The following is a 127541-nucleotide window of genomic DNA, read 5'->3' as shown; positions in this document are numbered from 1 at the left end:
CGCCCTCTGTGCGGACGGGAGTCGGGGATTCCCCAGGACGCGGGGCGAACGGCGTCGCCCTCCAGACTTTGGGGGGGGGGAAGCTTGGCGAGCCCTGCCTGGTTTTTTTTTTTTTTTAGGGGGGCGGAGAGGGAAACCAGCCTCCTCCCCAATTGTCTCTACCTCCCTTTTCCGCCAGGAAACGGCACGTTGCGCTCCTTCCCACCGCCCAACGAGCCCCCTGCGAGGTAGGCCGGGCGGGGCAAACCCAAGCCCCCCCACTCATTTGAAGCGGCGTCGGCAGGCGAGACTCGCTTCTCGCTGCAGCTCCGACGAGGCTTCTCCCGGGCTGCGGTTGAGCCCCCGCCGGCCGGCAGGCAGGCAGACAAGCGCAAGGCCGGCTAAACCGCCACTCGTTTCGCAAAGTCAGCGGCGGGCTGGCGAACCGCGCCCTCGGCGGCCAGACCCTGTCCCGGGAGGGGGCTCCCTCTGCCCTGCTGATCCCCGGAGGGGGCGCAAACGGGACCGGGCTGCCCAGCCGCGCCCAGCCTGGCGGAGGGCAGGGTGGGGCCGCCCGACGAAGCGCGCCTCCTGCCTCTCCCCGGGACGGAGCGACTCGCGGGGGCGAACGAAAAGACGCGCAACGGCGGAGGGGTCGGGTGGGGACGACAGTGGCGGACACGCGCTTCCCAGGAGACCCCCCACCCACGCGGAAGCGGCCGAGAGACGGCGCCTCTTCTCCGCAGGCCAGCCGCAGCTGAGCGCCCAGCCGCATGGGCCCGAGGGTACCACTAGGAAAGGGGGCCTGCCCCCCCCTCTCACCTGCCAGCCTTGCAAACTCGAGGGGCTGCTTCGTTATTTTATTGGCCCAGGAAGGGCATGAAAGCCCGCGAGCTTCGGCTCAAACGCCCTCCATCCCGCCCGGCTTCCTAGCCTTCACGTCGGGCAAAATTGTAGCCGGGGCCGCCAGTTTGAAAAGCCTCCTGGCCCTTCGCCTCTCTCGGTGGGAAGAGATTTACGCTGAACAAAGCCAGAGATGGAAGGGGCCCTGGAGGTCTTCTAGTCCGACCCCCTGCCTCTTCCTTCAGCCCCGCGATTTCAAGGCCAGACCTTGTCCCAAAGGCTGGACGCGGGTGGGGAAAGCGGACGAGGCGTCCGGCTTCCACTCGAGCCCAGCAAACGAAACGGGGCCAGCAGCCCCACGTTCCCCAGGGGTGGGGGGTGTAACCAGAGGTTTGGTGTCCTCTCCCGGCCCGGCGCGCTTTGCAAACCGACCCAGACGGCTCCGTCAGCCGCGGGAGCCCCGACGGTCGGGGACAGGCAAGGCTTCGGGACGGTCCAGCCTCTCCTCGGCCCCCTCCCCGATTTCTCTCCGGGGGATGCGCTCTCGGCTGTCTTAACTCCCCATCGCTCCGCTCGCTTTTGTGCCGGGCGCAACCCCCCCCCCCCCCCCCGGGCTCCCGTTCTCGACCAATTCTTTCCCGGGGAAAAAGCGCTTTGCCGCTTCCGAAGCAATCGGGGTCTCCGAGCCCCCTTTCCATCCCTGGGGGAAGCCTGGGTGGGGCAAAGCCACGGCAGCCTCGACCACCCCACCGAAGGACTCCCCAGAAAGGCGGCAGAGTTTTATTCTCAGATCTCCCGATTGTAGGAGACGCCGTTCAAAATAGCAGGAATCCCGGCGGCCGTTTTCAGACGAGCCCGTTTGATTAAACCCCCGTTTTCCTCCGTCTGAAAAGATCCTGCGGGATTCCCGATTTGTTTTTCTACCTCTTCAATTTGCAGGAGTCTAATTTACCCTCCAGGTGATGTTTCAGTCTTTTTTAGAGGAAGCTAAATTGACACACCTGGATAAGCAAAAACGAGACTTTGCGTCTTAAAATGTGGCCCGGATTCGTTATAAGAAGTCGATCTTGGTTCAGCTTGTCCTGCAAACCTAGACAAGCTGTGGTTTACTTCAATGTGCAAAGCTAGAGTTTCTGTCTGTCCTTCAGTTTTAAAGACGACTTCAGCGGGCAATCAAAGACAGCAGCATCCAATTATCTCGCCTCAGATACGGGACAATCACACAATGGTTGATTCACACCAGGCATTTAATACAAATTATTCGTTTTATAAAATGGTATGGCACCAAGAAGACCCCCCCGCAATAACTTTTACTAGAAAATCTTGCCATCCTTTTTTCTCCCTAAACTCTGGAGGAATAAACCCAGAATCATCACTTCATTATATGATTTATGCACCGTCAGTTAGTATATAAACCCATCCAATTATGCTTTATCAAAAAAAAAAAAGCATTAATTAAATAAGCCACTGCTTAGTATGATACAGAAATCCAATCAGTTAAATTGCACCATTGATGCTTCTATCATCTTCCTGATTCAGTGGGCTTCTTCCACAGAAGATCCAGGGACAGATTCCCACCCTTGCTGATTACTAGACGCCACAACACTTAATAGTAGTTGGACTATACGATATTCATATGCCACTATATATACTACTATATTCATAGACGCTCTTTCCACAATCAGCAGCTTTCAGTTTGCTTATTTGTGGGGGTCCTTGGAGCTCTCTGAGCTTGTTTTTTTTTTTTTCCTGCAGACCCAACTAGGGAAGATGATCAGTGCTACAAGGAAGTGGGGTTATATTGGTATAAAAAAAGAGCCAATCCCACTCCTTTCTAGCACTGAAGAGGTTACCTAGTTAGGTAATTAAACATCTGCAAGCTCAGAGAGCACCAAGAACTGATCCTACAGTTCAACCCTGACCTACAAATATATTCTCATTTATCTTTGCAAGTCCACGGAGAGTTAGATTTTTGAGTACAGAAGACTTTAGGGTTAGGGTTAGGGTTAGGCTATGCTGCCCTTGTTTCACCCTAATGGAAGGAGAATGTTTTCTCCTCAAATATGGCGAGGGGGATATTGGTTTATTTGGGGAGAATCACAACTCCCATCCTAAAACTCTCACCCAGCAGACAACGAACAAAGCTCTTTGCATCGCTTTAGGAAGCCACTTTCCCGGAGCAGGTGCCAGCTTCACTACAGCAGCAAAGCAATACTGGAGGCCATCCTAAACTCCAGTATTTACGTGCTGCTACAGCATAGCAGACAGATCTTTCCATTTCTGCAGCCCTCCCTGGGAGTAACGAAGAGGGATGTGATGTCGCCCGAGCGCTGCAAGATGTGTGTGTGTGTGTGGGGGGGGGAAATGATCATAGTCAGGGGATTTTGGAAGACAATTTAGATTGAAATCTTGTCTCTTTTTGACTTGGGAGTAGCTCTCATGAGTTTGAAGCTGTGCTTTCAAGGAAACGTGTTATTCTGCTAGCAGCATGCAATCCAGAGCATGCCACAAAGAAAAGGGAGTCAAGCTATTCTCCAAAGCACCTGAGGGCAGGACAAGAAGCAACGGGTGGAAACTCATCAAAGAGAGAAGCAACCTCGGAACTAAGGAGAAATTTCCTGACAGTGAGGACAATTAGTCAGTGGAACAACTTGCCTCCAGAAGTTGTAAATGCTCCAACACTGGAAGTTTTTAAGAAGAGATTAGATAACCATTTGTCTGAAGTGGTGTAGGGTTTCCTGCCTAAGCAGGGGGTTGGACTAGAAGACCTCCAAGGTCCCTTCCAACTCTGTTATTCTATTCTATTCAGAGCTTAATACTGCTAGGAATCAAAACATCGAGGAAGGATGCTAGCCACTTTTAAATGCCCTTAGAGCAGAGATATCCAACCTTGGCAACTTTTAAGACTTGTGGACTACAACTCCCAGCATTATTCCCCAGCTAGCTGGTCCTAAAGTCCCCAAAGTTGGAAACCCCAGCCTTCAGAGGCAGCACGGCCTCAATTTTGTCTTTGCAATTCTATCTCATTCCCAATATTGTGGATTCAGAGGCGAAGACCTCAGACGCTCACGGTTTGGGTGATGCTGAAATCATTTCCCCTATTTCTTTCATTTTTGAGGTGGGAAAGGAAAAGGAAAGTTATAAGACGGATGCTTCAAGAACCCGCTCCAAGTATTCATACTGAAACATACCTGGCCAGGTAAGCTAAGTTTGGGACGGTCTTGGCTTTCCTGAGGCGGATGATGGCTTCTCTTCGACTTGAGTCCTTGAGGTCATGAGGCAGCCCAGAACGGTCTGTATCTTCTTTTCTCTACAAACCATGTCGTGCTGCTACATCACCTCAAGGTTGGCCATTTGAGGGAGGGTCCCCAAGGAAGCCGAGTTTCAAAGCAATCCAAGAAGCAGGATGTCAGCAGGTCCATTCTCTCCCCCCTCCCTCCCCACTTCCAAATATACAGGGAGAAAGGGTTCGAAGTCACAACGGAGCAAGTAGCAACAACAGAACGTCAATCAGCATCTCATAAAGTGTTTGGAGAACAAATTCTTGGCTTTTGAACAACTCAGGGAGAACTCAAAACTATGGTTCCATTGGTTGCATCAGATGGGAAAACACAGTCTGTATGGTTTTAGCCAAACTAAGGATTTTCCATGCCTTGCCTCCCAAATTAATCGGTCTTCGCCAAGCCAGAATTCCTATATTCACCTCTAAAATGCACCTGTTCCAGCAGTAGCCAGTGGTGCATTTCAAACAGTGAATTCAGGGCAAGTTTAATTTACTCCAGCGTAAATGTACAGGTATAATCTAAGTCGGATAATCAAGCAATTTGAGAAACTGATTTCCATCAACCTTCGTATTTATTTGGTATGCACTGCTGTCAGTCACAAAAGCATTTATTGGTATGTTCTGATAAAAGGTTAGGCAACTATGGATTTTGTATTTTATTTGTTATGGACCAACACTTATATATTATAAGCATAGTTAGCAGTTTCTTTTTTTAAAATAAGTCCTGTGAAGATTTTTAACTGCAGGACTTTATATATCTGAAGGTCTGATCCCTCCAATTATTTCATTTACTTAATAATTCTTAGTTTATCTATGCATTAAGATATACAGCACGTTTTGCAGCCTTGCCTGATCTAAAGCCTTCCAAGTACTTTGAGTTGGATTAAAATGCTCACAATTTCCTTTATTCGTTTTAAATTACCCAACTTGTCCACACCTCATATAAATGCATTATAATCTTAGATATCCCTTCCTGTTCAGTAATTCCATGAACATGCTCTACAAGGCAGGCTTTTAAAACACATGACTGGCTAAGAAGAAAACTAAACTCATTTAAAGAGTTCATTTAAAAAAAAAAAAAAAACCAAATCCTTAGAAATGGAAAGTTATATAAAATGCCAATAGTATCACAACCAGCAACCAAGTTTGTAGGCTGTGAAACAAACTATAAGTATTCTTGACTTTAACAAATTAATGTTTATCTAAATGGCGTCATATTTCTTTGAGACATCATTACATCCACTAGAAAATGACTCCTGTTTTCACTGCCTTATGGACAGGTATGATTTAAGGAATGTTTGTATGGACTATAGGCAACAGTTATAATGCTTTTTCTCCTGCCTGGAAATTTAGCACAGAAATGCTGCCACAGCTTAGCAGGACTTAACCCATGAAAGCTGAAGAGAGATCTGATGGTACATTCAGACCACTGCCCACATGGGTACCACAAACCCCATGTTCCTGTAGCAGTTCCTGTTCACAGCAACTAATAGAAGCAACCAAAAAGTTCTTTTTTTTTTTTAAATGAAAGATGAAATGTTTGTATTAAAAGAAAATTAAAAATAAAAAAAAAAAGTTCTTTTCTAGGGGTGCCTGTTGCTTTTGCTAAAAGCCTGAAATGCAGAGAGAAGACAAGTGGGGAATTTAAACCTCCCAGCCAATTCAGCCACAAGCTGCCATTGGGAGAGGATTGCTCTGAACCAACCTATGCGGCTCTTTTATAAACCTCTGTTCATTCTACTCACCTGTGTCAACTTACCTGCGACGAATAAAAACAACGCAAAGAGAACTCCTGGGAGAGATTTGCCTTTAGTTGCAACAGGAGCTAAAACATCAAACCCCACAAGCAAAGGTCTTACAAATGCGTATTTTAGATAAAAGCCATGAATGCAAAAGCTCACGAACCTTTGAGCTGCGAGAGGAAGTCGTGAGCACTAATTTTTAGGTGGGGAAAACCCTCCTCCCCCAAATACTGGTTGCAGGGGGAAAACCCCCGTACCCTCAGAGAGAGATGGAATCTGATCGCTTCCATTCTTTGATGGCCTTTTTGGTTGATTTTATTCTCCCTCTCAGAAACAAGGCCACTGGATCCAGGATCTGGAACCAAATCCCAGCCAGAGATTAACTATCTTCTTAGAGCCCCATTAGAGTCCATGGAAGACCATGAGAAACTTATCATTTCTATGAATGGCATTTTGAAGCTGTTGGACTAGATTGAAGACGAGCACGCAACCAGGGTTATGGACTGCTAAGAAAGAGACCATGTAGAGACCCAACTTCATTTTGGCTACTACACTCAACCAATGTAGGAGCTAGAGAAGACTTCTGTGGGAAAGAAGGCACAATGTTCTGGCTGGAGAATGTTGTTAATGGCTTGTAGGTCAGGCATCTACTGAAGTCGCAATCATCAAATTGCAGGCCGACACATTCTTTTGCTACCTCCACGGACAAAGTAATAAACTGGATAGAGTAATAAACCGGACAATGTCGGCCTTCCTCCCTTCCCCCTCTGTTAATCTAGCAAAGGGAAACAACAACATACCCAAAACTGTCTGTCCGGTGTCTTCCTCCTCCATCGTGGAGGTTCAGCTAATGCATAAGAAACCATGCCTGAAATTAAAACAGAAAACCCAAAAAAGAAGTCAGCTGAAGGGTTGAAGAAAAGTCATCTGTGAAAACAGAACAGGGATAAATCCAGATTATCTTCACAGTTATGGAGTCCATGGCTCTTCAGCCAAGCAAGCAAAGGGGAACAACTTGGGACAACTTCCAACTTTGTAGCACAGGGTTTTTCTCAAGATTGGTGGTTTATGGTGGGTGGATTTCAACCCCCAGACTTCTGGAAGTCCACCCATCTTAAAGCCACCAACGCTTGAGAGACATTGATGTAGCAAAAAAAGTCTACCATAACCGTCTAGAAAGAAATTTGTCGGAAGCCCCACTTCGCGAGTCACAAAGGACTTTCAAAGTTATCACATCCAACCATCTCGTCCAACCAACATTTTAATAACTCCCTTTGTAGCAGAGTGAAAGTTGAGTTTTGAGAAGTTTGTGGCTCGTCTGTGAGTTTATTTGCAATAAGCAAAGACACAGATAATGAATAAACAGAAACCAACATAGCCTGCATCTCATTTCAACACATTTTTAGGTATGGATGATTGTTATAAAAAGATTCTTACTAGATTAAGTGACATTTGAGGGCAGATTCACAACAATTGTGTTTCTAATCTGTGGAATCTAATTCATATTTAAGAGACACAATGTGCACACCTACACATAGGAAACTGAGAGACTGGATTCACACATGTGAAGCCTGGTTTATTTAAATAAGCTTAATGAATTAACCACAAGCCTACACTGTGTGCTAAGCCACAAACATTATTTTCAAATTTGCAGTGGCCCCCACAAAACTAATGCTGGAAAAGCACATCAGGAGTTGGGGTGTGATAGCAACTAAGCAAAACTGTTCCCAAGAGAAAACCTCCTGAATTGTGTAATTGCACAACGGATTCCTGGCACTGAATTGTGCCCTAATTGTCTATTTCAGCATGAATTTAAAAAAATATATTCATGGAACATTTCATCTATTTCTTCCCTGTACAAGGAACGAACACCTCCAGTAAAAGCCTAGCCGAAAACAATCCTATGTGAAAAGTGGGGAGTGAAATAAAAAAATATTAATTTTGAGTGGACTTAACCAAGTCACTATCTTTTTTTGGGGAAAAAAAATCTCGATAGAATAATCTGCCTGACCTACAACCAGAAATAGAAAAATTTAGAAGCCAACACTCACCCCAGTGAAATTTTAAAACAATCTCCTTGCTTTATTGTTTCAACATTGCTTAAGGCAAGATAGCACCTTTAAAAATAAACATAAACAAACAGTATCACAATTATGTTTTCAACTAGCATCAAGCTTAAACACTGAAACTAAACTTCCACAAGTGATAAATAATTTCTAAAATACAGATTATTCTCCAAAACACATCCTCTTTTTTAATTCATCACCAACCGCTGGGTCTAAATCACACACGCATCCCTTACCCCAGAAAAGATCGTTTAGAAACAAACCAGGGTTAGCTTATTGATAAACTGGTCTCCAAACTCTCCTCTAACTAACCCGTCTTGTTGCACAGCTCTTAAACTTTTGCAAGGAGGAAGAACTTGCAGTCTCCCACTTCATGCGAGGAAGTTTTATTACTTCTTTTAAATGGAGCACAAGGGAAGGGAAGGCTCCATAATACTGTATGTTAGAATGCCAGTAAAAGTTTTCCCTCAAAAGTGCTGACGAAGAACAGTATTTTAAACTCCCTGGAGCTTTTCCGTTGGACCAGTGTCGCCTCCTCTAGATTTAAAGACTGCATTGCAGACTTAAAAACCAAACTCTTAAAAACACCATTTGTTCAAACCAAGGACGGTAGAAAAGTAGAAAGTCTGACCAGAATAAACACCCATTTAATAGGACCTGCATGTGAGCACGCAAATGCATTCACACACACACAAAACACCCATCCGCACAACAGATTATCTTTTTTAAGATCTGTCGCCCCTTTTGCACATTTTTTCCAGCAGAAAAGTTATGATTTAGGATTTCAAAAAGGCAGTTTGTTTCTTACCCCACCTGGCAGCGACTGCAAAATTAGACAATTACAGACTCTAATCTTTAAGGGTCTTTCCTGTCATAGCTACACAAGAGGGTTTCTCCCCCCCCTTTTTTTGCACACTTTTTTACTCTGCATTTTTTTAAAAAAGAGCCGCACAGAGAGGAGAAAAAATGTTCCTCCACAACTCAAAATTCTTCTAGCTGCTGCATGCATATGATTAAATTGTATTTTTTATCACCAGCCATATTATATTTGTGCACTGTTTATTATGTAGAAGTTCCTCTGTCCTTTTACTTTTTACACTTCCTGTATAAAAATACCAATCAAAAAAAGTATAGCGAAATTCAAGAGACTTGTATTGATTTTATGTATATTAAAAAGTCCAAACTTTTAGAAAATGTGGACATTTTTAGATTAAATCTGGGATCTTGCAAATTTCCCACACACTGCTTTAAAAAAAATCAATTATTGAATAAGAATTAACATTTGAAAATATAGAACTGCAGGTTTTGTAAAAAAAATTTTTTTTTTAAGTTATAGCAAAGTTAAGGAACAATTTTAAAAAATCTAAATTAGGCTTCATAAGGGATAAACAAATATTTTTAAATTCTGTAATTTAAAAAATTTACCTTGTTTATATTAGTTCATGGTACCATTATTTTAATCAGTTTCTTAAATTACATTTCAATCAATGGTTGTAAAATAAAATATGTAAATGACAAAAAGTTTAATACGGGGCAAAATAATTTCTAAAATTGTTTATTTTTTTTTGAAATAATGACTTGCACACTGTAAAAATTAGTTACTTAGAGACATATGCTGTGTATTTTTTAAGACTAATGCACTTTTATATAAAAAATAGAGTTTATTGTGAGCGTTCGGCGCCTTTTCAAAATTTTTTTAAAACAGCTCTTCTAAAATCCAAAACAAATTTCCACTTTTCCGTTGCAAAAGGACCACTTTGAATTCGACCCACTTATTCCAATCTCCCGGACCAAAAAAACCCCAGAAAACACTTATCGCATTTTACATTTCCAAAACTTTTTAAAAAAAAGGGGGGGGGGGAAACAAAACACCATTTTAAATACTTAAAAAAAAGTGAAATGAAACCATCTTCTCACTGGCAATTTCTCTCTTAAACGTTTACTTCAGGCAAATTGAAAACGTCTTTTCTCCTTTTTTTTTTTGCAAGCACTTTTTGCTTCGGTAGAAACTTTTTTTTTCTTCTTTTTGGCCGGGGTGGGGGAAGAAAAGTCTTTTTTTTTTTTTTTGCTGCAACTGATTTCCCTCGGAGGGGAGGAAAAATATATATATATATATATATTCAGCGGTGCATCACTTTTAACTCTCGCTCTGCCGGCTCCACGTCCGCCGGGGCTGCCACCTTTCCTTCGGGGCCGGGGGTTGAAGGCGGGGGGGGGGGGGGGGAAGCGAAGGAAAGGCAAGAGAGACAGAAAGAAGCGGGGGGCGGGAAGCGCCTCGGAGCCCCCCTTAACCTCCCCGGGTTTGGCCCCTGTCACTTTCCCCTCCCCTCTTTTTCCCCCCACCCTTCCCGCCTCCCTCCCTCCCTCTTTTTTTTTAATCCGGGGAGGGGGCTGCGGTTGCAAGCTGCGAGGGAACCCCCCCTCCCCCCCCACAGGCTTCTCCTCCCCTCCCTCCGCCACGCGCGTCTTTTTCCAGGAAGGACCCCGGGAGCCTCTATCTCCCCCCCACCCCCGAGGGAGCGGCCGGCGGAGGGCTGGGCAGGAGGGACCCCGGTCGGGCCGGGCCGAGAAAGCCCCCCCCCCAACGGCCGCTGCCCCCCCCCCCCACCTCCAACCCCGAGCCCCGCAGGCGCTGCCGGGCTCCGCCGGGCTGACGAGACTCTTCCCGGCCGCCGCTTCTTCTTCTTCTCCTTCTTCTTCCGCGCTGTATCCATATTTAGCTAAAAAGTATCTGGCGGAGGAAGCGGAGACGGCGGCTGAGGCGGGGGGGGAGGAGGGGGCGCGGGTGGCGGCCTTTCCTGAGGGGGGGGAGATGGGGGGGCGGATCCCGCCCTCGGGGCAGGGCAGCGCCGCCCCCCCCCCACCCGTGGCACCGGTGGGGGGGGGGCTTCCCCTCCTTCTGCGGACCCCCCCCGGGAAAAAAAAAAACAGGCCCCCTCAGACTCAACTCCCTCCCCCCGCCCCGCCAGAAAAGTTTGGCCACTTTGACGGGCGGGGAGGGGGAGGTCTCCAAGCGACCCTCCCCCCCCTCCTCTCTATTTCGATCCTCCCCGGTGGCTCCGCGAGGGGGGGGAGAAAAAAAGCAGGGGGGCCGGCCGGTGTTCGCCCCCCGTTTCTTTCCCCCCCCCCGGCAGCGCGCGCGCGCGCGCCGCCTCCTCCTCCCCCCTCCTCTCCCCTCCCCCGCCCTCCTCCTCCCCCTCCCCCTCCTCCCCCGCCCAAGCGCCGCTCCCGCGCCTTTCCTGCTTCTCCCGCGCCTTTCCCGGGCTCGTCTCGGGCCGGGGGGATTTTTAGGGATTTTTTGGCGATTTTTAGGGCTCCCCCCGCGGCCCCCCCCGGCCCGGGGCGCCCTTCTTTTCCCCGCCCTCCCTCCTCACCTCCGAGTCCACTCGAAAATGGCGCCGAAATCGAAAAAACTTTGCAAATTTCATTGTAGCGCCTGCAAAGGCTGCTGGGACGGGGGGGCGGGGAGGGGAGGGGGGGCGGTGGGCAGGCACCGCCCAGGCTTGGGGGCGGGGCCGGGAGGGGCTCGCGGGGGGGGGGAGGAGGAGGAGGAGGGCTGCGCGGGGCAAGGCTGCGCGGGCGGGATCGGGCGCAGGGGAGGCGGTGCGAGCAGAGCAACGGCCGAGCCTTCCCCGGCGGGGCGGACCCGGCTGAGCGCGGCGATTTCCCCGAAGGCGTCCGGCCAAAGACGGTCCGGGAAACCTGGAGGAAGGGATGGCAAAAGCCCCCGGTCGAGGAGAAAGCCGGGTCGGGGCTAAATCTCCACCGGTCCCGAGAAAGACAAGTCCGGATTTCCAGATTCATCCGAGTTTTGGGGAGGGCGGCTCAAAAGCGGACCTCGCGCCTCCATCCTCGTCCTCCTTCCCGCAGGACGGTCAAAAAAGTCAAGATGGCGTCCGTGGCTGCCTCGATGACCCCACAAGCACAGCCACCCCTGCCGACTTCCACCCCCCCCCCTCCTGCTCCCCTCCCGTCTTGCCGGGCGGCTGGGCTGCTTTTCTCTCTCTCCCTGCAGGATGCCTGATGCAGCTGTTTGTTCCAGATGTGCAATAACTCCCAGCGCCTAGGGGTGCACCCAGCCCAGGGGGGCCTGTGGTGGATGAGCTTTAAAGCAGTGGCCTTCTTCGTGGGAATGTCTAGGGGGGTTTAATTTGAGGGCAAATCCTCCTGTTTAAATAGAGGAAGGGGCTGGAAATGCCTACCTGCAGTGTGAGCATTCAGGACCCGTGAAGCTCCTTCCCCCAAATACCTGAATAGAATAGAATAACAGAGTTGGAAGGGACCTTGGAGGTCTTCTAGTCCAACCCCCTGCCCAGACAGGAAATCCTACAACACTTTAGACAAATGGTTATCCAATCTCTTCTTAAAACCTCCCAGTGTTGGAGCATTTACAACTTCTGGAGGCAAGTTGTTCCACTGGTTAATTGTTCTCACTGTCGGGAAATTTCTCCTTAGTTCTAAGTTGCTTCTCTCCTTGATGAGTTTCCACCCATCACTTCTTGTCCTGCTTTGGAGAATAGCTTGACTCCCTCTTCTTTGTGGCAGCCCCTGAGATATTGGAATTCTGCTATCATGTCTCCCCTGGTCCTTCTTTTCATCAAACTAGACATATCCAGTTCCTGCAACCGTTCTTCGTATGTTTTAGCCTCCAGTCCCCTAATCCTCTTTGTTGACTTGCATTATATACTTCATCCTTAGCTTACAATCATTTGTAAAGCGGCACAGCGACAAGGCTGCTGAGAAGGGAGGCGTTGCATCGCCGGCAATCTTCCACATCCCACAATTGAGCCCAACATTTCTGTCACTAAGTGAAACACTTCTTAGGTGAGTTTTACTCCATTTTAAGTTAGTAAACCCGGTTATTAAGCGAATCTGGCCTACCCCTTGACTTCGCTCGTCAGAGGCTCACAAAGTTGATCACTTCACACACAAACACACACACACACACCAGGATGCTGCAACGGTCGTAAGTGTGAGAAACACTTTTCTCAGTGCCGTCGTGACTTTGAATGGTCCCTCGACAAACTGCTTGGGCCTGCGTCACAGGGAAAAGCTTTTTTCCAACCAAGTTGGAAAGTGCCTGGTGGCTCAGCAGACTGATAGCATTGCGATTAACACCAGCTGTCTGCAATTACTGTAAGTTCGAATCTCGCCAGGCTCAAGGTTGACTCAGCCTTCCATCCTTTCTAAGGTAGGTGAAATGAGGACCCAGTTTGTGGGGGCAATAAGCTGACTTTGTATAAATATACAAAAGTATGAAGGCTATTGCTTAACGCACTGTAAGCTGCCCTGAGTCTCCGGAGAAGGGCGGCATATAAATCAAATTAAAAAAAAAAAAAAAGTTGAAAAGTTCCAAAAAGTTTTCTTCTTGGATGAGAAAAACGAAACGTCTTTGAAGAAAAAAAAAAACAAAACAAAACAAAAAAACCAGAAAGTCCAGTTACCTCTTGGAAAAAAAGCCCCTTTGGGACAACCAGGACTTATTATATCTCTAATAAGATTTTTTCAACCATTTTTTCCTCAAATGGACTAATTTTACAGGATCCAGGCCTTTTTTCTCCCATAAAATGGGATTTCTTTTTAAAAAAGAATTGCTTGTTTTTACACCCTTTCAAGACAGGTCCAGAAAAAGAAAAGCCAGCAATTCAGAAGATGTTGTCTGTGTGTTCTCCCCACAGGGGGGCGGGGGGGGAGATGAGGGGAGGCAAAGGGATGGGGTTGTCCTTGGTTGCCCCTTGAGAGCCCCCTCCCTTCTGTTCCAGGCCGGGTTCCCCAGCCTGGTGCCCCCCAAAGGGTGTGAGATCCACCGCTTTAATGGCTGAGTCGACACGTTACCCTCGGGGGGGAAAGCGAAAACCCACAACAGATGATGGATTGACGTTTGTCCATCTGGGTGTTGTGGTGTTGCGGTGGACGGCCGCTGGGTTGGAGCACGTCCCGGAGCCAGGAGGGTTCGTCTGGAGTTTTCCCACTGCGACTTTTAATTATGGGGTTCCTGCTTCTTGGCCCAGGCATGGAAATGGGGGAGGGGGCAGCGAGGCGGTTGGGTCCTTCTGCCCAGCAGCTCAAAAGCAACCCGGCCACCAGGCCGTTGCGAAGGAAGGCATTTCATTACACGGCCGGACGGCAAAACCTTGTGTAGGTAATCCTCGGTTTAGTGACCGTTACACAACGGCACTGAAAATAGTCACTTAGGACCATTTTTCACACTTAACGACCGTTGTAGCATGCCCATGATCAAAATCCAGACGCTCTGCATAACTCGGCTCGCATTTATGACGGTCGGGGTTACGCCATCCCCCTTTTGCGACCTTCCGACGAGCGAAGTCAACCATGTGACTAATTGTAACAGCTGCAGTGATTCACTTAACAAGCATGGCAAGAAAAGTCGTAACGTGAGGCAAAACTCACAATAACTGTCTCGCTTAGCGACAGACATTTCGGGCTCAATTGTGGTCGTACGCCGAGGAGTAGCTTGTAATGGCAATTGGACACAATTCGGCTCGGCCTCTTTTCTCTTATGAGTTGGCATCTCTTTTGCATCCAGACTGGCCTTTCTCCTCGCTCAGCTTCGTGTCCTGGATTCGGGTCATGTTCAGTTGGCAACTCCACCTATGCCAAGGGTTGTCCAACCTTGGCTCCCAGAATTCCCCAGGGGAGGGGGAATTCTGGGAATCGATAGTCCACACCAGGGGTGAAATCTACTTACCTTCCCTACCAGTTCGGAAGTGCATGCGCTTAACATGCATGCACGGCCCTCTGCGCATGTGCAGAGGGTATAAAACAGGTTACTTCCTGTTTAAAACCAGGAAGTAATGACGACCGGGTGGGTGGGCGGAGCCTCGCACTGCCATCGCTACCCGTTCTCCGAACCACCCGCTGCCATCGCTACCGGTTCGGGGAAACCGGTAGCATTTCACTCCTCGTCCACACCTCTTAAAGGGGCTGAGGTTGAGAAACCAGGACCTAAAGCCAAAAGCTGAACATAGATTAACAAGAGTTGGAAGGGACCTTGTAGGTCATCTAGTCCAACCCTCCGCCCCCCAAGCAGACCCTACACCATTTCTGTCCTTGTCCAGAGCAGCGAACTGCTTCACGCACACGCTGCAGTTGCCGAGACCCCAGTAGTTGCCACGATCTCTTCTGTAGGGGGTGAAATGCTAAAAACTGCAGGTTTTTTCGGAGTAGCTGCTGAAGGGAAGGTCCTTCCCTAATAACTTCCACGGATAAATTGTGGGCTGGGAGTGAGTCATAATGGAAGGAGTAAGGAAAACGGTTTGATAAGGCTGTGGTTGTGCAACTTATTTTTTTTTTTCCCCGATCAGCAAAAGCGAGGAACTTCTTCTACCCCGTGCAAATTTTATTTCCCAGCCCTCCCTGTTTTCCCATCCCCAACTCAAGCTCTCCTGCTTTTTAAGGCTTTTATTCTGTCCGTTAAAAGCCACCGAGGAGCCGGCCTCCGGTTGCTCTGCTGTTCTTCTAACTTCCTTTTTCGAGATGATCTGGCCGCCCAGTTGTTTTTCTTTCTGCCGTCAAAAACCAGAGGGAGGAAAAAGAAAAAAAAAAAAGAAAAAAAGAAAAAGAAAAGAGGAAGATGTTATTTAGCTAAACACGAAACTGAGTAAAGGAACAACTTCCTGCTGGCTGTTTGGGCTGTTATCTTCCTGCTTTGGAAGAATTCAGACTTTGCCTCAGAGGGATTAACGTGAATTAAAACCAAAGAATGTTTCTGTGCAGCTTCACCTAATTTCAATCTCCCCCGCACCCCCCCCCCACGCAAATGGGCTTTGGTGCTTGTTTGTTTGAAATGGTGTGATTATCTGCACACGCTTTTTTGTCCGTAGGTTGCACGTTATTTTGTCTTGTGTCAGGAATGGCTTTCTAGCTCATTGCAATTTTGGGAATTTATCTTCCCTGCAATTCAAGACATGCCACTTGCCAAAACCGCTAAAAGTAAAGTTATTGCTGCCCTCGAAGGCCGACACCAGCTAAAGAACTGGCAGGGTGATTTCCCATTTGTTGTGAAGAGATAAATAACAACACAAGCAGAAGAGAAGAGGTGAAGTCACCAAACACCAAGATCGGAAAATAGAAGTAGGACGACTGTGGCAAAAGAAAGCCAAAGTGAGGGTACGCCAAAATGGCTCTTTTAAATGGGAATTTTAAATTTGGTTTTAAATTATTGGGGTTTTAAAATGGTTCAGCCAAATTTATTTAATTTGTTTTATCTCTATTTTAAATTTTGTATTTATATGTTTTATTTTATGGCTGTTCACCGCCCTGAGTCCTTCGGGAGTAGGGCGGTATACAAATTTAATAAAATGAAAATGAAAATGAAAATACCTGGAGCCACCACTCGAACCCCAGTGGCATTGACAAAAATCACCCTCGGTCAATTGCAAAAGGCAGCTTTGCTTGCAACAACTGACATCCTACGAGAAGATCTTGAACACCATCAAACAAAGCTGTCTGCCGCATCTCCTTGGGAAGGACTCAGTAGCTGGATTAAACCAGGGGTCTCCAACCTTGGCAACTTTTAAGATTTACGGACTTCAACGCCCAGAATTCCTCAGCCAGTTTTGCTGACTGAGGAACTCTGGGCGTTGAAGTCCACAAGTCTTAAATTTGCTAAGGTTGAAGACCCCTGGATTAAACTGTCAAATCCAGTCTAAACATCTGGCTGACTGAGCATAAGAACAATACCAATTAATCTCTTACCTGTGTCCTAGTGATCCTAATTTTAGATCTCTTTCAGCTTAGTTTACTCACCTTTGCAAAATTAGTAGAAAAGCTCTCCTCCTGTGCAAGTCACCGTTTGCTGGTAGATTTCCCTCAAAGCTTTCTAGAATATAACATATTCTGTCACTCCCAAGGTTTAATTCCTAAAATGCTTAATATAATTGGAGTGTGGGGGATCCATTAAGTTTATTAGTGTTTTATTTTAAATTGTGCTTATTTAGCAGTATTGGATTTTTATGCCATATTTTTTTTTTAAAAAAATATTTACTCAGCTCAACATACTATTCTTCTATTTTTCCCCACAACAAACAACAACCTTGTGAGGTGGGTTGAGCTGAGAGGGAGGGATTGGCCCAAAGTCACCGACCCAGCTTTCATGTCGAAGGCGGGACTGGAACTCAGAATTTCCTGGTGATTGGCTCAAACTTACCCAACTGGCTTTCAGGCCTAAAGGCAGAACTAGAACTCAGAACTGTTGTCTCCTGTTTTTTAGACCAGCACCCACCCCAGTATACCAAAGTAGCTTTCCAACTATAAGGAGGAGTCTTACAGTAATTGAAAGATTACCATGTTTATTTTGTCCCAAGCTCATCTGTGTAAGATTTACTGAGCTTAAATGAAATACTAATATGTTTTAAGGCCCAACGATCTCATTTCTACTTATAGGGAGTGAAGACAAGACTTAAACCAGTGACTTGTGTTATGTCCCCATTGGCTCCTGCGTTGTCATCCCGTCTCTGTCCCGATGTTAACAATAATGCCCATTTTCACCTTGTCGCTTCAACGATGGAGGAGCCCTAACGATGAAACCAATTATGAAAGGACCTGTCGGATACAGAAACGAATGGGGGAAATGAAACGTCAGCTTTTCTTCCAGTCCTACTAAAGGTTGAGCCAGAAAAATATTTTCCTCCCCTGGGTCCAGAGGTGGTATTCAGCCGCTTCGGACCGGTTTGTGTGAACCGGTAGCAGAAATCGCAGGTGTGCCGGGGTCACCAACCTTTTGGACCTCAGGGACCACTAAATTCATAATTTTCAATCCCACGGACCACTACTATGATCTGCCGAATGACCTGCTGGGTGGGCGTGGCTAGGTGGTCATGTGACTGGGTGGGCGTGGTCAACTCGGTGTCACTCATATCGAGGAGCGCCTTGCTGGCCTCTCCTTGCCCTTCCCCACCCAGCCACTCCTCGCCTCCCCACCCGGGCTCCTTAGGGCCCCAACAGAAAGCAGTTGTTGGAACTAAGCAGCCACCACGAGAAAGAGTTGGCAAAACAGCTCAGTTCAAATTGGATCTGACCGAGGAGGCGGCTCAGCAGAAGCACCTCACTGAGGACTAGGAGCATAGGCTTTCCAAGCAGTGGGAAGACCTGCAGGAGTACAAGGCCAGGTATCAGCACCTGGAGACTCAGCGGGCTGAGATGGTCAGCCAGTTCCAGGCCATGATGCTGTCCCACTGGAACGAGGCTCTCCGGCTCTTCGCCACCAGCAGCGCTTCCCTCCAGCCTTCGCCCAAAGCCCCACACCAGGAGGCCAAAGCAGACCCCAGTCGGAATTTCTGCCCCCCTCCAACCCGCACAAAAAGACCCCAAAGGGGGAGACTCTCTGCAGCAACACAAACATTCATTGCACGTATTCCACCCAGGGGCCCCTGATTTAGTGCAATAGAAAAAATGCAAATAATTTTTCTGTGGACCACCAAAATTTTCTCTCAGATGACCACCAGTTGGTGACTGCTGCTCTATGCCATCCTATTTAGGCACATTTTTGAGGCCGGGCACATGCGTGGGCGGGGCACGTGCTGACATTTGCAAACCGGTAGGGAAAGCAAGTTGAATCCCATCCCTGCCTGGGTCCGTTTAAGGCCAAAACGTTCCTTCTTCATCCTGCCATTTTGTTAAAAACCCGCCAGTTGCAGCCTTACTCGGAAAACAAACAAAGATCCTGAGAAGTCACACACATACACACACAGAGTCCGGTGCCTTCAACATTGCTTTTTAAAATTCATTCGTGCCCTTCGTTTCTCCCGGGAGGTGTGCGCTCTCCGCTTGCAGCCTCCCGTTTCCTCTGGCCTGCAGATCCAGTCAACTTTGACTTCTGCACCAGCTGTGAGCCCGTAGAAATCTATATTTATATTTATTATGAACAGAAACCTCTGGAGACGGTGGTGAACGCAGCCAAAAATACAATGGTGTGTGGTGGATGCACTGTTTTTTTTTTTTTAAATGGCTAAACTTTTGACCTGCACCTGAGAGGGGTAGAGAAAAATAAGTTACGGAGCCCCTTTCCGAGAGTTCTCGTCTATAGTAAAAACATCCCTTTTCTCAACGCTCTAAACGGAGGCGACCTTACAAGCTGCCTGATCTACCTTATAAATGTTACCTGCACTTTTCCAGCAGAAAAAAGAAGAGCAGCCTTGGTGGCGCAGCGGACTAAAGTGCTGTTAAGTAGCACTTAGCTGCCAGCTGCCTGCAATTACTGCGAGTTCAAATCTCACCAGGCTCAAGGTTGACTCAGCCTTCCATCCTTCCGAGGTAGGTAAAATGAGGACCCGGATTGTGGGGGCAATAAGCTGACTTTGTATAAAAAAGAACACCGCTTAGGGGGGGACGAAAGCCCTACTAAGCAGGTATATACAAAAGTATGAAGGCTATTGCTTAACGCATTGTAAGCCGCCCTGAGTCTCCGGAGAAGGGCGGCATATAAATCGAACCAATAAATAAATATAAATCGAACCAATAAAGAAGAAGAAAAAAAAGAGTTAAAAGTGTACGGTTGGAGGGAGGTCAGCGTTTGCAAAGTGGATGGGTTCAGGATAGTGACGAACGAACAGGATGTCCACCGGGATAGAACTCGGGTGCGTAAAACCCACAAGCCCGTAAATAAAATAAAAAAAAAAACGTGGAAAGAGGCTGAGTCCACGGCCTCCCTCCCTATCGGTTTGTTGCATGTTTTCGGCAGTTGGGAATCAAGGCCAGGCGTTGAAGTGGAGCTGCTTATCTCTCGACTGGTGGGACACGCACAGACAAAACAAGGGCTCCCTTACTCAAGTGTCTGTGGAAGTTCTCAGACATCCAAATCATGGTGGTCCCAAAAGTGCTTTTCCAAAAGGCAACAGGGTTTTGTTTTTCCTTGAAGACCTTTCTCTTCTCGTCCAAGAAGCTTCTTCGGTTCAGCTCTCAATTTTTCAGTAGCTGGAACAGAATAACAAAGAGTCGGAAGGGACCTTGGAGGTCTTCAACCCCCTGGTCAAGACTCTATACTGCCATCCTGGCTGGGGGATTCTAGTAGTTGAAGTCCACAAGTCTTACAAGTTCCCAAGTTTGGACCACCTTACCCTATACCCCGTGGTGGGATTCAAATAATTTAACAACTGGTTCTCTGCCCTAATGACCAGCTAGGTAGGCGTGGCTCAGTGGTCATGTGATCGTGTGGGCGTGGCCAACTCAACGTTGATGGGGTCTTCGTCTTAGCTGTTACAATGTAATAAGGGTTAACCAGAGAGGCAGTTTCTGTAAGCAGGGCAATAAAGATTAGGCTAGAAATAACACCAGAATGTTTCCTTCCTGCCTTCCTTACAGGATTAGCCCTGTAAAGTCGAAAAAAACAAAAGGAGATTTCTTCCAACAACCAGTTCTCCGAACTGCGTACAAAGTTAACAACCAGTTCTCCCGAATAGGTGTGAACTGGCTGAATCCCACCACTGCCTATACCATTCAGAACAAATGGTTGTCCAGTCTCTTCTTAAAAGCCTCCAGTGATGGAGCACCCACAAGTTCTGAGGCAAGCTTTTTACACTGGTTGATTTTTCTCACCGTCAGGAAATTCCTCTTTAGTTCTAGGTTGCTTCTTTCCTTGATTAGTTTCCATCTGTCACTTCTCGTCTTGCCTTCCTGGATGAGAAGCGAAATGTTTTCAAGGAAAAACGCAACAACTCAAGGGTTACCCCACTTGTAAAGCAGAAGCTTGTTCCCCAAGGAACAATGGGGACTTGCAAACCCTCCATAGGTTCAACCGAGATTTCTTGAGTTTTGACTCGAGTCTTGATACAGATCCACTAACCTAATTTCCTAACGCATCTGGATGACTTCCGTTCCTTCTTTACGTGCAAATTTCAAGAAACAATGGTTGGAAATTAACCAAAGAGAGGAGCAACCTAGAATTAAGGAGAAACTTCCTAACAGCGAGGACAATTAACCAGTGGAACAGCTTGCCTCCAGAAATCGTGGGCGCTCCATCACTGGGGGTTTTTAAGAAAAGACGAGACAGTCACTTGTCTGAGATGGTATAGGTTCTCCTGCTTGAGCAGGGGGCTGGACTAGATGATCTCCAAGGTCTCTTCCAACTAATTTTATTCTAGATTCTCCCTCAAGTAAGCAACCCCCTGGCTTAAAACTGGCCTGTCGTTTCAACCTCATCCCCCCATCTCCCATCCCTTCAAATCTCTCCTCCTTCTCCCTGTTACCTTTCGCTCTGAGTTTACAATTACCCAGGGGAGTAAAAATAGCACCACCAGCTGCGTGACGTCACTGTGGTCTACCACCCACTTCCTGCGTTTTAACCGCTCGTTTTTGGCTAATGCCAACCTCGTTCGTGGCTTGCTGATCGGTAACGCTTGCTGGGACACCACTGGGATAGTCAATTTCTTCAAGCTGACCCTTACCTTCTGAAGGGCCAGCTGAGAAATGACATCGCAAGGGAATCCTGCCCGGGAGGGACCTTTCATAGGAATGGCGGCAGTGCAGGAAGAAGCCGCTAGAGGGAGAATTCGGCGGTGGAAGGAACGGGGCTGGTTTTCGACTTCGTTTCTGTAACTCAAGCCTTGTTATCACACACATACAATTATGAACTTCCCCTGAAGGGGAGAATCCTGAACAGATGGACCGGTGTCTGCAGCGCGGGAGGGAGGGAGCGAGCAAGAGAGGAAAAGGCATGGCTGGAAAAAGCATGAATCATCCATGATAAAATTGCTGACTTGAGCGAGACTCTACGCCCAAGATGCTGTGGTACAGTTGCTCCCAATTTAGCTTCAGTCCTGCTGCAGATAAGCCTGTTTAGGAAACATTTCTGGAGCCGGACAGCTCTGGAGAAGCCTTCTGCAAGAAACATACAACAGACCGGAAGAATGAGGTGCAAGGAAAGCAAAATTCCCCATTGGTATGGAAGGCCACGGAGCATTAGGAGCACAGCTGCTGTGGAGGAACAGTGCAAACATCACCGAGTTTCTACAGGTAGTCCTTGACTTGCAACAATTCATTTAGCAACCCTTCAAAGTCGCCAATGGCACTGAAAAAAGGACTTACAATTTTGGCCACTACTGTATGCCTCAGATATGCCCCAATTTTAGTATAAAGAAACCGAAGGGGAAAAGAGAGGAAACCTGGAGGTGGAGATGCCAGTCATGACACAACGACACGAAGATGACCACCTCCATTAAGCTTATTGTCCTTCGATGCCAAGCAGAACTGGAAACGAGGTCAGAGCGACCTTATTGTTGTGAACAATTTTCCACGGAAACTAATCCTGTGGAAGGGAGAGTCAGACTTTGAGGAACGAGACTAGTGACACTCCTGCTTTGAACTTTGGGTGTTGGGAGAAGGCTTCTGAGAATACCTCGGAGGGCCAAGAAAGCAAATCAAGTTGACCCAGGATTATCAATCCAGGCAGGCTCAAATGATCCAACTAAGGACACATTTCTGAGAAGATCTGGCTCTCTGGAGAAGCTCTAATGCTGGGAGAAAGGAAGGAGGATTAGCTGGACACAGATGAAAATTGCAATGCCATTAGAAGACCAGGAAGGACCAGGTCATTCTGAAGAACATTTACCTATCTGGTCAAGAATCAACAGTGACTTGATGGCATGTCAGTCACTGCAGCTTTGAAGTTCCAGTGGTAACTAAAACAAGCCAACGCAATGCAGCTCAGTAGGAAGGAGAAGTAAAAGATATTGGAAACAAATTCTCTGAAATTCTAGAATTAGATCTGCTTATGCATCTGGCTAGACAAACTCACATAGCATACCGCACAACACAGTAGCAAGAAAAACAGTTGCCAACAACCACAATCTCTCCGAGGCTGTTTCCAGAGGGTTTGCTGCAAACACACGATATTTTATGGTTCCCTCGGTGCAAACAAGATTTGTTCTGGTGACCACTTTCTCAAACCAACGTATACGACACAGTAGATGTTTAAAGCTATTTTCAACTTGTTTTGTGCCCTCTTGTGGCCACAGAAATGGATCAGATACAAGGCCAAGTTATTGCTTGGTTCTCGTATTACAGATAGTCCTTCAGCTTAGGATCGGTTGTTTAGCAACTCGTTGTGACAGACCTGTCAAAAGCTACTTATGACCCAATTTCAAAGGGACAATAGGTGCACAGACCTTTAGGGCGGTTTGCAGTGTACCACAATTATGTGACTGCAATTTTTTGGGGGGTTACAATTAACCCTAACACCCCCCCCCCCCCCCCCCGCTTCTGGCAAAAAATTGCTGCTGGGTGAATTTGCTTAATGACAGCTGCAAGAAAAGTTGAAAAATCAGGTCCAGTCAAATGATGTCTGGTCTTACAATTCTAACTCCGGACTCAATTATAGTCATAAAAATAATGACTACCTATTATATATAGTATAATGTGCATGGCTGAAACCATGTTAATTTCTTTAATTTTTGCCAGCAATTCCACAGTGCACTGAATATCAGCAGGGGATCTGTGAATTGAGAGCTCCTGGCTGAAGACACACAATAGAGGTTCAAGAAAAGATTGATAGGATTGTAAACAAATAACAGGAAAAAAAAAGGTTAAAATTTAGATCACACTGTATTTTGGCTTTGTCATTCAGGCACATTCTAATAGCTGTAGAAGCCAAAGTGTTTTCAAGACTTGATGCTTGTAAATACAGGTAGTCCCTGACTTACAACAGTCCTCTTAATGAACTTTCGAAGTTACAACAGCACTGAAAAAGTGACTTACGATCATTTTTCACACTTATGACCGTTGCAGCATCTCCACGGTCACATGGTTTACCTTAGGATGCTTGACAACTGGTTCACATTTAAGACGTGAAGACCGGAAGCTGATGCCTCTGCGAGACGGACGGGAATTTCTGGGGCTCCAGAATTCCTGCCAATAACTCCGTGTTGCTAACATAACTACTGAAGCCATTCACTGAACAAAAGGGGCAAGAAAAGTCATAAAATGGGGCAAAACTCACTCAACAAATTTCTCACTTAACAAGATAAATTTTGGGCTCGGCTGTGGTCCTTAAGTCGAGGAGTACCCAGAGAGACCAAAAGGAATTAAAAACCAACTAAAAATAGGCAGTTTGAATTTTCTGCCGACAATGGCATTTGAATGTGAGATACAGCAAAACTGCACAATGACTTTCGCATTGAACTTATTTTTCAAACAGAAGAGCAAGAGCAATAAAAGGTATTGGAAGAGAAAAACGACAACAGATAAAAATCCCCTGCCCAACGCTTCAAGTACCAAATAAGCAGTAGCAACAGGTGTCCGTATAAGCATATACGCGGTTCACGGAAGGATTCGTGCTGCTTAAAAAGGAAAGGTACCAGTGAATATCTTACAATATTTATTGGAAGTGGGGAAACTAACTCTCCATAGTGAGATCACAATAACGGAGGCACAGCTTGCCCGAATGTAGTACTTATTACAATTCCAAACAAACACTTTCAAAACCAAAATGCTAAAAGTACGGAAAATGAAAGTCTTTCTCTATGGGTCTTTCCCCCTCCCCTTCTTAGATAGGCAAACATTGGCAGATTCCTGTGCCTTGCAGGTCAGCACAATCCCATGTCAAATTCAGTGCTATTATCTTACCCAAAGGGGGCGGGGGAGGGGAGAAACCCCCCTCCCCAAACTTGGATTTTGACAAAAAGAGCGTGTGGATACTCACAAACATTCAAAAAGGGAAGCATACATTGGGTTGGGGGGTTTTTTTTGGCAGACAAGGTTGCCTATTCAATACAGACTAGCCAGCACTCACAAAACATAAAAAAGGGTTTCAATCATAAAAAAATACTATAATTCAACACCAGACTTTTTTTTTTTTACAGTTATAAATAATAAATAGCATAACACAGTAGATTACAAGTGGATCTCTTTTCTGTTGGTTAAGCCTGGTTAGATCTCAAGAAGTAAATAAACCATTTGCTGTAGCCCAAACTGAGCTAAGCTACTACAGGTTTATCCCGCCTCCTGGCTTAAAGGTAAACTCCTTACAGACCAACAAGTGTTTCGAGCCCAACAAACAGGGAGCCTTTCTGGCCATTAAGCTTGCCTTGTGGCTGCTGCCTTCCAGGCAAACCTGACCCTGAAGAGCTGGGAGGATCTTCTCCTCTTCCAGCCCCTCAGGAGCCACCAAAGAGCAGCAGGAGGACAGAAGCACCTGGTACGAGCCCCCTCCCCTTAAAGCCTTTCCTCTCCACCCAGGTCCTTTGCTTACATTCTTCCATTCTTTTACTAGGTCTCCTAAGGCACAAACGTTGCTCAGTGCCGCGGGAGACACCGACTATTTGACATATTCTACTTGATAGCCCAAACAATTGCCCCTTTCCCCTTCTCCCCGCCCAAAAAAATATTTTTGCAACTGGTCATCCCTGCAGCCTTGGAAGCCATCTCTGTACAAGCCCAGAAACAGCAGGTGAGTTAAATCTTCCTCCGTCTGCTACGGATACTCGACTGCAACGGAGCCAGCCTTCACAAAGTGTTTTGGCTCTCAGAGGTGACGACAGCGGCAGCCGCTGCTGCTTCAACCATAAAGGGCAATTTTGCAACTCTTCCTCTTCTCTGGAAATGAAAAAGTAGAAGATGCAACTGAGAAATAAAGAAGTTCCTACTATAAAATAATTCTTTAGGGGTATTGTGAATGGAGGGGAGGGGAGAGGGGGCCCAGGATGTGCCATTGTCCAGCAGAAACAGTTCATTTCTTCCCCCTAAATGAATTTCTAGAGCAATCTAGCTTATTCTTAAAAAAAAAAAAAAAAAAAAAGCACGTTGAACAAGGACAGTTTTCTAACAATTCTCTCACCCCCATCCTTTACCTCCAGAACCCACGACCATGATAGCAACAGCGAAAGGCTTCCCCGCCTACCATTTTCACACTAATATAAATTAGGTGCTTGTCTTGAAAAATTCTAAAAAGCGTTGCGGTTTCTTTGAAAGCAAAGATAGTAATGATTTCAACAGATACGGGTAAAATATCGGGTTGGATTTAAAAACAAAAAGCTGCAAAACCAGACAGCCAAAAAGACCTATCGTTAAGGGCCTGACGTGTCGGTTGAAAGAGTAAAGATCATCAAAACCAGTCGGAGAAGTTGCTAAGAATTAAAGTCGCTTTCATATTTCCACTCAGTACTTAAAATCCTCAGGTCCTGGAGGATTTATTTCCCGTGGATTTTCTCAGCGCGTATGCAGAGCGAGAGGACAGAGAACGGGCAGACATCGACCCTGCCCTGGGAAAAGTCACTTGGGTGAAAGGTCGTCCATCAAGAGGAAGGAAGAGCAGGAGTTGGAGCATGCGAGGGGCGATTCGGTGGTGGTGCTGCCTTTGGCCAAGGAGTCGGAGGAAGAGCTGATGCTGCTGGTGCTCCCATCCAGGATATCCGAAGACAAACTGGGAAGAAATAGGGGAAAACATGCCGTTTTATTCAAGTAGACTTTGAATAAAAGGATGGGGCAGCTGCCCTTTTGCAGAACGGCCCTTAAACAATATCCCGAAGGAGAGTAATTGTCAGGGATGCCTGCAGTCCCTTACTGGAGAAGTAAATGGGAGGGAGGAAGGAACATTACATTAAATAGCAATAGCACTTAGGCTTATATACTGCTTTCCAGCCCTCTCTAAGCGGTTTATAGAGTCAGCCTCTTGCCCCCAACAACCTGGGTCCTCATTTTACCCACCTCGGAAGGACGAAAGGCTGAGTCAACCTTGAGCCTGGTGAGACTCAAACTGCCAAATTGCTGGTAGCTGGCAGTCAGTAGAAGTAGCCTGCAATACTGCATTCTAACCACTGCGCCACCGCGGCTCATATTATTAAATATTATTTATCTCTTAAATTAATTAGCATCACTCAAATGATTTTCATGTTTGACACCTGCAAAGGATACTAAGTTTGCCTCTTCTTTTACTCGGAGTTGAGAACTGACAGGAGGTGGAGGGAAAAAATCGGATGTTTCTCTTTTCAATCTAGACTTCTTTCCGGAATGTTACATACACAAACCCTGTCTTCTCTTTTATGCACCCGCAACTCACTTTTTCCTTTGCTCAAACAAGTTTGACTGAACGGCTTCTGAAGCATTTAATCCATTCAGGAGCTCCAGCAGGTCACCTCAACCTCACGGTGTGAATTATTTCACTGCAAAATCAGGGGTGGGGGGGGGATGCTGGAATCCCAGCCCCCGATGGGACTGACCATCCAGATTTAAGATTGGTTTTGTGATTCACCCCAGTCACAAGGCAGAGAAATTTCTTCAACTGGCAATCCTAAACTTCTGCAGTTGTCGGATTTATTTTCTCGTTCCTACTTGCTCGAGGAGCCAAGTGGGAAACTAAGGTACCATAACGGACACCAAAAAGACAGGACTTCAAAGAATCAACACTTTGCCCCAATGGAAGCTGCTGACTGGTGGCAGCTTTTCAGAGGATCAGACAAGACGGTGTCCCAGTTCAGCCTGAGAAACACCACTGACTGAATTTCAGAACTTTTGTCCTGGAAGCAAACATCTGGCCAACACTTTGTAGCCCTTTCTTAAATCTCAGGGTGATTCTTCTTGCTTGATCCATGAATTTCTCAGTATGGGTCATAAAAATTACGCACGCTGTATGAAACCGTAAGGAGCAGAGGCCCCAACTGCCTTGGCAGCCCACTCGTAAGAAGGCGGCATATTCTAAGCAACCTTCCTGCAGAAATAATTTACCATGAACTGAGGTCAGTCAGGTGGGTGACATCAGGGGAAAGCATGTTCGTGGTTCCTTGGAAAAGTCTCTTTGGCTGGCTTTCGGTCTCCATTTCACCTGTGGGAATTCAAGCCGTTCTTATTAAATTTGAAAAGGAAGCTTTTTAAGAGAGGTTGTCCCATCATCTACTTCAGATGGACACGCTTTGCCACAGAAGAGAGATAATATCAGTACAGCACAGAAAATCAAAGCTTTGTTAAGAACAAAGCGAACTGGGAGAATTGTGCTATGAACAGATAAAGGGTGCCTTATTCTTGACATGTAGCAGGTAGGAAGTGTCCCTCCTAGTCTCCTTCTGAAAAATAAGCCTTGGCAAACTACCCAGAGTACATGGCTGTTTTTCAAAAGGAGGGAGGGTTAACCCTTCCTTCTTTTCCAAAGAAATTCTCCTGCAAGCTCCAACAACATTCCAAGTTTATATCCAATCTTTTACAGGGTTCCCCCCCCCCCCCCGTCTTAATCAAGCAGAAAAGGATAAACAAGTTTCTATTTTCTGCTTAGGGAGCGAGTGAGAGATTGTCAACAACCATCTCCCTCTCTTGAGAATTCTTGTTTGTGTGATCCAAGACCAAAATCCAAAATTTTTTCAGCTTCTTGCTGAGCAGATTTGTGGAAGGTTGCTTTCGTAGCCCTACTGGAATCAGCTAGAGACCATGTAAAACAGGAGCAAAATTCAAGACTCTTGTGTTTTTAATGTAGGAGAAATATACTACCATTCAGCCTTTACTCCAAGGCTGGTGGCCCTGAAATCTCCTTATTTTATAGCGCTGAAGGAATATGCATTCTCCTTAGAACATAGAAGAATGATAGACTTCCATCACGCGGAAATACAAGGGAGGTTATTCTCTGTGGTCAAATATATCAGCCTGTGTCCAAGAACTTCACACAGATGTCTCTGTAAATTGAGATCACTCCATCAGCAGGAAGTGATCGATCAAATAGGCTCTCTGTCCTAAATATATAGCAACGACCAGCTGGGGGAAGATCCTTGTGCTGTCTAATATCTGATGTACTGGACAATATTTTGGAAGCATTACATACCTTTTCTTTTAATGGGACCAAGTATGCTGGGCCTGATACAGTTGATTGGACTCTGACTCCTCCTGCTAAAATCAAAGTCAGAGTATTATCTTTCTAGGATGTTTGAAGACTCTGAAGGTTGTAAGGAAACACACCCCTGAATTATTTTAAGATCAGTGTCTGTTTTAAGACTATAATTATGTATGAACTCCAGAAATAGAAGACCCCACTTTTTGCCAGCCTTAATAAGTAATGTAACCAAAGGTTTCTGGGAGTTGTAGTACATTTGGAAGCAACTAATCTGGACAGAATGGACAATATTTCTTATAGAGGACATGTAGAGGGGCCAAGAAAGAAATTAAAGTTAAGATACATGTAGCGTTTCTTTAAGTTTCACAAGCAAGTACCTGACTGTGTTTAATTCTTACAAAAGAAAGCTAGATTTATATGTGACTGAAGTAGGTTTATAGATTTACACCTGACTGAGGTGTTTCTTATGTTTCACAAGCTAGATACCTGATGGAGTATAATTCTTGAAAAAACAAAGCTTGATTTTCCAGATTTCTACCGTCCTGGACCTTCCTCTACCTTTCTACATTATCTATTCCTGTCTTGTTAGTTCTACCTGCTGACTGGGTACGGCAACTGCCGGAGACCATTCTGGCACTTACCAAACAAAAACTAGCAGAATAATTTGTTTATGAATCATTTTGCAAACTTTTCTGACAAAGGAGACATCTACAAGAGACAGATGTTCTTGTGAACTTGTAGTCACACTTAAGAAAAAGACAGCAAGTTGCAGCTTTGTTGTTCCACTGCACTGCCTAGAAAGTTTCCTCACCCTCATTTCAAGGAATGTCATGCGGACCTTTTGATGACGACTAAACTGTTATTATTAAGAAGGCCTCGACACTTCAAACACTTCAACTCACTTTGAAAATCTCCTCGTGGGACTAGGAATAGGGCTCGGAGGCAATCCGTTACTGCTCACAAACATTTGCAGAGACGGTGAGAAGCATTGCTAGGAAGGAAAAGCAGAAAATGTGCATGGGATTTGAAAAGACAGAAATGAGAAATTCATCAGCGTGATCCGTGGACATGAGGGGAAGGGGAACTTCTCCAGATCTCTCTGACCTACCTTTCCTATACCTCTGGTGGGTGAAGGAGCTGGAGAAACAGGAATGAAGTCTATTCTCTTTGGAGAGGAAGATTTTTCAGATTTGTCCAAGTCGTTGTCGCTCTGGGAACACAAAGCATCCCGTTTATGGTTTACGTGGCATGTGGCAGCCAGAAAAGCTGAGCCGTTCTAAGGAAAAGCCAAGTGGTGAACCGGCCACTCCCCTTAAGCTACCTGTCTTGCTCCTTACGTTCACTGGTTAAGTGAAGGAGTGGAATTAAAATATTAAACATCTGTATAAAGAGATTACCAGGCTCAAGCTTTCTTCCCATGACTGGCTTATCTGCATTGCTGTTTGCACTTCCCTAAAACACAAAAAGGGTCATCAGTGCCACAGCAGGACGAGAGGTGCCACTTCTAGAGAGCATCTGAATCACACCTACCTTTCATGGGCTGTTTCTCTGTTCATCAGGTCCACTCCTTCCTCCTGAGGAAGAGGAAGAATTAATGTCTCAGGGGCTCGTACCTTTCTGCCTAAAATTGACTGGCACTTTGTTATAGGGTGTAGTTAAGAGTGGAAAGGAGCAACATGGTCAGCTGAACCATCGCTTGGGTGTGAGAATATTCCTTCTACAAAGCACTGCCTGCTTGCAGTCACAATGTCAGGTGTAAACTGGAAGCTGTGTTTGCATCTCCAGCCCTGGCAGCTTCACAAGTTGAAGTCCACACGTTGTAAAGTTGCTAAGGCGGGAGATCCCTGCAGTCTGAAGGGATTGGGTGTGTGTGTGTGCTTTCACATAAGAAAGCTCTAAAAGAGAGAACATTTGGAGTAAGTGTGATGTTCAATTTAGGTTGCCAAAAATGTCATCGTGCAGCTATGTTTTGAATCTGTTAAAAAAGAATCTGCAGAGAAACCCGAGATATATTCTTTTAATGGAAGAAAGAAACCTGTTTTATTCACTTACCCTTCTGATCTGATGGAGTCGACTACTAGGGATACGGATCGGAGATGATGATATCAGCTGCAAAAAAAAAATACATTCATTTCAAAAGCCAGCAAAAATAAAAAGCACAAGCAAAACAAAACCTCCTTCCTTTCAGGAGCATTATTTTCATGTTGGAGAAGCATACCACCACGCAGCCTGTGCTTCAAGGTAGGCGGCTCTGAAACCTCCTCGTTTTATAGCACTGAAGGAATACTCATTCTCCTTGGAAGGCAGAAGAATTAACAGCTTCCGTCATGCAGAACCACGCCAACACCCCCATTCCAAAATGACCAATGCATGACAAACTAAAGCCTATTGCTCTGTGTATTTTAACTGCTAAGAAAGGGCATTAACTCAAACGCTTTTTGTCAAAACAGGCAACACAACTTGTTTTGGCAGAGCAAACCACAACTGCAGAGTTAACTATGTGTTTTAAAATCCAGAGAGGCATTTTTGATGCTGTTGAACCCAACCAAAAGCCTGAAAGAAATTGCAGACTCTGGATTTCTCAGCCTTTGGGAAGGGCACCTGCTGAGGATGTAGCCGACAACTTCATTCTAGGTCCTGGACATGTGAAATCAAGAGGATTATATGTTTGCCCATCCTGCGTTTCCCAGTGCTTGTATGTGCACATTCAAAAATACATCCACAGGCCAATTTCTCGGTCTCCAGGAAGACTGAGAGGTTGTTATTCTTATGCCAAAACCAGCCTGCTGCCCTGGCTCCATCCCCATCCCTTCTGCTACCTAATTCCTCCTTACAGTAGACTTCCAGGGGACTCCCATCTGCAAAGCTGATCCTTGCATTACCTAGCTGCTGCCTCTTAGGGGATCAACCCATACCAGTCACTAAAGCTCGGCCTTCAGCATGGTCTTCTCTTGCCTTGACATACGGGGTCCTTCAATTCCAATCACCTTCCCAATGTATAAAGTCCAAAATCTTTCTGTGCCTCCCAAACACTCACCATGCTATGCCGGTTCATAACTGTTGTGCTGTTCCTGCGGGTTCGTAAGACATAAGGCTGAAAAACCTGCGAATTATCACTGGAAAGAAATAAAGCAGAATTGTTACAACTCTGCAATGGTTTTTCCACCCCTTTGCTTTTCACCATTAATCTACCTTCCGTCCTTTTTCAGTCTGTGGCCTTTTCCTACTACACACCTTGAGTGCTGCAAAGGAAGACACCTGTCCTTTTGGCTAGAACTGTTTCTGCAGGGTGCCATATCAATTGCCAGCGCCATAAATGCGTACGTTATATTCCCATCACTGCCTTCCCCTAACCCTTGAGCAGATACCCAAAGAACTGGTTAATTCTGTGGTTCTGCACCAGGGGGGAAAAAATTCACATCTTGATAACTTCCATTGCAAATCTAGGTCACTCCGGCTGGGGAATTCTTCAAGTTGAAATCCACATCTCTCAAAGTTGTGAAGAAACACTGATCTAGACCAAGCTAGGGCATCTCAACGTGCCACATTATTATAAACCTTGTTGCTTTAATTATACATTATCATCATTATTGGTTTTTTTTTATCTTTTATTACTCTTTGGAGATTTCCCAGCTATACTTCTTTGGCAAGGTGTGGGGGGAACCCCCCCCTTTTCCTTGAGTTGTCACCATGAATCCACTTTTTCTAAAACGTCATTGCATCCTTTTCACTTGGCTGAATTTTGTTTTAAAAAGTTTTTTTATTTTGAATACATTAAAACAAGACACAAACACACAACATTTATATACATATCACTTTTTCCTACAGCTATTTCGAAGTGATCCTTTCTTGCTATTTACATCTATTTACACATATTTTAACTTTGTCTTATTCAACAATTATTTTCCATCTTTCTTTATTTCTTCTACATTGTAAGTTGATCTTCAACATTTTTTCTCCCCCCTCTCCTTTATTCCTCCTTCTCCTTTTTCCTATTCTCCAACCATTCATACCACCTACATCACACTGTGTAATATTCTGTATCCTCTTTCTCCTTGAGTTCTTTTGTTAATTTGTCCATCTCTGCGCATTCTAAAATTTTTCTAATTAAATCTTCTTCTGATGGCAAATTTTCCTTCTTCCAATTTTGCGCATAGACTATGCGGGCTGCTGTCAATATATATAATAGAGCCTTGGTGGTGCAGCAGACTAAAGTGCTGTTAAGTAGCGCCAGCTGCCTGCATTTACTGCAAGTTCAAATCTCACCAGGCTCAAGGTTGACTCAGCCTTCCATCCTTCCGAGGTAGGTAAAATGAGGACCCGGATTGTGGGGGCAATAAGCTGACTTTGTATAAAAAAAGAACAACGCTTGGGGGGGTGGGGGCGAAAGCCCTACTAAGCAGGTATATACCAAAGTGTGAATGGCATATAAATTGAATCAATCAATCAATCAATCAATCAATAATAAGAAGAGCCTTGGTGGTACAGGGGTTTAAGGCACCCTGTTATTAAGCTGGTTATTAAGACCAGCTGCCTGCAATTACTGCAGGGTTCGAATCTCGCCAAGGCTCAAGGTTGACTCAGCCTTCCATCCTTTCTAAGGTGGGTAAATTGAGGACCCAGTTTGTGGGGCAATAAGCTGACTTTGTATAAATATACAAAAGGATGAAGGCTATTGCTGAGCACATTGTAAGCCGCCCTGAGTCTTCGGAGAAGGGCGGCATATAAATCAAATTAAAAAAAAATAATAATAATTACTTGGCTGAATTTTGAGGGCGGGTGGTGCATGAAAGGGATGGGGCGATGGCAAAAAAAAAAAAAGTTTAGCGACTGCTGACCCAAAATAATAATAAAAAAGGGAATTACAGATTTATATCGATTTTTCATCCTTCTCGGCACTTACAAGGTTGTTTTCCTGAGAAAAACAACCACCACCTGCCACCCCCACCCCCACAAAACCTGGGGGTCTCCCCAATCCAGAGAGGCCCTTCCTGTGTGTTCTGGGGGTCCCAGAGGCCCTTTAAGGCAGGGGTGGGCAAATATGGCCCCTTTATGACCTGTGGACTTCAACTCCCAGAATTCCTGAGCCAAACTAAAAGACGTGGGCAAACAAGACTGGCACCTATTCATCCATATTACAACAGCAGCGAGAATGGCACTTGCCAAGCATTGGAAAAACCCAAATACACCATCAGATCAATTTATAATAAGATATTGAATTGTGCCGAATTGGACAAATTAACGTATATCCTATTGCTGAGCACATTGTAAGCCGCCCTGAGTCTCCGGAGAAGGGCGGCATATAAATTAAATTAAAAAGAAAAAAAAAAGAATCCATATACTACAGTAACTGGGAACGCTGGTATATATGGCTAAAGAAGAGGACAAACATAGAATATAGTATTATAGTTTTATATATATATTGCTTTTCAACAGGATACAAAAAGCCCAGAAACTTGTGAATGAGATTTCACAGAACTAGGGCTGAAGAACAACTTAGCTTACATAGGTGGAACCTGGCTAGAAAGAATATGCATATATATATATATATATATATATATATATATATATATATATATATATATAGTAATATAGTATTAAATATATACTTAATTATAATGAGATAGCATTTGGTATTTAAAATAGTCAATGCTATTTGAACAAAAGGATCTACTGGGATGTAAATATTAATAAGTATCTGGGGGGGTTCGATACGACCCCCGGTTAGTCCTTCTTTGTGGTTGTCTTTATGTGTTGTATTGTGTACCTATATATAACTGATATCTGTCTGAAAATTACATTATATGTTTTTTTATTTGTAAATAATTAATAAAGATCTATTTAAAAAAAAAAAAGGAATTATGGGAGTTGGAAGTCCACAGGTTGTAAAAGGGCCACAGTTGTCCACCCCTGCCTTAAAAGGGACCCCACAAACTCAAATAAATCCACCTTTTTCAAACATCTGGACAGATACAACCCCATTTAAGAGGGGGAAGGGAGGGCGCTTCCAGACCTGCTTTCTCCAACCTGGCGCCCTTTGAAAGGAGGAGGAGGGGGAAAAAAAGCCCATCCTGCCTCAACCCGGCACGGCTGGGAAGCATGGGTGTTGTAGTCCGACCCCTCAGCGAAGAGGGCGGCCGGGGCGAGCCTTCTTCTTCTCCTCCTCCGCCTGGACTGCAGAGCCCATCCTGCCCGGCTCTTCCCTTCCCCACCACCACCACCACCCCGCAGGGCGGCGGTGGCGGATGGGCCCTGCAGTCACCTGAGGCCGTGGATGAGCGGCGCGCTGTTGGAGCGCCTCAGGCCGCCGCCGTCGCTCCCGGCCGGAGGCAGCTCCAGGTCCAGCTCCATCTTCTCGGCCTGGGCCATGGCGAGGGCGGCGCTCAGCGAGGAGGAAGGCCGCTTGCCCGGCTCATGCCCGGCGGGACGGCGGGGCGCGGCGGCGGGACTCGACGGAGGCCTCAGGCCGCCTCCCCCGGCTACAGGCCGGGGCGGTGCAGCGGGATTCGGCAGCCCCGGCGCCGGCGGCGCCCCATGCCGAGGGAATCGCGGGGCGGCAGCGGCGGCGCCCTGCCTCTTCGTGGCCGCGGCCCGGCCTGGCCCGCCCGGCGGCTCTCTGAGGGAAAAGGAGAGGGGGCTGCGCGCGCACCCGCCCGCCTGCCCGCGCCTGCGCGGTGGCGGCGGTTGCCAAGGCGGTGGCAATAGCGGTCGGGGGGGGAAAGGGGAAGCGAAGGAGAGTAGGCCGCTCGGAGGTCCTGCGCATGCGCGACGGGCGCTCGGGCCGCCGCGGGGCGGGATGCTCTGCCCCCCTCCCCTCCCCTCCCCTCCCCTCCCCTGCTGTAAAAAAAGAAAGAACGACGAATCACGCTTGGCCAAGCCGCCAGGGGAGGCGCTGATTCGCTGCGCTGCGGGTTACTTTGTGGCCTCGCTCCTTTCCGACTAGCCAATCAGAGGAGCGCTTTAAGCGAGAGCGGTCCGGGAACGTTCTTTGGTCTATTCCCCCCCCACCCCGCTTCTTCTTCTTTTTAGCCCGCTCTAGGTGGCCGGTTCGAATCCTGCCCTGCAGCGTTTTTGGGCTTTAGTGCGGGTCTCCCCCAACTTAAAAAAAAAAATGCTTCGAGTTGAAGGGTGCGCTTGTCGTTTGTCCGCGAAAGCGGTGCGGCTCAATAGAAGAAGAACGGCAGGTAGCCTACCTGGAAAGGGAAAAGGGCCGGATTCGCACCTGGGTCCCAAGTCATGACCACAGGGACTTGGTTCACACGTGTACAGTAGCTCAGGAGCAGGCTTCGTCTTCTGGGTTACATCTCCATCAAATCATAGGGAAGGAAGCCTGACAACATAGATGAACACACAATGCCTGGGCTTAACCATGGCTAAACTGTGGTTTGTCCCTTTTTTTCAAACTTTTATTTAGAACTTGCACGAATAAAATGGGGGGGGGGGGGCAGAAAACACCTGCAATTAAAAATCTTCAAGTTTGTTAAACGATAAAAGAAAAAAAAAATAGGATTAGTACATCCTAATAAATAGGGAAAGCAAAGGAAGAGGGAAGAAACTTCCCAAAAAGATAAAATCTTCCCCCTTTTAATGTGGAAATTTTAAATTTGTTTTAATTATAGGGTTATGGGTAAGGCGTTTTAAATTGGGGAGCCATTTTGGATTTAATTTTGTTTTAAATGTATTTTAAGGTTTATATTGTATGTTTTTTTTAATCTTGGCTGTTCACCGCCCCAAGTCCTTCGGGAGAGGGGGCGGTATAAAAATTTAATAAATATAAATAAAATATAAATATAAATATAAAAGGAAAACCTATTTATATATTACAATTGTCAGCGGTGAATGACTTATAAGTTCCCCCTGCAGTTATAAAATGTTACTGTCAAATATCACAAAGTCTCTGCTACAGTTGCACATAATGCTTTGTCCTCTGGTGTATAGAAAACACTGTATTTTCCAAAAGGGATCCATCACAAGTTTTCCCCAAAGCCATTCCTTAAAAGATTCAGGAAGGAGAATTTGTTCACTCCTTGTCAAATCATCCAAACCCATCATTCTCTCCACCTGTGTCCTTCTCGGGACCTCCCACAAAAAAAAGTTAGTGGTATAAATTGGGTCCTTAGCCAGCCAGAGATGGGAAGGAAGGAAAGAGACATTTGGGGTGGATTTATCCTGTAAAATTGGAGCAGGTGTTTCTTTATTAAGCTGGTAAGTAAAAAAAAAAAAAAAAAAACAGATCTCACAATCTTCATTTTCCACAAAGTTGCCAAAAACCTTTCAGAGAAACTATATTTCGGTTAGTGGTGGAATTGGTGACTGGCCTCCTACCTCACTGTGCTTTTTATTTCTTCTTGAAGGTGTTTGTCTACAGATGGTGCCAAGATGTGTTTGAAGCATTTTTAATATATATATATATATATATATATATATATATATATATATATATATATATATATAATAATTAAGTGGGTCTGTGCAACTTTCAACTGTAAGCCATGTTTTGTTAAGACTTTGCTTAAGACGACACTTCCAGTTAAAATTAAATAAATTGTTATGGAGGCCTAGCAGGGGTAAAATCCAGCAGGTTCTGACAGGTTCTGGAGAACCGGTAGTGGAAATTCTGAGTAGTTAGGAGAACCGGCAAATACCACCTCTGGCTGGCCCCAGAGTGGGGTGGGAATGGAGATTTTGCAGTATCCTTCCTCCAGGAGTGGGGTGGGAATGGAGATTTTGCAGTATCCTTCCCTTGTCACGCCCACCAAGCCACACTCACAGAACCGGTAGTAAAAAAAATTGAATTTCACCACTGAGGCCTAGGGTAATAGGGGAATATCGCCTTTATTTAAGCAAAGAAAAACACATTTAGCATCATTAAAGGCAGATAAATTGACCTGGGAGAATAAAGAGAATTAACGATGTACTTTCTGCAACATGCTATGTCTAAACAAACTGATTGCTCATCTAAACAAGGCATATTGTATCTTAGTCTCATGTGAACTGGGCCATCCTGTCAAACCCTTAACCCTTGTTCAGGCATAGTGTGTTGTGAGAAGCTAGCAATTATGCTCATTGGCCACAATTTAGGGATTATAGCATGTTATGCAAACTCAACCCTTTCCCAAATAAATGATTAAGGTTAATCCACTCAAGTTTCATCTGGAACTTTGTGGGACCTTCCCTTTTAAAAAGGTGCTAAATTTGCACCATTGAGTTATAATTTATTTCGGGCAGGGGTGAAATCCAGCAGGTTCTGGAGAACCAGTAGCGGAAATTTTGAGCAATTTGGAGAACCGGCAAATGCCATCTCTGAGAGTGGGCCCCAGAGTGGGGTGGGAATGGAGATTTTGCAATATCCTTCCTCCAGGCGTGGGGAGGGAATGGGGATTTTGCAGTATCCTTCCCCTGCCATGCCCACCAAGCCACGCCCACAGAACTGGTAGTAAAAAAAAATTGAATTCCACCACTGATTTCAGGTATAAAACTATATTCCAAAGCGTAACCATTTTTTCCTTGTCATAGCTAATAAAGTTTGCTTAGGTCTTAATTTTTCTACCTCACTTCACAAAGTAATTGAAACTTCCCTTTTATTTATTTATTTTATTATAAATCTAATAAAATAAATAAATAAATAAATTCCATGAAGGTTCCTAGAATGCTGTAAGGCAGCTGTCCCCTACAAAAGCAATGGACTTTCTTGGGGTTGTTTTTTCCTTGAAAATGTTTTGCTTCTCATCCAAGAAGCTTCTACAGAATTCAGAATTGAAATTTCTTGGATGAGAAGTGGAACGTTTTCAAGGAAAAAAAACAAGAAAACCTTTTTGGAAAAGCGTCTTTGGGGCAACTATGACCTGGATGATTGAGAATCTCTATAGACATCTGTGAAGCCGATGATTGTAATCCCAGTGTACAAAATATACTGGTAGATGTTGGGCTGGAGAAAGACTATAACCTTTGTGAGGGGAAGGTAATGAGAAACTATGGTTGGCCTAAGAGTGTCTTCTATGTCCCTGGTAGAGACAATGTTCCTCTTGGGGATTTCCTTATCATCAAGAGACACTTTTAGCTATCAAGTGAAACAATGCTGGAATGTTTAGCCCCAAAGTGTACCCAATGAATTTGACCTGTTTCTTCCTAAAATAAAATCGAACAATTGGAGAAGTTCCCGGATCTCTCCCGATTTTCTTGACTTGACAGAAGAAACCTGGAAGGATTGAGACAACATGGAGGAACTGAAGATGAAAATCGAGGCTTTGGAGCAAGAGAAAACTGACTTGCTCCAGAAAATCCAAACCATCCAAGAAGATCTGAAGGCTGTTTCCAAGGAAAAAGATTCCCTGAAAATCTTGGTTGAGGACCTTCAGGCCGAGAGAGACACTCTAAACAGTACCATGCATAGTCTTTACAAGACCATCGAGAAAACGGTTGCTGCAGTGAGTAACGAAATACGTATATTTTTTAATAACCCCATCTTAACATTGGATGGGAAGAAAGGTGGGAATGACTGATGCCTTCATGTTTCTCTGTTTGGGTTGTTAAAGAACCTGGAACTGCAGGATCACGTGAGAGCTACCGCTGAGTCATCCAAAGGTTGCTGTGAAATCTTAAAGGAAGCCAAGGAGTCTCTCTTGGCTAAGGGACCTCACTCTCCAAAGGGTCAGGAAATGATGGCTTCACCAATGGCTGACCTGGGTGAAAAGGTAAGAACATTGTAGGTAGGTTTCAGAGTAGATATGATGGGTTTACAAAACTGTACAGCACAACTTGAAGGTGGGTAGACTTCAACTCCCAGAATTCTCCAGGGGGGAATCATGGGAGTTGAAGTTCACCCATCATCACGTTGCCAAGGTCAAAAAGCCCTGTTGTAAAATGTCTTCACTGGAGGTCTTATGCTGCAGTGCTTGGAAAACATTACTTTGACTTGGATGTCTCTCAACTACTTTGAGTTGACCAGCTCCAGCAGTAGATGCCTTCAACCATTCCACTTCTTGACTCTTTAGCTATTTTCTTCTGTTTCCCTCAACCATAATGTTTGGTTCTGGTTTAATGTCGAACCCTTCCAGCTCGGCTTATTTGATGAATCATTTGTCAGTTGTGGTTTGGTATCAAATGCAAACCTAGCCAGATGTTCCTAATGAAGTTGACCTTACTCTTTGAGCAGCAAACATCTGAAAAGACAAGTTCTGGAGACAAGTTGTTCCACTGTCAGGAAATTTCTCCTTAGTTTTAGGTTGCTTCTCTCCTTGATTAGTTTCCATCCATTGCTTCTTGTTCTGCCTTCAGGTGGTTTGGACTTTGGAGAACAGGTTGCCCCCCTCGTTTAGTTCATTTTTGCCATGTTTTCATTGTTCCATTTTTGCCATGCTGTCCTACATTTTCACCTCTTTCACTAAGCACACCCACCCTAAGTAGGAAGTACTGTAGAGGCTACACCTGTTTGCTGCCTTCTGGAATCTTGTCTCGGTAGGTGAAGACGGTGACAGCAGAACAAGCCCACCAAATAACTGAGGAGGAGGAGGGGCTGATCATTGAAAACAAGAGACTACAGACAAATCTTCAAGAAGTAATGCTGGACAACTCCTATCACAGAAGAAGGGTGATGGACTTCTGGCAAACCATCTTCAGTCTGAGGATGGAGAATGACCATCTTCGCCGGTTATTGATTACATTCACTGAGAAGGTAGGAGGAAATTATGGGCATGCAGAAGAATTTTGGAGAAACGTTATCTTTTCCTCTAATTCTAGATCAGGGCTCTCCAAACTTGTGGACTTCAATTCCCAGAGTTGAAACTTGTGGACTTCAATTCTCAGGGATTGAAATCCACAAGTCTTAAAGTTGCCAACTGTAGACCCTTGTTCTAGATAATAGAATATTAAAGCAAAATTCCCATATCCTATTGAATGGGATATTTTCCCCCCTCCTTGAAATGGCATTTCTGAAACTTGAACCTTTAAAATATTTTTTTTTTATTTATTCAAATTTCTATACCGCCCTTCTCCTTTCGGACTCAGGGCGGTGAACAGCCAAGATAAAAACATCTATACAAAACATCACAGTTTAAAAATAAAGTTAAAATAATTTATAATTTGGCCCATAATTTAAAACTTGTCAATTAAAATCAATATTAAAATTTTAAAAACTAACCCTAAAATCAAGACAGACCGGCTAACTGGAAAAAATGAGTTTTTAGGGCCCGACGAAAAATCCGAAGGTCGGAGATCACTCGTATCTCTGGGGGTAGATTGTTCCATAGGGTAGGTGCCACCACAGAGAAGGCTCTCCTCCTGGGGGTCGTCAGCCGGCATTGTCTGGCCGACGGCACTCTGAGGAGGCCCTCTCTGTGGGAGCGAACCGGCCGGTGGGAGGCTATTGGTGGCAGAAGGCGGTCCCGTAAGTACCCTGGCCCTAAGCCATGGAGCGCTTTAAAGGTGATCACCAACACCTTGAAGCGCACCCGGAAGTCCACCGGAAGCCAATGCAGCTCGCGCAGGAGAGGAGTCACATGGGAGCGCCCCGTCGCTCCCATAATCCCCCGCGCAGCCGCATTCTGCACCAGTTGGAGCCTCCGGGTGTACCCCAAGGGGAGCCCCATGTAGAGAGCGTTACAATAGTCCAGACGAGAAGTGACGAGTGCTTGAGTGACCGTGCGTAGGGAGTCCCGGTCCAGAAAGGGGCGCAACTGGCGTATCAGGCGAACCTGACAAAAAGCCCCCCTGGCCACGGCTGTCATATGCCCTTCTAAAGACAGCCGCGCATCCAGGAGGACACCCAAGTTGCGGGCCCTCTCCGTGGGGGCCAAAATATTTATTTCGCTCTCCTTTCAGCTGCTCTTCTAATCATGGGTCTAATGGGGGGGAACTAATAAAATGCCAAAGAACAGAAAAAAGCAGCTAGCAGTAAATCCTCTGAAATCAAACTTTTGTCTCTGGGTGACCAACTAGGGCTGCCTCCCTTAGTTGAAGGATTGAAAAGGTCTAAAGTTTTTGGATTTAGCCGGCCACTTGGAGAGACAACTGGTTCTCCTAATGCAGGGGTCTCCAACCTTGGCAACTTTAAGACTTGCGAAGTGGCTGAGAAACTCTGGGAGTTGAAGTCCACAAGTCTTAAAGTTGCCAAGGTTGGAGACCTCTGTCCTAGTGAGTCTATACCCTCTCCCACCCCCTTGTTTCAGATGGTGCTAAGTAAACTTCCCATAATGGAGAAGAAAAGAGACAATATCGCCCTCCTGGCTCTCAACTTGAAGGGGGATCTGGAGATCATGAAATCTGTGGCCGCTGAAGGACTTTCTGGTCTCCCTCATGTTCAGACGGCCAACGTTCTCAAACTTCAAGGGTATTTTGAGCAGGCGACTGAAGAACTTTACTCCGTGCTGATTGATATTGAGGTATTGTCCACTGAAGCTCTGGGCATTGTGCAGGAAAAGAGGATCTTTCTGTTGATGGTCCATGCCTTAATTCTGTCCATTAGTGATGGAAACAGAAGGACTCTTTTCTGTACAGTGGCATTGTCATTTTCTTCCTTTTCCAGTTCGTTGTTCACCAGATTTATTGGCCTTCTCAGGATCCTAGCTGATGGCCTTGTGTCTGAAAGTAAAACTGAAACTGAAACGCCTCTCCTCTGCTTGTGTTTTGCATTTGGAACAGATTTCTTTTTAGGTGGGGAGGGGGAGTAGAACTCCTTAGCATCAGAGCGTGTTAGTCATAATATAGGAAACGCTCTGATGGTCATTTTGAAAAATCCTTTCTTAGTGAGCACCTAGAAGCCAAGAGGAACATATGTGGCAAATTTCAAGTTTGTAGGCTTTACAGTTCTGGAGATTTTGTGATGATGCGTGAGTGGTATTTCACTTTTATATATATATATACATTCTATTTAATCCTTTGTGAAATGTCTCACCTTATTGAAAAGAGCCCAAGTTGATTGTCGTTGCTGATTGTTGTGGCAGTGACTTCCCGTACTTTATTAGTGCAGTGTGTATGTTACTCATTTCAAAGCAGGGGTGTCCAACAGTGACAACTTAACGAGTTGTGGACTTCAACACACCCAGAATTCTGGAATTCTGGGAGTCGAAGTCTACAAATCTTAAAGTTGCCAAGACTGGAGCTCCCTGCCTTAAAATATATTCTCTCCTGTGGTTTATAAACTATGATTTCACTAAATGGGGTCAAGTGTGGCTTCTTTGACAAACCATTGTTAAAAGAAAGCTTGCCATGATACAGAACCACAGACTGAGAGCTGCCAGGACTTTAAGATGTATACCTGCACTCCTGATGCATACTTGCAGAAACTTAATAGCAGTGTTTCCAATCCTTTTAATCCAGAAAGATGAAGATTGAAATACAATCCTTCATATAAACTTCATATCCTACCAAACTACTAGCTGCCCAATCTGTGAAATGTCTTTTGAGTCAACCACTCCTGTCCTGAAAATATGAAGTATGTCCCCTTGGTCCCTCAAGGTTGGCTTTGTGTGATGTGGGAACGGTTGACTGGATGTGTGTTTGTGTGTTTTACTTCTTCCCACAAGTACTACTTCGCCGAATGGTACCGGGAGTGTAAAGAATACTATGTCAGCATCTCCAAATTCACCACTGATCTGTTGGACGAGAACTTGAAGCAACTCAAGCTGCTGATTGAGATTCAGAGTCTGAAGAAATCCGAACGCTACGGGACCGAATTCAAGCAGCTGGATATCCCAGCCCTGAGACAGAGGTTGGACATCTTCCTGGAGGTAATCTTCCAAAAGAGGAGAGAGGGAGGATGGATAGTTCACCCCCCCCTTCTCATTTTTGTCCTGAAGGGGAGGGGAGAAAGTTGAAGGTACCTATGCTAGAAAGGAATTGGAGGATCCATGACTAATCCGTCGATGAGGTTCTTCATAATCTTAAGTAATTTTTTTTATTGCTTTTAGAGTCTGAAACATAAAATCCAGGTTTGGGTGAGATGTGGCCTGCTTTGGATTTTGGCCGAGTGTGTTGTGTGAACCTACATAATTGTAGTGTGTACAACAAGCAGTAGGTTAGCAGAATGAGAGGTGCCTCAATGTGGGACTCTCCTGAAGTTGTGGGGGCTCCATCACCGGAGGTTTTGAAGAAGACTGGACAACCATTTGTCTGAAATGGCGTAAGGTCTCCTGCTTTAGAAGAGGGTTGGACTAGAAGACCTCGAAGTTCCCTTTCAACTCTTGTTATTCATCACTGTCAGGGCGCTAATTAATCCCATTCTGCTTTTGGGTAATCGCACCTTGATTTAGAGACGTGGATCGAGGCTTTTCCCTCGAAGCATACTTTTGCAAGAAAATAAACCCGAAGATATTTTTTCTAAGAATAAACTCATTTATTTGTTAGAAAGAAAATAAAAAATCTTACTAATCTAAATAATTACATTTTGGCAACGTTCCTGCCGGCCACCTCTCTGTGGTCGGACTTCTTGGCAGGAGAACAAAGAAAGTGTGAAGTAGAAAGAAAGGAATGCGGACATGCGTAGTTAGCTTACTGATAAGAAATTTTGGCAAGCTACGGAAAGTCTGACAGTCCAGAAATATGAGTTCAGCTGGTAAATACAAAAACGCAGTGACAATCACCCACTTCAATTTCGATTTTGTTCTTTTCCTTATCTTCCTGTCATTTCACACCCCATGGTGGTGTGTGGCTTCCTCGAAATGTGTGTGAACGCCGGGCTCCAGTAACACCAAGGCAGAAGGCTTGACAAATGACCCCTGTGTGATCACTGCTGTTTGTCGTAACATCGCAAACATACCTGAAGTAATACAAAAAGTTGTATTCCCATACAGAATATTTCCCAAGATCTTTGCGGTCTGGAAGAGCAACTCCTGGGAATAGAATCCAAGGCCCGGCAACTGGAAAATAACAAAGAAGGGAAGAAATACCTGGAAAAATGCTCCGCTTCATTCTCCATCCAAGAGTTTGAAAAGGGACTTAGAAATGACATCAAAAAGCTCCGTAATATTCTAGAACACCTGAAGCCAAAATTGAAGGTAACCGTCTTTGCTGGTAACATTTTCAGAAAACAAAACAATACACAGGTATGGTTCATTCATCCCGCGGCATCCTAAGGTGGTTGGTTTGGGTCTGGTACACAGGTAAATCCTGGACTTACACTAGTTTATTTAGTGACCATTTAAAGTTACAACGGCAATGAAAAAGGTGATTGATGACCATTTTTCAGAGTTACAAATTTTGCAGCATCCCCATAATCATAAGGGACGCGGTGGCTCACTGGCTAAGATGCTGAACTTGTCGATCGAAAGGTCGGCAGTTCAGCGGTTCGAATCCCTAGCGCCGCATAACGGGGTGAGCTCCCGTTACTTGTCCCAGCTTCTGCCAACTTAGCAGTTCGAAAGCACGTAAAAAAATGCAAGTAGAAAAACAGGGACCCCCTTTGGTGGGAAGGTAACAGCGTTCCGTGCGCCTTTGGCATTGAGTCATGCCGGCCACATGACCACGGAGACGTCTTCAGACAGCGCTGGCTCTTCGGCTTAGAAACAAAGATGAGCACCGCCCCCTAGAGTCGGGAACGACTAGCACATATGTGTGAGGGGAACCTTTACCTTTACATAATCATAACGATTAAAATTCAGACGCTTGGCAAACTGGTTCATATTTATGACGGTCGCAGTGTCCAGGGATCATGTGATCCCTTTTTGCAACCTTCTGACAAGGAAAGTGAACGGGGAAACCAGATTCACTTAACTTACAACTTAGAATAAATAAAAATGAATTAACAACCGTGTTGCAAAACTCAATGTCTCACATAACCACAGAAACTTTGCCCTCCATTGTTGCCATAAGTCGAGGACTACTTGTGATGGGCGGGGTCAATTCCATTCCATGATAGCTTATTTAAACCATGGATAAAAGAACGCTTGTGTGAACCCGGCTTGTTAGGATTTAGAACTGGTTTAGGGTTTTTGGATAAAATGTATTTGTGTGGCTCCCTTCAAGAGGCGTGATGAATCCAATCTGTTCCAGTATCTTGCCAATGCCAGGCGGGAGGTGGCAGCCAAGCACGTCTGCTACTTCAAGGAAGCAGAGGTGGCCATGAAATCCTGCAAGGAGCGATCGAAACGATGGCGGAAGGACCTGAAGGCACTCAAAGAAGAGATGGACACTACGGGCCACCAGGAGCTGGAGGAAGCCAAGAAACTTGGAGAAAACTTAAGCTTAATAGAAAAACAGATGACGGTATTTCTCTCCATCCTTGTGTCCAAGAGGGGAAGGGGATATAATTTAGCATGGGCCTACATGCTCATGTCCTGACCCCCTGGGAGGTATTTTGGGGAGTTTGTTCTGCACTTCTGATTCCGAGCCTCCAGAACAGGGGTCGGCAACCTTAAACACTCAAAGAGCCACAAAGGTCCTAACTGGAACCCCCCCATTCAATTCTGGAGCTGATCGGAAGTCCAGTTCCCCCACCATAGTCTCCCCCTAGCGCGGCGTCCTTTTTCCTCTACCTGTCCTAACTGAAAGCCCTATCAATTGTGGAGCCGACCGGCAACAGGGAGCCGCAGCAGAGGGATGAAAGATCCACATGCGGCTCCAGAGCCGCAGGTTGCTGACCCCTGCTCCAGCACATTCCCCATGCTGCTCTTTGACAAAATTTAAGACCTGCAGAACCATCCTGATTCTTGACCAACCTGTAGAGTACAAAGCCATTGGCTTAAACATCTACTACATACTTGTGGGTTGGCGGTTGGCTTCCTCTTGATCGATGCTTGCTATTAATGGAATGTCCAGCGCTGGAAAATTGGGGAAATCCAGGCAGTTCAAATGAATATAAAGGTTTAATGGAAGCTTAAACTCTCTACAAGAATCTGAACTACTAACGGTCCAAGCAAATTGGCGGGAGATAAGAGCCAATGGAATTCAAGGTGGGCTGGCCTTGTGGGTGTGAAGAGATTAGAGACCAATGACATGCTTCATGCCACCCTCAGGCTCAGCCTGGTCATCTCCTACATGGAAGTTTCCAAATTTAAAATGTGGGCCTCCGGTCTTAGACACGGTGTTTACATGACATCTTCTTCAACCACAAATTCGGGTTGGAGAAAATGTGTGTAACACTCTGCCCTAGCCTACAATGTTGTGGGAGAACTAAAATAGGCCCCTTCCTGGTTTGTTCTTAACTGCTGTAACTTGATTAAAGAGATGTATAATAATAATAATAATAATAATAATAATAATAATAATAATAATAATAATAATAATAATAATAATTGAATTGAAGATAAGCAGCAAGAAAAAATCACAAAGTACCGAGACTTGCAAATTGAAGTTGAGTGACTGTGGAAAAAGAAATTGTGTGTTGTCCCAATTGTAATTGGAGCCCTTGGAGCAATACCCAAAGGGCTACCCCGCTATTTAGAAATTCTAAATTTGCCGGACTTAAACATTTTGACTCTACAAAAAACCACCTTACTCGGAACAGCTTACATCCTCCGACAATACCTTAACAGTTCCTAGGTCCTTGGTTAGGACTCGAGCTGCTGAGCTATTAACCAGCCTCAAAGGCTGTGAATCTCACTAAAGATTAACCAATAAATAATAATAATAATAATAATAATAATAATAATAATAATAATAATAATAATAATAATAATAATTGAATTGAAGATAAGCAGCAAGAAAAAATCACAAAGTACCGAGACTTGCAAATTGAAGTTGAGTGACTGTGGAAAAAGAAATTGTGTGTTGTCCCAATTGTAATTGGAGCCCTTGGAGCAATACCCAAAGGGCTACCCCGCTATTTAGAAATTCTAAATTTGCCGGACTTAAACATTTTGACTCTACAAAAAACCACCTTACTCGGAACAGCTTACATCCTCCGACAATACCTTAACAGTTCCTAGGTCCTTGGTTAGGACTCGAGCTGCTGAGCTATTAACCAGCCTCAAAGGCTGTGAATCTCACTAAAGATTAACCAATAAATAATAATAATAATAATAAATAATAATAATAATAATAATAATAATAATAATAATAATAATAATAATAATAATAATAATAATTTTATTTCTATACTGCCCTTCTCCCGAAGGACTCAGGGCGGTGTACAGCCTATTTAAAAACACAAGACAAAACAGCAATTAAAATTTAAAATGATTAAATAAATTTGGCTCAATTAAAACCCCAGAAATTTAGAATACCCCAATTTAAAACTATGATGTGTCGGGTTCACTATTAAGGGTTATAGCGGAGTGTGCTAGGCGAACAGAGCCTCTTCTGGCATGAACCCTGTTTCTAATTTTGAAATTCATGTAGAACTCCATTTATTCGACATATAATGGTTAAATCTTCCGTTTCGGAGGCAGAATTTCCCATTCTGGGCTCTGCTGATGACCCAAAATCTTAAGTCTTGAGCTTAGCCTTATTTGTGGAGTCTTCTGTGACCACTTCGGGTAAATAGCATTAAGAAGCTTCTCTTTCACCATCCCTTCATCTAGGACCATCTGGATAGAGCAGCCAAGATTGAGAGGCAGGAACTGAAAGGCCTCATGTCACATCTTGCAAAAACCAACCTCTCAAAACAGGAGGCATAAAGAAAAGAAGTAGTTATGGAAGATAATGGAAGGTGAACCTATTCCACAAAGAGCTGACTTAGCTAATGATGTATTTTTCTACAAATAATTTTTACATATTGTATATATAAGTTATAAGCCTCTTAGAATAAAGGCATTCATTTTTGTTTTGCATTTAATTGGGCTGGCTGTCCTTCCCTCTGTGGTAGATTTGATGGGGCGAGCAAAAACAAGGGGTCTAACATTGTGAGTAGAGAGAAGAGCAATCAAGATGATGAAGGGACTGGAGGCTAAGGGTTATTTCCTTAGCAGTACAGATTACATTCTTATTCTCCACCCCTTTTTTCCAACCATGTTTAAGATTAAGGTAGAATAAGTTCCATGTTTGATAATATTCTGCATATTCTTTCTGTTTAATCTTCAATGGAAGTCTGTCCATTTCTGCACAATCCAGTTATCTTCCTAATTATCTCTTCGTCTCGTGTTATTTCTTCATTTTGCCAATATTGAGCTAACCTTGCTTTCTTGAGATGAGCCTATTCGAAGGCGTAGCGAGATGCCACCGATTTGCATCCAGTAGAGATTGGTGTAGCTTGTGCTTCAATCTCCAGGAACTGTTTGCAAGAAACTTCCGAAGAGGTTAAAAAAAAACAAAACCCAGAAAATTCTCTAGATGAGATTTTATTCAGTTGCAAAAGAAAACCTGGGCTGACCAAATGCCCCTTAACTCCTCCCCAGAGTTGTAAACAAAACCACGGGATGACATAGCTAGGCTCCCCGATTTCATCACTGAGTAAACCTGATCTCTTGAGCAATTCATGTGAAGGAATTTCACACGGAGTTCCAATCTAGTGTTGACATGGGGTAAGATTTCACTGCTCTGGCTAAACCACCAGGACTGGTCAAAAAAAAACAATTGTGACGATTTCAGATGGCAGAGCCAGCTCAAGGTCAGATGGGCAGGCTCGACTCCACCAGCAGTTCAACTGGTTGAGCGTTGATCAAAATTCAGATGTTTGGCAACTGATTCATATTTATGACGGCTGCAGGGTCTCAGGGTCATCAGCCTGATCCCCTTTTGCGTCCTTCAGACTAGCAAAGTCAATGGGAAAAGCAGATTCACGTTAACAACTGTATTACTAACTTAACCGCAGCGATTCATTTAACAACCGGGGCAAGAAAGGTCGTAAAATGAAGCAAATTTAACTTAAATGCTTGAGCTCAATTGAGGTCATAAGTCGAGGACTACTGGCATTGTAAATGTTCATACCAGTAGTGGGATTCAAATCCTGGTGCTATTGGTTCGTGCAGAGCTGCCAAAAGGCAGGAATGGCTCCTCAGGAGGAGGTCTCCTCGAGAGTAAGGCTTGGGGCTAATTGGCCACTCAGCCTATTTAAGGAATGACAACTGAGGCAATTTGCAGAAAACAACTTCGTTCATATTCCTTCGCGTATTGACTCCAGAAATGTCTGATCGGCTCTTGCTTCTCTCATCACTTTTCCTGCAAATTGCTTCTGGGCAGTCTGCCAACCACAGTAAGCTTACGGTTATCTGAAAGACTGTGCCTCAGAATTGAGTTATTTCTTGGACTCTTGTCAGCTGTTAATGAAGTTAAATGAACAGCCCTTGTTCAGAAAAGACTGATTTAAACTGTACTTGTGTTTGAACAACTACTAAGAAAGCACATTAGCAGTCCTTAATTAGTAAACTAAGGTTTGTACGGACTTTGTGTGTGCTGCGTTCTTTGTGGTCCGTAGCTGGGGCAGAACAGCCTTCTCTGCTAACCTGCGATAATAATTTCCCCCATCCTTTTCAGGATACTGGTTCTTTCCAAGCACACAAAGAAGCAATCCGCAACAACATGGGAGACTGGGTGCAAAGGTTTTAATCCTCCAAAAACATTCCTTACATAGTCAAAGTGCATTAGACCTTTAAGAAAAAAAGACGAGGCTGAAGGGGATTAAAAACAGAACCACCAGGTCCGAGAAAGAAAACAAGGTGTTTCCTTAGACAAGGCGCCCGAGTGGACAATCACTCATTCCCAGGGACAAAATAATGCAAGAAGCATTCATTCTCAAAGTCAGTTTCTGGGTTTTGTTTTTTTGTGCAGAGACCGAGCACATCTTGCACGCAAAGAGGGGAGGAGGAGGCAGAAGCACTGTCTTAAGTTTGGATGCGTAATGAGGTCGGCGGCGCCAGTTAAGGGAATGTTAGTCTGCATCCCACCCCGGCGGTGGGTTAAAAACACCTTGGCCAAAAAATGAGCTGGGTGAGCCCGAATAGCAAGGAACGGGAGGCCACGGAACTACTGGACAGAAATGGCTAGCGCAGTCCCGTTTTCTTGCCCCGGTGAAGGATCTGTCAGCAAACTAGATTGCTATGTAAACACGATGCCTCCTGCCCCCGCCTTTTATTCAAATGTTCACCGTTCAGGTAATCCGTTCCGAATAACCACCTGCCATCTTGGAGAACCGGCAGCGCTACACAAAAAGTCACTTCGCACGAATGGCAACACAAGACACGAGAGGAGAAGACGAGGAATTAACATTGGAGGCGCGTCTGCTGGGGGGAGGTTCATGATGATCTAACAACAGGTGGGCAAGTTGGATTATTATTATTATTATTTTAAAAAAAGCAACAGAAACGTTTCTTGCGTTAAAAGAATTCCGCCTGGTGGATGCAAAGATAAAAATTCGCTCCGAATTCGTTTCATCGCTGAGCGTTTTAGAGCTGTTCCGTAACAGAAGCGTGGCCAAAGGCTTGAATCGTTTCGGTTAAACATAGTTAAAACATTGCTTTTTTCTTTTAAGGGAAAAAAACCCCATACTGTAAATCACTGAATAGGTTTTTCCATAGCATCTCAAGGAGCCCAATGCGAGTCAAAGGCAATTCACATTCATGACGTGAATTTATAACACCTTCTTTAAAAAAAGACTTTCCGCATCCCATTAAAATATCACTCATGTTCTTAGGATAACCATGGTGATGAGACCTGAAAAAAAAAAAGGAAAGGTTGGTCGACTGTAGCTTAAATTTACATTGTAATATGTAAATGTAATATATAAATATTACATATTTAATAATATGTAAATATTATTATTATTTACATTATAAGCAATATTTATATTTATGGAAATTTGGCACAAAGTGACCCATATATCAATATTGACAATAGTTCTCCCTTAACAACTGGTTGTTTAATGATCATTCGAAGTTATGATGGACTCGAGAGTTACGACCGGTCCTTGAATTTACCACTGCTGTGCCTCCCCTCCCCCGAAACTCTCCCCCCCTCAATTATGTGATTGCATTTGAGAACTTGACAACAGGATCCCACTGATGATTGGCTGCACCATCCAGCCCTCACATGATTGCGATTTGTGACTTTTCACCCAAAAAACGCTCATTGGATATGCTGGATTTGTTCGATGACCATGCGATTTATTTTTTAACCTCTGGCGTAACAACGGCCATAAAATTGAGTCAGTGGCCCACTTAACAACCAAAACCCGGGGCTCAATTGTGGGTTGTAAGTCAAAGACTCTCTATCTTATCTTGGGAATTTTGTATCTTGGCTTTTTTGCATGGCGTTTCTCCCACAAATCAGAAACGCTGCACATATCCCGTAACCCGCGTAAAAGCAAGGAGCCGCCGCATACCTAATACATAAGCAGCGACTAACTTCTGATTCACGCTCAAGTGGAGGTAGAGAGGCACCAGGGAATCCAATTCTCCCAATGTGGGAAGCATAAGAGCAGCAATGCACAGGATTCCCACGAAGACGGTGAGTAAACTAGGCCCCGATGAGGCAATTCTATTTTCTGGGGAAAAGGGGAAAAAAAACAAAGAGAAAAAAAATCAGGATTACAGAATCTCATTAGCATTCCAGCTTTCTTCCTTTTAATCCCTATTGCATCTTCGTGCCCATGACCGCTACTCCAATGGCAAAAACATTTATACACTGTATTCCTCACCCACTATTGTTGTCCTGTTATATCAGGGGTGTCCAATCATGGCCCCTCTATGCCTGGTGGACTTCACTTCCCAGAATTCCCCAACCAGCAAATTCTGAGAACTGAAGTCCACAAATCTTAAAAGTGGCTAAGGTTACCATTGGTCATCTAATTTGGCATTGTGCCCAACTAGTGCACCCACAAAAAGGGTGTGTTTACGTTAAAAGAAACTGCCTTTCTTTTTTGATTGTGAGTTTATCAGAAACAACTGGCCCACTTCCATAAAAGCCCCTTCATGATGGACGTGACATGTCCCCAAGAGCCCTTGAGTGCACCTTGGGTCTCCAAGTGGGCTGCATACCACGTCATGGCATCTTAGCCCAGACATTTTCACTGCTCAATGGGGCGACAGAAGCCATGCAGGGGAGGCAAAAACTCCCTTTGGTTGAGGAAATGATGCGGTGGGCTCCTTTACCCGGCGGACACAGAGTCTGCTCCAGAAATACACTTTCGGCCAGATGCTCCTTCAGCCTCTTCTCTTCCTCTTCCTTCTGCTGCTGCTCTTTTGCGGTGGGGAGCAGAGTAGCAATCACTTCCTTCCTTCCCAGGGCTTTCCTCTGGCTTTGCTCAGAGACCTGGAGCCGGAACTTATCGATCACTCCATAATGGCAAGGTCGGACATCTCGGTGACGAATCACTCTGCAAAAGGGGGTGAGGAGAAAAACTCGTGGCTGTTAAAGGCCAATTCCCCATAGAGAGAGAGAGAGAGAGAGGAGAGAGGAGAGAGGAGAGAGGAGAGAGGAGAGGAGAGAGAAATATGCTCCGCCACCACCGTTCATAAGATTTCGTAGGAGCTAAAGTGTTTGGGACAAGGATGTGAACAATTTCTACCCACAAGACCCCAAGGGATTGCTCTATTACAGGTGTCAGCGTTCCAGCGCTGACATATGAAAAGGAGAGGAGAAGCTTGAACTTTTGCCTACTTAATTCCTTTGAAGATTCTGTCTCCTCGGAGATGGGAAGGGGGGGGGGACATTCCTATGATCTGACAGAGATGGGATGAGGAGAGTGGCTTGGAAGATAGCCAATGAGACGCAGAGAATTGGGGATCGGAAAGGGAGGGCTTGGGGGGCAAAAGTCAGTGCTGATGTCGAAAGTGCCAGGGACAAATCACTATGCTCAATAAAGAGAAAATTTCCTCAAAGATCGGCAGTTTGGAAATTCATTTATTTTGAGATAGCATCGAAACCTGACAACAGGGGTGTCAAACTCTATTTCATTGAGGGCCGCATCAGAGTTGTTTGACCCCGGGGGGGGGGGGGGAGGCAGGCCAGCTTGATGTCATTCGTGTCGGGGGCACCTGTGGTGGCCCGAGCGCTCTGCCAGTGAAAATGGGCTCCCGAGTTCTGTTTTCGGCTGCGACAGCTTCTTACAACTTTCTGCCAGCGATAAAGGAGCTCGGGAGGGCCGGATCCACGGGCTAGGGCGGCCCCGCAGGCTACATCTAAGCACCCCGCAGGCCAATCCGGGCCACGGGCCTTGAGTTTGACACCTCTGCTCTATAACTTTTATTTATCGGGACAAGCGCCAGTAAGCATTGAGACTAAAGAAGTGTGGGGAAGGGGCTTGGCAATTGCTAGCTACTATGCAGCAAGCTGAGAAACAATGTTTACATACATATCAATGCAGCACTGAGGCTTCACTGCACCGGCCGCATCCACCACGACATATTTATTTGGAGTTGTACAGAGAACTGCAATGAAAGGAAATGGTTAGCAAAAGGCCGTAACAGCAATCAGAAGATTCAGATACATGCAGTGGTGGGTTTCAATTTTTTTTTTACTACCAGTTCTGGGGCGTGGCTTGGTGGGTGTGGCAGGGGAAGGATACTGTAAAATCTCCATTCCCTCCCCACTCCAGGGAAAGGTTACTGCAAAATCCCCATTTCCTCCCGATCAGCTGGGACTCGGGAGGCAGAGAATAGATGGGGGCGGGGCCAGTCAGAGATGATATTTACCAGTTCTCCGAACTACTCAAAATTTCCGCTACCGGTTTGCCAGAACTGGTCTGAACCTGCTGAAACCCACTTCTGGATACATGCCCTGATCTTAAGTGTCGATTCATACTCTCTACCCTTCTCCTACATTCTATAACTTAAACATTCAGTACAATTTGGTCCCGTCCCGTTCTCCACCCCCCACCCCACCCCAGGAAGGCTTCAACACCCACCTTTGAATTTTAAGGCAAACTCATAGGGATTGTAGAGAGTCAACACCTGTTTGTGCGTCGCCTGGTCATCGGCATAAAATATGAGTTCGGTAGGAAACACAAAGACGGGAAGTTTCCCTTCCACTAACTCTGGTTGTCTTTTTTGCTGCTGCATTGGCACCAAGTCCTCCTTTCCCGCTCCTTCTGCACTTAGGGTAACTCAGTCTCCAAAGACTTCTTGTTCGCAGCGACTTAAGAATCGGAGAGCGTTGTGATAAGCCTGCAAATAGAGGGAGGAGACAGCGAATGTAACTGCTGCTGTTCCGTGTATGTCATCTGTAGAGTGAAAGGCAGAAGCAAAATCCTCAGGTTGAACTTTGGGGATGCTGCATGCCTAGCTCTGTTACTGAACACCTGCAGAGGAAGATGGGATGGGAAAGCAAAGCCTACCATTATTGTAATTATTAGGACTTGATTCTTTAGGTGCCGCTGATAATTTAGAGGCACAGCTTCGTTCAAGCACAAAAGAAACAGCAACGAGTCTGCTCTGGAAGCCTGCCAGCCTGCAAGAACACAACAAGATTGTTGAAAAATACCCCCTATCTGGTACTGCATAAATAAAGGATTCCAGGAAAAGCTAATAATTAAAGTGAACCCATCTATTGAAATGGCACCACCCTGGATATTGGCAATTTGTGTTTTTCTCATCCGACCTATTTTAAGGAAGTCAGACTTTAATCCCCAAATCTACATTATTATGCCAGAAGCAGACTTGAATTGCATTTAGAGCACCAAATAAGAGCTCAGCCTACAGAAAGAAGATATCCCCAAATATACTGCACATAAACAAATACACGAATAATACAAACGTGGCTTCAATATCCCTGAATACTTTTCCAGTCAGTGACTATGTTGGAGACCATTTCTACAAACTGCCTACACTTGGAAGCCGCCAATGAACTGAAAAGGAGGAGCACATTCCCCCAACACATAAACTGTTGGTAAACCTGTAACTGCAGGCAGTCCTGGAGGCCAGAGTCCGGCCCCTTTATAGCCCTGGCAGCTACCTGTTGAGTAATGCAACACAGATGGCATGCCTGCAAGGAATATAGCCCCCCCCTCAAAAATCTGGGGGAATTGGCCAAGACAGGAAGGAAGATGATGTTTGCGGGCAGCCAATGTCACACTGGAGTTATAAGGCAAGGAAAAGGAAGAACATGAGAGTTTGAATGCCACTGAGCAAAAGAACCAACATTCACCTTCTCTCCCTAGCGCGACTTAAAAACAAAACCTCATTTATCTAGAAGCAAGAGAAATCTTCCAAAGCATCCAAATGGAAAGCGTTACAGACTTGCTCCTTAAGTATTCCGTGAAAGTAGATAATTGATAAAAAATTTAACATTATCAGCTCACACATCACCATCTCACTGAAGGTCTAGATTATGTATTTTTGGATAATCACTAACATTCATCTAGATTATCACTATATTTTATTCTATACCTTTTTCCTGTTAAGATCTCAAGAGTACTGTACCTCTGCTGGCTCTATTCTGGCTTATTTACTCAAGTAAATTATGTGTTGTGTTCTTTCCATGTTGTTATAATACACATGATGACTTTACGTGTAGTCTTAACATAGGAAGTTTGTTTAATTTCCTTCAGCAGCCTGCCTATCCATCTCTCCCTATATATCTGTCTACCTACCTATCAAGATAAGATCATAAATTATTTTTCATTCTTGTCTGACCAGCTAAATTCCAGCCATAAGATGTGTGTGTGTGTGGGGGTGTCACATCATTGGGCCACGGTGGCGCAGTGGTTAGAAGGCAGTATTGCAGGCAAACTCTGCAGACTGCCAGCAGTTTGATCCTGACCGGCTCAAGGTTGACTCAGCTTTCCATCCTTCCAAAGTCAATAAACCGAGGACCCAGATTGTTGGGAGCCATAGGCTGACTCTGTAAGCCACTCATAGAGGGCTGTTAAAGCACCGTGAAGCGGTATATAAGTCCAAGTGCTATTGACTTCAATTAATCTCTATAACAGTGTTTCTCAACCTTGGAAGCTTGAAGATGGGTGGACTTCAACTCCCAGAACCCCCCCAGCCAGCGCTGCTGGCTGGGGGATTCTGGGAGTTGAAGTCCACCCATCTTCAAGCTACAAAGGTTGAGAAACACTGCTCTATAAAGTTCACAGGCAGTTCAGACATGTTTTTTCCCCCACTCCGGGGTGAAGACCAACAGAAGGCAGGAAGTGACCAACGGATGGTTTTGATTCCATGTTTATGAATCATTCTACTCTTCTTGGACATCCGCTTCCTGGAAACCATTGAAGTGGCAGATCAGCCTGGATTTCTTTGTTCTCGGCTCATCTCCCAAATCCAGGGACTGTGAAGCAGCCTCGGCCTCTTTCGGACATACCTGAGACGGAGTGAGGGAGGGGGTGGGTGGGTGGGGGAACAACAAGGGGATTCTAGGTCCATCCAGGCACAGCCCCCTCCCCACAACCCCCCCCCCAATCCCACTATCTGCTTCCAGGGAAGGTTCAGACAGGCCCCCTCCCCACTTTATCCTGAAATGGGGGCTGCAGGCCCCCTCCCCACTTTATCCTCCCCACTTTATCCTCCCCACTTTATCCTGAAATAGGGCTGCAACCCATTCACTTCTTGCTAAGGCACAGGCAATCTTGAGGACCCCAGCCCCTAAAAAGGGGAGACACATTCCAGTAACCGGGCATCAATTTCTTAGCCCCCCCCCTCCCCGGCTTTAAATGATTGACATTCACCCCACCCCAAAAGCCTCCTCTCCTCCCCTTCCTCCTACCCCATGACGACAGGCCTCGCTCTTCCCAACGACCCCGGCCCGGGACGCCCCTCCATTTCTGACACCCTCCCTTTTGGGGCTGTGAGGAGCCCCGACACGGGTCCTCCTTGCTGACACGCGTCTACGCGTTCACACGACCCTCCGAGTCGAGGGGGCTTTCCTCCACCGCCCCGCCCCTCACGAGAGCCCTTCGCTCACCCCGCCGGCCATGCTCGCCGTCCCGGATTCGTCTGTGGGCGGCAACCGCGGAGGGAAGCGCCGCCGTCCCGCCTCGCCACCTCCGGGCCTTCTTCTCCTCAGCAGGCCGGCTCGCCAGTCTCGATTTCCCCGGCCCCCCTTTTGACGTCACCGGGGGGAGGGCGGGGCCACCGAAGGACGCCGGGAAGGTGGAGGACTGAGCGAGGAGGGAAGACCTAGAGACACTGCGCCTGCGCGGCGACTAACGCTTTAGCGTCACCGCCTCCTCTCTCTTTCCCCCCCCTCCCTCCCCGCAATCGATGGCATGAAGCGTGCGCGCGCAGAGCCCGTTTCCTGCGGTGGCTCCGGAGACGCGGTCGCCAAGCCCGCGCATGCGCCCTTCGGCTCTCAGGCTGGCCGGGCCGCCATTTGTAACGGCTGTTGTGGGAGAGGAGAAAGGGGGGGAGGGGGGGTTCATTTGGGTCGGTGGGGGAGGGTTATTGGAAAAATAGACACGTAATGTCCATAAAGGCCTTGCAATCAGAGGAATGGGAGTGAAGGGACCCTTGCCAGGCTGCAAATTTTCGGATCTCCAAACAGGAGATCCGCCTTTCCCAGTGGATCCCTTCCCCTTCATGCATTGATCTGGTTGACTTGACTAGGATGTCTTGAATAAGCCACGGTGGGCTTCCCACTGGGTTGCAACTGCCAAGCCCATCCACAATTCACAGCACTAACCAAGGGGACCCCCAAAAGAACCACACGTTGGCTTAGCCCAACCTTTTTTAAGACTTCAACTCCCAGAATTCCCCATTGAACTCCCAGGATTCCCCAGCTACGAATAAGACAGCAATGCAAAAAAAAAAAAATATTTCATATGCAATCCCTTGGTTTGGGCTGAGCACATGATGTGGACCCAACAACCTTCCCAGTTTTCACCCAGTTCTGCAACAGTTAGCTGCTGCAAAGCTGAAAAAGTCCCATTATGGAGAAAGCTGCACTGATCTCATTATAAAGACAGCTCTTCCAACAGTAATTAAATCATTATCACTCCCCTTAGAAGTGCTGAAGTGATTCTACCAAGGGAGAACACACTTGTTGCACCACGAAAAGCTATTCCAAAAATGAGAATTAAGTCATCTCTCTTGACAGCAACAACAAAACCTGAATGGCTTCCCATCTTTTTCTCAATAAATTTTTCACAAATTATTTTTCTGCAAAACGATGATGGAGCAGGTGGCATAATGTTTGAGGTCACGTTTGGCAGTCGGATACCAGCTATGGGTAATCTCAAGACAAGCTGCAGGTAAACACGGTTTTAGCGCTAGATTATTATTCTCTTTTAAGATTTGTATTTTGAGGGGGGGGGAACACAAGGATTAGGAAGACTGTCAGATTGGCCTCCACAATTGCTGCCTTTCATTTATCCACTTCCTGTCTGGCGGGTGTTTATGAAAGAGAAACCAGACTTTAATTTAGCATTTATACCTCTAACCAAACTTTAGCTCTTTTTTTTTTTTATTGCTTGGTGCCTTGTTTTTCTCACCTTGTTCTTGCTGGGTAGGGAAATTCCATCCAACCCTAGAACAAGACATTTATTTAGAGCAGTGTTTCTCAACCTTGGAAGCTTGAAGATGGGTGGACTTCAACTTCCAGAACCCCCCCAGCCAGCGCTGCTGGCTGGGGGATTCTGGGAGTTGAAGTCCACCCATCTTCAAGCTACCAAGGTTGAGAAACACTGATCTAAAGGAAGCCCTTTTTAACCCCAGATAAGGATTACATTTTTGTCATCTACTGATTAGAAGTGACTAATGCTCAGCTTCCCCTTTATTGCTCTGCCCCACCGGTGAAGCCCCATGTTAGGTTTTATTTGATTTATTTAGATCACTCCCAATTTTACCCCCATCCCAACTCAGGACAAATATATATATTTGTATAGTTTAATAGTTAATAGTTTTTAACTTCTATATGTATTTGTATTTATTATGGCTGTTCACCGCCCTGAGTCCTTCGGGAGTAGGGCGGTATACAAATATGAAAAATAAATAAATAAATAAATATTTATACCTCTCTATTTAACACTGCCCCAAACAGCTTGGCTTCTCACCAATGGCAAAGATCCAGGAGTACAAAAACAAGAAAAGAAAAGAAAGGATATTGAGAATAGATGGTCCCCAAACGAAATATTTTTCTTTCCTTTGCTCCAGTACAGTTGGCATGTATGTTTACAAAACAATTATGTTTGAGTGAAGGGTCTGGGATACCTATTTTTGAAAGGACCCGCAAGTCGATTTTTCTAAGGGCAAGAATCTTTTTATTTTATGTCGCTGGTTCCAGTCGGACCTGGCATTAATGCAAAACAGGAAACGAGCCATTCCCACAAAGGAGGCAAGAATGGGAGCGCCTCCAAATCAAGCCACCTTGAAAGCTTTCGGGGAGGGGGGGGTGTTGAAGAAGCAATCGAAATAGCCACGTTTTAGCCTCGACTGCTTCCAAGAGCCGATCTGGGGGAGAAGCGGCCGGGCCACCGGGCCGGTTTATCAGCCAGGCTCGTCCCAACGAGTTTTGACTTGTCCGAGCCTGGATCGAGGCGCTCGGAAGGGCTAATGCAGGGACCACCGACCCTGCATTTATAGCCGCGGTTGGTTTTGCATTTCGCACGGGACCCAAAACCCAGCCGCGCTCGGCAGTGTGTGAACCTTAAGACCCCCTGAAATGCCCCCAAGGCTGCGACCTGCCCAACCTGGCGCAGCGGTGCCGGGAGGGAGGGAAGGAAGGGACGGGGGTCTCCCGGCCTCGAGACCCCGGCAGAGGCGGCACTGCCCGGGAAGCAACGAGGCTCCGGGGCCTTTGGGGGCAGCAGAAGCTGCGGGGCGTTCGGCTTGGCTCCAGGGGCGCAGCCCGATCCTATCAAGGGCCCGATCCCGGAGGAGATCGCCCCAACTGCGGGGAGCTGCGGATCCCCCAACTCGGGAGGGGAAGCCCCGGAGACTCGCGGGGCTCCCGTCTCGCTGCCCCGCGGAGGAGAAGTAAGCATCCCCACGAGCGACAGAGACCCACGTCCGCCTCCCTCCCTCCCCCCGACCCCTCTGCGGAGCTGAGCAGAACAGCCGCCGCCGCCGCGCTGCCCCTGGCCCCGCCCCTTCCCCCGACTGCCAATCATCCCCCCGAAGGCCCTCGGAGCGCCGCTCGGCTTCCCCGCCCTGCCTGCCGCAGCGCGGTCCCCCCGCCCCCTATGCAAATCTCGGCATAATCGGCAGCCAACGGGAGGCCGCCCGGGGGTCACGTGCCCCCCTCCTGGCCCCTCCCCCTTAGGGGCGGCGCCGGCCGCCGCCGCCGCCGCCGCCGAAGCAAGGGAGCGAGCGAGCCGAAGTTGGGAGCCGCTCAGTGACTCCCGGCGGCCGGAGCGGAGGGTCGCCCAGGCGGAGCGCTGGCAGGGGAGGGCAGGGGAGGCCGGCCGGAGCCAGGAGCGGGGAGCGCGTTGTTGGTGGAGGAGGTGGAGGAGGAGGCGAGGCGTCTGCCCCTCCGCCCTCGCCCTTGGCCGCCGCGGGGCTCTCGCGGACCATGCCGATCCTCCTTTTCCTCATAGACACGTCCGCCTCCATGAACCAGCGGGCGTATCTGGGCACCAGCTACCTGGACGTGGCCAAGGGCGCCGTCGAGCTCTTCATGAAGGTGGGGCCCGGGCCTGCCTGACGCGCGTCCCGCCAAGCACGTTCACACGTAACACCGGCCAACGCGTGTCGGCTCCCCCTCCCCCTCCTCCCTCCCTCAGCGCCCCCCCTCCCTCATCTCACCTCACACACTCACTCTCTTCTCTCTTCTCCCCCCCCCCAATTCTCTCTCTCTCTCTCTCTCTCCTCAGCTGAGGGCCCGAGACCCGGCCAGCCGCGGCGACAGGTACATGCTGGTCACCTTCGACGAGGCGCCTTATTGCATCAAGGTAAGCGGGGGTGGGGGGGGAGGAGGAGGAGGAGGGGGGGGGGCAGCAGCAGCCCCTTCCCTCGCCCCCTCCCCCCCTCTCCTCCTCCTTCCTCCCCTCCCCACCCCCGGGAGGGAAAGAGGCCAGGCGGCCCCTGACTGACTGGCTGCCTGCGAAGATGGCGGCGGACATTTTGCTTTTGTATGGAGGAGGCGGCGGCGGCGGGCGAGCCAGCCAGAGAGAGGGAGGCTGAGGGCGCTGCTGAGATGGAGGAGGAGGAGGAGGAGGAGGAGAGCCGGCCCGCCCGCCCGCCCGACGCCCCACCACGCGGCGGCCCTCCGCCTCCTCTCCCTTGCCCCCTCCTCCCTTCCCTCCCCTCCCTCCCGCTTGGGGAGGGGGCTTCTGCCGCTCCGTTCCCAGGCACACGCGGAGCCCTTCACACGACCCTCCCCCGACACACACACACACACAGGGCTGGCCTTGGGGAGGGTGAGGGGGGGCCTTGGTTGTCTCTCCCTGGGAGGGTCTGTCCCTGAAGGTCACCTGGGTGCAGAGGATGCCAAAAAAAAAGGATGCAGGTCCAGTTCGAGCCCCTCAGGAAGCTGGAGATGGACTCAGCCTTCCGTCCTGTGGAGGTCGTAAAATGAGGACCCGGAGGGTTGGGGGGGACCAGAGGCTGACTCTGGAAACTGCTTAGGGAGGGCTGGAAAGCCCTGGGAAAGCGGTATAGAAGTCTAAGGGTTATTGGTTGTTTAGGTCCCATCTATCTATCTATCTATCTATCTATCTATCTATCTACCTACCTACCTACCTACCTACCTACCTACCTACCTACCTAATATTTCCCCCAAAATAAGACATCCCCTGATAATTAGCCCAATCGGGCTTTTAAGTGCATGGCAATAAGGCCAAGCACTTATTTCAGGGTTCAAAAAAATATAAAACAGGGTCTTATTTTCGAGGAAACACCGTATCTATCTATCTTTCTCTCTCGACCTCTGCAGGGCTAGATTCAGTCTAAATAATACCACCAGTAATAATAATAATAATAGCAATAGAAATAATAATCGTGGGTCCTTGGTAAGGACTCTATAGCAGGGGTCACTAACCTTTCGGACCTCAGGACCACTAAATTCATAATTTTAAATCCCACGGACCACTAATACGAATTTTTTAAAAAAAGATAAATAGTATTTAGTGCAATATAAAAAGGCAAATAATTTTTCTATGGAACACCAAAATTTTCTCACGGACCACCAGTGGTCTGTAGACCATTGCTCTATAGCTAGACGAAAATGCCAAATCCAGCCTGAACATCTGGCTGATTGTGATGATCAATAATAATAATAATAATAATAATCCTAGCCACCCCAGGAGGAGGAGCATCAGAGTTCATCAGGAGAGCACTTCACTTCTGGCTTCTTTGCCTTCTCTAGGTGTCCCCACACCTTTTACTTTTTTTTATCCCACCTTTATTTTTATAAATAACTCAAGCTGGCAAACGTGTCCAATGTACCTTCCTCCCGTTTTCCCCATCCTGTGAGGTGGTTTGGCCTGAGAGAGAGGGAGTGGCCCAAAGTCAAGCCAGCTGGCTTTTGTCGGTAAGGCAGGACTAGAACTCGCTGTCTCCTAGGGATTGGCCCAGCGTCATCCAGCCTTTCATGCCGAAGGTGCAACTAGATTTCATAGTCACCTGGTGATTGGCCCAAAGTCACTCAGCCATCTTTCATGGCTAAGCTGGGACTAAAACTCACCATCTCCTCTTTCTACTCTCCTCTAAACCAAACAAATGAACAAGCGTTCCTTCCTTCACATATCTTCATGGTGTCCCTGCTGTATTCATAGAAAACATATTTTCCCCTCAAGCTTCTCCATTGAGCCTCCATGTAAGGCATCTCCTCCTCACTATGGCTTAAGACAGGAGGGCTCCAGATGGGGAAAGCTTGACCTGTAGATTTAAAAAATCCAAAATTTCTCTGACCTATTTTCCCCCGGAAGGTGGTCTTTCGTCGTGCTCGTAAACAGCAACACTTTTATCATAAAAATGCACAATTAAATTCACTTTCAATAAGACTCCCTACAGGTGCTCAGAAGCATAATCTGTCTTCTGTGCCAGGGTACAGTTTTTTGATACGATAAAGTAGTTTTTGCCTTGAAATTCTGCCCTTCCCCCACTACTTCTACCATCCTAAATCCTGAACTGAATAAGGATGACTCTAATTGTGTTAAGTTACATTTTAAATCAGTCCTAGATATTAATCTCCAGATAGGGGCCTATTTTATCCTTACATGGCAATCAAGCACCTGTACAAACAACAATCTGTCTCCCATCTTGCTTAAAAAGAGCTCCTGATCAGATCATTTTTCAAAGCTTTCCAATTCCTTTCCACATCCTTCACTTCCAGAGAGTAACTGCAATGGGGCATGAGGCCGCCTCCATCCCCTCTGGTAGCCAGCTGATTAACAGAGGGAAGAAGGAGACCTAGAGCAGTTCTGTGGCTTTCCTTTCCCCTTACTTCTGTCATCTTTTCCTTTTGGCAGGGCCATAAAGGCTTCAGCCTTGTTTCTGGGAAAGTTCTTCAGTTTCTCCTCCTCCTCCCAATTTCCTTGTTGCTAATCCCACCTCTGTCTGCATAAACAGAAATTGTTCTTCTCGTCATGCCCTTCAGTCTTAAGTATTGTGAATGAATTCCTTTCAGTTTCCTTGGTTGAAGATCAGCTGTAAAGTTTGCTTCCTCTTTCTGAGAAAAGGATTCCCTGCTAGGAGCCCATTTTCTTTTATGTTCATTCTTATACAAAGCTTAAAATTGCTTGGGTTGCCATAAGACCCTCTGATAAAAATGGGTCTCAAAGTTAACGGGTCTGCAATACTGCCCGTTGGCCACATTCCCAAAGAACTAAAATAAAACAATTGTCTGGTAGCATTTTCAAAATCTTTAAAACTCTGGACCTGTGCAGTAAGAGAAAATGGAATCTGAACTGAACTGACAATGTATCCTTAATTTTTGGAACAGGGTGCAGAAGCCTGTTCCTTTCACTTGTCTACTGTGAATTGATCAGGAAATGAGCAAAAAATTTGTTGGAAGTTCGGTTTCCATTTTCTTCTGACACCAGTGAGGAGAAGATTCTGTCTTGCCTCTTTTCGCTTTGCCTCCAGAGAAAACAATTTTCTCTATATCCTTAAGGCTTGCTTCAAACAACTAGGAGTGCCCGTTGTTACAATTTCAGCTACCATTGTGCATCTCTTTGTTATTTCCTTAATGCAAACATGTTGAAAATGTATCCCAAGAATAATTGTCCATTTCAGTAGCTCTCTTTGAAATATGCTCTTGATTTCTTAATCGTTCTTCAGAAACAATTTATCTTTGTCAGCCAAAAATAAGACTGGAATTCGTCAAAGGGGCACACATGCCATTCTGGAAACGGTATATATTTTTGTAGTTTTCAGACGTTTTCACTATGGTTTGCATTGTTATTTTTACAGCCATTCTTCCATCTTTCAAGAAGAATTGAGAGTCAGAAAAAGTGAGTTGCTCAGGGCCACCTACTGAGCCCCATGGCTGAAGTTGAACTGAGGAAACCCAAGGGAAGCATTTCTACTTTTCCTGGAAACAAGATACACTTTAAAAAAAAGTACAATCAGCTCCCTTAAAACATTGAAAATATCTCAGTCACGCTTTCCTTTTCTTGCCCATGTTCTTGAACAGTCCTCTTTAACTTTGCTTTGCACCAATCCTTACTAAATTGAGGTTTCTAGCGATCTCCCAGAACGCCAAAGATATTGAAATGGCACTTCTTGTCCCAGATTAGGCTGACAATCCTGTAAATTAGGATTGAGAATAAATTTCTTGCAAAGCCCGTTACAAAGTCTCTGGTGCTATTGGTGGTGGAAATAGAAGAAAAATACCAAACGTGAACACGCTACAGAGACAAAATCATAATTAGTTACTGAGGATACTGCATTAAATATTAATTGTGATCCTGCAGCCACGTTATTGAAAGAAGTGAACCAGAAGATGTAAAGGCTAGCACTGATGATGTTACCTAGTTGGGTCATGAAACGTCTGCCAGAAAACAAACTCTGCTCCGAGAGCATCAAGGACCCCACAACTTAACCCTGAGCTACACATATTCTATCAGGTGTAAAGGCTATATTTGTGGTTGGCAATGTAGGTAGCCAGTAGGTATGTAATCTGTAACCATTCCCCAACGATTTTAGTTTTGGCCATTGCTTCCCCTGCCACTGAACAGTCCAGTTGAGTGAGTGCAAATATTTATTGTAGCAGCGCCGATAGCTAATCTGTAAGAAGGATAACTTCAAAGCTAACCAATAAGAGAAGGAGATGACTTCAAGAACTTCTAGGCCAGTTTTTTCATAAAACTACATTTCCCAAGTAAAGTGTTCAGCTACATTGGATGGGCTATAGGGAGCAGTGATCCTTAAGAAAGAAGTGTAATTGATGGCTGATTGCAGGCTTATAGGGAATGTTGCAAAAGAACCAGCCACTCCCTTCTTTCTTGTCTGACTCATGTGATGATCTTTGGCCTGTGGGACACGGTCTAAGAAGGGTCTCCATTCAGACCACATATAGGGTTTAATTTGTCGCTGAGCTCTCAGATAGCACCATTGAGTTCATCTTCTAAGAAATCCCCCAAAACAGATCTGTAATCAGGTCAATCTCATTGACTCATCCTCTTTATTTTGATGAGTTGAGACCATAATTCTCAACATGGCAAAAAGCTGTTCAGCTTCTGCGCATAGGTTTTGCTCTTCAGTTTATTTTTTCACGCACGAGTTTTGTCTTATAGAAATGGAGCACCCTGTATTTTGAAGGCTGTTTGGATTTTTAGAGCTGTTGGGCAAATCCCACATCGTAAACAAGCATTCGGAAAGCCGAAAAACATCCCCTCTCCATCTTCGTATCTGTTTTCCTGAATTCACTATCTGCTTGCACCAAAAAGTCTACAATCTGTACCAAATTTTGGAATGGCCCAGCGATCGAAATTCCATATTGCAGGGCTGCATTGTTTTCCCCAAGTGGTCTTACATCCCTGTGAGAGTTAGTTAGAATTTTAAAACACCTATAGGGAAAAAAAAATAGCAGTATCTCTGAGTAGCCCTTCCGCCTTGTATTGCCTGAATAGCAAAATAATCCTTTGGTAGGTCCCTCCAGATTGGATGAAGAACTAATCCATGGTCTTTAAATCTCTCTCTCTGGTTGAAGCTCTCTCCTTTTTTTTCCCTTCTCCCTGTGGAATATTGTGTTTCTGGTGGGCTGCTTCAGAATTTTAAAAGTTGAATGAAACTTTTAAAATGGGGATTGAAATGGGTCTGGCAGAACAAAAATGTCTACAGATAACCTTAGCAGTTCATGGCAGAGAAATAGAGGGGGCCATGGAAGAAAGCGCACAGTTTAACCCAGGGGTCAGCAACCTGCGGCTCTGGAGCCGCATGTGGCTCTTTCACCCCTTTGCTGAGACTCCCTATGTGTCAAAATATGTGTCACAACCGCCAATGTGCGACACCTGCTGTCATGCGATTTATTGAGCTTTTCAACCCCCGGTAGGCCAACCATGGATAAATCCAAGAAAAGAAAAAGTTTCAGAAGAAAACAGAATGTTTAATTCAACTACATATGCTAGTTTTGTGGCCGCTCAAGAAATAGTCAGGCACGGGAAGGTTTTTGTGGCTCCCGGTGTTTTCGTTTCTGTGGAAAATGGGTCCTAATGGCTCTTTGAGTTTAAGGTTGCAGATCCCTGGTTTAACCGGTCACCAGAAATCCAACTGAAGGCTTTTGCAGATGTTAAGAATGGAGGGAAGCAACCAAGACATCTGCATTTGGCTGCATGTAATTGTGCCAACGCAAACTTGTGCATGTAGTGCTCTGACTTGGCTTTGGTTCACACCTCTGGGTCTCCCTACGTCATCTGTTGCTCTGAAGAGCTGGCTGCTGGCAAGACTTGTTCTGGCTAGTCTCTCCGGATCTTGTCATCGGAAACTTCTCGTGACACTCTGGTCAGGAAGGCTCTTCCTGTTTCTTTTTCCAAAACTGCTTGCCTTTATATGCCTCAAAATGGAGTAGACGTTCTCGATGTAAGTGGCAGCTGAAAATGGAATTTAGTGTCTTTTAACCCTTCGTGGCAAATGGATGTTTTCTTTCTCGAGGAACACAAAGCAGAACTCTTGTCACATGTGACCAATTTGGAGAGTTTCGTAACTCCTCCAAAATACATGCCTTTGCACTTGTAAAAGGTTGTGGCATCGGAAATAGTGAGTTGTGAGCCGTTGTTAAAACTCGGGAACCCTCAGATGTGGAATTGCATGTGGACTCCCGTGATGGAATTTAGGGATGGTCCAGGAGTAAATTCACATCACAATTTTGAAAAATGGCTTTGGTGAAGCATTCCTTAACATCGTCAGAGAACAATTTAGCCTTCTCTGGACACTTAAGCAAAACATGTTAATTTTAGTGTCCCTTACACCTTTATAACACCTGGCCGGGGACAGTTCTAAAAATAAAAGGAGAGCAACTATAGAATTGGAATAATAAGATAAAAATAAATTAACTTGGTGGAATACATTTTAAATATCTTGTCAAATCTGAAGCCAGGTGGGGCAGGAAGTACCAAAAAGGCTAATACCCTGCAGCTCATCCCCTTCGTTATTCATTTTAGAATTGCATATGATTTTTCGGTATACTAGCTTCCCAAAAGCCTAGTTTTGCCTGCCTTAAGAATTTAATGCACATACATTTACTTTTATGGCTGCTTGAGAAGATTAAATCTCGCCTAGGACAGTACTAAATTTAACCAGAGCTGGAGGTTGGACTACAAGACCTCCAGGGTCCCTTCCAACTCTTATTCTGTTCTAAATCTTGGTTTCTTGAGGAGCAGAAAAATTATCTTTAGGTATTAGAAATACGATCTTCTGTGTTTGCCTAGGCTTTTTTTTTTTTTTTTTTTTTTTACAGTTAGCCATTTTTCTTCTCAACCTCATTGCCTCGTGTGTTGGGATTCCCTGGGGTTTGCAGCCTGTGGAGACGGTTAAACCTTCCATCACAAATGCAGTTTTCCCGATCACTCCCTCCCTAATAAATTTAAGTTCTGAGAGCAACTTTCTGGGTACCGGGAAACAGAATCAGGCCTAAGGCATTGTGGAGTAGCAGCTCTTCTGGCAAATGCAGACGGAGTCTTTGGGATGTACTGTCTTCTAACAGTTGTGCAGGGTCCAATCTGGTCTGGTCACCGGGACCACCAGGTTTTGTCTTCTGAGCTTTCGGACTTGTACTGGAGCCCATCTTCAGAGCACGAGTCCAAAAGCTCAAAGGACAAAAGCTCTGGCCCCAGGGACCGGCCCAGATTGGATCCTGCAACCTTATCCTGACACATGTAGATTCTCCTTCGTTCCAGGAATTGTTCCCAAATCACTGATTTTGGACTTGGAGGTCTTCTAGTCCAACCCCCTGCCCAGGCAGGAAACCCTACACCACTTCAGGCAAATGGTTATCCAATCTCTTCTTAAAACCTCCCAGTGTTGGAGCATTCACAACTTCTGGAGGCAAGTTGTTCCACTGGTTAATTGTCCTCACTGTCAGGAAATTTCTCCTTAGTTCTAAGTTGCTTCTCTCCTTGATTAGTTTCCACCCATTGCTTCTTGTCCTGCCCTCAGGTGCTTTGGAGAATAGCTTGACTCCCTCTTCTTTGGGGCAGCCCCTGAGATATTGGAACACTGTTATCTTGTCACTCCTGGTCCTTCTCTTCATCAAACTAGGCATACCCAGTTCCTGCAACCGTTCTTTATATGTTTTAGTCTCCAATCCCCTAATCATCTTTGTTGCTCTTCTCTGCACTCTTTCTAGAGTCTCCACATCTTTTTGTGGAAGGAACTTCAACAAAACGTTCTAGTCCATAAGTGAAGAAAAACGTTATCAGGTTGAATGAATTAGATACAGGCCTTTAGGGGTGAACATTAAGAGCAGAATCTACATAAATTGTAGCCCGCTATTCTACGACCATTCTAGGGCCATTCCTAGCAAGTGCAGATAATCCTCAACTTAGAAACATAACAGAGTAAGTGAGACAGTTGAGTTTTTCCTCATTTTATAACCTTTCTAGCCACAGTTAAATTAGTAACATGGCTATAAAATGAATCTACCTTGCCGATTGTCAGAAGGTGATTGCAAAACAGGATTGCAGGACCCTGGGACCCGGCAAACATGAATACAAGTTTGGTTGCAAAGCATCCGAATTTTAATCACGTGGCCACGGGGATACTGCAACGGTTCTAAGTCCCTTTTTTTTTGAGTGCCATTGTAACTTCAAATGGTCACTAAACGAATGGTTATAAGTCAGAGGACCACCTGTATAGAAGACCTTCAAAAGGAGATTTCAATTATTTAAATCATTGCTTATGAGCCAGTCTGGCCATACTTGAATGTGTTTAAAAAATGTGAGCCGAAGACAGAATGTCCTGCCCACGATTCATGGTAGAATCTTTTCAGCTGGCTTAAGGCAGGGACTGTCTCTGGTTAAATCCTTTGTTTATGTTAATTTGTTTGCAGAGAGGGAGCACCTCCCCAACATCTCTTCAACAGGTCCTTCTGCTCCTCTCTCTCTCTCTCTCTCTCTCTCTCTCTCTCTCTCTCTCTCTCTCTCTTTGACCTCTGGAAGTATGATGTGGAAGGCTTGTATTGTTCCTCGAATTAGCTGCCATGGTGGTGTGTGACTCCATCGGGGTGTGGTGTTTTTAATGAAAGGTTGCAAAACTTGGCTTGCGAGTTTTCAAAGAGCACCGTGTACCAAGAGCCATTGGGTAAAAATTTGCCCATGGCAATTTATTATTATTTTTTTGGGTGGTGGTTTAATTGCTGAGTGCCATCTGGTTAGTCTAGGGCAGGAGTGTCCAACCTTGGTCACTTGTAAGACCCGTGGACTTCAAAGCCCAGAATTCCCCAGACAGCTGTGTAGGGCTGTCTGGGGAATTCTGGGAGTTGAAGTCCACAAGTTTTAAAGCGGCCAAGGTTGGACACCTTGGTCTAGGGCAGGGGTCTCCAACCTTGGCAAACTTTAAGCCTGGTGGACTTCAACTCCCAGAATTCCCCAGCCAGCAAAGGCTGGTCTAGGGAGATACAGCTGCTTGGAACATCAAGGTCTAATGAAAATTGGATCTTCACAAGGCCCAACCACTGCCCTTTGGGATAAAGTGGGGGCGGGGGGGGGGGAGATTTCTGGCAATTTGCCAAGTTAATCATGCCCCTCCTTGTTTTTCAGTGTGTCATTCTTAAGGCACACCTCTGTGGTTATTTTTCTCTGTTGGAAGGAACACTTGTCTCTTCATTTGCAGGGCTCCAGCTTCTAACAGATGTCATTTTTTTGGGCGGGGTAGGGGTTCTTGTTAGGCTGCAGCAGTGGATTTAGAGGGCTGTTCTTCTATTTAAAAGGGTGAATTATAGTTTGTTTTTCTCGCATAAGGGGTTGATTGTAACAAAAGACAAATAGCATTGAATAACAGAATAACAGAGCTGGGAAGGACGGTGGAGGTCTTCTTGTCCAATCCTTGAGCAGGAGGTCCTATACGATTCCAGACAAATGGCTGTCCAGTCTCTTCTTAAAAGCCTCCAGTGATGGAGCCACCCACAACTTCTAGAGGCGAGCCGTTCCACTGATTAATTATTCTCACTGTCAGGAAATTTCTCTTTTATTTCTGGGTTGCTTCTCTCCTTGATTAGTTTCCATCTGTTGCTTCTTGTCCTGCCTTCTGGTGCTTTGAGAATAGATTGAGCCCCCTCTTGTTTGTGGCAGCCTCTCAAATATTGGACCCCTACTATCATGTCACCCCTAGCCCTTCTTTCCACTAGACTAGACGTACCCAAAAACTGGGATCAGGAGTGATCTACAGTATATCCTGCCTTCACGCATTCACGACTGAGCAAATACATTGGTTAATTCAATTTCTATCTGTTCAGAACAAATATTTGGGAGAATTATCTACTGGATTATTTTGCAGGTTATTCATCGCTTTTTCTGGTGATCTAGGAAGGAGGGAGAAAGGGCAGTTGGTTCTCTAAACGCCCTGTGATCATACCACCTTTCCAGCCCCTCTGGAGGTTGTGTGGCATCAAGTAACCTCCCTGGTGTAATATGGTGTACTTGGTGTCAGGTATCCGGAACATACATGATGTATTGAGAATATTGCAAGTAATGAGGCTGTGGTTACTCAGATTTTTAATAGCTGCAAATATATACGCCGAGATGCATTTGTGTAAATTTGAATAAACCTGAGCCACAATCTAGATCTGATGTTGTGGTCCAGTAACTGAATCACACCACTTCATCTCTCTATAAGCTCTCACAAGCGGCCTTCAGTTTCCCACACTTGTTCCATGGGGGGCAAAAATGCAGTAATTTGGTATCACCATTTTGGAGAGATGGGTTACTTCTCAAGAGCTACTTTTGAGCTCTTGGCTTTTTTGGCGTTCCCAATGAAAGTGCTAACCATGTCTGACTGCCCTTAGCATTTCAAGATCCAGTTAAAGTTGGCTAGATGTTGCTCCTTAGTTAGGTGGGTCTTGTACTAAAATGTTAAAAATGGTTTAAAAATGCAAACTCCGTTAATTTGGTCAGTGTTTTGCAGTGCATTGCCTAGCTCTTGAAATGAAATTGTACACATTTTTGTATTAAGTTGCTGCCCATAATATATTAATTTGACTTGGTTAGTATTTAAACCAAAATGATCTTTTCCGGAGAATAACGGTTTATCACACTCCTGGATTTTAAAGTTGATACTTATATTTATTTGGGTGGCTCTTGGTTAGTGAATTAAATTTTTGTTAAGCCACTAATTGCTGCTTTTGTATTGGGGATATTTTGCTACTCCCTTAGTGGATCCTTCATCGAGAGTTTTATTGGGAAAATGTTTTAGACCCAAAGATTTAATTTGTAAGATTAAAATTGGGTATTGACAGTAGAGTGATAGGGAATTGCAACACTTTGCTCAGTCACATTTTCTGCATCTTAAACAGAGCTACAGTTGAAGATGGTGAGTTGTAGGGTGTGGAGAGATGAGATCATGGCAGCCACTAAAAAAGCTTGTCTCCTAAATCTTTTGTAATGTTTCCAGCAAATGTTAACAGCAACTTGCAAGTTGAGAACAAAAAGCTTAGAACAGGTTCATCATTGGCATGCTGAGAAGACCTGTTTCTTGGGAGAAGGAGGATTTGCAGTTAAATACCTCACATCTATTTGATAAGTAACTTAGCTCTGGAATTTTTAAAAAATGGCTCTCCCACCGGTGGATATCTGGGTACAAAAAAGTCTTTTTTATGTGCTGAACATGGCAGAGGCTAAGGAGGAAAATTGTGTGATGTCGATAGAACTTCTTTTTACAGAGAGTGAAATCATGTCCAGTGATTCCAAGGCTACGGATAACAATCTGGCCACGTTCCTTTATTTTTTCCACCAAAAAAAATTAAAAGCCTGGGAAAGTTCTCATATTCTACTACCGTTTTTTCCAGGGGTGAAAAAAAATTACTCTCCAGGACTCTTGACTATGAAATAGAATGGCTTATTTGGCGGATGTTCCCTGCCCAGTGACGCTTGGCAATTTAATGTAGTAGTCCTTAAAAGATTAGCCGTGATTCAAAGGCTCTTTGTAGCCATTCACTTAAATTAAACCTATTGGAATGAGATCTGAAAGATGCTGCTGCCAGCCATTGAAACGGCAGAAAAGGAAGGTGTGCCACGTTGCCTTCTCAGTAAAGTGGGGGCAGTGAAAGGCCAGCCTGGAACTGGAGTCCTTCAGGCAGCTGAGCTCATCCAGTGCTTACCTGAATGAATTGTTCCTCATCACTTGCATTCTTGCATCGCGCCTATTCAGTAAAATAATAACAACTTGTTTTGAAGCCCTTTTTTCTTGGCCGTCACAAAGTAAACGTGGCCTTTGCTCCTCCTTTAGGCTGGATGGAAGGAGAACCATGCCACTTTCATGAACGAACTGAAAAACCTGCAAGCGTCTGGATTGACCACCCTGGGCCAGGCTCTGCGATCATCCTTTGACCTGCTGAACCTCAACAGATTAGTCTCTGGAATAGACAACTACGGGCAGGTAATGGGATGCTGGCCTTGAATTTCCCTCGCTTGGTCATCTGAAAGGAGCTCTTGTGTAAAAGGGATCAGAGCGGTTACTGATAATGCTTAAAATAAATTCTACGGGCCGTTTGGGAAATCCCTCACCCTGTCCAGGGAGACTGAAATCTTTCCCTCCCCTCCTAGCCAGAAACAAAAATTCAGTATTTTTGTTCCTCTTTTCTTGGGGTAAGGACTCTCCTTGGGGTTAAATTCAACAACGAACGCATCACCCTCTTTGATTCTTTGAAGGTGTTAATTTGGGCATTTTGTCCCTTCCTTTCTGTAGGGGAGGAATCCTTTTTTTTTAGAGCCATCGATTTTAATTACCATCACAGATGGAAACAAGCTGACAAATACTTCTTCTGTTCAAGAGGAGGTAAGTAAGGTATACGACTAAATTGCTATGCTCTGAACGTGGCACGTTTGCTATTAAAATGTCAACACTCTCTTTATAAAGGAATCAAAGACTTATTAAAAATGCAGGATTGTTTGTTTTGTTCACGTGGTGCTCTCTCTCTCTGTGATTTTGGCCACCTTTGCTTGTGGAGTCCTGGCAGACTCTTAGCTAAAACGTTTCTCTCCTTCTTTCTACAGCTCCATCTGCCTCTGAATTCTCCCCTGCCTGGTAGCGAGCTAACCAAAGAACCGTTTCGCTGGGATCAACGGCTGTTTGCCCTCGTGCTGCGCTTGCCCGGAGCCCCTTCAGTGGAACCCGAGCAGCTAGGGAGCGTTCCCACAGATGAGTCTGCCATCACACAGATGTGTGAAGTCACTGGAGGTAGCCAGCTTTCACAGTTTAGCAGTCTAGGAAACCCCGTGTGAGATTCTAGCCAGGGCAGACAAGGTTGAACCTTAGTTGGTTCAACTTGTTCTCTCTTGTGGGTTGTGCCTTGGCTTTTCTCTTCCCCACAATCTCTGCTGGCTTTCTGGGAACATCTGTGCAGCAGCTCCATAGCAATGGTCCTTGTTGAGTTTATGAAGACAGTTTTATATTTTGTAATCTAGTAAACCTTGCCCTTCTGAAGGCTTTGTCAAACTTGTCACTATAACAAGCTATGGGAGAAATACAAAGATCGGATTGCTCTGAAGGTCCCTGTTAATAATACTCTTTGGTTGTTCTAGAAGCGTGATGGCGAACCTATGGCATGCGTGCCAGAGGTTGCACATGAGCCATCGCCCCAGTTCAGCTCCACCATGCATGCCCGAGCGTCTCCCACCAGCCAGCTGGTCTTCGGGTCTCGCATGCATGCACGGGGGGTGGGGCACATGCGCAGGGAGCGGGGTGCCTGCGCAGGGCACATGCAGGGGCACGCACGCATTGCAATTGGGGATTCAGGCGCGCTTTGGGCACTCGGTCCGAAAAAGGTTAGCCATCACTGTTCTAGAAGAAGCGTCATGAACATCCAAGGCACTCTTCGTATAAAACTTTGCCTTCTGGCCCTAGAAACACTTTTCTTTCGAGATACGATTAGAGAAAGCCATTTTAAAAACATTCCTTACCAAATTAAAAACCGCTGTACATGCTGTCAACAAGGGAGCATGGTACTCCCTTGTCATTCTTATTTTCCCCTTTCCATATAAAACTTTCCAGAATTGGGATCAAATGGGAATAAAAATGACCACCTCCTTCGATTCTGAAAGAGTTCCAAGTCCAGTTCCCCCCCCCCCCCCCCCCCGAAGTACCTTTAAATGAAATCATGCAGCCTCCCTCTTCCTTCAGTTCTTAATCCTGCAGTACGTTTCTTGTAACTTGCCTGATTTAAAACCTGTCTGTTTCCCTGTTTTGTATTCCAGGGCGCTCGTATTGTGTTCGGACCCAGCGCATGTTGAACCAATGCTTAGAATCCCTTGCTCAGAAGGTTCAGAGTGGTGTGGTCATTAATTTTGAAAAATCGGGACCAGATCCTCCTCACATTGGGGAAGGTAACAAAGCTTTATGTAGACCCTCAGCTTAATAGGTCTTGGTTGAAGGATCTTTGTTTACTTCAAACAGGAACCTGGCCGTTAAACCCCCAAGACTTTGAACTCACACAAATGATACAAATTAGGTTTTGGATGGGTGCTCCAATTTATTAAATTGAAATTGCACTAATATTTATACCCTCTATTTTGTTGCATTGTTCCAGTGTAGAGAGAACTGGCGATCATATTCATGCTCCCTATTTCTTACTGTGCTGTTTTTCCTTGGATCTTAGATGGACTGGTGGATGCCACAAGGCCTGTCAATTCCTTCGGTTCTCAGTCATGGCACAGCTGTCATAAACTCATCTATGTGCGTCCAAACCCTAAAACGGGGGTGCCTGTTGGCCATTGGCCAATTCCTGAATCTTTTTGGCCTGATCAGAATTCACCAACGCTGGTATGTAAGATACTCCTGAGGATTCTGGGCCCCTTCGTTGAGACAACATCCTAACGGATGTGTTCTTAGTACAGGTTCTAAGCTCGTCTGAAAGGGCCTAGAGTTGTCCCGTCCCTCAGATCCATTCCCATCTCCTGGAAGTACTACAAACCTGACTTTCCAATAGTTTAAATGTCACCTGTGAAGGACCTCGAGCATATTAAAAACACTGAATGGCATCAGTGCTAGTTTACTTTATAACTCTTCGTAGAGGTTTGTTAGGAACCTTGTAAAAAAAAAAAGTTGGTAATGACCTCTGAATGTATGTATTGACTTAAGCTACAATGGTTAGCCCTAAGTACTTTTTGGAACGGGCTGGAACTGAACCTTTGGCAGCGCTTCTGACTCTTTGCTTGTTCCATCCTTTCCAGCCCCCTCGCACAGCTCATCCGGTGGTGAGGTTCTCCTGCGTGGATTGCGAACCCATGGTGATTGACAAACTGCCATTTGACAAGTACGAACTAGAACCGTCGCCTTTAACGCAATACATCTTGGAACGGAAGTTGTCTCATGTGTGCTGGCAGGTACTTGCGCGATCTGTTTCTTCAGATCCTTTAACGCCGTACAGATTTAAAAAGGTTTGGAAACAAGCCGAACCAATCCCATTGGTCCGGTCCTTCGCTGGGTACCGCTGGGTTACCTGCAGAGGATCCCCAGTTCAATCCTTACTACTCTTGGCGTAATTGAAGATTTTGAGGGAGAGAGCATCCTCTTCCGGCTGCCATTCGGACCATCCATACTATTCTGAGCAGGCAAATGGGTAGCCTTCCTTGACATTTCACACACAGGCTTCTTGTAATAATCCATTTCACAGGTAACTCTCAAGTTTTGTGTGGAATTGCCTGCTGCTGAGTGGTAAGAATGTTAGTGGATTGGCAGGAAAATTTCATTTTTCTCCCTACAGTACTTGCAGGGGTGGAGGGAATGTATTTTATCTCCCTTTTTCCCCCCCTTCCAGTCCCCTGTCTTTTACCTGGATCCTGAAACTCTTCTACAGTTTCTCCACTCCCTTGTCCAGCCTTATTGGTCACTGTAACATATCTCTCCAGCAACGTAGTTTAAAAGAGAGAGAGAGAAAAAAAAAGAAATGATTAAACCCTCTCTGGGACCCAGAATTCAGGAAAAGCCGCATTTGTCTTTCGTGTTAACACGAATGACAACTGATAATATGAGAATTGTTTGACAGGTGATTATAAAAGAGATTGTGGGCTAATTAGGATTAAAGGGCCCTAATCTTAGCATGATGAAGTGATGCTTTGATAATAAATAGGGCAGATTGAGAAACAAACTCTCTAGGCCACTTTTGTTCTTATATATATATATATATATATATATATATATTGTTTTTCCCCCAAATCTGATCCTTTTTGAATACAGAGGAGCACAACGCTCCTTGCCATCAGTGGCTACACTGAGTGGGTGTTTTGGGAGTTGCAGTTCAAGCACAGTGCTGGGAAAGCTATCGGTTCCCTGGAGAAAAACCAGACACTTAAATCAAAGGACATGAAGCTGCAGTTACCTCTTTATAAAAATACGGGCGAACTTTTTATCTCACCAACATACAGACTGTTCACCCCTCTTTTACCACTTATTTTTTTCAATAGCAAGCCACTCTGTCCCGCCCGGTGTGTCTTAACTCTCCTCCCTTCCCCTGTGCTCTTCCTCCCTAGGTCTTCGTGAGCAGCAGCGCAAAATACAGCGAGCTCGGACACCCCTTTGGCTATTTAAAGGCCAGCACCAGTCTGACCTGTGTCAATCTCTATGTGATGCCTTACAACTATCCCGTTCTGCTCCCTCTGCTCGGTAAGCGCTGCCCCGCCCGCCTGCCCACCCGTATCGTAGGAAGGTCGTCCCGACGTCTGTCTATATGTGTCCGTGCTTGTATGTTTGCCAGCCGTTTTCTTAAACGGGATGGGTACCAAGTGTTGCAAACTGCTACGTTGGGAGAAGAGGCTTTTTACACCCCCCTCTCCCTTTTTTTCTCTGCAGCAGAGGAGGAGAGCCACCTGCAGCCAGTGCATGTTTGATGCTGCTCACCTCCTAGACTCGTAGCTTCTTCCTTAATTGGAGTAAGGTTCAACCTCCATTCTTTTCCCTCTTTTCAGGCTGTGGTGTCTACATTTCTTGCAGCAGCATGTATATTAAAAGCCCTGTGTTTTGTTTTCCATTTGAGAACTTGGGCTCAGAATTTCCAAGGGTTTATAATAATATCGGGGACGCGGAAAAAAAAAGAAAAGAAAAGAAAAGAAAAGAAAAAACCGAGCTTGCTGTTCCCTTCTTTTGCAAGAAATAAGCACCTTATCTCTGGGTGGATTTATTTCACAAAGATTTATTTTAGCCTGGATCCCGACTTCTTCAGTCGTGGAAACCCAGGTTGCCGTGCTGCGTGTTCAGTTTTTGGTTCCGAAGGCAGAATGTCTGGGTAAGAGGAGCCCGTTTCGTTTTAACCCGAGTCCAGGCTCCCTGTTTGAACGCAAATGCCTCTGGATGGCCTCTAGGTGCCCAAGTATCCTTCCTCCCAGTATAAACTTGATAGCCTCTTCTTCAGAGTTGCCGCAATGATGATGATGGCAACTCACACGTAAGCATTTTGCCTACGGAAGTTGTCCCCCAAATTTAGAACGCGAGTCCTTTTTCAGGTGCCAGCTGAGCTCATTGCAGATCCCGTTGGTTAGCCGTTGCCTAAAAGGATAAAATTAGTTTCTGACTTGTGAATGCTGTGGAAGGAAACACCTCGGGGATTGTGTGTGTGCTGCTTTCCTTCTTGTCACTGAGCCCAATTTCAGCTTTGCCCATTAACTCCGATTCTTGGCTCATTGTGCAGGCCAATAATCAGTCCTTGTCCTGCTCCGTTTCTAACTCCCCGGCCTTGTGGTTCAGACGTGCATGGATTTCCCTGCCTTGGAAGTGACAGAGACCTAGTTTTGAGCCTCTTAGTTGCACTTGACAAGTTTGACAGCTCTGCCTTTTTTCTCTCTCTCTCTCTCTGTCGGCCACTTGTTTTCACAACCGAAAACAAACGTCAGGCTGATTCTTTTTTCAACATCTGTACCTCGCTTCACGTGCTCGTTTTTTTAGGTCTTTATTTTTCAGTCCAGCTGACTAAATGTTGAACAGCAGGGTGGAGATCCCAGGCTGCATGACTCACAGTCAAGATGCTTGCTCTGTGGTTGGGTAATTTTTGCAAACAGGGGAATGATAAATGGAAGTGTGTCTGCCTTGTGCTCTTTCTTGCCTCAGTTGAGGAATATATCCAGAAGCACAACTGAATTACTTGCTGATTAAGTCTTTTGAGTATCTTCCTAAAAAATTTTTTTTATCCCTCTGAGCACTCTTGTTTCCTTGGAACAAAAGCGTTGCAAAAATTCAGATGGATTGTGGATTAGTTTATTTTTGGCCTTCCCATTTCAGAAGGCCACTTTCTGCTTATTCTTGTGCCCTACATTGTGCATTTGGGTATATTTTGAAAGAGTGATTTTGGAGAGAGAACTGCTGGTAAATAAGAGATTCTATTCCTCCCTCCTTTTGAGGGGGTATATAATTTTACTTGAGATTTCCTGTTGCTTCAGACCTTGCTCTGTTCCTGTAGGTCAAAGAAAACAGGAACTCTTTGCTATTCTTCTTTAATATTTTTTTTCCAAATACTTATATGTGTAGGTGAAAAAACCTACATGATAAATCGCTCCTGTTTTATTATCCCTATTGGCTTCCAACTACATAGATTTGATTTGACCGCTCCTCAGATTTTGTCTGCTCCTTGCCACTTTTTTTTTTTGTCAATTGTTATATTTGCTATATTAAAATTTGAGAATATTTTTCTTTGCCTGATTGGCAAAGATACTTAACGGAGATGTTAAAATGAAGGCTCTTCTCTAACTTGCCCTTCCCAGTTTTCGGTTGAAGGCTACAGATTTGCATGAGATGGAGATTTCGCGTCTGGGGTGATAGTTAACTGGGGGCAGATGATTGGCTTTGTCAAGTAACTGTTGAATTTTCTAAGAAGAATTTCCACCCAGTTGTGTCTCCCAAAAGTAACACGTTCCCGATGGCTTGTTTGAGGTCCCTTTTCTATCAGGAAAAGTTGAGTAAGAGCTTATCAGGAATTCCATCTGTTGCTTAGTTACCTATTTTAAAACAATCAACGTTGCTCAGTTCATGGGATACCCACCATCCCATTCGCTTCAAGCTTGTTGTGTTGCAAGGGAACACACTGCACCGAAAGCTGAGGAAAAGACCCTGGCTTCCGTTTAAGGCTGTATGGCATGCTTGGAAAAATAATTTCATACCGAAATTTGAAAAGAGCTTTGAAAAAGTCCTGGGTTTCGGCCTGCTTTGAAGCACTGCTTCTGAACCATTTTTTGAAGCAGGCCCCGGCCTACCTCAGAGCTCTCAAACTAAAGTAACACAATTTCTCTCTCTCTCTCCCCCCCCCCCTTGCTTTTGTGTCAGACATGATTACTGGTGGCACCATGGACACGTCCAACCAGTTCCAACATTTTTGGAAGTGGCTTGTCATTCCTTTTTTCCTAGAGAGCTGAGAGAGTGAATGGTCCAAGGTCTATCTAGTTGTCTTCTGCCTCAAGGCGGGATTAGAGCTCAGGTTGTCCTGCTCCTGCTCCAGTGACTTCACACCTAGGCCAAATTGTCTTTTCTTAAGACGTGTTACTTTTATGTGGTAACCCTGGATGGAGTTGGAGCATACGATCGCGTTCTGTGTGTCTTTAGAAGCAAAAATATCTTTTTGTCAGTTCCAACATTGGGATTTGGCATCCCTTTGGATCTTGGTTCTTAAGGGAAAAATGTCGTGGAAATAGTGTTACTTTGACGTCCAAGTGTTGGTGGGCAGGTTTTTTTTAACTTGGATTGTTTCTCCTCTTTTCAGATGACCTTTTCAAGTTTCACAAACTTAAGCCAAATCTGAAGTGGCGACAGGCATTGGAGAGCTACATAAAAACCATGCCTCCTTACTACTTAGTGGTATGTAGTTTTGTCCTTTTTATGGGCCCAAACGAACCGCTGGCGGCTGTTCCTTGAGAGAACATCCGTTTCGCATGTCTTCTGAGTAAAACGACTTGCATGGCAGGGTTCCGAAGTTCTTTAATGCTTGCAATTTAGTACTCCCCCTTTAAAAAAAAAAAAAACGTTTTGGAATTGTCGCCTAGCATATCCGATTTGGGGGGTTTATTTTTCAGCCCCCTCCTTCCCTCCTTCTCCCCTTCACCCTTTCTGGGTCCATTAACTTCAGATCTCCGGGCTACTACTGCTAGTAGTATAAGCAAGGGAGAGGGTAGCATTTAACCCTGCATCTGGCTGAGCCAGAGGTGGGAGGGAAGCTGATTAAACTAGGTGAGCAATATGGAATTACCTGGATAGCTTGGGCAAGATGCCTCATTGTGGACTTGCATCATCCCGGCAATCAGGGTCTCCAGCTTCTGTGCTCTTAACTGGTGGGGGCGCCAGGTTGGTTCCGTGGCCCAGACACCCACAATGAGATGCTTTAAACGACTGGAATGTACGACTTTGAATCCATGCTTCCAAAAAAAAATAAAAATAAAAATAAAACACGGCATACTGGAGCACCAACTCTGCTGTGCCTTAATTTCACATGTACTGATCTGTTGAGACTTTTTTTAAAACAAACAAACAAACAAACAAACAAACAATTTCTTGAAAGAAAGAAAAAAGATTTGATTCTCTTCTTACTCTTGTGTATTTTGTTTTCCTTATAGCCATTAAAGAAAGCCCTAAGGATGATGGGAGCTCCAAATCTGATATCAGATAATTTAGATTGTGGACTTAGTTACAGTGTTATCTCTTACCTTAAAAAACTCAGCCAACAGGTAGTATCGACAAAACCTTTGAAATTAGAAGTACATTAATTATTATTATTTTTTTAGTGTGTGTTGCTCTAGTTCTATAAATAAATCACCAAGGAATGTCTCTCCCCCCCTCCCCCCTTATTTTTGAGATAGGTTAAAGACCTGTTTGCATCTCCAGTAAGCAGTGGTTGGGTCTGTAACACAAGAAATAGAGGAGGACAAACAATTTTAGGATGGCTGTTTATTTTTTACTGGGCTGTGGTGGTAAATCATTAGCATTGTCAGCATTGAAAATGCAGCAGCTGTTTTGTGCTGTTGGTACCTGGAGGCCACATAGGAACTGGTTTTTTTTTTCTTTAAGAAACAAAACCAAATTAGACACATCACAATACTGAAGCTAGGGAATTTCCCCAAAGGATCCCTTTCTTTGAGTATTTAAGAAATGCCAAGAAGTCTTTGGGTTTTATTTGAGTTGTGTATTAAAATTGCATGGGTTGGGGAAAACGCTAAAGGGTGCCTTGATGCTTTAAAGCAGGGGTCCCCAAACCTTACAACCTGTGGACTTCAACTCCCAGAATTCATCAGCCCAGCCTCATTCGGGGAGGAATTCTGGGAGTTCCAATTCCACAAGTCGCAAAAGGGTGGAGACCCCTGCTTTAAAGAATGGTATTGGAAGTATCTTCCCATAGAGTGGGAAAATTTTCCCATTGGAAAAAACTTAACATTGCAGGTCAAAACAACTGTCCACAAGGTGATTCTCTTCCCCTCAGCTCTATTGCTTTGGAAGCAGGGATGGCTGAGGTAGTGGGCTTGTTAGAAATCTCCTCTTCCCTTTTGCTTCTTTTGAATAACTTGAGTAATTGGTTAAGAACTCTGCCTACCAACTAGATGACGTTAAGAATTATCCCCCCTCCCCCAAACCATTCAGATTATCTTGGGATATTCAAGAAAGGCCTTCAGGATCCCAACTTGCTTCCTGTAGAGTTTAGGAGGTAAAAAGCTGAAAGGTGCAGCTAGATTGAAGTAGCTGAGATTTATCACATTTCCTTGGTTTTTCTATGGGATGCAATGCTGCACCGTACTTGGAGTAACATTGCCACTAAAGACTTGAGAAAGGAACACTTGGGCAGGGTAGACTTAAATTTTGCTGTTTGTCCTGTGATAGCCATTATCTTTGCTAGTAGTTACATGAGAAAGCCAGAATGTGTGATGAAAACAAATCCTCAAATTCAACGTAGAGTCTATAAAAATACTTGGAAGCCGGATATGGCTGTGTGCTTCTAAACCCAAACAGTTAATTCTCTAGAAGTCCAATTTGGGATAATGCCTTATCTCTCTCTCTCTCTCTCTCTCTCTCTCTCTCTCTCTCTCTCTCTCTCTCTCTCTCTTTCTCCCTCCCTCCCTCCCTCTCTCTCTCTCTCTCTCTCTCTCTCTAAATTATACAAATTCTCTTTCGAGTGTATATACTTATATTTGGCCAAAGGGCTGTATGATTTGTAGTTCAGTTGCTTAAACTGGAGCTGTAACCCAAAGGGCAGGAGACCAGGATGTATTTTAGGGGAATCTAGAGGAAATTGTTGCTGTGCCTTCTTGGGTGAGAAGGTTGATCTGTCCAAAACTTTGTTCAACAGAGGTTCTGGGTCAATGCTCTAAATTGCTTGCCGTTTTCTTTGAAGTATTGGCCCTTTCTGCACAAACCTTTAATCCCTTTTGCAGTGCAGTAGCCTTTATGGGACTAATATAAAACCAGGCATGCAAGTTTTTAAGCTGTGCAGAGCCCACGTGGCAAACATGATTATTTGCAGCAGAGGCTGTAGAGCTCTGGCCAATGAAAATCTCTTTGCCATGGTAACATTTCCTCCTGCCTTTACCTGATGTTCAAAAACTTTCTCCATTAGCTTTCCTGCCTCCCATTTTGCAGGCTTTTAAGCCATCCATGCGTCAGAGTCGCTTAAGAAATGTGCCCCATGGTGTAATTTGAAAGCTTGCATGACCTCGACAAATGATTGCGATGGGTGTTTTAGCAAAACGCTGTGAATCCTTGAGAAGGACCTGTTTTAAGCAGTTTTTTTTTAAAAAAAAATAATAATATTGAAACTCCCTGACACTCGGAAGGCAGACTTTGTCTTTCGATGTGTCGGGCGTTTGCTTTATGCTACAAACCGTCGCCAGGGCTGTGGGCCGTCATTAACGGGCACTGTGATTTTCATTGCAGACAAAAATAGAGTCGGAGCGGATAATAGGGTCAGTGGGTAAGAAACCCCCGCAAGAGACAGGCATTAAAGTGAAGAGTCATTCCAGTGGCCTGTCCCTCATCCAGAGCAAGGATTTCAAGCAGTTGCTTCAAGGGATTTCGGGCGATTCTCCCCTGAGGCTGCCTGAAATGAACGTGAAGGAATTTGCTGGATTCCACATAGGACTCTTGAATAAGGTGAGTCTGGTCCCACATCTGAAGGAAGCAGGCGCCTCCTGACTCTGGGTCTTCCGGCTTTTCAGAAGTGGGGAAAAAAAAAAAAAAGACACTAAAGCCAATCCATCATGTTCTTTGCCCAAACCCAGGATCTAAAGCCACAGGCCTTCCGTAACGCTTACGATATCCCTCGTCGCAGCCTTTTAGACCAGCTGACCCGGATGAGAACTAACCTGTTGAAAACACACAAGTTCATTCTAGGCCAGGACGAAGGTAAGGATTCCCGTGGAGTTCTGGGAATGCAGGGGGTTGCTTTTTTACGTCTGCCTCCAGATAATTCAGGCAGCCTTGGTTGCCTCTTTCCCAACCCTGGATCAAGGGTTGAACACGGATGGCCGTGTGCCTGCAAAGGAGCTGCTTTATACCTCAGAGTTCAGGCGTGTTCCTGGGAGTAATTCGGAGGGGCGGCGCTGTGGATTATGTTCAGTTTGAATTGGAGAATGCTTTGCCTCTTCGTTTTGGACTTGTTTCCCAGGAAATGTTTTAATAGTTGATGGTCTGAGGGACTGTCACTTACCAGTCACATCTACCCGACCATTCAGAGCGGGATGGCAGGGAATCTTGCGGGTCCCATCCCCGAGGGAGATACACCTGGTGGGACCCAGAAGAAGGGCCTTCTCCATGGTGGCTCCCTCTCTCTGGAACATCATCCCCCCCAGAGATTAGAAAGGCCCCCACACTAATTCTCTTCTGCAAGGCACTGAAGACCTGGTTCTGCCAGGGAGCCTGGGGAACCCAGAGCGGGATGGAGGCCCATTAAATGGCTCGTGTGATTGGCTGTCGCTGGGGCGGGAGGTGGGGGTCAGGCGTGATTTTATTACATTAATTTATTTGATTTTTTATGAGTTTGTTTTTTAAATATGGTAGGCGGCAATATAAATCTGATAGATAGATAGATAGATGGATGGATGGATGTAAGGAAAGAAAGAAAGAAGAAGAAAGAAAGAAAGAAAGAAAGAAAGAAAGAAAGAAAGAAAGAAAGAAAAGTTTGGAAGTTGCAAATCAAGGGAACTCTTAAAGGACTGACTACCTTGAGATGCTTTCTGTCGGCTAGTCTTGGCCTCGAGCCCCAGTCTGCATTTTTCAGCACCTGTGGGACAGAGGCTTTTTTAAAAAATGGGAGGACGTGCCCAAGGAAAAAACGACTGATGTAGCTGCTCATCGGCTTAAGAATGGACAACTTGGAAAGTCTTCTTAACGGTGGAGCTTGAGGCTAAGACATTTGCAGCTGTGTTATAACCGTAGCTGCCGCTTTCTCAGTCGGTACTGAGAGCTGAGCTTCCTCATTTGGGGAGCATCATATTGGGAAAAAGGTTGGAGTGGTGCGGTGGCCTAGAGGTGGAGCTCTCGCCTCACAATCAGGAGGCTGTGAGTTTGATCCTAGGTGGAAGCAGATATTTCTCTCTCTCTGAGCACAATGAGAATCTATCTGCTGAACAAAACTCTGCATTGGCGACAGGAAGGGCATCCGGCCATTAAAATACTCTGCTAGCTCCTTCAGTTACCCAGACTCCACCCCGCGATGGATTATGGCATTGTTAAAAGATGATGATGATGTTGGGAAACAGGTTATTGGAGATGCTAACAATACACGGTTTTCTTTGATGCGGCTCTTCTCCAGTGGAGAAATTCTTACCGCAGCCATAAGCTTTTTTTTGGGAGGGGGGGAAGAGGGGGAGACTTTAGAAAATACGGACTCTTTGGCCAATGAGGTACCTGGCTCTTGTCTTGCAGATTGCCTTCACAGTGTTCCTGTAGCACAGATGGGGAACTACCAGGAATACCTAAAGATGATGCCTTCTCCCCTTCGAGAAATTGACCCCGACCAGCCCAAAAGGCTTCACACTTTCGGAAACCCTTTTAAGCAGGATAAAAAGGTAGCTGGCAGGGGTGGGGCAGGGGCTCTGCTTACTGGCCAAACCCTCAACTCTCCATCCCCTTCCTCACCCCAGGGAGTCGACGCAGGAGACGCAGCCTGTCGTTCTTCGTGGGTTATACTGATGGTGTTTTTTTTTTCCCTCCCTTTCAGGGAATGATGATCGATGAAGCGGATGAATTCGTCGCCGGTCCTCAGAACAAAGTCAAACGTCCAGGAGAGCCCAACACGCCGGCCTCCCTAAAGAGAAGGCGCAGCATGTCCCCGCTCTTAAGACGGCCGCAGTCGCCGCCCGTCGTAGCCAACCACGTTGGCGGGAAGGGGTCGCCCTCAGCTGCCGGGCCCCCATCCAACCTAAATACTAAAACCACGCCTGCTTATAAAGGTATAAAACCGCCTCTAGACCAGACGGGCGGCACCAAAGTTCTAAAGAACTAAATAAATGCAGTTGCCCAGATGCCAAGAGTTTTGACCTTTTATTCTTTGTGCCCTCCTTGTTGTAACCCTCCCTGAAAGATGGGCTCTGCTGGTACAGGAGTAGACTTTCTGCACTGCAGGGTGCAGACAAGGCAGAGAGAGATGCAATGTAGGCACTTCCTTGGACCTGCACAAGAGAGACATGTACATACCTGTGTTTCCCCGAAAATAAGACTGGGTCTTATTTTCTTTTGGGTCCCAAAATAAGTACTAGGGCTTATTTTCGGGGCGCATGAGGCAGCTCCTCCATCACCCTGCCTCGCCTTGTGGCTGCAGTGGACAGCGGCTCCACAGGCTCAAGTAGGGCTTATTTTGAGGGTAGGGCTTGTTTTCAGGGAAACTACATACTAATGATACTTTTGAACGTTGGAGGTGTAACGCATTTCCTGAATGAAAACACCTACATTTTTATGAGTGGGGGGGAAAAGTGTATCACTGGTCTTTCTTGCATTCACCAGCAGGTGGCTCACCTAATTCAGGTGTGCTCTGCAGGAGAACAAGAGGGGAAAGAGACTTACCTGGATCAGCTTTTCAGGCTGCTGTTGAAAGCCACAGAACAGCCTGTCCTAGAAAAGTTGGGTTGGATGTGTTAATTGGGGTATTTTCCTTCTTTGATTGGCCTGCTGTTGTCTGTTGTCTGCTGTTGTTAAATGAGTAACCCGGTTGTTAAGTGAATCTGGTTTCCTCACTGACTTTGCTTGGCAGAAGGTGATCGCATGACTCCAGGACACTCCCAACTGTCATAAAAGTGAGACAGTTGTCGAGCATCCAAATACCAGTCACATGACCGGTGGGGATGCTGCAGTGGTCATAAGTGTGAAAAATCCTCCTTTTTTTCACTGCTGTTGTAACTTTGGTCACTAAGTGAGCTGTTGCAAGTGAAAAACCACCTGTACCATAGCGTAGAATTTCGTCACTTTTTTGAGTTGCCATGCATTTGGAATTCCGAATACATTTGAAAGGACCCGTCTTGTTAAGAGTTTGTGTCCCATCAGCTTTGTTCCATTTTTGGAGGGTGATTGTGATCATTTAGTAACTCTTTTCAGTGCCTTCCAACTTTTGAAACTCAGTGCCAAGCCTTCTCTCTTTTACAGATGCAAACAGCAACACGGTTCAAGATGGCAACGGTGAAAAGAAAGCCGAGAATTTCCAGCTGCTGGACAAACCAGGGGACGGACCTTTGGTGCATCTTGTTCCTCCATCCCCGGCTGCCGTGGTGGACGAAGACCTGCCAAACGATACGGACTCTTTGACTGGTGAACTGAACTGTGTTGGGGAAGATGGACTGGACCATAGGCCTGTGGTCAATTCCCTCGTACGGGGCCCTTTAAACTACAATATGTCCACCGAAGACCAAAAACTATTGGTGGAGCCAGCTTCTGGAACTGTGCCAAATTCAGTGAAAATAACATCCAATATGTTTGAAGGGAACAACGAGGTTATCAAAATCAAGGTTATGAAGGAAGTTCGCAAACCCGGGAGAAGTAAGTGATTAGAAAGACCGAAACTGGATGCAATATTCGAATTATGATCTTATAATGCCTTGGTAAGGCCGCACTTGGTATATTGCATCTAATTTTGGTTGCCACGTTATAAAAAAGATGTTTGAGACTCTGCAAAAAGTGCAGAGAAGAGCAACAAAGATGATTAGGGGGCTAGAGACTAAAAAGTATGGGGAACGGTTGCACGAATTGGATACGCTTAGTTTAATAAAAAGAAGGGGTGAGATGATAGCAGTCTTCCAATATTTGAGGGGCTGCCACAAAGAAGAGGGAGTCAACCTATTCTCCGAAGCACCAGAAGGGAGAACCAGAATCAACGGGTAGAAATTAATCAACGAGAGAAGCAACCTGGGATTAAGGAGAAATTTCCTGACAATGAGGACAATTAACCAGTGGAACAGCCTGCCTCCTGGAGTTGTGGGTGCTCCAATGCTGGAGGTTTTTAAGAAGAGACACCTTTTTCTGGAGAGCCATTTATCTGAAATGGTCTAGGCTGTCCTGCTTGAGCAGGGAGTTGGACTAGAAGATCTCCAAGGTCCCTTCCAACTCTGTTATTCTTCAGAGAGGCAGGTGGACGGCAGGTGGACTGCGTATGTTCCGCTACTCCTTCAAAACAACGAGCTGGGAAGAAAATCCGTTAGTTTTAGCAGGCAGGGAGGACAGGGAGAATTTTACATATCTCAGTTATTACTGAAGCTCTTAAGTTGTCCACGTTCCGCTCCTGATAAACACATTCACCAAGAAGCAGAGTTGAGGTTCTTGAAGGTGAGCTTCGTAACAAGCAGTACATTAAACCTAAGAGCAACAGAAGAGTGCTGTATCCGAGAGTGATAAATTAGAAGCCTAAGAGCTGGAAGGGATCTGAAAGTTTACTAGTCTCGTCCCTTGCTTAGCACAGGGTCCACCAGAACATGGCTCAGAGAGGAGCCTTCAGCTTCTGTTTGAATCTCCACAGGTGTAACCAACACATCACTAGCTTTTACAGTCAGCTGATGGTTAGCCTGAATCACCTTGTAGTTTTATCTTACAGCTTCTGTCCTAAATTCACTTCCTCTCCGTGTGATAATCCTTCGATGTTTTTGTATCACCCCTTAACCATCTCTTCTTTTTCAGTAGGCTAAACTTTTCCAGATCCTTTAATTCAGGGCTCCCCAATCCCTGGGCCGGTTCGTGGCCTGCCAGGAACTAGGCCACACAAGTGAGCAAAGCCCTATCCCCGCACACACAGGATCCAGGCAGAAACCAGGTGTCCCACCCACTCCCAGTCCACAGAAAAACCACCCTCCACAAAACCAGTCCCTGGCGCCCAAAAGGTTGAGGGCCAACTGGAGAACACGTTGAACAATGATGCTTACTTAAGTTGTGTGGATATGTTTACTTCTGTTCATCACATTCTCATTATACACTAAATAAATAACAATGCTAGTCAGATATAGCAGATTTATGTTTAGGTTTAGGAGAGTGATTCACATCACAAAAGTCCAATTCGTTTTCTTTTAAAGACATTTTATTCTGCTTTTCGATCAGTCCTGGGAGCAGTTTATGTATCTTTTCAAGACTGGCAGACACAAGGCAGAAGGAGAAAGGATGGTGAGAGTATTGCCGTACTCAAGGCAACTCTGGAAACTGAAAAGGAGAAGTGCTGGCTGGGTGGGAATTTCGCTAAACTGGCTGGTGGCAGAGTTGGAATAAAACATTCGGAGTGTCTGCCAATTCTAATCTAACCCTCTTGTCTTTTTTTGAAATTGTAGATTATGAAAAAATCTTCTCTCTCCTAGAAGAAATACAAGGCCCTGTAGAGGTTCAAAAATATTTCATTGAATTTGCTATCAAAGAAGCAACAAGGTGTGTATTAAGACAACCTGCTAAACAGAAAGGCTTCACTTCACTGCCTGGCTCGTTTACATAGTTTGCGAATATTCAAAATGTGCTCCTTTCTGTAGGGGCTCCCAAGGGGCAGATGGACCTCTTATTATTTCCCAAGAGATCAAAGCTGTTGGCCGTTGCTGGTTTTATTTTATTTATTTATTTAATTTGATTTGTATGCCGCCCTATCTCCATAGGACTCAGGGCGGCTCACAACAATTAAAATCAAACCAGATATTAAACATATTAAAATACAAATTAAACATATGTTAAAACTCATTAAAATAATCAAACCCCATCAGTCCAGGCTGGGCGATTTAAACAGCCATGTCTTTAGTTTGTGGCGGAAAGTGCAAAGGTCAGGGGAGCCCCAGGGGGAGTTGATTCCAAAGGGTGGGCGCGCCCACAGAGAAAGCTCTACCTCTGGGAGCCGCCAGCCGACATTGTCTAGCCGATGGCACCCTAAGTAGGCCCTCCCTGTGAGAACGCACCGGGCGATGGGAAGCTGTTGCTGGTTTACATTGTAGAAACACTAAGCTCCGTCTGTCTGTCTGTCTGTCTGTTCAGACAGACTGGAAGAAGAATGCGATGCCGTTAATAAACAGCCTCCCTTCTTTCTCTCTCTCTCTCTTTTTTTTTTTTTTTTTAGATTTAAAAAACGGGTCTTAATTCAACACTTAGAAAGAATACTAGAGGAAATAGAATTCAGCAGCCTTCCCAACCGAATTAATCATGTCAACAGTAGATAATAATAGCGTGCCGGCCAGAGGAACGGACAGGACCGGCCGATGGGAGTTTGCTGTGCCGTGGAGGAATGGAAGAGGACGTGGCAGCCGCTGCCTGTGCCAGCCTGGCAGGCGGGCGTCTTTTCTGTGGGCGTCTCAGAAGAAGCAGGGTGATGTTTTTACGCTTAACGCACCTCTTTGGCCGGACACCGGAGGAATTTGCCGCAGGAGGTGTGTGGCTCCTCCTTCCCCATCCACCTTCGGAGGGCTGATCTGCCCCTGGGCCGAAGAAAGACACTCAGTGCCGCCCCCTGGGTCCTGCAGGTGATGAGAATTTACTCATTTGAACCCTTGGCTGTAAGACACTTTTGCTGTAGGCCACCCTGGGCGAATGGCGCACCCCCCCGTGTTATCTCTGCACTTGTGTCGGAGCGATCCTTTGTCCTAAAAAAAAAAAAAAAACCCAAAAGGAAAGGAAAGAGAGGAGAGGAGAGGAGGAGGAAAGGCCCTCCGTGGTGGTAGTGCGTCTTGTCGCTACGGGCACGAAGGTGGCCCTTTCCCACGAGATGCGGCTAGCCAGCCCAGGTCGCAGGGTCAGTTGGATTGACAGGCGTTGCTCTTCCTGGGTTGAGGAGACCCTCTCGAGAGCCCTGGGACGGACGGACTGGCTGGCTGCTGCTGCTGCTGCTCCTGTGGTAGCCACTCTACAACCTACCTCAGTCTTCCTCTTCTTCTTCTTCTTTTGTCTGCAGACGTTCTGCAAGCGCGCCCGAGGCTCCCCAGGTCCAGGCTTCAGTTCTCTTTCATCTCGGTGAGGAGGACGGAGACTCTTCTCGTGGACTTGGCTTTGGAGGCGCTTAAAAGGAAACTCGGGGTTTAGGAACAAAAAAACAAAAGCCAGGAAAAAAAAAAAAAAGAACTCCCACCCCCTCCCTCCACACGAATTTTACTTTTTAAATGTTCATACCAGAAGAAATTATTTTGGGACAGTGTTGTTTAACAGATCCTTAATTTGAGATATCAAATGGCGTGCTTGTGTGTGTGTGTATATAGACATCTATACATATATATATACATACATACATATATATATATACATATATATACATATATGTATACATATATATATATATATATATGAGAGGATTTTTTGAGCACTTGTACATAATAAAAATCATTTTATGATTTTTTCTAAGGAGTGCCTAATCTGAATGGGGGATTGTTTTTTTATTAGCGTGCCAGTTGTCAGTGAAAAAAAAATACCTTGGAAAGGAGGAAAACTCTGCGCCTCCATGACTCTCCCTTCCAGCTTTTCCTGTTGAATCGAATGGCTCAAGGTTGCCGTGGTGTCCCATCTACCTGCTTCGGAGCAGGCCCAAGTGGGTGACTTTTGTCCAGTGGTGGGATTCAAATAATTTAACAACCGGTTCTCTGCCCTAATGACCAGCTGGGTAGGCGTGGCTCGGTCATGTGACCATGTGGGCGTGGCCAACTCACCATCACTCACATCGAAGTGCACTTCGCCTTAGCTGTTACAATGTAATAAGGGTTAACCAGAGGCAGTTTCTGTAAGCCGGGCAATACAGTTTAGGCTAGAAACACCAGAATGTTTCCTTCCTGCCTTCCCTACAGGATTAGTCCTGTAAAGTGGAAAAAAACGAGATTTCTTCCAACAAATGGTTCTCCAATTCTAATAAACTTTCTAGTCTAGTTCTCTGCCGAGAAAGTTAACAACCGGTTCTCCCGAATAGGTGCGAACTGGCTGAATCCCACCACTGCTTTTGTCTCTCTAGACTTCAGCCTGTCAACAACCAGCTTCAACTTTAGGTTGCTGAGCAGTTTATTTTGCTCTTTGGGGGAAGAATTCGTTGTCCAACAAGGGAACTTGGTGCGCTCCAGAGGTTTTAGCTTTCGCCCGTTGCAGGGGAGCTGGGAATTGTCATTCCAAACAACTGGGACGCAACCTCGCTATCCACCCCTCTTGTCCGGATAAGGAAGTGATGGGATGGATGGTAAAAGAGGCAGGCTATGGTGACTTCCTGAGCGTAACCGGCCCACGCTTATGGGATGCTGTTGCCTGCAGACATCCTGAGGGCGCGTGGCTAAGTTTTGGAGACTTCCCTTCGTAGCTGCAATTTGGAAACGTAAGCATCAACGCTGATTTTCATGGAGATCAGAGTTCCTAAACCTTTCCGGCTTTGCAAATTGGTCTGTGTGTGTGATTTTGCACTGGCAAGCACATGCACACGCGCAGCTCCATTTGTGCAAGTGGCCGGCAAGCACACCTGCCGCTCGTACAAATGAAGCGTGTGCCCTCGCCTACTGCTCACATCAGTGGGGATGTGGTGCCCCACACTCACCCACCACTTCCACAACCCGGTTCCGAATGGCTCACGGCCCAGTAATAGACCGAAGTCTGGGGGTTGGGGACCCCTAATGTAGTAGAGCACAGGCTGAAGAAATGTTTGCTTTTGCTCCACTCGTGAGGATAGTTAGAAACGTCATGTCTTGGGGAGGTTCTAGATGTTTAAATTGGGTTCTCACTTCCAGTAGTTCATTGCGGGATAATGGGTATTAACTGGGCGTAGGTGTTGCTCGGAACTGAAATATCGTGTTGCATCAGGTGCAAAAGTACCTGACGGCTGCAGGCAAAAAAAAATAAATAAAAAAATTAGCTTGCCTGCGGAAACTTGATCATATTGGCAGGCCTGCTTCCAGCCTTAAATTGAGGCAGAATTTCCCCTGCAGGCCCGCTGGAAGAAAGTAGCACAATGGTCCTGAGAGTACTAAAAATACAACCCATCTCTGGTGACTTGTGCGGCGTCTCTTGTTTTCCTGCACCAAAGCAGCGTCTCTGGGGAGAGGAATGGAAAGCTGGCTTGCGATTGGAAGAGATGTGGAGTCCCAACTGCTGAGAGTTATGCTTCCATCCTGCGCAGCCAAGAACCGCATGGATCAAGCAAGGCTTTTTTGGTCTTTTCAGAAACAGTGGAAAGTTTTGGAAGTGGGCATTTTCAATTTTATGTCCCCCTGAATTAGGCCCGATGATCCCCTATGCACCCCAATTGTGGGACTATAATTAAGGGCTTATTTACAGATGCCAGACAGATAGGTGGTGGCAAAGTTGGGTTGGGATATAACCATTCCGTGCATCAATTAATCATCTCCCTTCCTCTTGCCTGATGTTTTTCTTGAACTGTTAAGGGGTGTAATGAACCAGTTTAGGAGCCCCAAAACTCACTGGAGGATCACTGTATTCAATCTGCTTTTTCCCCCCTAAGTATTCACCTCTCCCTTCAGAGAAATCCACAATCCTTCAGATTAAAGAACCCTTTTCAGAAGTTTAAAAACACCAGTAAAAAAAACCACGTCTGCAAAAATCATTCTTACGCTCTGTTTTGGAATAATATTAGTTCTTTATTGGGTGTTGCAAGACCAAAAAGGGAAAGAAACAAAATTTGCACATTTGTAAAATAACCACTGATAGTGAAAGGGAACCTGTTTATTCCTTGCAAGTTTGAGAGACCTAGAAGGTGCTTGAACAGAGTGCAAAATCCAGAACACAAAACGCATGGAAAGATCCTGGGCTTTGGAGAGAAAAGGCTGCCTCTTTGTAGCAAAATTCGCAAGTCCTTGGCAAAACCGTCAGCGTATACTAAAACAGCAAACACTGCATGGGCAAATCACTGGCATTTTGTAGAGCTGTTTTGGATGTCACGATCCCTATGAACTGCCCACCTAATTGCTTTGAATTTTGGGCTGGAGAGTTACTTGGATACAAGACAATTAAAAACCTGCCAGAAGAAACAAACGCCCAGAAAGGAAGGGGGGGGACACACATAATAACCAACGGGCAGCTACTCCGAGCAGGTATCTTAACACCAGGATATTAGGAGGAAGGTGACCAACAGCTTTGCAACTGCCTTACAGATGTCTGATAAGTTTCACCTAAGAAAGAGTCAAGTCTGGCATTCTGATCCTTTGGCCAGAGCACCGTTTTTCTCTAAGATAAGATTAAAAAAACTGCTGGGTTTTGTATAGTCCTGCCCTGGAGTGGTTTGCCATCTAAGGCAGTGTTTCTCAACCTTGGTAGCTTGAAGATGGGTGGACTTCCAACTCCCAGAATCCCCCAGCCAGCAGCGCTGGCTGGGGGATTCTGGGAGTTGGAAGTCCACCCATCTTCAAGCTACCAAGGTTGAGAAACACTGATCTAAGGGAAAGATCCTATCCCAGGCTCTGCAAAGTGCATGCATTTTTATTTTAACCGCCAGCACACCCGACTTTTCACCCATTTGGAGCCCGAGACTTTCATCCCTGGAGACGCACGGGGCAATGCTCTCCAAGACGAGGCATTCAAACTTCTCTACATCTCGAGTTGCTCATTTTGAAATTGGTTACATTCCGTGAAAAAGAAAAAAAAAAAATCAAGCTTGGAGCAAAGCATGTACTGAGCCAGAGCCGAAGGGAACGCCCTCCCCACCCCCAAAATATTGCAAAGTGGGTAATTCTGGAAGAAGTCTGGTGATCGCATCAATTAGTTTTTTTTTTTTTAAAGTAACACAGTGGAAAAACGAGTTCAACGTGTTCAGTTGCTCAAAACGGCAACCCTACGGGCAAATCTGCCTTCATCCTGTTTTTATCGGCACGTACAATGAGTAGGAGCCAAATCAAAAGGCACTATAAAAAAAAAATGAAATCACGAAATCATTACAAGACACAATCCTAAATCTCTCCCACCTGCAGAGTTTGCATGCTGTCAAACCACTTCCTCCCTAAGTCTTCCCCAGCTGCCTGTCACCTTGATGATGATATAAATAAAGAGCTTGATGACAGAAGTGGATGGATTACAGCTGATTCAGTTCTGTGTCCTGCTTAGCCTAAGACCTGGCCATTCGTTGTGACTTCTCAAAAAGCATACACTTTTCATAATCTCTGAGCATTTTGGGGAACTTGCAGTCAATGGCTAACTGATAAGTCCATACCCCTTTGGCAAAATGTTGGCTAAATTCCTACTTGTAAAAGATTAATCCTGACTGGCTCTGCTGGCCAGATATTCCACATAGACCACCCACAAATGAGATGCAGAAACTACCACATCGTGTCAGGGACTCTGCTGGAAATAATACAACATACCCTTTTCTGTGCTTGTCTAGTCCATTAAAACCTCCATCTGCATTTGGTGACACAGATTTTGATAATCCAGAAGCGAGTTAACCATAGTGCTTTAATGAAAGGTAAAATGCATTATTTCACTGCGTACTTTTAGCAGTCACTTCCATGGTTTGCCAATTCACAATTTTAGTTGTGACCAGTGTTCAAAAGTCCTTTTAATATATTTTTAATATATTCATGTATGTGCGCGCACGCCTGTGTGTAGATAACACAAGCGTGCGCGCACATTACTCTAAAGCCTGGAAGATCAATATAAATACTGCTCCAGAAATTTAAAAAAAAAAGTGTTTATATCCAGCTCCAATATTACAGCTCAGTGTCCTATTTTTAGAATCGTCTATAAAAAAAAAGAAAAACTTAACGGTGCAGAGGTTCAAGTTTTCGCAACTTCAGTGATGTGCTGGATGACAAAACATCCTGGCTGGAGGAAGAGTGGAGAGTGTCTGGGGACTGGAATAACATTCTGCCCCGGTGATTAAATACATAAAAGGATGGATGGTTCCTTAATGTGTCAAATGTCCTAAAACAAAAGGAAAACGGGAGAGAACGGAATTAACGTTGAGAACAGTTACCGTAACTGGCAAGCAGACAATCATTTCAGAATTTTAGACATTTGATATAAACAAATATCATGGACACACTTAACTTAAATCTTACTTAAATCTGAAAGATAAAACATTACTGCCATATCCTAAGCAGCAGAGAGAAAAAAATGGGGGATTGCTGCTTGGGACCAAGAACACGTGTACCTACAGAGATGGTGGTTTCTCCATCGATGGAAGGTTCTGGAGAACCACTTCTGCAAGGACGGTTTAATTGGTTTGCTTGCATACTGCTGAACCTTATGATCCCTTCCCACTCTACAATCCTACGACGGATTTCCCCCATACCCTTTGTCAGCCTTGACAAGTTCAGGCACTTAGCCTGCAGAATTGGCCCTGCTTCAAGATTTGCACACTCGTTAGCTAGCTAAACCTTGCTATTAATCCAGCTATTGTAGATTATTTTCCCAAACTTCTGCTACCTGCAATTCCATTCCCAAATGACATCATCGGCATCAAACTTTCTCTAAAAGGGCCTAAAATGGCAGTGCGCACTTGGCAAATGAGCTTTTTTTTTTTTTTTTTTGCTTCACCCGTTCTGTGAACCTAGCCTGTAAATGAAGCTAAGCCAGGCAGATGGGTTAGTGGAAAAGAGAAAAATGACAACACGAGTCTCGCTCCAAATGTCCTAAATTCTTGTTCTCAGAAGAACAATAATAAGTAATAGCAGTAGCCCCAAATTCAAGGAAGGCTTTCTGGTTTAAAGTTTCATACCATCCAGTCAAAATGTCACCGTTTTTCATGAAACCTGTGCGTTTATTCTTTGGTAAACCACCAGCCCCTTTCCCTCCAGACTGAACCTTTGACTGAACAACCTCTCACTCTTGTTAATAGTTTTTCCCTCACAGGTCCAACATGCGCTTCTCACATGTGTCTAATGGATTCCATGGTTAATTTTCTCCCTACAATATAGCTCCCATAACCCCTGGCAGAACTATTCTGAGGGGGGGGGCGGGGGAGAATTATGAAGAGGAGGCCTCATGTGATCCTCTTCTCTCTGAGGAAGACACTGAGCAGAGCCTTTCATCTCCCCTGACATTTTTGCTGGCATCTGGCCAACAACACTCGTTTTCCCTTTTGAGCCGAAGAGTGAGAGTCCTCTCCTACCTGGCCTGAAATAGCACAATAACAATCGGAGACATGTAATTAGAGTAGTACTAATCGAGGAGGAAAAAGAAAGGCACATACTTATTTTTTAGCTCTGAAGTGGCATCCATGTCTTTAAATTCTCCTGCAATATGCACAATCCCGTAACAGGTAACTGCAAAGGCCAGCAGAGTTTGAAGAACGATCTATAAACAGACGAAAAACGACAGCTGAGCGTTTTCAGGAAGCCTCTCCACCGTAATTTAGTTCGCGCCAAAGCTTCCGTATTCGAGGTAGTTCTCCTTTTTGAGCTCAAATGTAGCAGGGTTAGAAAAAGGATAACATGGTAGATCAAGATCTGGTTTGAGACACGGAATGCCTTCTTATGCTCACTGTGTGCAAACGTGAGGAAAAGTAAATGAACTCCCTTTAGTGCAATTAAGACATAGATTTCTAGGGCAAAGGCATCGAGCTGTTTGCAATCTGAGCACTCCTGACCAGTTCAAAGTCAGTAAAAAAAATAAAATAATCAAAAACACTGAGAAAAAAGCGAGGAGAAAGAATGCAATTGGGGCAGGATCAGTAGGCGGAAGATATGTTAAGCCAAATGCCAGAAAGATCAGGCTGTTTACTCTGGGAGTTGAACCAGAGCGAAATACCAATGGGAGGCAACAAGGAATTCCTAGAGGGATGATTTCAAGGCAGAGGAAAGTGCCAAATTTGGACTATTTCATTCCTGCCACTGAGACCACATGCTACAATTGGCCACCCTACCAAGGGTGTAAAGAAAAAAAAAGAGCCACCAGTTCAAATCCAGCTCGGGCCTTGAGCTCAGTTCCCTTCCTCCTTTGTAGGGAGTCCTCGACTTACAACAAGTTCATTTAGTGACCTAAGTTATGGCACTGAAAAAAGTGATTTATGGCCATTTCTCATACTCATGTCCCCATGGGCACGTGATTTACAATGAGATGCTTGTCAATTGAGTCCTATTTTTGACGGTTGCAGTGTCATGCGATCCCCTTTTGTGACCTCCTCACAAGTGAAGTCCATAGGGAAGCCAGATTCACTTAAGGACTGTGTTACTCATTTAAGAACTGCAGGGATTCATTCAAGCAACCAACGTGGCGAGAAAAGTCATAAAGACGGGACAAAATTTCCCTTTAACAAACATCTCACTTAACAACGTAAGCTGTGGGCTGCATTGCGGCCCTAAATTGAGGGCTACCCGTACTCCAAGGTCCAATCTGCCACTCTGGGGCTTGTGCCCTATAAATGGAAAGCAGGAGGCCAGGGACCACTTACGTCTATAGGCAACGTCTCATCTTCCTTCTCCGTTAGTCTCATATAGGACCGATCTGTTGGAAATACAAGGAGGCAAAGTGTCCGTCTTCATCTCACCCCTCCCCCAAATGGGCCAAAACGGGAGCAGGGGGGGAAGCGGGGGAGCAGGATGGGGAATGCAGAGGGAAAAGCATATTTAAAATATGGGGTTGGAGTGGGGGGGGAGAGAGAGAGAAGGCAGGGAAGCCCAGGACCTTCATGCCCCCCTTCTCTGTGCAAATTCCCCTGCAGGGAGACCCCCTCCCCACAATTCTCTCCCCTATATTGAGCGCTCCAATAAGGGGTGGCTCCAGCTGCCCCCCTCCCCGCAATTATATCCTCCTGGCCTTAAAGGGGAGGGGGCAGTCTTCCTTCCCCCAATAGACTTCCCCCTCCCCCTCTTCTCCCCCCCCTTCTTCCCCAATACTTTCCCCCCTCCCCCTCTTCTCCCCTTCTTCCCCCAATAGACTTTCCCCCCTCCCCCTCTTCTCCCCCCTTCCTTCCCCCAATAGACTTTTCCCCCTTCTCCAATACTTTCCCCCCTCCCCCTCTTCTCCCCTTCTTCCCCCAATAGACTTCCCCCCTTCTCCAATACTTTCCCCCCTCCCCCTCTTCTCCCCTTCTTCCCCCAATAGACTTCCCCCCTTCTCCAATACTTTCCCCCCTCCCCCTCTTCTCCCCTTCTTCCCCCAATAGACTTTCCCCCCTCCCCCTCTTCTCCCCCCTTCCTTCCCCCAATAGACTTTTCCCCCTTCTCCAATACTTTCCCCCCTCCCCCTCTTCTCCCCTTCTTCCCCCAATAGACTTCCCCCCTTCTCCAATACTTTCCCCCCTCTCCGTCTTCTCCCCCTCCCTTCCCCCAATACTTTCTCCCCCCTCCCCGTCTTCTCCCCCTTCCTTCCACCAATACTTTCCCTCCTCTTCTCCCCCTTCCTCCCCCCCCCAGGATTCAGCAGACCCCTTTGCGACGGATGACCTTTTACACCCCCACCTCCCCGGGACTACAACTCCCATCATCCTGTGCATCCTCGTGAGGTGAGGGAGCTGCGGCGGACGGAGGGAGGGAGAGCCCGGCTCTTTCTTCCTTTCCTCCCCCCCCCCTCAGGCCCAACCGCCCCGGTCGGGCTTCCACCTTCCCCTTTCTGCCCCCCGGGGCTCTTCGGAAGGGAGAGTCGCGGAAGAAAAGCCCCCTCACCCACCCACGCGGGTCACTCACGCTGCGCGGCGGAGAAAGCCGCGTGAGCCAGGGCGAAAAGCCCGACCCCGACCAGCCCTTTCCAGAGAGAGGCAGCCGCCATCATCCGCCTCTCCACCTCCTCCTCCTCTTCTCCTCAGCCGCCGAGGGCGCCGTGTGCGCATGCGCGGGGAGAGCCAGCGCGCGAGCCAGAGGAGGAGCCTCCGCCGTCGCGCCGCCATGACGTAATACAGCGCGCCGCCGAACTACGGCGCGCCGCCATGACGTCTCTCTCTCGCGCACGCGCGGGGCCGGGGGAGAAGGAGGAGGAGAAGCGAACCGAAGGAGCCGTGTGGGCGGGGCCGACGCTCGGCCGGGGATGATGGGCGTCGCGGGTCCGCTGAGGCGCTGAACCGGGGCGGGGGAGGGACGACGACGAATAGGACCGCGAGCGGAGCCATGGCGGCGCTGCTGCTGCTGGTGCTGGGCCTGGATCCGGGCCCCGGGGCGGGCGGGGGTCGTCCTGGCGGCCTGGAGGAAGAGCTGGTGGCCGAGGCCAGTCACCGCCAGGACAGCGCCAACCTGCTGGTCTTCATCCTCCTGCTGACCCTCACCATCCTCACCATCTGGCTCTTCAAGCACCGCCGCGCCCGCTTCCTCCACGAAACCGGGCTGGCCATGATCTATGGTGAGCGGCCACAGAGCCCATCATCCCCTGCCGACCCCCCCCCAGACACCCCTCCCGCTTGGCTTCCCCTCCCCCCCAGCCCCGGTGGAATAATGAAGCCTCGTTGGCTGAGGGAGGAGGGGTGTCATAGGCGTTGGAGTGGGGGGTGGGGGAGGATCAGCCTCAATCAAAAAAGGGGAGGGGAGGTTTGGGGGTGGGGGGTGAGGGGTGAGGATTCCCAGGGTCCCCCAGTGACCCCCCCTTTTTTCAGAGAATTTGGGGAATCCTCAGTTGGGAAACGGGGGTGGGGGGCTGAACCCCAACCTGGCATTGCTTTGTGGGGTCTCTGGAGTGAAATGAAGGCGGAAAATGTTTTTTGTAGGTTGTGCTTTTCCTCCTTTCCTCCCCCATAGAAAGAAAAGGGTCAACTTGGGGCCCCTTTCCTCTCTTTTGGAATGGGGGGCGGCGGCTACGAAAGCGTTGGCTGAATGGTGGTGGTTGGGAGGGGGGGCTGCTTGGGAGAGGCTGACCTGTTAAAAGGAATGGATGCTTGATATTTAAAATGTATTGGCTGCCCAACTCCAAATGGACTTCATAAACCCTGGCTGGCACCAGGGGTGAAATCCAGCAGGTTCGGAACAGGTTCTGGAGAACCGGTAGCGGAAATTTTGATTAGTTTGGAGAACTGACACCTCTGGCTGGTCCCAAAGTTGGGAAGGAAATGGAGATTTTGTAGTATCCTTCCCCCTGGAGTGGGGTGGGATTGGGGATTTTGCAGTATCCTTCCCCTTGCATGCCCACCAAGCCACGCCCACAGAACCAGTAGTAAAAAAATTTGGATTTCACCACTGCCTGGCACTGTTTAAATCCCTTGATTTAGGTCACACATCTGGGATTTTTTTTCCCTCCCATAATCCACAGCCAGGGGGAGTTATAAATCCAGCGTGGTACCAGCAAGAATCCTCTGAAAAGAAGCGCAGAATAGACATCCTCCATCCAAAAGGGATCTTTTTCAGGGAAGAGCTGAGATTGCGGCTCTAATGTGCAAAATGCTGGACAGTAACAATCTTCTTTTCTCTCCTATTTAATCTTGTTTTATTAACAGGAAATAAAACGGAGATATTTCCAAAAAATATTCAGTTGCTGTGTTTAGATCGGCTGCTAAGGGGTAGTTTTTAATGAAATAAATCACCAAATATCAATGGATCAAAATGTATTTAGGGTCAAAGACCAAACACAATAGAAGACAATGCAATAACTCTTAAAAAAGCACTTTAACTGGTGAAATGAATCCTATGACAGCAGCTAACGTTGCTAGCGTGGGAACCATTCAATACAGCTAGTCCTCGACTTACAACAGTTCATTTAGTGTCTGTTTGAAGTTACAACGGTGCTGAAAAAAACTGATTTATGACTCTTTTTCACACAACCATGGCAGCATCCCCAGGGTCATGTGATCAAAAATTCAGCCGCTTGGCAACTGACTCATATTTATGATGGTTGCAGTGTCCTGGGGTCACGTGATCAGCTTGTGTGACCTTCTCACAAGGTCAATGGGGGAGCCAGATTCACTTAACTGTATTACTAACTTAACAACTGTAGTGATTCATTTGGCGAGTGTGGCAAGAAAGGTCGTACAATGGGGTAAAATTCACTTAACAGATGTCTCACTTAGCAACAGAAATTTTGGGCTCAATTGAGGTCATAAGTTGATGACTGTCTGTATGCTAACAAACTACATTTTACAGTGTTGTGTGAACTGGGTTGCTGTCCTATTGTTTAGCTATTTGAATCCAAGAGTCTAGATCAGGAGTCCCCAAACTTGGCAGCTTTAAGACTTGTGGACTTCAACTCCCAGAATTCTCCAGCCAGCCAGCTATGCTGCTGGAGAATTCTGGGAGTTGAAGCCCACAAGTCTTAAAGCTGCCAAGTTTGAAGACTTCTGGTCTAGATTAACCTGGCCAAAAAAATTTTTTTTCCCAGCATGGCAGATCCCTGTAATATAGGTACACAACTTGGATTTTTCTCTTTAACGTGTCTTGGCAAATCTTGCTCAAGAGATCCACTGCCATTTCTTCTTAACTGAAGCTGATCTCAAGAAGAGTGTTGGGAAATTTACTGAACTGAAAAGCTTCAGAGAAACCACAGATTGCGCAACGGAGATAAAGGAAAAATTTAAATTTATCTGCTGCTGCTCCTTTCAAACTGACGGACGAGAAAATCCCTATTTTAAGTTGCATTACAGTTGTAGTAATAGAATTTTTTTCCCCAATGAACAGGGGTTGGATTAGATGATCTCTCAGTTTCCTTCATATCTTGATGGTCTGATTTGTGCACCATAATTCATCGAGGGACTTGAATCTTCAATGTTTTCTTATCTCTACCCTCATTGCTGCCACTCTATTGCACCCAGTTTTTTCAACAGCATCTAGGAAACATTCAGGCCACACATCATGTTGGTGTGTCACCACACCAATTCTGAATTATTTTGATGAGGCTTTGCATGATTTGAGGGATTGAATTTATTCCTTTTAGGCGCCATTTGATTCTTCTGTTTCACCCCAATTTTGCTGGAGGAGTTCTTCTGACAGTCGGTGAAAGGAGGGTGCTAAGAATGTATCGATCTGAACTCTGAACCTCTCCGGATTGCTCTAGAACTCCAGCAAACCTGAAGTCCTCTGTTTTTTACAGGAGTTCTGGTGGGAGTCATCCTTCGTTACGGCATCCACATTCCCAGTGATATCAACAACGTAACCCTAAGCTGCCCAATGCAAACGAGCCCAGCTACTTTGCTGGTCAACCTGAGTGGGAAGTTTTATGAGTACACCCTGAAGGGGGAAATCAGTTCCCACGAACTCAATAATGTTCAAGATAATGAAATGCTGCGGAAGGTAAACTCTCATGCTTTCCACTTCACTTTTCCCACTTTTTTAGATCGAGGGTTCTAGGAAAACACGGTTGAAATTCTGCCGTAGCTTTTCCCTAGGTTTCTAGAGGAGTCTGGGGGAAAAAATATATATATATAGACTTTTTGAAGGCATCTCTGCTGCTGCTTCTCTGGGCCGATTGCTGTTCCTCAAACTTTTCCATTTTGCCTCTTCAAGAAATCCCTTAATGGCTGTGTTCGCACCTTGCTTTAAATCTAAATGTGAATTGCTAGGTTGCAACTTGCCACTTTGGGTGGGTCTGGCTTTTGGAAGAGGCAAACTGGCACAGGTTGTGTGTGGTCAGCCATTTGTAATTATTCAAGAGTCATAATGAGGCAAACTCACCCTAGGCCGTGTCCTTCCACGGCCAAATAAAAGGGGCTTCCTTCCCATATTCATCAGATCTCTTTGGAACAGACATACTGCATTATTCTGCTGTGTTGTGTACCCCAGACCCACACCGCAGTGACTGCCCACGCAGGCTGTGCTGTTTCGATTCTGGAAGTTTGGTGGGTGTGAACTCAACTAATGCCTCCCGGTTGTGAAGTTGAAAATTCTGGCATGCAGAACAGTTGTGCTAAAAGGTGGCCCAGTTCTTGTTTTTAACGAAAATGCGCTTCACCAAATGATAAGTTTTACTTTGCACCGATTGAAGTTGGGTCTTTTGTGAAGCTTTGATTCTCTCTTTTAATACCCTACAGGTAACTTTTGATCCTGAAGTATTCTTCAATATCTTGCTCCCTCCCATTATATTTTATGCTGGATATAGCTTAAAACGGGTAGGTGTCTGTTCCTTCTGATCCTCTTTAAAATTTATCCAGGGTAGCAACACGCTTGTTGAGAAGAACAGAAAGGAGACATCATCCACCTGCTACTCTGCTGTTGTCTTTGAGGACAACTTCAGTCTGTTTTGGATGAGGTCAGCTTACTGGATTCTCTTGGATTGAATGCCTTAAGATTCTGCTTTGGAACGGTTTGCAACCGGAGAAATAATCTTTTACATACCCAATTTTTCCATCCAGGACCTGTACAATGTAGGCCAGTGCATGCATACAAGAAAAAATAGACCCTTTAAGCAGTCTATCCTTTGCAATCCAAACCTTTGCTTGCCCTCTCTTATACCTTGGTTTTCAGTGCAATAATAATACAACCAGAACAGAATTTCCGCCAGAAAAATAAAATTGGATTATAAAGAAATAGTACGTTGTGAAAAAAAAAAAAAATCCCAGACCAAATGTGCCTCTGATCTTTCCAAAATCAGTCATTTGTAACCAGACACCAAGTGCCTACAGGCAGAGCTATCTGTCCTAACGTAGATTTTTCTCCCCATGTTAGGGAAAAAAATGAGTAATTGTATGCTTATAAAACATCTTAGTTGGAAAGGCATTTTAAGTGCTGGAGAGATAAGCCAATCGTATTGTGCTGTTATTTGCTCTTTGTCTGAAATAATTGTATGTTTAGGGAGGGTTGAGTGGGATTTTGAAAAAAATTGCCATGTCATTCTGGCTCAGTCATTCCTAGCATTTAAAGTAACAAAAGTCTTTCTCTCTTTTCTCTCTCTCTCTTTTTTTTTTAAGCGTCACTTCTTCCGAAACCTTGGATCCATTTTAGCATATGCATTTCTTGGAACAGCAATTTCCTGTTTTATGATAGGGTGAGAATTCCTACTGCTTCTAAAAATTGTTCCCTGTTTACATCCTTTGCATATTACCTAATCAACAGTTTCTCTGTGAGCAGCTGCAATGCCAGAGGTTAAAACCATGACAACAATAAGGCAAGAAAGATCGGCAATGAAAACAGGCGCAGTCTTAAATCACAAACAAAAACGAACAAGAGCAAGGCAAGGCCGCCTTGCATTTTTAAAAATGAGAAGCTGAGCAATTCCAGGCTGGTTTGGATGTGTTGATAAACAAACCCAGTTTGCAGAGTTCTGCGATTCTCCCTCTTGTCCATTGTGCCCATGAGAAGTTTTTGATTCCATTGCACAGAATTGAACATAGGAATGAATTACGGTTGGTTAATCTTAATTGTTTATGGTTCGACCCAATCACTGAACTTCTTTGAAGTGGGTCCCTCTAGATTTTTTTAAGCAGAGACGGGACTGAAATAGTATAGGGCCGTGATGGCGAACCTATGCCATGTGTGCCCGAAGTGACACATGGAGCCATGGTATCTGACACGCACGGTGTCACTTGTTCCACTTCCCGGTTTCTGGTGTGCATGTGAACCCAACAATCAACAGTTCATATAGCAACCGTTCAAAGTTACAACAGCACCAAAAAAAAAAAGTTAGGACATTTTTTGACACTGCTGACGGTTGCAGCATCCCCTATCTTCACGTGATTTAAATTTTGGGTGCTTGACAACTGGTTCGCATTTACGATGATTGCAGTGTCCCTGGAGTCACGCATCCCTAGGGAGTTGGGCGGCATAGAAATATGATTAATTAAATTTTTGCAACCCGCCTGACAAATTTAGATTTGTCGCTAACTTAACAACCGCGGTGACTCGCTTAACAAATATGGCGAGAAAAGCCATAAAACGGAGGCCAAAACTCGCCTAACGAATGTCTCACTCAGCAGCAGAGATTTGGGGGCTCGGTTGTGGCTATAGGTCGAGGATTGCCTGTACTGAGGTTGAGCTTGCCATGGTGCCGACGATGCCAACTCTCTTGTGTTCAACAGATCCATCATGTACGGCTGTGTCGCACTGATGAAAGTGATGGGGCAGCTTGGAGGAGACTTCTATTTTACCGACTGCCTGTTTTTCGGGGCCATCGCCTCCGCTACGGATCCTGGTAGGTTGTAGGCGGGAACCAGGGACCCTTGTTAACAGTGGTGGGATTCAAATAATTTTAAAAACCGGTTCTCTGCCCTAATGACTGGCTGGGTGGGCGTGGCCATGGAGGGCGTGGCCAGGAGGTGTGACAGGCAGCACTTGGCCTCCTGCATCCCCCTGGGAGCAAAAACGGGCCGCTGGAGGGGGGATACGCTCCCCCGCGTCCCGTTTTAGGCTTAGTAGACCTACCAGAAGCCTCCTGGGAGTGAAAACAGGCTGCGGGAGGGGGTGTCACGTCCCCCCCACTTACCAGAATTCCTGAGCCAGCCATGTTAGCTCAGGAATTCTGGGAATTGAAGTCCACAAGTCATAAAAGGGCCGTAGTTGCCCACCTCTGAGCTAGAGAGAAGTTCCCTGAAGATGATGGGCTCCACTATGAGTCCAAAAGCTCGGAAGACAAAATTTCTGGTCCTGTTGACTGACCCAGATTGGATCCTGTCCTATAAGAGTTTGTTGGTTCTTTCTACATGGGTGTTTGCATCTCTGTCGTATTTTGAAGATTGAGATGTTGCCAGATAAATAATGCGGTAAGCTAACTTGGGATTCTAGCAAATTCTTCGCTTTTTTTTCCCCTTGGCTAGTGACGGTCCTCGCCATATTCCATGAACTTCAAGTGGATGTTGAGCTCTACGCCCTTCTCTTTGGAGAGAGTGTCCTCAACGATGCGGTGGCCATTGTGCTGTGTTCGTAAGTCGTGTGTCTTCTTCCCGTCCCTCTCCCTGGCAGAGGCAGCTCAAGTTAGGGAGCGTCTGCGAAGTTGTTGTGCCTTGTCAAAAAATGATAGCAATAGCACTTAGACTTATATACTGCTTTACAATGCTTTTACAGCCCTCTCTATAAAGCGGTTTATAGAGTCGGCCTATTGCCCCCAACAATCTGGGTCCTCATTTTACCGACATCGGAAGGACGGAAGGCTGAGTCAACCTTGAGCCGGTCAGGATTGAACTTCCTGGCAGTGAGCAGAGTTAGCCTGCAATTCTGCATTCCAACCACTGCGCCACCACGGCTCTTCCAAGGGATTCTTGGCGCATCATCTAGCACTAGCAAAACCATCATTATCGTCTTTTAATGACCCCCATAATCCCTTGCAGGGTGGAGTCTGGGCAACTGAATGGAGCTGATTGTTTACTGGCTGGATGCCCTTCCTGTTGCCAATGTGGAGTTATATTCAGCAGATACATTCTCATTGTGCCCAGAGAGAGAAATATCTGCCTCTACCTAGGATCGAACTCACAGCCTCCTGATTGTGAGGCGAGAGCTTCACCTCTAGGCTACCGCACCACTCTACCACTAGCAAAATGATGGAGGGCAATTGCTGTAGGACCCTACTTGGCCATGGAGCCATCTTTATGACTTTCTGAAGAAGCACTGATAACCTCCCCTGAACCCAAGGAAAAGGTTGACTAAGTCCATCTTTTGTCCCGGTGACCACCAAATGTTAGAATGATAGCATGTTATGATTTCAGCTCTGCCCAGTGTAGTAGTTATTCTCCCTCTCCTGATATTAGGTAGACCATTTCTTCTAGATAGGAAGGAGTGGTGCGGTGGCCTAGAGGTGGAGCTCTCACCTCACAATCAGGAGGCTGTGCGTTCGATCCTAGGTAGAGGCAGATATTTCTCTCTCTGGGCACAATGAGAATCTGCTGAACAAAACTCCACAGTGGTGACAGGAAGGGCATCCGGCCATTAAAACACTCTGCTAGCTCCATTCAGTTGCCCAGACTCCGCCCTGCAAGGGATTATGGGAGTCATTAAAAGATGATGATGAATGGGTGGTTGAGCCTCTCACAGAAGCTTCAGGACGTGCATTTACCATACAGAATCCTGAAAACCTCTGGAGTCCAGTTTTGAGCTGAATTGCACAATGAGAATATATCTGCTGAAAAAAAAAACCTCTGCATTGGAGACGGGAAGGGCATCCGGCCAGTAAATACTCAGCTCCATTCAGTTGCCCAGATTCCACCCCTCAAGGGGTTATGGGGTCATTGAAGGATGACGATGGACGATGATGATTTCTTCTAGATAGAAAGAAGAAGAATTCTTGACTCCTGCAATCTGTGGAATATTTCGCAAAGCCTCCTGCTAAGAAGTCTATATTCTGTGTTTCCCACAGTTCAATTGTTGCCTACCAGCCCGCTGGAGACAACAGCCACACTTTCGATGTGACCGCCATGTTCAAATCCATCGGGATTTTCCTTGGGATTTTCAGCGGATCGTTCGCCATGGGGGCTGCCACCGGTGTCGTCACCGCTCTGATATCCTTGCTTTGTCTGTTGAAAACTTTTTTTTGTTTGTTTCTGAGCAAGAAGGTTTGCAGATTGGGAGGCTGTAAAAATCCGCAGAGTAAGGAGGTTCCCCCCAGTGAAAGAATTCAAAATTCTGGACTGGTTTGTCTGTAAACAACTCAAATTTTTACCGATGTGTTATTTATTATTATTAGCACGATGCTTTTCTTCAGAAACAGACTTCAAGCTTTAACACATTTATCATAAACTTGATTGGCCACAAATATCTAAACTGTAGAAATATATATATATATATTTTAAATCATGTCCATTTCAGCCAGTCAGAATTGCCCTATTTGCTTGTATTTGCTTATTGGGTTTATAATTCTCTTAATTGTCAAGTGATTTAATTAAGGACCAATTAAGTCAAACAGTGCTAAGCCATTTGAATGTAAAGGGCAGAAACATTTCAAGAACAGACCACAGGGGTCCATAACTTGTACTCTACTCCCCTAGATTGCAAGCTGAGAGCATTAAAGCAAACTGACCCAATATTTGACAAGCCATAGCTTTGCCGATAGGGACGCCACGTGGCTCAGTGGCTAAGACCCTGAGCTTGTCGATCAAAAGGTCGGCAGTTCAGCGGTTCGAATCCCTAGCGCCACGTAACGGGGTGAGCTCCCGTTCCTTGTCCCAGCTTCTGCCAACCTAGCATGTAAAAGCAAATAAAAAATGCAAATAGAAAAATAGGGACCACCTTTGATGTGAAGGTAACAGCATTCCATGCGCCATTGGCGTTTAATCATGCCGGCCACATGACCACAGAGACGTCTTCAGACAGTGCTCACTCTTCGGCTTTGAAACGGAGAGGAGCACCGCCCCCTAGAGTTGGGAACGACTGGCACATATGTGCAAGGGGAACCTTTACCTTTACCTTAGTTTTGCCGATGTATTTATGGGGTGGCTTGAACCCCTCAAGTTTGCTTGGTTCATATTTTTCCCTGATTTGGGGAACGCTCTGGTTTTGTTGGAATGTTGTGTGTTTTTTTTTTTAAAAAATCTGCAGAAATCTCTTGTGGATTTCTCCCTTAACTACTTCCAGTTTCACGTCACCAAGTTTACCAAACTTCACGAGTTCCACCTGCTGGAAACTGGCTTGTTTTTCCTGATGTCCTGGAGTACGTTCCTGTTGGCCGAGGCGTGTGGTTTTACCGGTAAGTAAGTGGCAGTGCGCCTCTGCCTTGTACCGCCTGAGTGGAGTGATACCAGGAAATTTCCCAGTGAGGTTTAAATCCTTGCCAAAATTGGCAGCGACGCCCCTTCTCTGAGGCTGAAAAAGCCACACCCTGAAAGGTTCCCCCACTTCCCCAAAACCCCTGGGGACAGTTGAGCAGGGGAGTTGAGCATCTGGGATACAATGGCAGCTCCTCGTCTTCAGTTACTCCAGTTTTCTCTGAGATGTTTCCAGGGCAGGCGGGGTGCTTTCCGGCCTGAGAGTGGGGTGTAATGGGTGGAGCTGCTTACGCCACACAGAACAAAGTCATTATCAACCCTTTTGGGCTGATTGCTCTCACCTGTAGGAATATTCTGCATAACTACAAACTTACGGGTTTCTGTTGGGACCCACGCATCCTGCCAGCTTTTACCTTTCCCCCGAGTTTGTTCAGATCGGGCTGAAAGCCAATGCCAAGCCCTAAAATTAGGTTTATGCCGGTGCGGCACTCACCTATCATGCTAAGCCATAATTTAAAAAGAGGGCTGTGTTGAAGAAAAACAGGAGATGGGCTTTGGGTGCTGCAGGCTCCTTTATTCATCCCATATTTTGTCCCCCAGGTGTGGTGGCCGTTTTGTTCTGTGGCATCACTCAAGCTCACTATACCTACAACAACTTGTCCACAGAATCGCAGCACAGGACAAAACAGGTGAGGCCTTGGACCAGAATGGCCAGGGAGGGACAACTACCTCAACCCAGGACAGTTGCAATATTTTTTTAAAAAATTGTCCACTGTCCCCCCCTTATAAATCTAATATTTATTTGTTCAATTTATTTATTTGTTCAACTTGTATGCCGCCTTTCTCCGAAGACTCAAGGCGGCTTACAATGCATTTAAAAACCATATATAAAAACATTAAAAATTAAGACATTAAAAACAATTAAAACCCATTCACACCATTCATGGCCGGATCTCGCCAGATCACAAGAGCGAGATCAACAGCCCCAGGCCTGCCGGAAGAGCCAGGTCTTCACCGCTTTTCGGAAGGCCAATAGGGTGGGGGCGGTCCGGACCTCAGGAGGTAATTGGTTCCAAAGAGCCGGGGCAGCCACAGAGAAGGCCCTCCCCCGCGGGCCCGCCAGCCGGCTTTGTTTAGCTGATGGGACCCGGAGGAGACCAACTCTGTGGGATCTTACCGGTCGCTGGGAGCTATGCGGTAGAAGGCGGTCTCGAAGATAACCTGGCCCTGAGCCATGTAGGGCTTTAAAGGTAATAACCAACACCTTGAATTGTGCCCGGAGACCAATAGGGAGCCAGTGCAATAGGGAGCCAGTACATTTACATTATAAATGTAATGCTGGCTTATCTATTTTGTGCTGCCCACGCTTTGAAGAATTCCCTGTCACTTTAAATACATATTTGGGTCGTCGTCATCCCAAGGATTATGCTACCGTTGCTTTCCCATCTTGCCCAATATTTTAGTTGTTTGAGCTTCTCAACTTCCTGGCGGAGAATTTCATCTTCTCCTACATGGGACTCACGCTGTTCACCTTCCAGAACCACGTCTTTAATCCAACCTTTGTGGTTGGGGCTTTTGTATCCTTTTTTGTTGTTGTTGTTGTTTAAAAAAAAATGAGGGGAAGCCACGTAGGTTGTGTAGGATAACCGTCTGGAAAAGGAGGGTTAAACAAAGAAAAATCTGCCGAGCAGAATAAATGATTATTACTCCCAATTAAACAGGATTTAAAAAAAAGCCATAATTGCACTCAACAATGAACTAAAGGGCCACCGCCAGTGAGCTGTTGGACAGCATTACTTGGTCTGCTGTGTGGATGTTCGGGTGGTTTAGGGGTGGGGAATTTTTGGTGGGTGGAGTGTGTCTGGGGATTGTCATGTGAGTTGGGCTTGGTCTCTGGGTGTTATGTGAATTTCATTGTATGGGTATACTGTGTATATACGTGTACAATGACAATAAACTTAATTTCTAAATTCTAAAAATGGGTAAATTCAGCACTAAACGATATAGATAATTTAATAATGAACACTCTTCAGTTCTCACGTTCAGAATTTCTACTTGGAAGGGGAAAAAAGCATCGACTAGAAGTAAAAAAAACAACAATCCACTGAGTTCGCATGTTTACACCATTTTTGTTTTATCCTGATTTGTTGGATGTTGGTGAGAAGTATCTATAACCTGTGTCAGCTGACCAGGAAATTGGGCCCTTAGGCTGCCAGTCAGACTTTACCGACTGGCGTGTCTGGGCTCAGTCTGAAAAGACAAAAGCAAATAGAAGCTCATTCGGGCTTTTTTTGCACTTTTAGTGGCAAGCCATGTCTGGCTCTGAAAAGTTTTTAACTCACCTGCCTGGTGAGGAAGTAAAGAAGCCAACCTCGATTGTGACATTTGCATAACAGTCTAAGCTGCTGTGAACCGAGTTAAATAGCTAGTATAATTTTAAAGCGGAGTTAAAAGAAAAAATAATTTGTGGGGTCCTTTGTGTAGACGTTTCATGACCCAACTAGATAACATCATCAGTGCTAGAAGGGACTGTATGTATACAGAGAGCAAACCCAACTCCCTTCTACCTGCAAGAAAAGCACCCAGCTCAGGGAGACACACACACCCTCCAGTTCAACCCTGAGCTACAAATATTCTCTTCTATCGGAAAATAATTTCCTTAATGCAGCCACGAATCTAGCTGGCGGTATTCCTCGGAAGAGCGGCAAACATTTATCCCCTCTCTTTCCTACTTAACCTGGGGAGGCGAAACAAGATCGGAACAAATTTTCAACATATGATGATGTTTGCTGGTGAGTGACCCTTGGACTCCTTTGAACGTGGTTGCCGTAAATAATTGCACGCTTACTTGCAGGAAAGGAAAGGAGGCTAGTATAGAGACGAAAGGGACGCAGTGGCTCAGTGGCTAAGACACCGAGCTTGTCGATCAGAAAGGTCGACAGTTCAGCAGTTCGAATCCCTAGCGCCGCGTAACGGGGTGAGCTCCCGTGACTTGTCCCAGCTTCTGCCAACCTAGCAGTTCGAAAGCATGTAAAAAAATGCAAGTAGAAAAAATAGGGACTACCTCTGGTGGGAAGGGAACAGCGTTCCATGCGCCTTTGGCGTTGAGTCATGCTGGCCACGTGACCACGGAGACGTATTCGGACAGCGGTGGCTCTTTGGCTTTGAAACGGAGATGAGCACTGCCCCCTGGAGTTGGGAACGACTAGCACATATGTGCGAGGGGAACTTTTACCTTTACCTTTATAGAGAGGAAGAATGGGACCCTTCCGGTTTATAAGATTATATTGGCATGAAGGGGGAGGGCCAGGTAAATACTTCTTATCAGGCTGAACAAATTGCCTTCTGGAAACAAACCAATGAGGATAAGGGAGCCAGAGGAGACATGATGCCTACTTGAAAGACAAGGAGATTATTTGCAACCTTTCTGGCTTTGTGGACCGGGGGCTGGGGGGAAGAGCAGAGGAAATGGTTCCGTGTGAGCGGCAGGTGTGCATGCTCACATGTGCAACTCTATTTGTGCACAAATGGAAGTTCACGCATGCGCGCGAATGGCGGCTACTCGTGCAAATGCAGCTGCTTATGTGAGCGCACTTGTCAGGATTCCAAGGAACACCCCCAACGAAAGGAGACTCCGAGGCTAGAAGTTCCTCAAAGTTCCATTATATTAGAGATGTCATCTTGGCACATCTGGGAAAACCCAGATCTGAAAGCTTCCAGGTTTTCCCCACCCAAAGGAAAGTCCAATCCCTTGCCCCAGCACCCACATCTCCATCACACAGTACAATCAATGCACCGTCCCAACTGGAGATGCCTCCCAGCCACAGCCGAGTGCAGGGCAAGATGTCCTTGACTCTCAGAGAAAAGAATGTTATTTTGACTATATATCTCTCCAGCTCCATACAATCCCCCCTCCCAGTTCCCCACAGCACTAAATGTGGCAGCCCTGAAGATCCAAAGTAAAAGATGGCTACCAGGACCGACAGCGCTCACCTGCCGCCTGTGCGGCCCAGTTCCAAACGGGCCACGGCCTGGGGGGGTTGGGGACCCCCAGATAAAAAGCCAGCCACATTTAGGGAAATTTCACGCATCTTTTCTCTCTCTCTCTCTCTCTCTCTCAGGCCTGCGGGGAGCCATGGCGTTTGCCTTGGCCATCCGGGACACAGCCACTTACGCGCGGCAGGTGATGTTCAGTACGACTCTACTGATCGTCTTTTTCACCGTCTGGGTCTTCGGTGGTGGCACCACCACGATGCTCTCGTGCCTGCACATTCGGTGAGCAAGACCCTCCCCTCTTCCTCAGCTGCGAGCGGAATTGCTTAATTTGGGCGGGACATCCTGTACGTGGTGGGTTTAAAAAGAGCAGCCGTCAAAGCCATTTTCCGGATAATTGGCAATTTTGAGCAAGTTGGTTTATGTCTTTTTCCGGGTTAAGGGAGGTGCTGGCTTCAACGGAGTGAATTGCAATTGCGTTTTTTTTTTGCCGTTGTGTGAGTTTGGGTGAGGTGTCCTTTCAGAAACCCACGTGCAAACTGAGTGGGGCCACAACCAGTTGTGAAAAGGCTCCTCTTAGCCACTGGGTGTCAGCTTTGCTCTGGGTGATGAGCGTGAGAAGGCAGGAATAAACCACGCCAACCTCCCAAGAATGCAGTAAAAAAAAAAGGGATAAAAATTGAAACGCTAAAGAGGAGAAGAGATGACGGATAGAAAGAATTGCCTTTTAAACATTAAGGGGGCTTGTAAGATGATAGAGGCAGAAATGAAATTAGATAGGGGAACTATTAGAACGTATATTTTAATAGAATAAACAAAAATAATAGAAAGAGTAGAGGTTCATAGATGTTAGGCATCTAAGTTTAAATAATATTATGAGGATCGCCTAAGTTTGATAAATGTGATAAAGATTACTAATCTTGTTATTGTAATTTGGATTAATATGAACGATGCCCAGAATCAACATTGTCCACATACAATATGGATGTATATTTTTTTAAAAAAGAAAAAAAAAGTGCAGTCTCATGAATACCAGCACAGCTCATATCTCAGCAGAGATGTTAGATTTATCCACTTGTGCGCCGCCATCTCTCATCAGATGGAGAAGAGGTGGATTAATTATATACCATCAACTGAGGGTCGATCCTTAGATTTTCTCCAAGATGACCTGTCCCCAACCTGGTCCTTCAGACCTTCTAACGTTGCCCCATCGCCACTGTAACTGTGCCCTCCGTTTTCCTGCTGGTCATCCCCCTTCTCCTCTTTCCTTCCACCTTTCCCAACATCTGAGCCTTCCTTCCCTTTGCACACTTTTCTACCCATGCCCGCCTGTTACTTTAGCACGAAGGGGCAATGGTCGTATTTACAGGCGGACACCTCAAACCCTTTTGGGGGGAGGGTTTGTGTGCCGGCTGGATGGCCAGAGAGCTCTGCCCCCTCTCCCTCTCCCCCAGTCTGAACAGGGAGTGTAATCGTCCTTGTGTGCTCTTCCCTGCAGGGTTGGTGTCGATGCTGACCAAGATAATGTGGTAAGTGCCTCTCCTCCTCTCTCCGTCATCACTCCCTCACTCTTGCGGTTGTTAAGTCAGAATTTCCGAGGCTTCAATGATTAGGATCACGCCTGAGACATTTCTCAACTTCTGGAGTGCCAAGCGCTTTCAAGATAAAGAAAATGAATAGGATAGAAAATGAATAGAGTAGAGTGGAGTGGAGTGGAGTGGAGTGGAATGCAAATAATAGAAATAGAATAGAAATAAAAGAATAGAATGAAATAGAAATAGAATAGAATGAAATAGAAATAGAATAGAATGAAATAGAAATAGAATAGAAACAATAGAATAGAAATAGAATAGAATAATAATAGAATAGAAATAAAAGAATAGAATGAAATAGAAGTAATAGAAATAGAATAGAAACAATAGAATAGAAATAGAATAGAATAATAATAGAATAGAAATAATAGAATAGAATGAAATAGAAATAATAGAAACAGAATAGAATAGAAACTTTGTCACTTTAAACGTACATTAATTAGCATACATTAAAATGAAATTTTGTTGCATTCAGCTCTCAAAAGATAACCATTATCCATACACACACACACACACACACACACACACACACACACACACACACACACACGATCTCATTTCCAACCAGCCTCCCCTGCGTCCTGATGCCAGGATTCTGCCAGAACTTTGTTGAAGCACTACAGATCTTTAAATTCCTCCCGGTTTTTGATTAACGCAATCCAGATCACAAACATCAGACAATAAACAATACACTGCAGGAAATAAAGACCACACTGGACATTGGTTGTGGCTCTCCACCCCCAAACCCCACTACGATCCTGTTGCGTTCCTTCTTTTCCAGGGCGGGCCAGAAATCGAGGGGCGAAGCACCAGAGCCGAGAGCGCCTGGCTATTCCGAGTCTGGTACAACTTCGACCATAAGTATCCTTCCTAGAGACCAGCGGGTGATCCTGGGACCCGAGCTCCTGCATCTGCGGCCAGAGATGGCCGAAGCGCCTTTCCTTCCTCAGCTGTGCATTCTTGTCTCTCGTGGCCATTTATCTGGGCTCCGGACCAAGAAATGCAGAACGATAGGCCTGTCGTATGTGCCATGCCTGCAGGGGCAAAAGATTATTTTAGTTTTCTGCCAGTCTCTGTATCCCATGCACCCCTGAGTTTTGACACCAGGCCAGCTCTCTGCTGTGTCCAGAAGTGACCGAGCCCCTGCCACTAGCAACAAACCTTTGAGAAACCTGAAACCAAAACTTATACCGAGCAACCTATAATTTCAGGGCCAAAGTGTTATCCTCCTGCTCCTGTAAGCTACTTTTTTCTTAGAATGAAGTTGGGCCAGACTGGTTTTCTGCCAGTCTCTGTATCCCACTGTTAACCAAAACCATAGTAGTAGTTGTGACGACTTAAGGTAGGAAAACGGGAGGAAATTTGCAGACAGGTGTAGAGGAATCCTGTATGGCAGGGGCTCTCAACCTGTGGCCTACGAACCCCTGGTGAGGGGGGGGGCGGTGTTAATCACAGGAGGTCAGCGAAGGATTAAAGAACGGTTATGATTTCAATCTTGGGGGTCCGTGGCCAGAAAAGGTAATTAAAAGGGGTTTTTTTACGCATGCGCCTAATATAATAGCAGTAGCAATAGTCCTTAGACTTATAAACCACTTCACAGTCCTTTCCGCCACCAGCAAGCAGAAGACGTGGGCCTCCTGTGCATGGGAAATAAAAATAAGAAACACCCCCCCCCCAAAAAATAAACCCTAGTGCTTATTTTGGAGCCCCAAAGAAAACAAGACTGGGTCTTATTTTCGGGGAAACATGGGTAGCAGAGTTAGTGCTAGAAAAACCATATACGAGTTGGTTTTGGATAAAAGGTAAAGGTTCCCCTTGCACATACGTGCTAGTCGTTCCCGACTCTAGGGGGCGGTACTCATCTCCGTTTCAAAGCCAAAGAGCCAGCGCTGTCCAAAGATATCTCCGTGGTCATGTGGCCGGCATGACTCAACGCCAAAGGCGCACGGAACGCTGTTCCCTTCCCACCAAAGGTGGTCCCTATTTTTCTACTTGCATTTTTTACGTGCTTTCGAACTGCTAGGTTGGCAGAAGCTGAGATAAGGAACGGGAGCTCACCCCGTTACGCGGCACTAGGGATTCGAACCGCTGAACTGCTGACCTTTCGATCGATAAGCTCAGCGTCTTAGCTACTGAGCCACCGTGTCCCTTGGTTTTAGATAAAAATATACTATTTCCGAAAACAGAGACGCCTCCTTAACCAAGACCCCCCTCCTCAGCTATTTAAAACCTCTCTTGACGCACAGCGGTCCCCCCCTCACCACCACGCTCCCCAGCTGCTGCGGACCCCTTGCAAGGTGTTTGACGAGTCCGCAGGCTTATGAGGTGAGTCCAGGACATGCCCCCCAAAATAACCTGAAGGACCTCCCCTGGCCCACCGGTGCATTCCTCTTGGCCTGCTCACTGTTGCTGAGGTGGGCCGGGCGAAACCCCTTTCTCAACTAGGGCGTGGGGTTGGAGAGTTGACGTCCAGAAAAGGAGGGAAGGATCTCGGGGAAGTGGTGAGGACATGGTTTGGGTTGTCCTTTGCTGAAGTGGTCTCTAACTTCTGCTAGGTGGTGAGGTGGGCTTTTTCCTTCTTGAGGTTGATCGATTAACCCCTTTTCCAGCCTCAAAAGCTCTTCAGGCTTCCTTCTGGATTCACCCTCAACTGTAGAGCTTCTAAATGAGCAGCAGACACCCCCCCCCCAGCCCCAAATGTAGCGTTGAATGGAAAGGTAGGCTTTCCATAATTGAAAGGGCCCCCAGACTTGTTTCTCAAAATAAAACCTCTCCCCTCACAATGCCATCCCATAGACTGCGACCCTATCTTGCAAAAAAAAGTAGGGAACGTGATTGTTGACACTAAGAAGTTGTCCATCTCTCTTATGGAAGCCTTTTTGGTCTTTTGCTGTTTAATAAAGCCATCAATCTTCTCCTCCCTTTCCTTCTCCTCCTTCTCCTTCCTTTCCTTCTCCTCCTTCTCCTTCCTTTCCTTCTCCCTCTCCCCTCCTCTCCTCCCTTTTCCCTTCCTCCTCCTTGTCTTCTTTCTCTTTTTTTCCTCTTCTCCTCCTCCTCTCCTCCCTTCCTTCTCCCTTACTCTTCCCTGTGTTCTTTCTCTTTTTCTTCCTCTCATTCCTTCCTTTCCAATTCTTCCTCCTTCCCCCTCTCCGTCCCTTCTCCCTTATTCCTCCTCCTCATGTTCTTTCCCCTTTTCTTCCTCCTCTTCCAATTCTTCCTCCTCCCTCTCCCTTCCTCCTCGTCTTCTTTCTCTTTTTCTTCCTCTTCCTCTTCTCCTTCTCCTCTTCCTTCTCCCTTATCTTCTTCCCTGTGTTCTTTCTCTTTTTCTTCCTCTCATTCATTCTCTTCCAATTCTTCCTCCTTCCCCCTCTCCCTCTCGTCCCTTCTCCCTTATTCCTCCTCCTCATGTTCTTTCTCCTTTTCTTCCTCCTCTTCCAATTCTTCCTCCTTTTCCTCCTCCTCCAGAATCAAGAGCAACTGAAGGACGACGACTCAGATCTGATTCTGAATGATGGAGACATCAGTCTGACGTACGGGGATTCCAGCGGGAACTCCGATTCGTTGCCATCGGGCGCCTCCAGGCGGGTGGCTGGAAACGGTTCCGAGGACATGCTGGACCAGGAGCTGGCCTTCGGAGACCATGAACTGGTCATCCGGGGGACACGCCTCGTTCTCCCCATGGACGACTCGGAGCCTCCTTCCGGCGTGGTTGACAACGCTCGCCACGGCCCGGCCTAAGATCGGTTTCTTGAGACGACGGGGAGTCCGAGAAAGGGGAACCACAGGAACGAACGACGACAAAAATATCCGCAGATGATGGTGACGAAAACCTGGCTATCGATGACCCCAAAACCTACCGCATGTCTCAGAACGTCTGAGCTGTATAAATACGATTTATTGATACAGTGTCAGGAGAAACATCCGCTATCTGTGCAAAGGGAGCGAGCGGTTGATTTTGTGCGTTTAGAAACAACCCTGGGAAATCGATGGGACTTGCACCCAATAGCGGCGGAACTGTTTTAGATACAGTTGGGCCACAGTTGGGAACGGAGGCCAGCTTTGCAACAACCCTTCCGGTTCTATAGAGTGATGTGTTGTTGTTGTTTTTGGGTTGGATTTTGACCATCCAGTGCCCGTTTTGCTGATGCCAGGAAAGGAAGGAAGGAGGGGCAAAGATTTGAGCAGTGGGGAACTTTAGGCGAGGTGGCCAAGCTCCAGTTAGGCAGAAGATCTAAGAAAAACTGAAGGGGATTGCTTGAAGCCTTTATTTTGAAGAACATCTTCTGGATGTTGGACGGATGATTTGGAGAGAGTTGTCCAGGGGCCTTCTGTTGTGGCCGCCTGGCTGTCCACATTGAAGGCAGAATCAGCCAGATGTTGGATGCTGTGGACCTAACAAGCTTCTGACTTGGCAAGTTTTTGTGTGTGTGTGGACAGGTACAATCTCCTTGGTTGTCCCAATAGGCCAGAAGGTTTATCCTCCGGACACCGAAGGTGGATCACTTTATCATTGTTTGGCTTTTAATTTTTCTCTCGCCTTATCTCATCGCATTAGGGTGAGGGACCGAAGGACGGGAGTACCGAAAGAGCTACCGTTTGGTTAATTTTCGTGCAGAGGATTAGCACGCTGCTTCCGGAGCAGGTTGGAGGCACCCAGTTAGTTTTGAGCTTCCTATTCTAGTGGCTGGGCCCTGGGGGGGTGGGGTGGGGGCTGCAGATTTTTTTTTTAATGGGTGCACATCTGCAAACAAAAAAAGAAACAGCTGGAACAGTAGCACTTGGGACTGTTCAAAAAAAAACGCAGGTAGAAATTCTACAGGGTTTTGGGGTTTTTTTTTAAAAGATACTTGGAACATCCATCCATTTGTATAGTTGCACTGTTTGGTATTGGTTGCACGATAATGCGTGTGTGTGTGTGTCTATAATGGGGGGGGGAAGATTTTTGTCTCATCGTTTACAATTCAGTGAGAAAAATGCCGATAAGGCTTATTTCTTGGCCTTATTTTTTTTTTTTTCCTTTGCCTACGAAAGAGCTCTGAACCACCTACTGATTTTTACATTCAATTTATTCAGATTTTTTTTTTTTCCTTCTAACTTTCTGCTTCCGTCGTTTTGAGGATTTTCATTGCATCTTTTCCAGGCACACCGGCAGATCTGGTAACGATTGCCGGCTGAACCTCATCGCTTTCTTCTTTAGCAGAAAACACACACACAGCCAACTCTCGCGTTAGAATTTCGAAAGAACTTTTTAAATGCCCTGCTTTATTCTAGCGACTTAACAGTCCCTGCTTTTTAATCCCATTTTAAAAACGGGTTTCGTTTCGATCCCTTTTTTCGATTAGCACAACCCGCGAGCAGCAGCATAGTTTAGCTCCTCCGTCAATCAATCACCAGAGAAATTTCTCATCCTAAAATAAATGTCGTGCAGCTAGGCATGCTTTCCTTTAACCAAAGGAGGAAAAACACGCTCCAAAAATTGTGGAATGTTGTGACATTTTTGTGCCCTGGAAGCAGGCTATTTTATTATTTTATTTTATTTTTTCATTTTCTTTAATGAGAACATTTGGGCTAAGATTTATGGAAGAGAAAAACCGAGTTGCTTCATCCTTTTAAACCTTTAAAGATCGGCTGTGCTGGACTTTTGCCTCCGAGTCCTTCTTCTGGTCCAGCAAGAAATCAATTCCATTTCAGCCATGAAAACAGATTAACTTTTCGTTTTCCAAAAGTTCCACGTCTGAATTAACTTTCTTCAAGTCTCCTTCAGAACAATTTTGAGGACTTGCCTGCTCCTTTCCTCTTAGTTCCATTCTGCTTTCACCGGTTCCCACCCACCTTGAGTCACCCCAATTCTGTAGTGACACCCCATTCTTGAGAAGTATAAAGCTTCACTGCACTGGAAAATAAGATTTTTTCCCCCCCTTCTCCTCTCTTCTAGGTCTTTTATTATTATTTTTTTTCCTGCTATGCAGGAACGTCATTAAATATATGTGAATGCATGTTGTGCTTCTATATAATGTCTGTATCTTAATGTCCGATGTTAAAATAATAATAATTAATAGTACTATTGCTAATAATAATAATATGAGAAATGTTCATGTGATAACTCTTCGGTTTCAAATGTTTCTAAGCAATAGCTAATGATCTTGTGTAGCCTGATTAGTCACGGAGTTTGCAGACTTCTGTATCAGAAAATGTAGAATTTTGTCAAGGAGACATATAGTGGATTCCCTCTTCTGCTCCGTCCTCTCTAATTTGGAAGATTTGCACACTCCTCTCTACACTTAAGTTTCTTTTCTTTTCTTTCTTTTTTGTAAATCCTGACCAAGACACCTTGCGTCCTCCAGATGTTGTGGAACTACAGTTCCCAGCAGCCTCAAATGTGGCATGCTGGGAATTAGAGTCCTCCAACATCGGCAAGGTTGAAGGTTGTGCCCATCCTGTTACGTGTACTTCAACAAACATCTGGAAGGCCCCATATGGTCCCGCTTGAGACCTTTGCCCAGACCAAAAGTAAAACAAGATCCTTTGCAATTTTCGGTTGCGTGTCTAAATTTGATGTCTTATCGGCATGTAATAAATTAAAAGTGGAGCTGAGAAGTTTAGGGAGATCCTAGATTCCAAAGGAATCCACATTTTTTCAGTTCTGCTTTGCTGCCTTTAAACTGGACAAAAGAGGGAAATGTCCCCACGCCCAACTCCTTGGTTGTGCGTCCTTTATCCTCAAGTGTAGTTGTGCAGCACCAGACTATTCCGGTAAGACTATTCACCTCACATGTTTTCTTATTTATTTAAAGCAGCAACTTGCTAACGTGCGTTGAGAGAGGACTTGTGATGTAACCGTAGGTTTCCGTGCCTCTTGGTTAGAAACCTGGCATAGACCTCTTGGTTTCAAGAGACAAGGCGATGGTTCCTGGTGGTCCCTTGGAGAGGACATCCTTGTAACATCTTCTTGAGAAGGTGTCCTCCTAACGGGAACCCCTTGAATGCATCCTTTCCTGAAACCTACATTTAAGAATGAAGGTTTGTTACAAGTTCTTTTGGGGAAAAGCAACCTGATCTTCAGACAAACCCACCAACCAACCCTCTGAGACTGAAATCCTGCATCTTTGAGAATTTCTCTTTCTAAATGTAATAATAATACACTTCCTAGTTTTTTGTGCAAGTTTGCTGTTAAGACAATAATAATAACCGCTGCATCACTCCAGACTTGGAATGCCTGGGATAGTTTTCAACTGCTGATTGAGTTAATAGTCTCCTATTGGGAGGTGGATCCCAGGTTTCATGGCCAGTCAGTAATCGGGAACCCTTCAACGCTGGAACCTTCAGATCCCCACTGCGGTTCCTCCAGGATTAACCACGATCTGCCACAGATTGAACATGGCGTTGATAAGTGTTGTGTTTCTTTGATGCCGCAAGAAAAGCAATTCCCTTGTGCTTAATTTCTCCGGGGCCCTGTTCTTAACACGACCTCCAAAAACAGCAGTGGGGATTTATAAGTTTGTGACTCCAACTGTGGGTTTAAAATCAGTTAAACCCTCAAAATATGCTTTTTTCTCTCCTGTAAAGATTCAACTTCTGCATCGGTGACGTTGTACTTTCAAGTTCTAGTGTTCTCTACTTAACTGTTGAATTGTCTCTTTTTATGGTATTGACTGCTGTAGTTGTGGCATTCTTTGTAACGATAACCCTTAAGCATAATAATTGCACCTTTCTTTTCGGTTGATGATAACTCAAGTCTTTTATTGTTACTCGCACTGTGAAAGAAATCATGGGCCTATAAAATAAGTTTCTTCGAATCGGATGCGTCCGCGTGGTTTTTCACTCCACACGAACATGTGTTTTTAAAAGTAATTTATTCCTCGATCGGTGGACTTGGTTACTGTTGTTTTTTTAAAGTCACGTTGTGTCTTGCAGCTATAAATCACACACCACCGAAAAAAGGGAAGATGTGCCAAGTGGAAATGGAAGCTGCATCAAGATTCTGTACAATAACTTAGCGTAACGTAATTATAAATAAATAAAACGGCCTCTTTGTCGAGCTGTGTGATCTGGCGATCTCTACTGTTTTCTCCAATTACCTGCGTTAGCTAAAGAAAGAAAAATAGATATATAAATAGAAAATAAATGTCTGCTGATCTTCAACTCGGGGTGTCCTTCGACAATGAAGGCAACGTATTTAACTTAGCCTGTTTATTTATCCTTTCTTGAATAATGGGCTCACTAAGCTACATTACTGGAACCATATTAGTTTGCTCAATAACTTGGTTTTGCCATCTAGCTTGGGGATTCTGTGTTTGTTTTGATGCTTTTGAATCAGTCCTGGTGATCGCTTGGGAGAAGTTTCTGGCGTTTGGGAAAGATTTTGGAAGTAGTTTGCCATTGCCTCCTTGCTAAGGGCTGGGAGAGAGTGACTGGCCCAAAGTGGGACTAGAACTCAGCCTCCTGGCTTCTAGCCTGTTGTTTTCAGCACGACAGCTTTGGTGGTGTGAATCCTGCTAAATGGCTATATTGTTAGGCTTTTTGTGACTTTATTTTTATTCATTTATTTATTTGTCAAGCATATATAAGATAACAGGTAAAAATATAAACATAATTTGAATACATGAAAAGAGTAAGAGTAAAAAATGAAAAGGAACATTAGGACAGGGACGGAAGGCTCGCTGGTGCACTTATGCACGCCCCTTACAGACCTCTTAGGAATGGGGTGAGGTCAACAGTAGACAGTTTAAGGTTAAAGTTTTGGGGATTTGGGGAAGAAACCACAGAGTCAGGTAGTGCATTCCAGGCATTGACCACTTTGCTGCTGAAGTCGTATTTTCTGCAATTGAGTTTGGAGCGATTTACCTTGAGTTTGTACAGTATCTATTGTGTGCTCGTGTATTGTGGTTGAAGCTGAAGTAGTCACTGACAGGTAAGGACATTGTGGCAGATAATTTTATGTACAACGCGTAGGTCAGACAGAAGTCGGTGTAGTTCTAAGTTGTCTAAGCCCAAAATTTGAAGTCTGGTGGCATAAGGTATTTTCTTGCGGTTAGAGGAATGGAGGACTCTTCTCGTAAAATATCTCTGGACTCTCTCGATTGTATTTATATCCAATATGCAGTGTGGGTTCCAGACATTTGAGCTGTATTTGAGAATTGGTCTAGCAAAGGTTTTGTATGCTCTAGTTAGTAGTACAATATTTCCAGAGAAGAAACTATGCAAGATTAGGTTGACAACTCTTAATGCCTTTTTGGCAATGTTGTTACAGTGGGCTCTGGCACTTAGATCTTTAGAAATGACTACTCCAAGGTCCTTGACAGAGTGTGGGTCATCTACAAGGTCATGTCAATCTAATTTGCATTTTATGTTTTGATTTATTTATTTTTTTTGCCAATGTGCAAGACAGAGCATTTGTAGGTTGAGATTTGAAGTTGCCACTTGTTAGAGAAATCTGACACATAGTCAAGGTCTTTTTGAAGGGTAATTGCATTTAATAGCTTAATTGCTTTGGGTGTGTTTTAATGGGCTCTTTGGGGGATATTTTTCTGCATGTTTTAGCTTTATGAGCCTATATAAGATGGCTCAGGTGTTAAAAATTGAACCATCAAACCTATAAATCACCTGGATTTACACCGCCCGTTAAATTGGAAACACGTATGGCCCCAACTGAAGGACTTCACGGCTACGTGGCTTTTTTCTTGAAAAAGTAACCCAAATCTAACTTTTTACCTTCAACTTGTGTAAAAAATAAGGCAGGGATTGAAATGTTTACATGCAACACAGCATCAATCTGGGTCGCCAATTGGCCTCCTTGCTCTCCTTGCTCACCTTCTGCCCTGATGGGACCACCTCACAAAGTTCAGCTCTTTTTTTTTAAAAAAAGCTAGTTTTAGGAGGGGGAAAGAAGAAGCATGAAGCTTTTTCCAAAATACAAACTCGTGTTGGGCCATCGATTAGCTCCAAGGAAGAATAAATCCTGGTTAGGATCAATCCGTGAAGGACAAAAGGCACAGAATTATGACCCAAATTGCAAGAGAACAAAATTTCCCACATGGATGCCTATATGCTGGAATCCAAGAATTTGGCTGTGAGACGAACTTCGGAATGCTTTATCACAATATTTAGACAGGAGTCTCTCTTAGCAGGGATTTTTTGCTTCCAGTCGCCTTTTTCTCCCAAAAATATCCAGCTTCCCTTCCCTGCCAGGAAAGGGTCCAAACTCTTTGGGGGGGGGGGGTGGTGGAGGGCATGGCCTTTACCAGCTAGAAGTTGCCATATATGGTTGCAGTCTCCTAATGTGAGGTGTTTGTGTGACCCACTCTCATTTCTAAGGTGATGTATGTTTTGCCCCGCTTCCCTTTTACCTAACCTCTGGAGAATGTGGAAAGCAAAATATAATTGCTCACCAGTCAAAAATCTCTCCCTTCCCACTTGCTGGCTTTGCAAACAGCCGCAGGTCGTTTCTTCCTGTGATACATGAGTGCAAAAATTAAAACAGTCCGGACTCTGCTTTCTCTGGCCGCCGTCCCGCCACATGCTTTCCCATGCTTAAGAGCCATGTCCTGCAAAGCCCAACGGACGAGGTTGGCCAGGCACTCTACGCATAACCTCTGGCTACGTCCACAAACCCGGCTAAGCTGAAGAGTATTTGAGTCGTGAGTTCACCGTGTCCTGCGAACGGAGCTAATGGCATATCCGGGGGTTTGCCAGATCTCCGAGCCATCCTTGAAGGTTTGGGAAGGGGCCCTTCAAGAGTGGTATCTCCTCCAGCTTTCCTCCTCTCCAGCCACCAACTCTGGTCTTCCCTCTCTTTGGGTCCACGCACACACACAACCTTCAGGCCACCAACCAGCCAGCCACACTTCCATCTGACACATCGCGCAAACCGACAGCCGGTTTGGTGAGCCAATGGCACCGTTTTTGGCCGGAGGAGGCTCAAAACTGGATTGCATTAAGCAAGGAAAGACGCAGCAGCAGCAGCAAAGGGGCCGGAGAAATGGATTCGGAAACGGAGCAAGTTGGCCTTGGTTCCTTTCTGGATGGGAGACCACTGAGAAATTTCACGCTTCGCAGAATGAGCAGTTTTTTTTACCCAAGCAGAGACTTGGATGTCTGCTTTGGAAGCTCTTGCTGAAATGAAGAAGAAGAAGAAAAAAAGAAAAGATGTTTCCTTATTTAGTTCTTTGGAATCGGTTAATTAGGGTCACTTCCTTCTGAGCACGTTTTGCAATAAACAAAGCTTCTCACCTCCCTCCTTCCTCTAGTTTCAACATTTCCAAATAAAGCTTTTTTCTCGGCTGCAGCTGCTTCATCAGTGACTAATAAAACAGCCTCTTCCAAATCAGCTCAGCTCCAGCTCGGCTCTTGTTTGGACAGCAAGCCAAATCTTCATTTGTCTCCCGCTTCATTATCCTAGCCAGACAGGGAGACGTGCCTGGAAGATCCCAGCCAGCTTTCTTGCTCGGCGTTGAACTGAACCATTATCGTTTTTTTAAACCTCCCTAATTCTGTAGCGAAGAGTCTTCCATCCGACATGCATCCATCCGTGTCTCTCCTCGCTCTTCATCTTCCGCCCTCTCCGATCATTTCCCAAACTTAAGATGGAGATTTTCTTTTAGAGGAAAATAATAATCGCCTTTTACCATTTATGCAGCAAAAGGGTTATTTCTAAAAGAGCAGGGCCGCTGCCTAAGCTCATTCTTTAGAGAGACAGGATTTCCAGTTAAGAGATCTTTGCCGTTTTCCCTTGAGTGTTGCTATAAAATGTCCAACAATTTTAGCAAGCAGTCTGTTAATCCTAAACAACGGTGATGCTTAACCTTAGCTATGTTAGATGTGTGGACTTCAACTCCACTAAGTAATAATTTTAATTAGCAATTTTATGATGTTTGTGTGTCTATATTTTTCTTGACTGTACACCGCCTTGAGTCCTACGGGAGAAAGGCGGTATAGAAATATAATAAATAAATAAATAAATAAATAAATAAATAAATAAATAAATAAATAAATAAACTCCCAGAATTCCCCAGCCAGCCTGTGCACTTCAACTCCCAGAATTCCCCAGCCAGCACGTGTCATGGACCATTCTGTAAAGAAATATTAACCAAATGATACAGGTTTGAATCAACTCCTTTATGCGGAAGCATTAAAGCAGCGAGGAAATGTTTTATATGGAAATAAAATGAG

General features: G+C 45.6%; 5 protein-coding genes and 2 non-coding genes across 14 annotated transcripts; 2 read left to right on the top strand and 5 right to left on the bottom strand.

The window, feature by feature from the left end:
• Window positions 1-24230: 24230 nt before the first annotated feature.
• On the bottom strand, window positions 24231-35285 carry PABIR2 (PABIR family member 2). 4 transcript variants are annotated; one of them, XM_070951814.1, is made up of 10 exons: window positions 34940-35285; window positions 31715-31793; window positions 30730-30786; window positions 30208-30251; window positions 30075-30129; window positions 29786-29887; window positions 29580-29668; window positions 28669-28733; window positions 27588-27684; window positions 24231-26286 (listed from the first exon to the last, which is right to left on the bottom strand). In XM_070951814.1, the coding sequence occupies exons 1-10, from the start codon at window positions 35044-35046 to the stop codon at window positions 26136-26138; spliced, it is 846 nt and encodes a 281-aa protein (XP_070807915.1). In that variant the 5' UTR covers window positions 35047-35285; the 3' UTR covers window positions 24231-26135. The 4 variants fall into 4 exon arrangements, with proteins under 4 accessions (XP_070807915.1, XP_070807916.1, XP_070807918.1 ...); XM_070951815.1 differs by having other exon boundaries at window positions 28669-28730; XM_070951817.1 differs by lacking the exon at window positions 34940-35285 and adding an exon at window positions 34691-34878.
• LOC139322986 (small nucleolar RNA U109) lies at window positions 28319-28452 on the bottom strand. Its single transcript, XR_011600941.1, has one exon. It is a non-coding gene; the product is annotated as a small nucleolar RNA U109 (small nucleolar RNA).
• On the bottom strand, window positions 30877-31010 carry LOC139322987 (small nucleolar RNA U109). The gene has a single exon (XR_011600942.1). It is a non-coding gene; the product is annotated as a small nucleolar RNA U109 (small nucleolar RNA).
• A 14788-nt stretch (window positions 35286-50073) lies between the features above and the next one.
• Window positions 50074-57508, bottom strand: MOSPD1 (motile sperm domain containing 1). Of its 3 annotated transcripts, none has more exons than XM_070951908.1 (7): window positions 57385-57508; window positions 54818-54930; window positions 54389-54647; window positions 53837-53912; window positions 52635-52858; window positions 51866-52027; window positions 50074-51198 (listed from the first exon to the last, which is right to left on the bottom strand). In XM_070951908.1, exons 3-7 carry the CDS (start codon window positions 54540-54542, stop codon window positions 51167-51169), a joined length of 648 nt encoding a protein of 215 aa, XP_070808009.1. In that variant the 5' UTR covers window positions 54543-54647; window positions 54818-54930; window positions 57385-57508; the 3' UTR covers window positions 50074-51166. The 3 variants fall into 3 exon arrangements, with proteins under 3 accessions (XP_070808009.1, XP_070808010.1, XP_070808008.1); XM_070951909.1 differs by lacking the exon at window positions 57385-57508 and adding an exon at window positions 56663-56683; XM_070951907.1 differs by lacking the exon at window positions 54818-54930.
• A 3210-nt stretch (window positions 57509-60718) lies between these two features.
• On the top strand, window positions 60719-91484 carry LOC139322617 (integrator complex subunit 6-like). 3 transcript variants are annotated; one of them, XR_011600862.1, is made up of 19 exons: window positions 60813-61038; window positions 61229-61306; window positions 73239-73388; window positions 73698-73787; window positions 74006-74189; window positions 75206-75334; window positions 75607-75770; window positions 76181-76333; window positions 77480-77612; window positions 80692-80786; window positions 81539-81649; window positions 83844-84059; window positions 84188-84311; window positions 85833-85975; window positions 86128-86359; window positions 87546-87935; window positions 89705-89798; window positions 90469-90868; window positions 91297-91484. XR_011600862.1 is itself a non-coding variant. In XM_070951773.1 (18 exons), exons 1-18 carry the CDS (start codon window positions 60928-60930, stop codon window positions 90566-90568), a joined length of 2697 nt encoding a protein of 898 aa, XP_070807874.1. In that variant the 5' UTR covers window positions 60719-60927; the 3' UTR covers window positions 90569-91484. The 3 variants fall into 3 exon arrangements, 2 of the variants coding, with proteins under 2 accessions (XP_070807874.1, XP_070807873.1); XM_070951773.1 differs by having other exon boundaries at window positions 60719-61038; window positions 90469-91484; XM_070951772.1 differs by lacking the exon at window positions 81539-81649 and having other exon boundaries at window positions 90469-91484.
• A 4503-nt stretch (window positions 91485-95987) lies between these two features.
• On the bottom strand, window positions 95988-100059 carry MMGT1 (membrane magnesium transporter 1). The gene is made up of 4 exons (XM_070951974.1): window positions 99941-100059; window positions 98707-98759; window positions 97507-97610; window positions 95988-96236 (listed from the first exon to the last, which is right to left on the bottom strand). Exons 1-4 carry the CDS (start codon window positions 100023-100025, stop codon window positions 96074-96076), a joined length of 405 nt encoding a protein of 134 aa, XP_070808075.1. The 5' UTR covers window positions 100026-100059; the 3' UTR covers window positions 95988-96073.
• Window positions 100060-100232: 173 nt separating this feature from the next.
• SLC9A6 (solute carrier family 9 member A6) lies at window positions 100233-120208 on the top strand. Its single transcript, XM_070951920.1, has 16 exons — window positions 100233-100586; window positions 103257-103456; window positions 104194-104271; window positions 105070-105146; window positions 106177-106289; window positions 106912-107017; window positions 108444-108585; window positions 109664-109769; window positions 110389-110477; window positions 111252-111365; window positions 112469-112580; window positions 113910-114063; window positions 115280-115310; window positions 116155-116234; window positions 117593-117698; window positions 118839-120208. The coding sequence occupies exons 1-16, from the start codon at window positions 100358-100360 to the stop codon at window positions 119109-119111; spliced, it is 2010 nt and encodes a 669-aa protein (XP_070808021.1). The 5' UTR covers window positions 100233-100357; the 3' UTR covers window positions 119112-120208.
• The last annotated feature ends 7333 nt before the right edge of the window (window positions 120209-127541 follow it).

This window comes from Pituophis catenifer, unplaced genomic scaffold (genome assembly GCF_029215685.1).
Source record: "Pituophis catenifer annectens isolate HBS135680 unplaced genomic scaffold, rPitCat1.0.hap2 SCAF_11, whole genome shotgun sequence".
In the NCBI taxonomy this organism is placed as follows: Eukaryota; Metazoa; Chordata; class Lepidosauria; order Squamata; family Colubridae; genus Pituophis; species Pituophis catenifer.
The sequence above is the reverse complement of the archived record's forward strand: the minus strand, read 5'-3'. Positions and strand labels throughout refer to the sequence as shown.

What these genes read in the sequence shown, in the direction of transcription:
- SLC9A6 (XM_070951920.1), top strand. Translation starts at nt 100,358, where the DNA reads ATGGCGGCGCTGCTGCTGCTGGTGCTGGGCCTGGATCCGGGCCCCGGG. An exon ending in ATAATGAAATGCTGCGGAAG is followed by an intron (nt 103,457 to 104,193) that starts GTAAACTCTCAT and finishes AATACCCTACAG; the next exon opens with GTAACTTTTGATCCTGAAGT. An exon ending in GTGGCCATTGTGCTGTGTTC is followed by an intron (nt 107,018 to 108,443) that starts GTAAGTCGTGTG and finishes TGTTTCCCACAG; the next exon opens with TTCAATTGTTGCCTACCAGC.
- PABIR2 (XM_070951814.1), bottom strand. Translation starts at nt 35,046, where the DNA reads ATGGCCCAGGCCGAGAAGATGGAGCTGGACCTGGAGCTGCCTCCGGCC. An exon ending in CCCACGAGGAGATTTTCAAA is followed by an intron (nt 28,734 to 29,579) that starts GTGAGTTGAAGT and finishes CTTTGATTTTAG; the next exon opens with CAGGAGGAGTCAGAGTCCAA. An exon ending in CTGACTGACCTCAGTTCATG is followed by an intron (nt 26,287 to 27,587) that starts GTAAATTATTTC and finishes ATTTCTTCCCAG; the next exon opens with TTTGTCTTCGGATATCCTGG.
- MMGT1 (XM_070951974.1), bottom strand. Translation starts at nt 100,025, where the DNA reads ATGATGGCGGCTGCCTCTCTCTGGAAAGGGCTGGTCGGGGTCGGGCTT. An exon ending in ATGAGACGTTGCCTATAGAC is followed by an intron (nt 97,611 to 98,706) that starts GTAAGTGGTCCC and finishes GTCTGTTTATAG; the next exon opens with ATCGTTCTTCAAACTCTGCT. An exon ending in ACTTCAGAGCTAAAAAATAA is followed by an intron (nt 96,237 to 97,506) that starts GTATGTGCCTTT and finishes CTTTTGTTTTAG; the next exon opens with GACATTTGACACATTAAGGA.
- LOC139322617 (XM_070951773.1), top strand. Translation starts at nt 60,928, where the DNA reads ATGCCGATCCTCCTTTTCCTCATAGACACGTCCGCCTCCATGAACCAG. An exon ending in CCGTCGAGCTCTTCATGAAG is followed by an intron (nt 61,039 to 61,228) that starts GTGGGGCCCGGG and finishes CTCTCTCCTCAG; the next exon opens with CTGAGGGCCCGAGACCCGGC. An exon ending in ATCAGAATTCACCAACGCTG is followed by an intron (nt 75,771 to 76,180) that starts GTATGTAAGATA and finishes CATCCTTTCCAG; the next exon opens with CCCCCTCGCACAGCTCATCC.
- MOSPD1 (XM_070951908.1), bottom strand. Translation starts at nt 54,542, where the DNA reads ATGCAGCAGCAAAAAAGACAACCAGAGTTAGTGGAAGGGAAACTTCCC. An exon ending in GTTTGCCTTAAAATTCAAAG is followed by an intron (nt 53,913 to 54,388) that starts GTGGGTGTTGAA and finishes CTTTCATTGCAG; the next exon opens with TTCTCTGTACAACTCCAAAT. An exon ending in GCAGACTCTGTGTCCGCCGG is followed by an intron (nt 52,028 to 52,634) that starts GTAAAGGAGCCC and finishes CCTTTTCCCCAG; the next exon opens with AAAATAGAATTGCCTCATCG.